The sequence below is a fragment of the Leopardus geoffroyi genome, chromosome C1 (assembly GCF_018350155.1).
Source record: "Leopardus geoffroyi isolate Oge1 chromosome C1, O.geoffroyi_Oge1_pat1.0, whole genome shotgun sequence".
NCBI lineage: Eukaryota > Metazoa > Chordata > Mammalia > Carnivora > Felidae > Leopardus > Leopardus geoffroyi.
The window spans coordinates 47,607,468-47,751,646 of NC_059328.1; the positions used below are offsets into that span (position 1 = coordinate 47,607,468).

At 40.4% G+C, this 144,179-nt stretch overlaps 2 protein-coding genes across 6 annotated transcripts; both read right to left on the reverse strand.

Annotated features, from left to right (window-relative positions):
* Window positions 1–10,044: 10,044 nt before the first annotated feature.
* Window positions 10,045–90,955, reverse strand: OMA1 (OMA1 zinc metallopeptidase). Of its 5 annotated transcripts, XM_045477578.1 has the most exons (10): window positions 90,855–90,906; window positions 80,144–80,282; window positions 79,758–80,048; window positions 77,139–77,367; window positions 74,411–74,584; window positions 74,203–74,310; window positions 71,496–71,624; window positions 67,052–67,126; window positions 30,449–30,598; window positions 13,348–13,802 (listed from the first exon to the last, which is right to left on the reverse strand). In XM_045477578.1, exons 3-10 carry the CDS (start codon window positions 79,988–79,990, stop codon window positions 13,590–13,592), a joined length of 1,311 nt encoding a protein of 436 aa, XP_045333534.1. In that variant the 5' UTR covers window positions 79,991–80,048; window positions 80,144–80,282; window positions 90,855–90,906; the 3' UTR covers window positions 13,348–13,589. The 5 variants fall into 5 exon arrangements, with proteins under 5 accessions (XP_045333532.1, XP_045333534.1, XP_045333530.1 ...); XM_045477576.1 differs by lacking the exon at window positions 13,348–13,802 and adding an exon at window positions 10,045–10,433 and having other exon boundaries at window positions 79,758–80,282; window positions 90,855–90,955; XM_045477574.1 differs by having other exon boundaries at window positions 79,758–80,282; window positions 90,855–90,954.
* A 21,617-nt stretch (window positions 90,956–112,572) lies between these two features.
* TACSTD2 (tumor associated calcium signal transducer 2) lies at window positions 112,573–114,532 on the reverse strand. Its single transcript, XM_045477579.1, has one exon. The coding sequence runs from the start codon at window positions 114,254–114,256 to the stop codon at window positions 113,282–113,284; it is 975 nt and encodes a 324-aa protein (XP_045333535.1). The 5' UTR covers window positions 114,257–114,532; the 3' UTR covers window positions 112,573–113,281.
* Between the last annotated feature and the right edge of the window lie 29,647 nt (window positions 114,533–144,179).

A 144,179-nucleotide genomic window follows, 5' to 3' on the forward strand; every position in this document is an offset into this window, starting at 1 on the left:
GATACAGAGCCCCATGGTGGACAATTGAGACCACAAAGACTTCTGGCTGAGCCTGGCTCTGCTAGTTAGCAGTTGGATGGTTCTGGCAGTTCTTGACTTTGCTGAGCCTCAGTTTCTTTATCTGTAAAAAAGGGTGATAATGCCCAGCTCTCCAAGTGGGGTGATAAATGCCCAACTCTCCAAGTGGGGAAGATTGGAAATGAAACACATGAAGCCCTTAATAAGTTGGCTGGAGTACAGTAGTAGGAACTCAAATACGTCAGACCTTCCAACCTGGCCCCTCGCATACCTCACTACAGACCTGACTCCCACATGCAGTGGTGCCCAAAGGCAGAAGCCTTCCTACCTATGTTGAAAAAATTAGTTATGCTCTGCCTTCTGCTCTACCTGCCTTCTGTCTTCACAATCCCCAGTCTCTCATCTTCTGATTATTATTATTTTTTTATTTTTTTAATGTTAATTAATTTTTGAGACAGAGACAGAGCATGAAGGGGGAGGGTCAGAGAGAGAGGGAGACACAGAATCCGAAGCAGGCTCCAGGCTCCGAGCTGTTGGCACAGAGCCCAACGTGGGGCTCGAATTCACAGACCATGAGATCATGACCTGAGCCGAAGTCGGAGGCTCAACTGACTGAGCCACCGAGGCACCCCAATCATCTTCTGATTATTAAAGTCATAATATACACATATTGCTCTCCTGTTACTGTCATAGCCACTGGGGATTCAGAAACAAATTGTTGAGAGTTGTCTTTCTTAGAGCTCATGGTCCAGTAAGGGTCTGGGAGAGGGAGAGAGTAAAAACAAGGACCAAAGTAAGTAATTGCTACTCAGGGCAGGAATAGCCACAACAGACTAAGGTCCAGCTGCTGGCATGTGACAACACAGATCCAAGATTTTCCACTGAACCCAATTCCAAATCAATTTAATATTTTTTTTCAAAAGAGGCAATTTATTGGGTATGATTTAATATGTATTTTTAACGGAATACTTCAGGCATATAAAAAGCATAAGTACAATGCACAACCATGTACCAACTATCCAGCTTAAAATAAAAACCTGACTGCATTCTCCTTCCTTTCTATCCCCAGTGGTAACCTCTCTTCTGAATTTGGTGCTTATCATTCCCTGGTATGTTTTTATATTTTATTACATATGTATGCATGTACAAATGATGCATCCCCCCCCCTTTTTTTGCCCTCCAGGTATTCATTTCCACACTTGTGCCTTTTTTCAAATGAGGTTGCCCTTAGGGGCCATTTATTTTATACATTTGAAAACTTTATATAAACAGTACATACTCTTTGTATCACTCTGCACCTTTTTTGCTTTTGCTCAACATTATATTTTGAGATGTCTCCATGTTGATACCTGTATCTCTAATTCATCCATTTGTCACTGCTTTATCATATTCCATTCCATGACAATATCACCATATTGATCTGCTTTCTTGGCAGTAGGCACTGGGTTTGGAAAATAGAATCACTAAGTCCGTCCCTCAGAGTTCTCCAAGAAGCAGACACCAAGATAGGATTAGATGTGCAAGAGAGTTATTGGAGAAACTCGTGAATGATAAGGGGTGTGGCGGGCAGGAATAGGCAGGGAGAGTCTGCAGACCACGATACAGGTCTCACACATGTGCAAGGGGAGTGGGGAGAAAGAGGATTGAATCAGAAGAATTTCTTCTTTTTTTAATTTAAATTTTAGTTAACATACAGTGCAGTATTGGTTTCAGGAGAATTCAGGGGTTCATCACATACATACAAAGTCCAGTGCTCATCACAAGTGCCCTCCTTAATAGCCATCACCCATCTAGCCCATCTCTCACCCTCCTCCCTCTGTCAATCCATACTTTGTTCTCTATCGTTAAGAGTCTTTTGTGGTTTATTTCTCTCTTCTTTTACTACCCTTTCCCATATGTTCATGTGTTTTGCTTCTTAAATTCCAGATATGAGCGAAATCATATGGTGTTTTTATTTCTCTGATTGACTTGTTTTGCTTAGCATAATATATTCTAGCTCCATCCACATCATTGCAAATGGCAAGATTTCATTCTTTTTGATCACCGAGTAATATTCCATTACGTGTGTGTTTGTGTGTGTGTGTGTGTGTGTGTGTGTGTGTGTACCACATGTTTTTTATCCATTCATCAGTCAGTGGACATTTGGGTTCTCTCCATAGTTTCACTATTGTTGATAATGCTGCTATAAACATTAGAGTGCATGTACCCCTTCAAATCTGTATTTTTGTATCCTTTGGGTAAATACCTAACACTGCAATTGCTGGATTGTAGGGTAGTTCTATTATTAGTTTCCTGAGGAACCTCCATACTGTTCTCCAGAGTGGCTGCACCAGTTTTCATTCCCAACACCAATGCAAGAGTGTTCCCCTTTCTCTGCATCCTTGCCAATAACTGTTGTTGCTTGTATTGTTAATTTTAGCCATTCTGACAGGTGTGAGGTGGTATCTCATTGTGGTTTTGATTTGTATTTCCCTGACGATGAGTCATGTTGAGCATCTTTTCATGTGCCTGTTAGCCATCTGGATGTCTTCTTTGGAAAAGTGTCTATTCATGTCTTTTGCCCATTTCTTGATTGGGTTATTTGTTTTTTGGGTGTTGAGTTTGATAAGTTATTTATAGATTTTGGATACAAACCCTTTATCAGATATGTTGTTTGAAATATCTTTTCTCATTCTTTAGGCTACATTTTAGTTTTGTTGACTGTTTCCTTTGTTGTGCAGAAGATTTTTATCTTGATGAAGTATCAATAGTTCATGTTTGCTTTTGTTTCCCTTGCCTTCAGTGACATGTCTAATAAGAAGTTGCTGTGGCCAAGGTCAAAGAAGTTGCTGCCTGTATTCTCCTCTAGGATTTTGATGTTTCCTGTCTTACATTTAGGTGTTTCATCCATTTTGAATTTATTTTTGTGTATGGTGTAAGCAAGTGGTCCAGTTTCATTCTTCTGCATGTCACTGTCTAGTTTTCCCAACACCATTAGTTTAAGAGACTGTCTTTTTTCCATTGGATATTCTTTTCTGTTTTGTTGAAGATTAGTTGACCATATAGTTGTGGGTCCATTTCTGTGTTTTCTATTCTGTTCCACTGATCTATGTGTCTGTCTTTGTACCAGTATCACACTGTCGTGATGACTACAGATTTGTAATATAGTTTGAAATCTGGAATCATGATGCCTCCAGTTTTTTTCTTCTTCAGGATTGCTTTGGCTATGTGGGATCCCTTCTGGTCCCATAAAATTTTTAGAATTATTTGCTCCAGCTCTGTGAAAAATGCTAGTGGTATTTTGATAGGGATTGCACTAAATATGTACATTGCTTTGAGTAGTAAAGAAATTTCAACAATGTTTGTTCTTCCAATCCATGAGCATGGAATACTTTTCCATTTCTTTGTGTCATCTTCAATTTCTTTCATAAGTGTTCTATAGTTTTCAGAGTATACGTCTTTTACCTCTTTAGTTAGGCTTATTCCTAGGTTTCTTACTGGTTTTGGTGCAATTGCAAATGGGATCAATTCCATGATTTCTTTTTCTGTTGCTTCATTATTGGTGTATAGAAATGCAATAGACTTCTGCATGTTGATTTTATATCCTGTGACTTTACTAAAATTCATGTATTAGTTTTAGCCATTTTTTGGTGGAGTCTTTTGGGTTTTCTACTTAGAATATCATGTCATCTGCAAATAGTGAAAGTAGAGTCAGAAGAGCTTCTGACTGTAGTACAGTTCTAAGAGTCTCAGTAAGGCCAACAGGAAGTCCCTAAGCAAAAATTATCCATTATAAGTCCTTCATGTGAGGCAGGAATGGCCCAACCCAATCCTGGTACTCTTGCTGTGCTCAGTCACAGGCTGGGGACAGTCTGAGTTACGCATCACAGTGGATATGGAGATGTGGAGGATTGGTCACCCATGTTCCCCACAGCAGGTTCTCTTGAAGAAGGTGGTCTGGTGGTGCCAAACCCTCCGTGACCATCATACTGTGATCAAAGTATGTAGTCATGGGCAAAGAGGAGGTGGATTATTACCCTGCCTGGCAGACTTTCATTCATTCACTCGTCCTCTACCTTTGAAAACAAAGTGAGATGTTTGAGAAGGCCATCATAGAAAGTGTCATGAAAGATGGGTCCTAAAGTACTCTTTCAAGCATTGTTGTTGGAGCCAGCAGTCTTCGTATGTCACTTCCACTCATTTCTTGGTGACTCTATGGAGCTCAGCTGTGAGGGATCTACAGTCAAGTCTCCAAGAGGCTCTGTGTTACGGTTCCAGAGTTAACCAGAACTGCATTTTCTTCTCCTCTCTACCACCTGGTCATTTATACAAGTCATTTCACAGTGATAGGTCTCATTTTTCTCATCCTTAGAGTAAGGATAACCAGACCCATCTCACAGAATTGTTATGGAGACTAAAATAGATGATATAAGCACAATGTTTGATACACATAGTCGGTGTTTTGAAAACCATGAGTTTGTTCCTCTGTTCCACTAGGTTATTGTTAGGGATATAGAAATCTATTTTTGGATGCAGTTATTTTTTCCCAAACTGAGAAACATTTAAAAACTTAGAGCCCTAGTTTGCAAACTCCAGCTATCTATGGCAATCAAGGTGAATCAAAATGACGTCCGCTGGACCTTCTTATTCATACCCATCACTCTTTCTAAAGCAGCATTTGTGATTAATCTCACTCTAGGGCTAAATCGGTCCCAAGCGTTTCCCAGGCACTTGATAAAGAAGCTCTCTGATTTATAGCAAACACCATTATTGAGCGGTGGCAGAGAGAGGCCATTGGGGGATTTGTCTCACTGGAAACTCTGTCTGTTGGAGCCATTTCTTCTATTTTCCTGGATGAGAGCTCAATTTATTTCAAAACAGATGAATGAGGTCCTTTTTTGCTCCCTTGCTGGGGTAGGAAGGAGACAGAAGTTGTATAATTTTTAAAAATAAAGAATACTACTTAATATTTTAAATTTGGAAAGCTCTTCACAGCTTACACAGACATCAGGATTCAGCAGAAGGCTAGGCACAAAGTAGGTCCTCAGAAAATGTGGAAGTGTACAATAATCTCCTTTGATCCTCACAGTGGGCCTGTGAGGTACACCAAGTCCATTTTTCCCATTGGACAAAGGAGGAAGATGAAGTTCACAGCTAAGAAATGTCAGAGTTAGGACTCTGATATAGACCCAGACCTGAGCTTTATCAGTCACCACACTGTGGGCCTCAGTAGTCCAGGAGCTGAATCACCATGCTCATTCCTTGAGCATTCCTTGAGAAAATGCCTGAGACACTTTCCGAGATTGAAAAGCTGGTCAGCCAAGGCTGCAACTTCTTTTTCACCTGGTCTTTGGGTCCCTTTGGTTCTGTTCCAGAACACATTTATGGAGCACCTGCCTCTTACTTGGCGTTCATCTTCCTCACTTTGTCTGCTCAGATCCTGACCCTCTTCTCCAACAACCCTTACAGTCATCTTCACTTGAACATTTCCAGTGACAGAGAGATACCTACCCAGTGGAGAGGTCTTATTTGACGGGGCCAACATATTGCCCTGTAATGTAATTACCTGGACCTCAGCCTTGGCTCCAGGCAGAATAGTAGCAGTGAAAAGCTTAGGCTCAGGCAGACCTGGCTTAAAGCACAGCTGTTTCACTTACTAGCTCTGTGACACTGTTATTTAACCCATAAAATGTATTCTTTAGCTCATAAAATGGAAAATAGAATATTTTATCAGCAGGAATTCTTTTGGGTGCAAGGAAGACAATACTCAATTAATAGCAGCATAAACAATAAAGACATTTAATAATCTCACTTCACAAAAAAGTTTCAAGGGAAGCAAGGCCAATGTTGTCTCAATGACAGGGTGATATGAGAGTTCTTGGTTCGTATCTTCATGATTCTCAGGTTCATTAGAAGGCCACAGCAGCAGCAAGCATCATGTCTTAACACAGTACTTGCAAAGCAGAAATAGAAGACACCTAACACCTCCAGGTGGCACAAATCTGGGGCCCAAAAGCTTGGAAGGCCTACATAGTCCAAATCGTGATGCCTGCATCAGGACACTGAGGCTCCCTGGACTCTGATTTCTTCATTCATATGGACAGTGGGACAGTTACATCCCCCTCAAAGAATAGTTGCAGGAATCAAATACATCAAGGGCTTGTGGGTCCTGATTTGTCAGAGGTCTCAGTAGTGAATGGTACTCTAATTATTGCTGTAGCTACTGATCTTACTGTCAGAACCTTCATCTTGCTGAGCCCTGATGACCACGTCTCCTGAACAGTCCGACCTGAATGTCCTCTGCAGATTAAGTTCGAGTGCTGGTGAGCAGGCCTCCCCAAGACGGGCTTGTCCTCCCAGGCTGTGTTTCCTTCCCATTTGGACTCCTGACAGATTTCTGTGTTCTGGACCAGGCCATTGAGCGGTAACTCTGCAATCTGTTCCGGCTGTTAAATAAACTTCTCCTGCTCCCAGACGAGCTGTCACTTGTGTGTAAATACCCCTTTACGCCTGGACTATGATTTCCAAGTCAAAATTCCCATTGCATGGGTGGCTATTAGGGTCACTCCAGATTCGAAGCCCATGAATCACAGATAATAGGTTCAAACTGAGAGGTTGCTGTGGGAATTGACTGTGTGGCCTGAAGGAGGGATGATTAGCTATTGTAACTTGGGCATGTTTTTATGGCTATTCTGGGCATCTGAGGATCACTCTCCATGTCACCATCATTAGAAGAGGTAGCACTCTGAAGGGACAATAAGCAACTCACACCCAGTGCTACCGTTTACGAGGCCCGTTTATGTCTGGGAGTTGACCTACGACTTCCTCCAAACAATCCTCAGATAAGGATTCTTAGAACTGTTTGCGGTGTAATCCTGGGCCAGTTACTTCACCCCTCGGAATGTGAGTGTCTTCATCTGTTACTGGGGGGTTGTTATGGAGATTCAATAATGACAAGTTTGACAGTGGACTTCACAGTTTTGTTTCCCCTCACAGCAGGCCCCGAGGCAGGTACTACGGTAGGGTAGGTGGGCACCGGGTCATTTATTTGGCAGTGATCTCAGGGAAGCACATGTGAAGAAGTGGATGAAGAGAGACGGAAGGGAGGGAAGCCTATAGAGTACGCATTAATGAGGGGGTTAACGTTCTGGGCAGTGGGGACCCAGTCCCACAGGGGACCTGCTGACAAACTGTGGAACAAGCCCTATGTTAATTTACTCACGGATATTGATCCCCTGGATATGGGACACCAGGGGTGCCCTTCTGAGGTGCCCCTGCTTGTGGGTGAGTGAAATCATGTGGTTCATGTGGTGCCAGAAAAACCGTTAGGCAGAAAAGGAGGCAGCAGGGTGAGAACAGGACTGGAAACTCTCCACCCTGGCTGCAGGTGAGTTCGGTGGGCCAAGGGGACAAAGGGACAGAGGGGTGGCCTCACAGGTGGTCCTGACATGCATTCTTTTTTGTTCTGTGTTTTTTGTTTTGGTGGGGGGGGGGGGGGAGTTGAGAGAAAGAGAGAGCAGGGAAGGGGCAGAGAGGGGTGGGGGGGGGGGAGAGAGAGAGAATTGCAAGCAGGCTCCACACCGTCAGCACAGAGCCCAACGTGGGGCTCGAACCCACGAACTGCTGTCACACACTCTTGATGCACATACCTCCTCCATGCTGGCATCCTGAGCCCTGGGCATATATTTGGGCCTCATACACATCACGACGCCCTAACCGTTCCTATGTCCATCTTCCAGGGGAAGAAAATCGAGCTTTTACAGAGGACACTCACCTATGCAGAACGAGCTGGCATCAAATCCAGCTCGGACTGCAGTGCGTGGGCTCTTAAGGGAAAGCCTAACCAGAACGTTAGCCTGCTGGACAGAACTGGGAGACTCACACTGTGAGGAGCTTGCCCTGACAACGCTGAAAGGCGATGCTAGTCACTATTCTATTTTTTTTTTCTACTATTCTATTCTCATACTGATTCAAGAGGCACCTCTCGGGGTGCCTGGGTGGCTCAGGTCATGATCTCACAGTTCGTGGGTTCGAGCCCCGCATCGGGCTCTGTGCTGACAGCTCAGAGCCTGGAGCCTGCTTCGGATTCTGTGTCTCCCTCGCTCTCTGCCCCTCCCCTGTTTGTACTCTGTCTCTCTCTCTCTCTCTCTCAAAAATAAACATTAAAAAATTAAAAAAAAAAAAAAAAAGAATAGATCATCTTCAATTCTGTGTTGTACTCGATCAGGCAATGGCCATCCTTTTGGAAATGACCTCTCTTAACTAATAATCTTACAGCCCAGACTAAGACAATGCTAGAATATAAGAATCAGCAGGGGTATAGCTGTTTGGATGCTCTAAAAAGCATATACATGTTAACTATATTCAAAACCCATAATAATCCTGGGAAGTAATCAGGGCAGATGTTACAATCCCATGTTGCTCCCCCCAAAATAAGACTAGTCATGTTGTCCTCGATCTCTCAAGGCTACTATAACATCAGAAGAACAGTTGTAGAAAAAAAATCAAATTCAACTTGTCTGTGTAGAAAAACAATAATTGCTTTTAAAAATATCTTTAAATATAGAACAACAGAACACTTAAGTAGACCATCCATCATCCCTAACCTACAAAAATATACTGGTCAAAATTAATACATGTTAATTTTACTTTCTTTTATATTCTGAAGAGAAGAAGACGGCAATCTGACTTCAGACCCGTGTGGCCCAGGATGAGGTCCTAGGCTCCTTATGGTCCACAAAGATGGTACTGGGAATCTTTTAGCTATGCTTAATATTTCAGAGAGCCTAACTAAAAATTTTATATTTTCTCTCACATAATTAGGCCACCCAGACTAATTAAAATCAGAAATTTTTCTCTTGGCTAGAATTTTGATAATACCAGAAATCACATGATGATCAGAGGTCCTGATTGGTGTTTGATGATATCACAAAAATTCTGAGACGTGCAAGCAGGATCACACTGTGACTTATGCCCCACACCCAACTAACTCAACTCCTAAACAGCCAGCATAGCAAGAAACCCTAGTCACGAGTCTATACCCTCCACTCCTTCAAGACAGAACTGTGTGCTGTAAAAGTCCATGCACACAGTCGGGTCATATAAAAGGGGTCCTTGATTAAAAGGCTGGGAGTCACTGGCCTACCTCTAAAGGCTATTGGTTCTCGGACAGAAGTTAGGGGTTGGTGTAAAGGGGTTTATACTGACAGGGTTCCTTCCAGTAACGAAGTGAGAGATATTTCTCACCACAGATTAAGGAACTCTCTAGGTCTGAATAAAAACAATGTAAGGAACACCTGAGTGGCTCAGTCGGTAAAGTTTCTGACGCTTGATTTGGGCTCAGGTCATGATCTCATGGTTCATGAGTTCGAGCCCCGTGTCAGGCTCTGTGCTGGTGGTTCAGATCTTGCTTGGGTTCTCTCTCTCCCTTTCTGTCCCTCTCCCCTACTCTCTCTCGCTCTCTGAAAATAAATAAACAACAAAAAAACACATTATAAGATGATTTAGCCCTCCCATATATGAATGTACTTAAATATTTTTACCACCTGTCATAGAGTATTAAAATGAATGCATTTAAGAGAAAGGAGGGTTCCCAAGGGAGGGGTGAAGGAAATGAACACTCTTCATCACCACTTCCTTTCTGAGATTTGCCACCTGGAGTAGCAGTAACTAGCTGGAGAGCACAGACTTTGGAGTCAGCAGATGAGGGTTTGAATCTCAGTTCTGCCATTATGAGCGGAGTAGTGCTGGGCACACAGTTGCCTAGTATCTTTGAGCTTTGGTTTCCAGATAAAGAATGTAGGTAACACCTCCCTCCACAAAGAGTGTGGTATTGCTGAGAGAGCACCGGATTACAAATCAAGAACCCTTTCCTTCTGATCCCAGTTCAGACTTTCACTTGAAGTGCATCCTTGGGTAACTTGCCTCACTCCTCCAAGCTTTAGTCTTCTTCCTTATGAGTAAATAACACCACTTGTCCTTCCAATCACATGGGCTGGTTTTGAGGATAGGAGCAACGGAAAAAAAATATCTTACGGATGATAAAGCAAATACACTAATGCAAATTTACTATCAACAGAAACAAAACTTAGGCAATATTGTTTTTGCTCAGATTAAGTTATCATTTCTGAACCAAATCTGCAAAGAATTATCTTGTTTCTTTGCCTGCTGAAAGAGGAGAAACATAACAGGTTTTTATTCCAGTTACTGAACAGGCGCTGTGGTTGTACGTGAGCCACTCTGTTTGTAGGGTGCCGACTGTAACCATCCTCAGCTCCAGCCTGTCGGGATCACCCGTCCCCTGTGGTGGTTACTGTTTCTGGGTTGCTCTTTAGAGATTGCAGTTAGTATTGAAGGTTTTGTTTCAATAGTTGCAAGGTAACCTTGGCAGCTGCTCGCAGCCATCTTGACATCAGCAGGGAAGAGCGAAACCAGAGCTGAGAAAAATCACAGAGAAAAAGCCACTGCTCTGACGATATCACAATACTCTGGACTAAATCATGTCCAAAGCTAGTGTGCTTCTGGGCTTTTTTGTTAGGTGAGGCAGTAAATTTTGAGGTTTTTTTTTTTCCTGTTCTTGCAAGTAAAATAATCTTAAGAAATACACCATATAACATCGAGCAAGTTTCATTAACCCTCTCAACTTCACCATCCTGATCTACAATGGGGGGTAAAATAATACCTATCACACACAGGGCTGCAGTGAAGTTCATCAGTGCTTGAAGAATGCTTAGCACGGTGCGTGGTACAAAGTAAGCCCTCAATAAATTGTGGCTATTTGTATTATGTTTGGCGCTCTACACATTATGCTAAATGCTTTCAGTACATCACCTTCCTTAAGCATCATGTCAACCTCACGACACTCTTTTTTCTTATATAATTTTTTTAAGTGTTCCTTTATTTCTAAGAGAGAGAGAGGCAGAGTGTGAGCAGGCGAGGGGCAGAGAGAGGGAGACACAGAATCTGAAGCAGGATCCAGGCTCTGAGCTGTCAGCCCTTGACGAAGGGCTTGAACCCACAAACCGTGGGATCATGACCTGAGCCAAAGTCGGATGCTTAACTGACTGAGCCACCCAGGCACCCCTACAAGGTAGGATTTCTTATCCCCATTTTACAAATGAAAAGAAAAATGAGGGTTAGAGACTTGAAGTGACTTGTCCAGGGTCCTATGGCTACAAAGAGGCAGAGATTTCATAACATATAACTGTTTCTCTTTTTTTATTTTTTTCATCATCCTTTGCCCCGGTGATGTGAAGTGTACATCATCAGTAAAATACCAATTGGATACCTATGTCAAAAATCATTAGTTACCAGAGACATAGCAGTAAATACACATATTCTTTTTGAATTTAGTTTTAGAGGACACCCTTACAATGACCCGGATTACAGGGGAGTTTAGATTGAATTTGTGCCTTGTATTTACTGGCATCATGCTCCTAACAACTGAGAAACTAACCAATGACACCTAAATCCTATAGGCACATGAACAGCCCTGTCAGTATGGTATGCAACTAAATGCAGAGCTTAGAGGTCTTTTCCATATAGAACTTAGAGCATATGTATACATATTACATCCAACTATTTAATCTCTCCTAAAACCCTGAACCGAAATGTAACATTTCTTTTGTATTTTGATCCCATGGGTTAAAAAAATGTCTTTTTCACAGGCACTATAAAGGAATTCTCTTGATACTTTCTCTGTTCCTTCCGACATGTCAACTTATATATGTTTCCTAGGAAGTCCGAACAGTACAATTAGATGTGATAACGGGATGGAAGGAAATATCGACTAGGGCCTCCACGACACTATTTTCTCAGGAAATATACAGGGAAATCTGACGGCCTGTCTTACTGTTTACCTCTAGGTGACATTCTCCAAACGTCTTTACACGTTATAGAATGCCTCAGACAGGACTGCAATGACTACAACAGTTAATCTGAACCTCCTCCTTACAAATGTTATCTTGTGTGCAGATCAAGAAAGTCCTTCCCACTCATCTGTAGTAAGCCCTGGAAAATATAAGCAGCAGCCCCTGAAATTCTCCTCGTAACTAGGTACATATCTTGTCTAAGGAGAGGTGTAAGGACGCATCCCAAATGTGAAGTCACGGGCTTTCAGAGGCAGTGGGGAGAGGCTCCACTGTCCTAAATTGCCTCACCTCCTGCCTCTTCGTGTACACTTTTTGATGGAAAGGTGTGAGAGGAGTGCCTAGAAAGTCATCCTGCAGGTAGGTGATCCTGATTTTATAATTAGGAGATTTTTACCTATACTGAAGCCCTATATGAGGATGCTAAGACACAACTGAGGATCGCATTTGTTCCCTCTGCTAGCATAGTTTTAGATATCTGAGAGCTGTGGAGACAGACTGATCTGCAGCCAGACAGATGTAGCTCTGTTCTTTCTAGGTGAGAGTCCCTGGGTGTACCACATAACCTCTCCAAGCCTGCTTCTCATTGTAAAATGAGGCCACTACAACCTACTTCATGGGGTTTTGGAATAAACGGGTCCAGCTCATAGCAGACAGTCAATAAAAGATCGTTTATTTCCCCTGCAATTCTCTAAGAAACCATTTAATGTAATGTGTCTTTAGAAAAATGTCCCTACCAGGAAGAGAACCTCAACATCACTAGACTTCATCAGTTTGGGAGTACAAATAATTTTATACACATAATAATACACTTTAGAACCCTATTTCCAGATTTCCAGAATATACAGTAATTTCTGAGTACCGCTCGGGCTGTGCCTAGTGCTTCTTCTCCCACCTCCTTCCAACCTTTTACTGATGTCTGCTGCCCAGGGAGGTCAATTTGTGGGTGGCACCTTCTCCCACACCCTTGGTGGTACCCTCGATGAGAACAGGGTGGTTGCCTTCTCTGAGAACCCCCAAGACTCCCAAATTGTAATGTCGTGAAGGAGCCAAGATGACACAACTTTGTTAGGACTTCACAACATTAGCAGCACACTGTGTCTGCAAGGAAATGACCCTACCTCCTTGTTGTGTTTCTCATTGTCACTTGGACCACAAAGAGCACTCCTTTGGCCTCCTATGAAAACAGCTTCTTCAGCTTCTGCCTAGACAGTCCTTTTTCCCCTCGGAGTCCATAAGAGAAGACCAGTAAGTTCTCTATCCCAAGGTCCCCTGTTCCACATAATCCTATCCAAGTGCAAATCAACTTCTGTAAACAGTGCTTCAGACTGATGATCAGTTTCCCAGTTCACCATAACCACCCAGACTTTGAGCTCCAGTTTAGGTTCAGGTGGAACTCTCTCTACAACAAGAATTACTGCACATTCTGACTTCTCATCCACTAGAGGTCTGCCTCCAAATCAAAACCAACTATGAGACAGAGTAAAACATAATACAAATTTATTCTGTGACATTTTCTTCATTGAAGAGATTTTAAAATAGATTAAAATACATCAATATTTCATGAAAATACCTAGTAGAAGAAGTTAGGTAATACCTGTAATATACATGATTTGACCCTGAATATACAATTTTTGTATTTCAAACATCATTTTTTTTAAAGGAACATAAAAATGGTAAGAATTGCTGCATTCTTCATATATCCCATGTCTCATAAATTTTAATTCAACTGCCAGTTCTTTTCTCAACTATGTATGTTAAGGGTATTTGCTTCTGATTTTGAATGGTAGGAGTATCCATTTTCTGTTTCTTAGCAGTGATATTTAGGTCTTCTTTTTCCGATTCTTCAAGAAAATGCTTCATGCTGAGTTTGAACAGTAATCGAGGGTCTGGTCCAGAAAGTGGTGGGCAATTACATATCTCTCTAATTTTAAGGGCCTACAAATGAAGAATACAATACTCTGTGTATATATGTGTGTGTGTGTGTATATATATATATATATATATATATATACACACACACACACACACTATATATATATACATATATATACACACACATATATAAATTTATATATACATATAAATATATACATAAATTATTCCAGTAATTCCTACTATGCTCTATGCAAAACAGTGAAATATAAGAATACATTCTATATTTTTGGAATAAAAAGTATCTTAATTACAACATGTGAAAGAGGACCATAGAGACATTCCTGGTAAATAGTTACATTTTTATTATTTGTTTATACAATAATATATTTGAAAAAAATATCTGCAGCGACTGTCTGATGTCCTATTAGGGATAAACGAGAGGTATCTCTATGATTTCAGTCACACTAGAGCTGATTGTGAGAACACTATTCAGATTTAAAAAGATCTGAAGACTCTAAGACTTTCTCAAGGAAAGGAAAACAAGAGGATATAGAAATATGAACATATTGAAGAAAGATACATGTAACTAGGACAGTCTGAGGGAGCAATGATGCTAATAACCTACAAGATTAAGCAGATCAAAATCATGACAATTTTTAATTCCTGGAAAAACAAAATGCTACAGGAAAAGTAATCACAGAATGATGACATGGTTCAGCTGTGACTGGTGCTTACAGTTTTAAAAACAATGAATCTTGATCTACCCCAAATCACAAACAAACAACTGGAAGAGGGAGAGCTGGATACATGTGGGTGCATGCACAGGTGTATCAGTGATAAAGGAGCCCTTCGTTCTCATCCTCTACGGGGAAAAGTAAATTGGAAATGCTTAAAACTGGAAAGTTAGGAAGTAGCAATATGACTATGTGATGGTAGACGTGGTGGGAAATACCAAAAGAATTATTTAAGAGCTGGAAATGGTTACCCTTAAAACTGAGGGCAGGTAGGGGGATTGGAGCTTTAAATAACTAGACTTGAAGATCTATGTGATTCTTTACAGTGGTTTCATAAAGGACTTTAAGACATAAAAACTAAAATAGTGAATTAAAAAAAATTTTTTTTAATGTTTATTTTTTGAGAGAGAGAGAGAGAGAGAGAACACGAGCAAGGGAGGGGCAGAGAGAGAGGGAGACACAGAATCTGAAGCAGGCTCCAGGCTCTGAGCTGTCAGCACAGAGTCCGACACCAGGCTCAAACCCATGAACCGTGAGATAATGACCTGAACAGAAGTCGGGCGCTTAACCGACTAAGCCACCCAGGTGCCCCTAAAATAGTGAATTTTTAAAGCAAAAACATTTTATATCTAATGGGGGTTAAAAGAAAGATATTTAGGGGAGGGAGCTAGTTTAGTTTCTTATTACTTATAACTTTAATTTTTTTTTCATGTTTGTTTATTTTTGAGAGAAAGAGAGACACAGCGTGAACAGGGGCTGGAGGTGCAGAGAGAAAGAGAGAGAGACACACACAGAATCCAAAGCAGGTTCCATGCTCTGAGCTGTCAGCACAGAGCCCGATGCGGGGCTCGAACCCAGGAACCAAGAGATCATGACCTGTGTTGAAGTCAGACACTTAACCAACTGAGCCACCCAGGCACCCCACTTTTAACTTTTTAATAGTGAGGGATGTTAAGGGATGTAAGTAAAGCTGGGAAGGAAACAATCAATGTTTGTGGGGATAGTAAAATTTTAGAAAGATTAGCCTACCAAGGTCTCACTGTTAAATATTGATGGGGGCAGAGAGGAGGAGGGGTAGCTGGGGAGAAGACCTGAAGGCTGAAGGACAAGAGGGAAGAGGTACGTGGGTACCTGGAAAAAGAGCATTCCAAGTACCAGCAGCAGGGATGCAAGGACCAGAGATGGGAGTGTGCCTGGACTGTTCTAGAACAGTGAGGAAGCTAGCACAGCTGGAGCAGAGCAGGGCATGGGCAAGAGCAGATTATGTAGGCTCTCACAGGTCATAGGGTTTTAGGTTTGACTATGAGTGGGGCTGCCTCTGCTATTTGTGGGGTCCATGGCAAGAATATAAACACTCAGATACCATATGTTTAAATATCTAAAAGCAGTAAGTCAAGCTAATAAACTACTGTAGAAAACATGTTCTATTCTCCCACTTTGAGAAATACACATTCAAAATGACCCTGAAGGCAGGTACAAAACTAGAATTCTTGAATTTTGGAATGTGTAAGGTTACAGGGAACCTACCCACTTCCTGTCACTGGCCTGCTGTCCACTCCCTTCTCCTATCCCTGGCTTCCTGGGCACTATGAGGAGCTTTGTGTGCATGTGTCCAAGGGAAGAGATCCACACAGGCCCAGAAGCAGGCTCAAAAGTGTTTGGGCAAGGAATTCCATTATCCCAAATACCCACAGTGCCACATGGTAGGGGCATAGGTTCTTAGATGGGAATATTCCTTTAAGTTCCAAAGGAGAGAAGGTCACGCAACCAGAGGAAAACCAGAAAAAGGTCTTCTAAATGGGTAATGCCAGGGCAGGAGCTTAGATCTAGGAACACTTCTGATTCTGAAGAAGGCTATGGTTTACCAAAATAAACTAAAGAGGAAAAAGCATTGAAGTGAAATTCTGTGGTGACAGGGGCCTCGTCTGAATTTTCTTTGTATCTCACAATCATCTACTGAGCATTAAAAAAATGTTCATTAAACTTAACTGAAAAATCAAGAAAACGTTTCACAACTATAGCACTGAAATAAACAGAAAGTCAGACCCTCAGCAAAATGGTGACCTACTGCCCAAAGCAGAACACCTTTGAGAGTGTAAGATGCTATTAAAGCACTGAGACATCAGGCACAAAATGAGCCTGCCCTGGCAAAATGGGGACACACAGTCCACTCTTGCTTTAACTCCTTTACAGTCACGCTGATGTCCTTTTCCAAGTGAGAAGCCACTACGTTATGGTTGCTACATCACATGCCTGAGACCTTCACTGGTGTCAGTAAAGGGGCAAGTATGGAGCCTAGCAAGTAACAGCTGGTAAAGCTGAGTTTAGCAATGAGAGATGCAAAGCAGCAAAGGGGAAAGCAGAATGCCATCTAATCTTCTATATTCAGTAAAAGCTTTTCTCTCTCCCCTAAGTTCTTTTATTCAGTATTTTTACATAGTTCTAAATGGCCAATATTTAGAACACCACACTGAATGATCTGCTAGGTACACATCAGTCAGGATACATAGTCATGATCCCTGCCCTCACACAATTTACTTTGCATTTCCCCATCACTGGGCATTTGAATTGTTTCCATAGTTTCATTTTGTTTTACTTGGCTTTAATAAATGACCCTATGAAAATCTTTGCTTAAAAAAAATGTTATAACTTCCATTTGGGTTTACTTGAAGTATACCTGCCAAAAGAATGATGTGAACAGAGTATACTTTTAGTTTATACAGGACCAGACTGCTTTCTATCAGAAAGGCTTTACCAACTTATAATGTCTTCAGCATACAGGCCTATTAACTAAGTTATTCATAATCAGTATAACATAAGATTTCATGATTTTTAACTAGATAATAACCATATAATTCCAAAATTAGAAATTTTGGAAATCATCAGCTGCAGTTTACAGATTGAGGAAATTTAAACCCCAAAGAGGTTAAGTGACTGGCAGGGAACAAAAAATTGCTTGGCAAATGTTTACAGCAGCTTTATTCATAATTGGCAAACCTTGGAGCAGCCAAATGCCCTTCAGTAGGTGAAAGGATAAGTAATCTGTGTTACATCCAGACAGTGGAATATTATTAAGCACTAAGAAGAAATGATCTATCAAGCCATGAGAACACATGAAGGAACGTTAAATGCATATTAAGTGAAAAAAAAAATCTATCTAAAAAGGCTACATAGCATATGGTTCTGACTATATACATAACATTTTGGAAAAGGCAAACAACGAAGACACTAAAAAGATCCACGGTTGTTAGGGCTGAGCAAGGAGAGAGGGACGAATTGGCAGATTATTTGTGGGGCAATGAAACTACTCTATGTCATACTGTACTGGTGAATACAAGTCACTATACATTTGTCAAAACCCACAGAATGTACACTAAGAGTGAACCCTAATATAAACTATGGACTCTGGGTCATAAAGATGGGTCAGTGTAGGTTCACCTTCTGTAATAAATGTACCACTCTGGCACAGGACTTTGATAGTGGGGGAGACTGAGCAAAGGCAAGGGGTATATGGGGAATCCCTCCTGTACCTTCCATGAAATTTTGCTGTGAACCTAAAACTGTTCTTAAAAATAGTCTAATTTAAAAAAAAAAATTGGGAAGAGGCACAAAAGTAAGAAGACTTAGGAAAAAAAAAGGGATGAGAATCTACTTCTGTTGTTTTGATTTTAATCCTCTTACACTGCATGCTTTTGTACTAAATTTTTTACACCACATTGTTTCTTGAGTAAATCTTTTACTGAATAAACGTACTTTTGAGATGTCTGACCTACGTTTAATTGCTAGAAAAACTATATATTCTTCATAAAGGTATTCTATGAATATTTCTACATGTGTGAATCCTCTCCTCCAACTATCGAGCAAACAAAATCCTATTAGACCATAGACATTTCTATCAAATCTTCATCTATTTTGCACAGTAAGATTTTATCACATATGTTGGTAAAATTTTTATTTTCTACTGTCCTTTCCACGTTTATTTTATTACATTTCAGGGTGTCAACATCTTTTATTTTTATAAATTCAAATCTATCTTATTAAATATAGCTTCATCTCCTTAAAAGTCAGCAATATTTTCCCACAACAAGAATATGCCTTTCTGTTGCCTTTACTTCATTTTCTGCATTTAACTGTATGTACTCTACATAACACATACTTAATAAATACATGGTGGATTTTAAACAAACACCTATAAAACACAAGCTATGAATAAATCATTATAATAAATGTCATAGGGAAAACACTCTTTAAGAATCGAGAGTCTAAGAGAAAGCAGGAATGTATTCTAATAACAAAAATATACACTTCTAAGAATCCCAAGGAAGATTTGGAGTTAAATATGGAATTAGCCAACCTAAGGATTCCCACTAGACATGAAAGAAACTAACATATACTGTTCATTTTCTATGTGCCTTGTCCTGTACCAGGTATTTTACTTATCTAAATTGGCGTTACGATATGAACCACTTTTAATATTTATTTTTGAGAGAGACACAGAGTGTGAGCAGGGGAGGAGCAGAGAGAGAGGGAGACACAGAATCTGAAGCAGGCTCCAGGCCCCGAGCTGTCAGCACAGAGCCCGACACAGGGCTTGAACTCACGAACCGCGAGATCATGACCTGAGCCGAAGTCGGATGCTCAACCGACTGTGCCACCCAGGCGCCCCTGATTTGAACCACTTTTAAAATCTTGGGCCTGATGTAGAGTATTTGTCATTGAAATGTCTTAAAAGAGAGAGAGGCAAGGAAAGAGGGGAAAAGGCAGGACCTTACGACACAAATACTTAAGTATGTACATAAAACAGGAGATATTATCACAATTTTACAGATGAAGAACCTGAAGGTTAGATTAGGTAACTTCTGCAAAGTTAGGTGGGTGGTAGATCTGAATTAAAACCCAAAGCTCCCAAGACCGCTGCTATTTTTATTGTACTTCCCTTAAGCATCCTTTTCCCATTATCAACTATTAGTTTGCTACATGCTAAATTTCCATGAGGGAATGTAACTGCTATTCAACTGTACTGCCCAATTTTTCTATTTTTAACCCAGTATTATTTAGCCTATCTTTCCTATTATGACCTAGCATGCTATCATTTAACAAATATTCATTAAGCATCTCAGGGACTGTCACAGGCTCTATGGATACAATAGCAAACAGGGGCCTTACACTGTAGGGGAGGAGACAAGACAATAAACAAGTAAACAAGATCACTTTCGTTGTGTACATGAAGAAACAAAACCGTGAACTTTCTTAGAGAGCAGCTGCATGGAAGAAGGGCTATTTGAGATGGGGGGAATCGAACAAAGCCTCCCAGGGGAGATGACGTTTATGTAAAGAGCTGAGGGAAGAATATTTCAGGCAAGAAGATTGAGTAGAGAAGCTGTGAGGAGGAAACAAGCGCAGTGTGTAATCACTGGAATCAAGGAAAACCTAGGGGAGAGAGACACATAAAAACACTGGAGAAGGAAGCAGTGGCCCAATCACCTGACTCAAAGACTAAGGAATTTGGATTTTCATTCTAAATTCAAGAGATGTCATTGAAAGTTTTTATGCAGGGAAATGACATTGAAAAGACCGTTCTGGCTGCTATACTGAAAACAGGCTGTCGGGGTTGAGGTGAAAATGGAGCAGGAGGATTAAACATGAGCTGGCTGCAGTGAATTGGGGGAGCGGGGGATGCTGGTGACTTCACTAGGGCGGTAGCAGCAGGGATGGAAAAGGCGAAGTCACAGGATCTTCTTGTGGGAAGACACAGAGAAAGAGGAAAGAGAGGGATCAAAAAGGATTCCTGAATTCTCTCCTGTGTTAACAGCATTGCTTTCATATGCTACCCACGTATCTGAGGATAATTTGCTTGCTCCGAGGAAATAATTATTGTTACTTGGCACTGTATTGTTTGTTGGTTCATGCCCAGTCCATAAATTCTTTTAAAGGTATTTTTTTTTATCAATTTGTGAAAACAAAATGTTCATAAAATGAATAATTAACAATGTCCCTTTTTTGAAGCTAGAGTTAATTATTCGTTGAATAACGGTTCTTCAAACTTTCAAAAAATTCTTAAAGTAAATCCCCACCAGGCCTAGCTAGGTGCTCTTTTCTTTGCTGATTTGTTGTGACTATGGATTTCTAATACAGTCGTTTTTATTTATTTGATTTAATTATACCTTACCTCTTTCCCCGAGAATTAATTTGAGGGGGTACATTCTCGTTACAATTTCTACTTCTAGATGTACCCACATAGGCAGTTCTCTCTCTTACACATACACTTATGCATGCACACATTTTAATTACTTCTGATCTTGACCTGAGCCATTAATTAACACCATCTACCTAAAAATAACATGCTCTCAAGTATTTTGGTTTTCCTGCATTTTAATTATTGTAGCTTTTCTACTGATCCTATTTATATTTTACTCTTTGTCTGTCTGATTCAATAATTTCCACTTTGACACAATTTCTAAAACAATTAACTATTAAAATTTTGTTTATTTCTACTTAATTTTATTTTCCCTGTCTGGGGCACACTTTATTTCTCAATTTCCTTTCTCTTTTTCTCTATTACTAATACAGACATTTAAATTGATAATTTTTTGACCTATATGTTTGACACTCAATCCATGAAAATATAACTACAACCACTACAAATTTTTTTTTATTTTAAGGCATGTTCTCACTGTTTATGGATTTCTTTATTGTCCTATATATACAACAATTTTAATTTTCATGTAGTTGCCCATATTTTAATTTTTGTTATATTAATTTTAATGTACTATGTTCTGATAATTTGAACCACAACATTTTTATATTAAGTATACACGTTTCTGCCCAAGTTAACGACTAATATTTTTATGAAAGTTTTGTATTTTATGTATTTGTATTTTATGAAAAAATACATCTTTTTCCTAGCATTTCGTTTTTTATGTCAGTTGAATCTTATTTTTCATATTTTCAACTCAATTCTTTGTTAATTCCTTACTTGAGCTGTAGTTTTCTAAGAATAGTAGGGTGGAAGCTATAATCACAGTCATATATAAACAAACTAAACTACATACTCTATCTAATTCTCGATCGTCAGTAGATTCTGGAAAGAGAACCGCTGCTGAATACTTCGTGGCATATTGTTTTATGTGTTCCATGTATTAAAGTTTCTTCTATTTCAAAAGAAAGAAAAGCTGGTTTGGCTAGATAGCACACTCGAGTGTATTACCTCCATTGTTCGTTGTTTTATCTCTTTTCCCCTAAACTCTTATACTTCTCCAAAGTCTAAAAGGAAAAATTTAGAGTCATTCTTACTCATATGTGTCTTTAAATTTTCTCTTTGTATATGGCAGCTTGTAAAATCCTGTCTTTGCAATGAAGATTAAACACTTGATAGATTTATATACCTAGGCAACATCATTTCAGGGTTTCTCAGCCATAATGCTTTGGGATTTTTCTAAAAGCCCACTCTGAGAAGTGTTATCTAAATCAAACATGTGATACAGAAATCACAGTCAAAGAAACTAAGGCATAAGTGAAGGTTCTGGACTTTACCACTGTTATATGCAGCGTGACTTGTGTCTTTTCAGTATTCTTCCATTTTTCAGATATTTTTTTTAGATGTGGGTCTTTTAGTTTGGTTGTGCTATGTTCCTTTATCTCCAGCATCAATAAGTCTTTGCTCTGGGGCATCAATTCTGCTCTTCCCAGCCTCCACTGAAACTTTTAGAGCTTGTCTGCTGTATTCACAAGTTTAGCAATTTTCTGGAACGGATGTATCTTACGTTTGTAAAATCATTCTTTCTTCTTCTGTCACTTTCAGTGTAGTTAAATCAGCCTTCTCATGCCAGCTTCAGGGGCACCTAGCCTGTCTTCTCCAATGCAGTAAAGCTTTTAAATTATACCTGAGACTTGGGGTTTTTGTTTTTTGTTTTTTTCAGATTTTTCTACTCTTTGAAGTTTATCCTACTGGAAGAAAATGGGCATTTCATGGGCATTTCAGAGGCTTTTTGTGATTGTTATTTTAGATTTAGTTTAGATGAGGGTCCTTTTGGTGTTATTAGTTAAGGGCACTCAGACGCTAAATGTCTTTTAAATACAATTACCTATGATCGTCTTTCTTTCCAACTATTATGTACTCATCATCATTGTGATGTTTTAAAAACCTCTCTTAACTACCTCTTAAATCTACTCTTCATGGGAGAAGAATGTGGCTGCAACATCTTTTATTCCGTTAGATTTGATTTGGTTGGTCTGAGCTCCTTCTTCATTGTTCTATAGATTCTTTCTGAAGACGCACATACAGGTAAGCCTTTTAAGACAGAGGACAATGATAGTCCCCTCAATCAAGAAACTTCTCAGGTTGATGAAAACCTGGCTACAGAGTCCTAAAAGCATTACCCCACAATCACGTGCTGGCCTTACGAGAGAAAACCATGTTGACAAAGGAAGGGTCAGGCCACCACCATTCAAATCCCTGATCAAATGTGTCAACACTAATGTGGAGCAGCCAGATTAAGGGAATCCTAATATGAAAAGCATAGCTTCACTGCCTATAAAATATTCTCGTCAAAACTTAACTTCTGTCTACAGGTATATAGAGAAACAAGTGTTAAAAAAAAGAACGAATAGGCCCAAAATAGAGTCACCTCGGATAAGCCCCACATCATCAAACCAAGACTTTAACTACTAATCTAACTGTAGTTTCAACCTCTTCCAGAAATAGAATTTTAAACCAGTAAATCTGGATTTTCCTGGTCAGCACTTAGTGAGGTAATCTGCCAGACAGTCCCCTTCTGTCCCCCAAAGAAGGATGAGGTAACCCCTCTTTCCCTGTGCCCTTCTGCCTACAGAAGTCGTTATTTCATTCAGCTCTTTGGAGCTCCTTTCCATTGCTAGATGGGATACTGCCCAATTCATTAATCACTGAATAAAGCTAATTTAATCTTTAAATTTACTCAGCTGAATTTTGTTTTTTAACACAAGTTAGGCTGGACAATCTCACCAAAAAAAAACAAAACAATCAATAAATATAGACTGTGGGGCTAGATTTGTTGAGCAAGTCAATGGCATGTTTAAAAACAAACAAAAACGGGGTACCTGGGTGGCTCAGTCAGTTAAAGGTCGAAATTCAGCTTAGGTCATGATCTCACAGTCCATGAGTTCAAGCCCCATGTCAGGTTCTGTGCTGACAGCTCAGAGTCTGGAGCTTGCTTCAAATTCTGTGTCCCATCTCTCTCTGCACCTCCCCACTCACACTCTGTCTCTCTCTCTCAAGAATAAATAAGCAGTAAAAAAAAAATTAAAAAAAAGAGAGAGACAGAAAATAAATACAACAAGGATGATGGCTATGTGACTACTTAAAAATAACAAATCCTTCCATGTATATATAAGCCTGACAGGATGATTTGATTTATTATCTTTACTTGAAAGACAAACGGATGACAACAGAAAATAAAAACCGAAAAAAATGTGAAAGACTTGGAAACGGGCAAAAAAGATCATCGGGGTATCCTCTCAAGTGCATCCTTCAGCGTCACCTCTGCCTTTCATGGCCCTAGAGTTGTTTTACAACTCTGTAAGTAGTAGAAAACTATTAACAATGCAAATACTTATCCACAGAAATGTAAGTGAACCATCTGGTGGAATGCAATTGATTAGTGCCTCATAACAGATCAATTTTGCATTTATTTGTAAAGTTATTTCAGCATTCCTACTTGTCTATATTCTTATGGTTCTTAAATTCTCCTGTAAGCTCCCTGTAACCTATTACTGGCTCTTTCAGTAATAGTAAGTTAAAGAAAATCTCAGATATTGTTCATCTTATATTTGCGTAAGTCATGATTTTACCTTAAAAAAATTTTTTTCCCTCTAATTCATTTTCTTTCATAAACTGCAATGAAAATTGGAGTCGGATTAGTTTTTTAAGGGGTCTAAAAATTAATTATAAACAACTAAAATTTTAATACAAACAATTAAATTTAAGGCCAACTTGGCACAGGTCAATTTTCTTCTAGAAAGATAAGAAAAAGTTTTCAAATAAATTTATAATCAAACACTCACTCCTGACGTGAGAATGATACATTATGAAATGGCTATATTTTATTCCCAGTAACAACTGAAGTATTTATGCAACTGCTAGTGCACATCAGGACTCTTCTGGGCTCTATATATCAAGGAAAACAGTTATCAATTACTCACTCATAAAAAATAAAACTATAATAATTAGGTTTTAAAAAAAGAAAAAAAAACAGGAGAAAAAAACTATTGGCCACAGAAGCTTTATAATTAGGTTAAAAGCTTCCTTTGAAAGTAGAAACCAAGTCATTTCAAGAGGGGAAAAAAAATCACCTCCAATTTTTTAATGTTTTCTAAAGATATCATACTTTTCTTTCCTCTAAAAGCATTTTTTTTTTCTAATAGCCCATTCACTTCAGTCTCAAGTAGATACACATCACATGCACCATAATATTTTTTTAAGGTTTTAGACAATGTTACTGTCAGGCTTCCTGGCTTTATATGATTCAGAGGCCAATTCAATTACAGCAGCTGCTATGATATTTGCCTTTTCCTCCACACTCTCCACGTCAGACAAAATGAAATTCTGTGAGGTGAACAGTGTATGCTTGTGTACACTGGCCAACAACGACATTTCACTTCAGTGTTAAACACTCGTATTTCCTAACTCGTGAGATGTGTAATATTAACGATTTATGCATTTACTTTGTCCAATTATAAACGCATAGGAGAGATTTACAGGAGTTCAACTCCCAGCTTCCTGAAAGTTTAAAGAATTCAAGATAAAATGAGATTAAAATGAATGTATTTATAGCCTGCTAGTAGCTATAAAAACTGAATGTGGTAAATTTGAACATCAAGATTTAAAAAACAGTTTAAAAATAAGGCTGACATTGAAAGCTCTAAGAAACAATAAGAAATAAATCTTATTCAAAATTATTATAATAATATAACCCCAAACAACAATAAGGCCATTGAAATGTTTTTCCTTTACATTCTGTCATTCTCCACCTCTTCCCCCTAACCAAGAAAAGGATGGCAGAGAGTAAGATGGTGAGAGAAACAGAAAATAAAAAATTCAGTCTAAATGCTTTTGGTTATAAAATAAATCTTTCAGGTAAATTTCTACCCTGGGTTATCTTACAATTTCCCTTATTCACATCTATTCATCCATATTTTATAACAGTCTTTATAGGAAGAAAGTTAAATAACGTTATCTCTTTCAAGGACAACTTATGTTATACATAAATTTAAAATCTGAACAGTGTAAGTAGAATTTTAAAACTGTCATACCACTAAACATCAACAGGTTGATGTAACATCTGTTCTTCAATTTTTCACCCAAGTTGTTATGGTAACCAAAATACGTGGAGTATTTGTTTCCTAAATTTAACTGATTTTTCAAGTAAATAAAATTATAGCATATCATCTTATTAACTACAAATATTATTAATACTATAACCCTATACTTATCCTTTTTAAATGCTAGTGAATTATATTTAATAGGCATTTCTACATGCTTTATACACATTAAAAGAACAGCAAGGGTATATATTTTTTCTAACTTGGGGGCATTTTCTTGATTTAAAAGCAAAACAACAAAACAAATAACTAGTCTATTTTCTAAACAATATACTAAAGTACTTCAAAATTATACGATTTTAGTGCTTTGTAGGAGCTATAGATCACATTCTTTCCAAACATAAGTCAATCCTATCACTCTTCTAGTCCCCTGCTCAAAATTTTCCACTGGTGGCCCATCTGTGAGCAAAATCCAAAGTCCTTACGTTGACTACAAATCCCACGTTCTCCCTTGCTTCCCCATCCAGCCACACTGGTTTCCCTGTAGTCTCTCATATACACCAGGCTCACTCCTGCCCTAGGGACTTGTACTTACTATTTCTTCTGCCTGGAAAGCTGTTGTCCTAGGAAGCCACATGGCTCATTCTCTCATTTATTTCAATTCTTCATTCAAATACCATCTTCTCAGTGAAACCTTCTCGGACTGGCCCCATTTCAAAGAGCTATTCCAACACCTCTACCACCTGTGCTCACACGTTATCTATCTGCTATGGACTGAATTGTTCCCCCTGTCCCAAATTCTTACGTTGAACCCCTAACCTCTAATGTTACGACAGTATTTAGAGATGGGGTTTGGGGAGGTAATTAAGTTTGGATGAGGTCATGAGGGGGGAGCCCTCATGAAGGGATTAACATGCCCTTACAAGAAAAGAAAGAGACATCAACATGCTATCTTCCCCCACGTAAGGACACAATGTTCTAGAAGGCAGCCATCTGCAAACCAGAAAGACCTTACCAGAAACTGAATCTGCAAGAAAATTATTGGATTTCTGGCCTTCAGAATTATGAAAAAATTAATTGCTGTTGCTTAAGCCAGAACCTTGATCTTGGTCTTCTAGCCTTCAGAACTGTGAAGAAATTAATTTCTGTTGCTTAAGCCACCCAATCTCTGGTTGTGGCAGCCCAAGCTAATACATTGTTCTTCTTGTATTTTCCTCATCAACAGTCATTACTAATATGCAATTTATCATATTAGCAATTTATTCTATACATTACTAATTAATGCTATTTATTGTCTGTCTCCCTTTACTGCATAATAAGCTTCATTAGGGCAAGGGTTTTTGTCTATTATGTTCATAACATCTATGGTCTGACATAACATGTAATCAATAAATATTTGTTGAATGCACAAAATACAGATTTTAAAATAAATGTTGATATGCTATGGTAGAAAATAATACATTTCTTTGATGATATTCAAGGAATCCAATAAGAAATATATAATCTTTAATAAGCTAAATTTTTTTAGAAAATAAAAATTATCAAGATTTGGGTTCTCACGGAACCAAATCATCTTACTTTCCTGATTTTCCTGATCTTTTCTCCTCTTATAAATCTGATTTACCAGAAGCTCAATCTTTATCCTACTAATTAAATAGGGAAACTACCTTATACAGTTAACTCTGTCCAGCATCTTTTTCTCTGCTTACTTCCTAAGTGAACTCATCCATTCTGCTTCAACTATAACATTTTCAAGTAGCTCTGAAATCCTCATCTCTTGCCTAGATTTCTCTGTCCTATGGCACGGTATTCCCAACTATCTTTGAGATGTGTATCACTTCAGGGTTACTGTCAGCAATGTCAAAGACAGAAGCTTTAGACAGAATATAACATTGCACTCACTTAAGTAAAAAACAAAACAAAACAAAAAAACAACAAAAAACAAAAAACCAACGACAACAAAAAGTAGTCTTTATTAGTAGTAGTCTATAGATTCACATAATTCTATATACTGCCTGAGGAACTGCTTTCTTTCATTACAGAAATTAGACTTACAATGTTAGGGAATTCCAATCTCTGAATTATGACTATGTATTCTAATTAACAATATACTCTTGTACTATCAGTTTCACTTCAACCACTGAATTATTCCCAATATTGTAGTAGAGTTTTATTACTTTCAAATTGAATTTAATCACTTGGGGGGAAAATATAAGAAATTATATGATGTTTTCAAATTAAGTTTCTAAACTAGGATAGTTTATTTTTAGAAGAAAAAAATCTCCCAGTGTTTTTCATCATTGGTTGCCAAATAACATTTGCTTCTCCAATCACTTTTCCTCATACTTACTAGTCAATTCATTATTATTTTAAAGACTTCTCTAACGCATATTTCTTACAGACTTTAGGACAGGCTTCAGATGAAAGTTGGCTAGAAGTCATTCACTTTACGCAAACTATATACTTTTAGAATTTCACTGAGCAAATATGCAAAGAAAAGAAATTCTGAAAGAAAACCATGTGGTTATTATGACTTTAGAGACAGGCTAAACCTCCCAAGGTGGTACAAGGTCCCGGGTCTCAGGGAGGACCAAGAAGATTCTCAGAGCCAGTGACCTTCAGCACTCATAAATTACTAATGAAACACATACGATACCGGTTCTATGTTGCCCTATTTTAAGATGAAGGATTATTATACATTATATCAAGTAAATTTCACTTATGTTTCTTTCTCAAAATTTTTTCCTTCAAATTAGGAGTATAAACGAAGTATATTTAGAAAGGTCTGGCTATCCCCCAGTACTCATGAAAGGTACAAAGTATGCCCAAACTGTCAACAAATTCTCTCATTACTCCTTTCAAGATATATCCAAAATCTCACCACTTCTCTTTCTCTCTTCCACCTCCATAACGTCTTACTAGGATTATTGCAAGAGCCTACTAGTCTCTCTGATTCTGCCCTTGCCCCACTACAGTCCACTCTCCACACAGGAGCCCCAGTGATCACTGTAAAACACAGGAGTCAGGTCAACTCTGCTGAAAACCCTCTACTAGCTTTCCCCCATCACTTGACATAAAAGTCAAGTCCTTACAGTGATTTAGATGGCCTTCCATCGTCTGTTCCCCTTAAGTTTCAAGCATTCTCCCACCTTTCCTTACTCCATTCAGCCTCAATGTCTTCCTTGCTATTCCATGAACACACCCAACATGCTCTCACTTTAGGTCCTGTGCACTTGCTGCTTCCTCAGCTTAAAAGACTCCCTCCAAATATACATAAGATTGGCTCCCTGGCTTCTTTCCAGGTTCTATTCAGTGAGGCCCTTCTTAACACATGAACAGAAACTAGCAGACTTTCTCCACTGCCCAGCCCTCTCTATTACCTTTGACATGCTTTATATTTCCCATCGTGCTTATCACCACTTGACATACCACACGTATGTTTGTTTATTATTTCCATTACCTAAGTAAAATGCTAGCTCCAAGAAAGCAAAGCCTGTTTTGTTTTGTCCTTGCTCATTCCCAGCAATAGAACACAGAATAGGAGATTAGTAATGAGTATCAACAAATACTGATCACATAAATTAATGAATGAATCTTGTGATTGTTTATCTTAAACTAGATGCAGGCTACTATTCCTTCAAATTGCATACCACTACATTTCAACTTTTCTTATGAGAGGTCATATTCCCTGTTGTATTAAGAATCAATTTGTACTTAGCATGAAAGTATCAAGAACCATACCTTACTTCTATTGTATCCCCTGTACCTACTAGCATCATTTCTTTCTTATAATATGTACTCAATATTTCTTAAGTTGAATTTGAAGTTATACTGAAAGATACTTTTATAATACACCTGGATCTGTTGTTATCCTTTAGCAAACAGCCCAATACCAATTCTTAAATTCTAAAGAATATTCCGCTTTTACAACCAACCAGCAAATTTAATGCAAGTGAAAGAGAAAAGAGATGTAGCCTGGCTTAGAGATGTCTGACATGCATTCTGCACTGATGTGATAACTAAAGAATACATTTTGAATGATGTTAAGTCAAAAGATTTTCAGAAGATAGTAAAAACTACTTGAGGGAAAGCTGCTTCAACTTGATCCATTCAGGAGTTCTACCCAAAAACAAACAAACAAAAACACCAAAACACTATACAGCACATACTTTACCTTTATAAACAAATAACTAAAAAGAAACTAATACAAAGAGATTTTTTTTCTAAGAAAACAAATTCTAGCATCAATATCAAGATAACCAACTGACCTAAAAATTTGGTACAAGTCATTAATGGGTATTTTTAACAAGCTTTTTAACAAAGGTTAAATCACCAAGAAGATACTAAATTAGGATCAATATGTTGAAAAAAAATATGCCTTGAGTTTTAGACTTTAGCCAAATCAGTTAAGTTTAAAAGGTATGATACTAAAAAGGTTAAACCATCCACCAACAAGAAAGTCAACTCTACTCCAATTTATTCCCCAAGACTTGTGGACAAACAGGATTTTACTTTTCAGTCAAGTCTTTTGAAAACTGATAACCCATGATTACAGCAATCAAAATAATTGATAGGCTAGACTAGAACTCTCTTTTTCTAAACATAAGAAGTAACAACATTAAAAATAAGTGATACAGTAAAAATAAAGTCTTGCCTTATACAGTCTTAGCTCACCTGAGGTATGAGTCTATCCAAGTGCTCAGCTCGATTTCCATGAGAAGGGTGTGTGGATAACCATTCTGGCAACTTGGGATGACCCTGGAGGCTATCTGCAAATTCCATCTGCTGCCAAAACACTGAACTGGCTCTGACGTCCACACAAGCCTAGAACAAGAATTAATGACAGAAAAAAATGAACTTAGTTATGAGAACATTTTTAAAAATTTATCTTTATGTCATTACATTTTAAAGGCATTTTCTACCATTATTTGCACATGATGTATCTGATCAAGGACTGGTATCCAAAATATAAAAACTCAACATCCAAAAAACAAATAAGCCAATTAAAAAAAATGGGCAGAAGACATGAAGAGAGATTTTTCCAAAGAAGACATCCAGATAGCCAACAGAACATGAAAAGATGCCTATCGTCACTTATCATCGGGAAATACAAGTCAAAACAACAAGATATCACTTCACACCTGTCAGAATGGCTAAAATCAAAAACATAAGAAACAACAGGTGTTGGTAAAGATGTGGAGAACAAGGAACACTGGCGCCCTGTTAGTGGGACTGCAAACTGGTGTCACAGTGAGAAACAGTATGGAGACTCCTCAGAAAGTTACAAATAGAACTACTTTATGATCCAGCAATGCACCATTGGGTATTTACCCAAAAGATACAAGAGCATGAATTCGAAAGGATATTTGCACCCCTGTGTTTACAGCAGCATTATTTACAATAGCCAAAATATGGAAGCAGCTCATGTGTCCATCAATTGATGAATGGATAAAGAAGATGTGGCATATATATACGAAGAAACATTATCCAGTCATGAAAAAGAATGAAATCTTGCAATTTGCAATTACATGGATGGAACTTGAAGACATAATGCTAAGTGTAGTAAGTCAGTCAGAGGAAGATGAATACCATATGATTTCACTCATATGTGGAATTTAAGAAACAAAACAGGGGCGCCTGGGTGGCTCAGTCAGTTAACTGTCCAACTCTTGATTTCGACTCAGGTCACGACCTCACAGTTTGTGGGTTCAAGCCCCAGATCAAGCTCTGTGCTGACAGCGTGGAGCCTGCTTGGGATTCTCTCTCTGCCCGTCTCTCACTTGTGATCCCTCAAAATAAATAAACACTGAAAAAAAAAAGAAACAAAACAAACAAGCAAAGGAAAAAACTTGACACAAAACAAGAAACAGATTCTTAATTATACAAGACACACTCATACTAGAGGGGAGAAAGTGGAGGGATGGGTTAAACAGGTGATGGGGATGAAGGAATGCACTTGTGATGAGCACCTGGTGTTGTATCGAAGTGTTGAATCACTGTATTTATACACTTGAAACCAATATAACACTGTATGTAAACTGGAACTAAAAACTTAAAAAAAGCAAAAAAAAGTAGCAAGAAACAAAAAGGCATAGGAATGAAAAAAATTTTTCTATCAGTATTTTAATAAAAGAATAATATACTCATTACTTTTAAAAAAGCTCATAAAATATAGTATTAGAGAAGCCCAGAAGAGAATGCCCACCCTCTCTCTCCATGTATAACATTGACACTACACTCACTCCCAAAGATAACCCATTATTGTCAGTATGACATATATTAAGAACACATATTGAGGGAAAAAATCTTCCACACAAATTAGTATTTTGTTTTCATAAAAGAAAGGTTTCTAATCCATCATGCCAAGATGGCAGAACAACATGGAAGATTTTTTGTGTCTCTACTCCATGAACTGCAGCCAGATCAACACTAAACCATCTTACACACCTAGAAAACTGACCTGAGGATTAACACAACAATTTGCACAACCTGAACCACAGAACTAGGCAGGTACACAGCACGGAGAGGTGAACCAGAGGAGAGAGAAGCCACAGAGGGCAGGGAGCTGTTTTTACTTGCAGAGAGAGGACAGAGACGGGGGGGTGGGGGGGAGAGTATGGGAAAAGCACCCCCCACCAAAAGGAGCTGGAGAGAAAGTGGAAAAGTGGAAACAGCCACAGGGACTGAACAAAAAAGGGAGAAAGGAGAAAGTAGAGGGTTTAAATTCCATTAAGACTCTATAAAGAGGCGGAGCACAGTCTGAAACTCTGCAGCTCAATACCTGGCAGTGTTCTGGTGGGAAGGATGAGTCCCCAAGAGCAGAGACCAAGGTCCAAGGGGTCCATGGGACACATGGGGAGTGGCAGTTCCCCTGCTGGGGACATTTGGTAGAGGCTGTGCAGCCACCCCACAGGCAAAGGTACCAGCAGACCCCGGAGAACAACCACATTCACTGGTGTTGGAACAAGGATGTTAAGAGCGAAGCCTGGAGCCAGATGTGTGTTGTGATTTTCCATAAACCCTGAAACACTGCTGCTAAAAGATCATGCAAACATTTTCTGAGGCGGGCTGGCACCCAGGGGCAGTCTCTGGGCATCAGCAGCAGCACAGTCTTGCAAACATTTCTGGGGGCGGTCCACACCCAGCCATTGCTCAGCGAGACCCTCCGCCAGAGGATCTGAGTGGGTCAAAGCCACAGTCCCTCAGAAGTGAGGTGTTGGGAAACACAGCCACATCTGAGATAAAACTCAGGATGGAGGTGCTACCTGGCAGCCTGACAGCTTAGCCACAGACAGTGCAGAAGTGGGGAGGGGACACAACCCGGAGACTAAGGAGGGGTGCTTGACTGCCAGTTGTGGAGAGCACAGAGTTCTGATACTAGAGACTGGGTAGCAGGGTGACACCATTTTCACCCCTCCCATGCATGCACATGCCTAAACACACCACAGCAATCCACCCCAGTAAGCTAGGCAGCACCATCTAGTGGAGAACTGAGCCATTACACTAAACCCCGCCCAACTGGGCCAACAGTGCCCTTGACAAACACAAGACTCTCAACCTGCTTAGTTTACAGACTATAAACTACTTCATAGCTTGACTTCTACGGGAAACCAGTTGTATCATTCTTAATTCTGTTTGCTGGTCCTTTTATTCAATTTTTTTCTCTTTTCTCATTTTTGAATACAGAAAGAAAGTATTTATTTTTATTTTCCATTATTATTAAAAAGATTTTTCTTTCATTTTTTTCTACTATATTTTTTACTTTTTCATAAATTTTTAAAATTCTATTTTACTTTCATCATTTCATTTTATTTTATTGTATTCATTTTTCAAATTTTCAAACGTTTTCCTTTTTCCTTTCTTTTTCTTTTGTCTTTGTTATCTTTTCTTATCTTTCCCTTTTTTCTCTAATCTGTCCAGCTTGTTTCAACAACCAGACCAAAAGACACTGAGGATCTAGCATCCTTTATTTGATTTCTTTGAATGTTTTTAATTTTTTAATTTTAAGGGTTTTTTTTTCTTTTTTACTTTATTAATTCCTTTTTTTTTTTCCTTCAAAATGACAAAACAAAGGAATTTACCACAAAACAAAGAAAAGGAAGAAATGACAGCCAGGGACGTAATGAATACAGATACAAACAAGATGTCTGAACCAGAATTTAGAGTCACAATAATAAGAATACTAGCTAGGGTTGAGATAAGATTAGAATCCCTTTCTGCAGAGATAAAAGAAGTAAAGCTACTCAGGATGAAACAAAAAATGCTATAAATGAGCTTCAATCTCAAATGGATACCACAGGGGCAAGGATGGATCAGGCAGAGCAGCAAATCAGCAATACAGAGGAAACTTAGGGAGAAAATGAGGCAGAAAAAAAGAGGGAGACTAAGGCAAAAGAGCATGATACAGAAATTAGAGAACTCAGCGACTCATCAAAAAGGAATAATATCAGAATCATAGAGGTTCCAGAAAATGAGAAGAGGGGAAAAGGGGTAGAAAACTTATGTCAGCAAATCAAAGTGGAAAACTTATCTAACTAGGGGAAAGACACAGATATCAAAATCCAGGAAGCAAAGAGGACTCCCATTAGATTCAACAAAAACCGACCATCAACAAGGCATATCATAATCAAATTCACAAAATACTGAGGCAAGGAAAGAATCATGAAAGTAGCAAGGGAAAAAAAGTCCTTAACCTACAAGGGAAGACAGATCAGGTTTGCAGCAGACCTATCCACAGAAACTTGGCAGGCCAGAAAGGAGTGGCAGGATATATTCAATGTGCTGAACTGGAAAAATATTCAGCCAAGAATTCTTTATCCAGCAAGGCTGTCATTCAAAATAGAAGGAGAGATGAAAAGTTTCCTAGACAAACAAAAATTAAAGGAGTTTGTGACCACTAAACCAGCCCTGCAAGAAATTTTAAGGGGGAACTCTCTGAGGGGAGAAAAGACAGAAAAAACAAAAACAAAACAACAAAACAAAACAAAAAAACCACAGTCCAAAAGCAAAACAGATTAGAAAAGACCAGAGAACACCACCAGAAACTCCAACTCTATAGGCAACATAATAGCAATAAATTAATATCTTTCAGTACTCACTCTAAACGTCAATGGACTAAATGCTCCAATCAAAAGACACAGGGTAACAGAATGGATAAGAAAACAAGTTCCATCTATACGCTGTTTACAAGACACCCACTTTAGACCTAAAGGCAACTTCAGATTGAAAGTAAGGGGATGGAGAACCATCTATCATGCTAATGGTCAACAAAAGAAAGCCGTAGTACCCACACTTGTATCAGAAATCTAGATTTTAAAATAAAGACTGTAACAAGAGATGAAAAAGGGCATTATATCATAATTAAGGGGTCTATCCGCCAAGAAGACCCAACAATTGTAAACATTTATGCTCCAAATGTGGTGGCACCCAAATATATAAATCAATTAATCACAAACATAAATAAATGCGTTGATAATAATACCATAATAGTAGGGGACTTCAATACCCCACTTACAGAAATGGACAGATCATCTAAACAAAAAGTCAACAAGAAAACAATGGCTTTGAATGACACACAGGACCGGATGCACTTAACAGAACATTTAAGTTCTGAACATTTCATATTCAGAACATTTCATCCTAAAGCAGCAGAATACACATTCTTCTGCAGTGCACATGGAATATTCTCCAGAAGAGATCACATACTAGGACACAAATCAGCCCTCAACAAGTACAAAAAGATTGAGATCATACCATGCATATTTTCAGACCACAATGCTATGAAACATGAAATCAACCAGAAGAAAACATTTGGAAAGATAACAAATATTTGGAGACTAAAGACCATCCTACTGAAGAATGAATAGACTAACCAAGAAGTTAAAGAGGAAATTAAAAAGTACATGGAAGCCAATGAAAATGATAACACCACAGCCAAAACCTCTGGGACACAGCAAAGGCGGTAATAAGAGGAAAGTATATAGCAATCCAGGCCTTCCTAAATAAGGAAGAAAGGTCTCAGATACACAACCGAACCTTACACCTCAAAGAGCTGGGAAAAGAACAGCAAATAAAACCCAAAACCGGCAGAAGACAGGAAATAATAAAGATTAGAGCAGAAATCAATACTATCGAAACCAAAAAAAAAACCACCACAAAACAAAACAACAACAAAAAACATAACAGATCAATGAAACCAGGAGCTGGTTCTTTGAAAGAATTAAAAACACTGATAAACCCCTAGCCAGTGTGATCAAAAAAGAAAAAAGGACACAAATAAATAAAATCAAGAATGAAAGAGGAGAGATCACAACAAACACAGCAGAAATACAAACAATAAGAATATATTATGAACAATTAGACATCAATAAAATGGGCAATCTGGAAGAAATGGACAAATTCCTAGAAACATATTAACTACCAAAACTGAAACAGGAGGAAATAGATAATTTGGACAGACCCATAACCAGTAATGAAATCAAATTAGTAATCAAAAATCTCCCAAAAAACAAGAGTCCAGGGCCAGATGGCTTTCCAGGGGAATTCTACCAAACATTTAAAGAACAGTTATCACCTATTCTCTTGAAGCTTTTCCAAAAAATAGAAATGGAAGAAAAACTTCCAAACTCTTTCTGTGAAGCCAGCATTACCTGGATTCCAAAAACAAAGACCCCACTAAAAAGGAGAACTACAAACGAATTTCTCTGATGAACATGGACGCAAAAATCCTCAACAAGACACTAGCCAACCATATCTAACAATACATTACAAGAATTATTCACCACAACTAAGTGGGATTTATACTTGGGATGCAGGACTGGTTCAATATCTGCAAAACAATCAATGTGATACATCATATCGATTAAAGAAAGGACGAGAACCACATGATCCTCTCAATAGATGCAGAGAAAGCATGTGACAAAATACAGCCTCCTTTCTTGATAAAAACACTCAAGAAAGTAGGGATAGAAGGAGCATACCTCAAGATCATAAAAGCCATATATGTAAGACCCAATGCTAATACCATCCTCAATGGGGAAAAACTGAGAGCTTTCCCCCTAAGGTCAGGAACAAGATAGGGATGTCTACTCTCGATTGTTATCCAACATAGTATTGGAAGTCTTAGCCTCAGCAATCAGACAACACAAAGGAATAAAAGGCATCCAAATCAGCCAGGAGGGAGTCAAACTTTCACTCTTCGCAGATGACATGATACTCTATATGGAAAACCCAAAAGATTCCACCAAAAACTGTTAGAAGTGATCCATGAATTCAGCAAATTCGCAGGACATAAAATCAATGCACAGAAATCGGTTACATTCCTATACACCAATAATAAAGTCATAGAAAGAGAAATCAAGGAGCCAATCCCATTTACAATTGCACCAAAAATAAAATACCTAGGAATAAACCTAACCAAAGAGGTGAGAAATCTATATACTGAAAACTATAGAAAGCTTATGAAGGAAATTGAAGAAGACAAAAAAAAAAAAAAAAAATTCCATGCTCCTAGATAGGAAGAAAAAATACTGTTAAAATGTCAATATTACCCAAAGCAATCTACATATTCAATGCAATACCTATCAAAATAACACCAGCATTCTTCACAGAGCTAGAACAAAAGACCCTGAATAGCCAAAGCAATCTTGAATACGAAAAACCAAGCTGGTGGCATCACAATCCCAGACATCAAGATGTATTACAAAGCTGTAATCATCAAGACAGTATGGTACTGGCACAAAAACAGACACTCAGATCAATGGAACAGAATACAGAACCCAGAAGTGGACCCACAAACGTATGGCCAACTAATCTTTGACAAAGCAGGAAAGAATATCCAATGGAATAAAGACAGTCTCTTCAGCAAGTGGTGCTGGGAAAACTGGATAGCGACATGCAGAAAAATGAACCTGGACCACTTTCTTACACCATACACAAAAATAAACTCAAAATGGATGAAAGACCTAAACACAAGACAAGAAGCCATCAAAATCCTAGAGGGGAAAGCAGGAAAAACCTCTTTGACCTCGGCCGCAGCAACTCTTTATTCAACATGTCTCCAGAGGCAAGGGAAACCAAAGCAAAAATGAACTACTGGGACCTCATCAAAATTAAAAGCTTCTGCACAGTGAAGGAAACAATCAGCAAAACTAAAAGGCAACTGATGGAATGGGAGAAGATATTTGAAAATGACCTATCAGATAAAGGGTTAGTATCCAAAATCTATAAAGCACTTATCAACCTCAACACCCAAAAAACTAAGCCAGTGAAGAAATGGGCAAAAGACATGAATAGACACTTCTCCAAAGAAGACATCCAGATGGCCGACCAACACATGAAAAAATGCTCAACATCACTCATCATCAGGGAAATACAAATCAAAACCGCATTGAGATACCACCCCACACCTGTCAGAATGCTAACATTAACAACTCAGGCAACGACAGATGTTGGTGAGGATGGAAAGAAGGAGGATCTCTTTTGCACTGCTGGTGGGAATGCAAACTGGTGCAGCTACTCTGGAAAAAAGTATGGAGTTCCTCAAAAAACTAAAAATAGAACTACCCTACAACCCAGATACTGCACTCCTAGATATTTATACAAGGGATACAGGTGTGTTGTTTCGAAGGGGGCACATGCACCCCAATGTTTATAGCAGTGCTATCGACAATAGCCAAAGTATGGAAAAAGTCCACATGTCCAACGACAGATGAATGGATAAAGAAGATGTGGTATATATATACATACAATATAGTATTACTCGGCAATCAAAAGGAATGAAATCGTGCCTTTTGCAACAAAGTGGATGTATCTGGAGTGTATTATGCTAAGCGAAATTAGTCAGAGAAAGACAAATATCATATGACTTCACTCCTATAGGACTTTAAGATACAAAACAGATAAACGTAAGGGAAGGGAAGCAAAAATAATATAAAAACAGGGAGGGAGACAAAATATAAGAGACTCTTAAATATAGAGAACAAACAGAATTGCTGGAGGAGTTGAGGGAGGGGCTATGGGCTAAGGCTTAAGGAACGTACTCTTGAAATCATTGTTGCACCATGGGCTAACTAACTTGGATGTAAATTATAAAAAATAAATAAATTATTAGATAAAAAACAAAAGAAAATAACAAGAATATGTTAATGCATATACAATATAGAAATATGTAAACTGCGAAATCAATAACATAAGGTGTGGTGGGGGGAGGAAAAGTAAAAGCATAGGGTTTTTGTATGTAACTCTTATCAGCTTAAAATAAGCTATTTTAACTATAAAACATTTTATGTAAGTCCCACATTAACCACGGAGTACCTATATAAGATACACAAAAGAAAAAGACAGGAATCAAAGAATATCAATACAAATATCAGCAAACCACAGTGACAAAAGGACTAAAGAACTATTAAGACAAAGAGAAAACAATTAAAATAGCAACAGTAAGTTCTTTCCCTATCAGTAATAACTTTAAATGTAAATGCATGAAACTCCTCACTCAAAAAATAGTGTCTGAGAGAATTAAAAAATAGATCTAACCAAATGCAGTCTACCAGAGACTCATTTAAGATATAAGGACACAATGGAGATTCCTCAAAAAACTAAAAATAGAACTACCCTACAACCCAACAATTGCACTACTAGGCATTTATCCATGGGATACAGGTGTGCTGTTTCAAAGGGACACATGCTCCCCCGTGTTTATAGCAGCACTATCAACAATAGCCAAAATATGGAAAGAGCCCAGATGTCCATCAATGGATGAATGGATAAAGAAGATGTGGAATATATATACAATGGAGTATTACTCGGCAATCAAAAAGAATGAAATCTTGCCATTTGCAATTGTGTGGATGGAAGTGGAGGGTATTATGCTAAGTAAAATTAGTCAGAGAAAGACAAAAATGATATGACTTCACTCATATGAGGACATTAAGAGACAAAACAGGTGAACATAAGGGAAGGGAAACGAAAATAATATAAAAACAGGGAAGAGGACAAAACAGAAGAGACTCATAAATATGGAGAACTGAGGGTTTCTAGAGGGGTTGTGGGAGGGGGGATGGGCTAATGGGTAAGGAATCTACTCCTGAAATCATTGTTGCACTATTTGCTAACTAATTTGGATATAAATTTTAAAAAATAAAAAATAAAATAAAATAAAAAGATACAAGGACACATACAGGTTTAAAGTGAAGGACTAGGAAAAAAATATACTACGCAATTAGTAACCAAAAGAAAGTAGAGGTGGCTATACTTAAATCAGACAAAATAGACTTAAAAACAAGAATTGTCACAAGACAAAAGGGCCATTATATAATGACAAAAGGATCAATAAACATGGACACTATAATAATTATAAATATATATGCACCCAACATCATAGCATCTAAATAGATAAACATTGATAGAACTGAAGGGAGAAACAGATAGCAATACAATAGCAGTGGGAGAATGCTAGAAGCTACTTTAAGTAATGCACAGAACATTCAGATAGAAAAATTAGGATGGAAACAGTGGACTTTAACACTATAGACCAAATTTATCTAATACATATATACATTAACATAAGCAGATACTCATCTTCTCAAGCATACATGGAACATTCTTCAGGACAGATCACATGTTAGGTCACAAAGAGTATCTTTTCCAGCCACAATGAAATGAAAGTAGAATTCAACAGCTGAAGGAAAACTGAATATTCACAAATATGTGCAAATTAAATGACACACTCCTGAACAACCAATGGGTAAAATTAAAAATGAAAAGGTAAATTACAAAATATTTTTGCAACAAACAAAAACAAAAATACAACATATTAAAACTTACACAATGCAGTAATAGGGGAGTTTATAGCAATAAACATCTACATTTAAAAAATCCCAAATAAACAACCCAACTTCATACCTCAAGGAACTGTAAGAAGAAGAAGAAAGTAAGTACAAAGTTAGCAGAAGGAAGTAAATAATAAAGATTATAGGAGAAATAAACAAAATAGAGAAAAGTAAAGCCAATAGAAAAAAAATCAATGAATAAGAGCTAACCTTTTGAAAAGATAACTGAATTAACAAACTTTTAGCTAGAACTAAAAAAAAAAAAGACTCAAATAAACAAAGTCAGAAATGAAAGAGGAGACATTACAACTGAAGTCACAGAAATAAACAAGATGCTAAGAGAAAACTACAGTTACATGCCCCCAAACTGCATAATCTAGAAGAAATGGATAAATCCTGGAAACATAAAACCTACTCAGACCAAATCATTAAGAAACAGAAAATCTAACCAAACCTAAAACAAGCAAGAAGATTCAATCATCTAACAAAAAAGAAACGTCCAGAACCAGATGGGCTTCACAAATTAATTCTACCACACATCTAAAGAAGAACTGACACCAATCCTTGTCAAAATCATACATAAAAGTTGACAAGGAGGAAGCACTTCCAATCATTTTGCAAGGTCAGCAATATCTTGATACCAAAGCCAGACATTAAGAAATATTAAGAAAACTGCAGACCAAATGTCCTGATAAACACAGATGCAAAACCCCTCAATAAAATACTAGCAAACCGAACCCAAGAGCTTACTGAAAGAACTGTAGAACAGGGGGAGTGAGGAGAAATGGCAGAGTAGGAGGATCCTAAGATTATCTCCTCCCATGGATATATCAAGGCAAGAACTACATGCTGCGCAACTCACGGTGTAAATGACCTGAAGACTGACAGAACAGATCTTCCACAACTGAAGACATAAAGGGAAGGTCACAACAAGAAGGGTAGGAGGGGCACAGACACAGTAGGGAACCAAACTTACGGCATAGCAATCAGTACAGAGGAGAAATAGTAACAGGTGTGGAAGAGGTAGGGGATCAGGCCCAACATTTGGCACTTCCAACCCTGAGGACCAGAACCAAGAAGGCAAATCCCCATAACACGTGGCTTTGAAAATCAAAGGGGCTAAATTCCAGGGGAGCCAGAGGCTATAGGGAACCGAGTCTCTGTGCTTAAAAAGCCAGGGCCCTGTATTACTCAGTCAGAGACCCAGCACAGAAGCACCAATTTGAAAAGCATCTGTGTTATACATGAAGGTGATTTAGTGTCTGATTTTAGGATATACGCCAGAGCGGTAGGAATCTGCAGATTTCTCTGGGAACAGAAGTGATGACAGGCTCCATTCTTCTTGTCCTCCTTTAGCCTCATTGGCTAGATGTTGTAGGAGCCAGTTCTGACACTCTCCATCACTGTGCTGGCACCATCTGCCCCATTTCAGCATTCCTCTACAAACCTACCCCAGCAGGTACTCCAAAGCAGCAACCGCCCTGCCACACATGGCAAGCAGCCAGGCCAGGAGCAGTGCCCCTTTGAAGTGACTGCTGTCCAGGAGAGGGGAGCAATAAATCCCACCCCCTAGCACGGCTATAGTACCTACAGCCAGGTTTCTCAGCCAGGTGACAAGCCCTGCCCACCAGTGCACCTACAGCAATCACAGGAGGTCATCACAGACAACGAGGCTGAGGGCTGGCCCCATCTACCAACATACCCAAAGTGACTGCCACCAATCCTCAGCCAGCTGCACGAGGGGCAAGCCATGTCCACCAGCATGCCCACAGTAGTTTCAGCCACTTGTCGTTGATGGGAAGGCTAAAGGCCAGCTCCGGCCACCAACACACCCTCAGTACTCACAACCAAGCCACAACAGGAAAATGCATTCAAGCCCACACAGGGAATACCCCTAGAGCACCTGGTTCTGGTGACCAGGAGGGACTGTGCTACTGGGCACTACATGACACCTCTGACATAGGCCACTACTTTCAAGACCAAGAGACATATCTGACCTAATTAATACACAGGAACAAACACAGAGAGTTAGACAAAACGAGAAGACAGAGGGCTGTGTTCCAAACAAGAGAACAAGACAAACCCTAGGAAAAGAACTAAATGAAATGGAGGTAAGTAATCTATCTGATGAAGAGTTCAATGTAATGTTCATATTCACCAGACTTGAGAGAAAAGTGGATAAACTTCAGTGAGAACTTCAATAAAGAAATAGAAAATATAAAAAAGAGCCAGTCAGTGCTGACCATACAATAACTGAAATGTAAAATACACTAGAGGGAATCAAAAGCAGATTAGAGAATTCAGAAGAGCAGATCAGCAATCCAGAAGACTGGGTAATGAAGAGCAACAAAACTGAACAACAAAAACAAACAAAGAAATAAACAAAAAAAATAGAAAAAATAATTTAAAAATGAAAATATGACACAAAAATAGGCATACAGATCAATGGAACAGAAATAGGCATATAGATCAATGGTACAGAAAGCCCAGAAATAAACCCATACTTATATGGTAAATTAATCTATGACAAAGGAGGAGAAATTATACAATGGGGAAAAGGCAGTCTCTTCAATAAATGGTGCTGAGAAAACTGGACAGGTACCTAGAAAAGAATGAAACTAGATCGCTTTCTAAAACCATACACAAAAATAAAATGGATTAAAGACCTAAACGTGAGACCTGAAAACATAAAAATCCTAGAAGAGAACACAGGCAGTAATTTCTTTAACATTGGCCATAGAAATATTTTTCTAGATATGTCTCCTAAGCCAAGAGAAACAAAAGCGAAAATAAATTCTTAGGACTACAGTAAAATAGAGAGCTTTTGTATAGAGAAGAAAACCATCAACCAAACAAAAAGTCAACCTACTGAATGGGAAAAGATATTTGCAAATGATACATCTGATAAAGGGTTACTATCCAGAATACACAAAGAACTTCTTAAATACCTCCACACCAAACAAAACAAAACAAACAAACAAACCCCTTAGATAACCCAATTAAAAAACAGGCAGAAGACCTGAATAGATCTTTATCCAAAGGCATACAAATGGTCAAAAGACACATGAAAAAGTGCTAACATCACTAATTATCAGGAAAATGCAAATCAAAACCAAAATGAGATATCACCTTACACCTATAAGTAAAGCTAAAATCAAAAATCAAGAAATAACAAGCGTTGGTGAGGACATGGAGTAAAAGCAACCCTCACACACTATTGGTGGGAATGCAAACTGTTGCAGCCACTGTGAAAAACAGTATAAAAGTTTCTCAAAAAATTAAAAACAGAAAAACCATATGATCTAATAATTCTATTACTGGCTATTTATGCAAAGAAAACACAACATTAATTTGAAAAGATACATGCACCCCAGTGTTTGCTGCAGCGTTATTTACAATGAACAAGATATAAAAGCAGCCCAAATGTTCACTGATAGATGAATGGACAAAGAATATGCGATATATATACACACATACATACAATGCAATTATTACACAGCCATAAGAAAGGATAAGATTTTGCTATTTGTGACAACATGTAGAGAACCAGAGTGAAAAAAATTGCTAAGTGAAAAAAGTCAGATTGAGAAAGAGAAAAAGCATATAATTTCATTTAATGTGGAATCTAAAAACAAATGAATAAACAAAAAGCAGAATCAGATCTATAACTACAGTGAACAAACTGATGGTTGATGGAGAAAAGAGGGTGGGGGAATGAACAAAATGGGTGAAAGAGAATGGGAGATATAAGCTTCCAGTTATGCAATAAATAAGTCACAGGAATAAAAGCCACAGCACAGGAAATATAATCAATGCTACTGAAACGTATTGTATGACAGATGGTAGCTACACTTGTGATGAGTATGGCATAACATATAGACATATCGAATTGCTATGTTGTACACCTAAAACTAATGTAACATTATGCATCAACTGTACTCAACTTAAAATTTTTAAAAATAAAAAATAAACATAGAAAATTTTATAACAAGGATATAGGTTAAGGGACCTCTGGGACAACATTAAGCACATTAACATTTGCATTATAGGGGTCCCAGAAGGAGGATAGAGAGAAAGAGGCAGAACATTTATTTGAAGAAATAATACCTGAAAACATCTCTAAGCTAGGGAAGGAAACTGACATCCAGTTATAGGAAACTAAGAGAGCTCCAAACAAGATGAACACAAGGGGGTCCACACGAAGACAAATAATAATTAAAATGGCAAAAATTAAAGATAAAGAGAGAATCTTAAAAGCAGTAAGAGAAGAGCAAACAGTTATGTACAAGGTAAACTCTGTAAGGCTATGAGCTGATTATTCAGGGGACATTAACACCGAACTTACATCAATGGATAGATCATCCAGACAGAAAATCAATAAAGAAACAGTGACTCTAATGACACCTTAGGCCAGATGGACCTAACAGATATATACAGAACATTCCATCCCAAAACAGCTGAATACACATTCTTTTAGGTGCACATGGAACATTCTCCAACATAGATCACATGCTATATTACAATATACACCTCAATAAATTTAAGAAGATTGAAATTAAGCATCTTCCCAACCACAACAGTATGAAATTATAAATTACAAGAAAAATACTAAAAAAAAAAAAAAAAAAAAAAACGGAGGCTAAATAACATACTACAATACAACCAATGGGTCAGTGAGGAAACTAAAGAGAAAATTTAAAAATATCTGAAGACAAATGAAAATGAAAATAAAACAGTTCAATATCTTTGGGTGACAGCAAAATCCGTTCTAAGAGAGAAGTTTATAGCGATACGAGCCTACGTCAAGAAACGAGAAAAACAGCAAATAAATAATCTAAATTTACATCTAAAGAGACTACAAAAAGAACAAAGCAAGCCCAAAGTTAGTATAAGAAAGGAAATAATAAAGATCACAGCAGATATAAATGGAATCTAGGAGCTGGTTCTTTGAAAAGATAAAATCGGAAATCCTTTAGCCAGAATCATAAAAAAAAACAAAACAAAAAAAAGGAAGCAGAGTCAAATAAATGAAATCAGAAATGAAAGAAGTTAAAACCAACACCACAGAAATACCAAGGATTATAAGAGACCACTATGGAAAATTACATGCCAACCAATTAAACAACGTAGGAGATGACAAGAAACTATACACAGAAGACCCTAAAGATTCTACCAAAAAACTACTAGGACTAATAAACAAACTCATAGGGGCGCCTGGGTGGTTCAGTCGGTTAAGTGGCCGACTTCCGCTCAGGTCATGATCTAGCGGTCCGTGAGTTCGAGCCCCGCGTCGGGCTCTGTGCTGACAGCTCAGAGCCTGGAGCCTGTTTCGGATTCTGTGTCTCCCTCTCTCTGACCCTCCCCCATTCATCCTCTGTCTCTCTCTGTCTCAAAAATAAATAAACATTAAAAAAAATTTTTTTAAATAAAAAAAAAACAAACTCATAAAGTTGCAAGATACAAAATTAATATACAGAAATCTATTGCCTTCATATACACTACTAACAAAACAGCAGAAAGAGAAATTAAGAAGACAATCCCCTTCACAACTGCATTAAAAAGAGCAAAATAGGGGCGCCTGGGTGGCGCAGTCGGTTAAGCGTCCGACTTGAGCCAGGTCACGATCTCGCGGTCCGTGAGTTTGAGCCCCGCGTCAGGCTTTGGGCTGATGGCTCAGAGTCTGGAGCCTGTTTCCGATTCTGTGTCTCCCTCTCTCTCTCTGCCCCTCCCCTGTTCATGCTCTGTCTCTCTCTGTCCCAGAAATAAATAAACGTTGGAAAAAAAATTTAAAAAAAAAAAAAAAAAAAAAGAGCAAAATACCTAGCATTAAATCTGACCAAAGAGGAGAATGACCTGTACTCTGAAAATGGTAAGAAATTGATTAAAGGAATTAAAGACAACACAAATAAATGGAAAGATAGTCCATGCTCATAGACTGGAGTAATTAGTATTGTTAAAATGCCCATAACTACCCAAAGCAATCTACAGATTCAATACAATCCCTGTCAAAATACCATTTCTCACAGAACTACAACAAATAATCCAAAAATTTGTATGGAACCACTTCAGACAAGAAAGTTAGCTGAAGCAATCTTGAGAAAGAACAAAGCTGGAAGTATTACAATCCCAGATTTCAAACTATACTATAAAACTATAGTAATCAAACAGTATGGTAATGACACAAGAGTAGACACAGAAATCAATGACCCAGAACAGAGAGCCCAGAAATAAACCCATACTTACATGGTCAATTAATCTATGACAAAGGAGGCAAGAATACAGAGTGGGGAAAAGAGAGTCTCTTCAACGAATGATGCTGAGAAAACTGGACTGCTACTTGGGAAAGAATGAAACTGTACTACTATATTACTACATATCCAAAAAGGAACTCAAAATGGATTAAAACCTAAATATAAAACTAGAATTGATAAAACTCCTACAAGAAAACATAGACAGTAATCTCCTGAACATCAACCTTAGTAATACTTTTCTGGATATGTCTCCTTCAAGGAAAACAAAAGCAAAAATAAACTGAGATGACCTCAAACTGTAAATGGTATAGGAAACCATCAACAAAATAAAAAGGTAACCTATTGAATGAAGAAGATATTTTCAAACGATACAACTGATAAGTGGATAATATCCAAAATAAAAAACTCATACAATGCACTACCAAAAAAAATATCCAATCAACAAATGAGCAGAGAACCTGAATAGGTATTTTTCCAAAGAAGGCATGCAAATGGTCAACAGACACATGAAAAGATATTCAACATCACTAATCATCAGGGAAATGTAAATCAAAAACCACTATGAGATATCACCTCACACCAGTCAGATGGGTAGTATCAAAAAGGTAAGAAATAACAGGTGTTGGGAAAGATGTGAGGAAAAGGAAACCCTTCTGCATTGTTGGTGGGAATGCAAACTGGTGCAGCTACTGTGGAAACCAGTATGAAGTTTCCTCAAAAAATTAAAAACAGAAATACCATATGACACAGTAATTTCACTTCTGGGGATTTACTCAGAAAAGAAAAAATGAAAACACTAATTCACAACAGAGAAGATATGGAAACAACCTAAATGTCCATTAATAGATGAATAAAGAAGACGTGGTATATATATATATATAGTGGAATATTACTCAACAATTAAAAAAAATGAAATCTTGCCACTCATGGCAACATGGATGGACTCAGAGGTTATTATGCTAAGTGAAATAAGTCAGAGAGAGAATCACAAATACCATGATTTTACTTAATATGGAATCTACAAAACACAACAGATCAACAAGCAACAACAAAAAACCAGAAACGGACTCACAGAACTCACTGCCAGTGGGGGGTGGGGGGGGGTGGTAAAGGAATAGGAGAAATAGGTAAATAGGTATAAAATTCCAGTTATAAAATAAATAAGTCACAGGGATGAAAAGTACAGCATAGGGAATATAGTTAATAAGATTGTAATAACTTTGTATGGTGACAGACTGTAATTACACATATCATGGTGAGCACTGTAATGTATATAATTGTTGAATCACTATGATGTATCCTTGAAATTAATATGTCAAGTATACTTTAATTTTTTTTTAATTTTAAAAATAAATTGTACTAGCCTGAAAAAAAATCATACACTATGACCAAGTAAGATTTATTTTTGGGATACAAAGATGATTCAACATACAAAAATCAATTAATGTAATATACTACATTAACAAAATGAAGGATAAAAATTACATGATAATGTCAACAGATGCAGAAAAAGTATCTGACAAACTTCAACACCCTTGCATTAAAAAAAAAAAAGTCAACAAACTAGGAATAGAAGGCAATTACTTTAACATAATAAAAGTCATATATGAAGAAACCCCAGCAACCATCATATTCAATGGTGAAAAATTGAAAGCTTTTCCTTCAAGATCAAGAACACTCTTGGGGCACCTGAGTGGCTTAGTCAGTTGGGTGTCCAACCCTTGATTTCAGCTTAGGTCATGATCTCACAGTTTGTGGGTTTGAAACCCACATCGGGCTCTCCACTGACAGTGTGGAACCTGCTTGGGTTCTCTCTCTCTCCCCCTCTCTCTTTGCCCCTTCCCCACTCAAGCTCTCTCTCAAAATAAATAAATAAACATTTAAAAAATTTTTTTAAATTCTTGTTACTTTTATTCAACATAGTACCAGAACTCCTGGCAAGAGCAATTATGCAGAAAGAAAAATAAAAAAAGGTATACATATCAGAAAAAAAGAAGTTACCTGTTTGCAGATGGCATGATCTTCTATGTTGAAAACACTAAGGATGCCACAAAAGAAAACTGCTAGAATAAGTGAATTCACCAAATTACAAAAATCAACATATAAAATTCAGTTGTGTTTCTATATACTAACAACAAACTGTCTGAAAAGAAAATTAAGAAATAATCCTGTGGCACCTGCGTGGCTCAGTCGGTTAAGCATCCAACTCTTGATTTCAGCTCAGGTTATGATCTCATGGTTTGTGAGATCGAGTCCCATGTCAGGCTCTACGCTGACAACATGGAACCTGCTTGGGATTCTCTCTCTCTCTGCCCCTGCCCTGCTTGCTCTCTCTCAAAATAAATAAATTAATTTAAAAAAAAAAAAAAAGAATCCCACTTAGTATCAAAAACAATAAAATACTTAAGAATAAATTTAACTAAGAAGGTCCAAGACTTGTATACTAAAAACCACAAAACATTAATCAAAGTAATAAAGAAGATACAAATAAATGGAAAGATACCTGTGTTCATGGATTGGAAGACAATGTTAAAATGCCCATGATATCCAAAGCCATCTACAGATTCAATATGATGTCTATAAAAATATCGATGGCTTTTTTTATAGGAATAGAAAAAACAATCCTAGGGGTGCCTGGGTGGCTCAGTCAGTTGAATGTCTGACTCTTGATTTTGGCTGAGGTTGTGATCCCACAGTCATGGGACACAATTCCAAGCCCTGTGTTGGGCTCTGCTGAAATATTCTCTCTCTCTCCCTCCCTCCCTCTACCCTGCTTGTGCTCCCTCTCTCTAAAACAGAATAGAAAACAGCAATCCCAAAATTCACACAAAATCACAAAAGACCCCAAAAAGGCAAAAAAATCTTAAGAAGAAAGGCGGAGGCATCATACTTCCTAATTTCAAAATGTACTACAAAGCTACAATAATTAAAACAATACTGTCATAAAGACAGACATACACACCAAATGAACAGAAAGAAAGTTCAGAAATAAACTGTAGTCAAGTGATCTTTGACAAAAGTGCCAAAAATATACAATGGGAAAAGTATAGTATCTTTATCAGATGGCATTGGGAAAACTGGATATCCACATGTAAAACAATTAAATTGGACCCTCACTTTACACCACAGACAAAAATAAAATTAAGTTAATTAAAACCTTAAACATAAAATTTGAAACTTGTGAAACTCCTCAAAGAAAACATAGGAGGAAAAGCTTCATGATATTGATCTTGGCAATGATTTATTGGATAAGACACCCAAAGCACAAGCAACAAAAGCAAAAACTGACACATGGGACCACATAAAACTAAAAAGCTTCCGCACAGTAAAAGAAATAATTAACAGAATGAAAAGACAACCTACAGAATGAGAAAAAATATTTGCAGACCATACAATTGATAAGGGGTTAATATTTAAATACAAGGAACTCCTACAACTCAATAGTAAAAAAACAAATAACAGTATTAAAATTGGGCAAAACACCAGAACGGACATTTCTTCAAAAACAACATACAAATGGCCAATAGGTATACTTAAAAATGCTTAATATCACTAGCCATCAGGGTAATGCAAATCAAAACCATAATGAGAGATCACCACATCTGTCAGGATGATTATGATTAAAAACATAAAAAGTGTAAGTGTTGGTGAGAACACAGAGAAAGCAGAACCCTAGTACACTGTCAGTGAGAATGTAAAATAGTGCAGCCACTACAGAAAACAGTATTTAGGTTCCTAAAAACAAAAATTAAAAGAACTATTATATGATCTAACAATCCCACTTATGGGTATTTATATGAAAGAAATGAGTGTGGAAGGTGGAGCCTGCTTGGGATTCTCTTTCTCTCTCTCTCTCTCCCGCCCCCCTCCGCTCCTCCCCCACTCGTGTGCTCTCTCTCTTTCTCAAAAAAAAAAGTTTTTTTTAATTTAAAAAGAAGGAAATCCTACCATATGCAACAACATGGATGAACCTTAAGTACATTACACTAAGTGAAATATGCCTACTCACAAAAGGACAAATACTGCATGATTCCACTTAGGTGAGGTATTTAAATAGTCAACCTCACAGAAGCAGAGGGTAGATTGTGGTCACCACAGGCAAGAGACAGGAAGAAATGGGATGTTGCTATTCAAAAGGTAGAAAGTTTCAGTTATGCAAGATGAATAAATTCTAGAGATATGCTGTACAACATTGAGTCTATAGTTACCAGTACTATGCTATACACTTAAAAATCTGTTAAGAGGGTAGATCTGAGGTTAAATGTTCTTGCCACAAGAAAAAAAGAGAAAAAGTGACAATCATAGATCGAAACAAATATTTTAAAAATATTCAGCCCATCACAAATCTAATTCACTTGCCTCAATAAAAACTATGACAAAGTAAGGAACCTGTGTTTACCAAGTGTCTGGAAGTATATTAAGAAAAGATGGGATAATTTCTAGACAAGTAAAACTCTTAAAACCAGTAATGGTCACAGTTGACCAGGGAAATAAGAAAATACTTCAGTGAAATGTATAAAATATTCCAGTGAAATATATTAGTCCTGGAATAATTTTTGAGGCATTATACTGGCATAATGAGAAGAGTACAGGTTTTAGAAACAGAAAGACCGGGTTCAAAATATCACTTATTTATGGGGCACCTGGGCGGCTCAGTCGGTTGAACGTCCAACTTTGGCTCAGGTCATGATTTCACGGTCTGTGAGTTCAAGCCTTGCATCAGGCTCTCTGCTGTCAGCGCAGAGCCCACTTCAGATCCTCTGACCCCCTCTCTCTTCCCCTCCCCTGGCTGCACATGCACATGTGCGCTCTCTCTCTCTCAAAAATAAACACTTTTAAAACAAGCACTTATTTATTTTGACTAATAATAACTCACATGGCACTATATGCCAAGTACTGTTCTAAGCATATAACAAATATTAACTCATTGAATCATCATAACAAATTTATGAGGTAAGTACTATTACACTCATTTTACAGATCAGATGAAGAAACCAAGGCCCACAGAGGTCAAACAATTTGCTGAAAGTAACATAACACAAGTAGACTGGTTAAAAAGTTTGTGACCTTGGACCAATAACTTAGTCTCTGGGAGTCTCAGATACATCTGTAAAAATGAAATTAAAGCAGCGGATCATTAGGATTAAATGTGATAACTTTTGTAAAATATTCAGCCCAGAGCCCAGAACCCAGAACCCAGTGGGTACTATTTCTACTCTTACTTCTCCCTGGTGAGCAACTAATATTGCAGGATGTTAGGTTTGGTCATATGTGATGGTATTACAAATTTAAAACTAAACAAGGATTTAGTTTAATTCAGCCTATAATACCAATATGCACAAATATGCATTAAGGGACATATTAATTGACAACAAATTTGTTACTATTCAATTAGAAACTCAGTGGGATATGATATTCATAAGAGTACAACAGTACTCTATTCTTACATTTGAACATTTCCCAATGTTCAATGCCAGAAAAAATGTATAAATAAACCTAGACCTAGTATATCCTACCTGCAGCCAAAGCTTTCATTAGAAATGTGATGATGAAAGTGTCTCTAAAATTTGCTCTCTATTTACCTAGACTCTGGAATAAAACTCTTGCCAGCCATAATACTAAGAAGTGAAGTCTGACATTAGCAGTTCTGAGTCATTTTTCAGAATGCCATTAACACTGTACACTTGTCCCAGTCCCTCTGGCATCCTCGTCCGTATTTCACACAGACACGCGGTAGGTAAAACAGTCATGTGAGATAATATTACAAAGGACTGTGACAAAAGGGTGGGTGGACTCCTCAGAGGTAGAAAAATACACTAAGGCTATTTTAAAGTAAGACTTAAAGGCACCAAAACAAATATCGAAATGGTCATCTTAGGAGCAATGCTACAGAAAGCCAAAATTGTTCCTAGTGCATTAAAATATAAAAAGTTCCATTTCAGAAACAAACGTACCTTTATCCTCGAAGAGAAAAATCTCACTATCTGTGAGACCTTTGGCAAGTTACTTAATTTCTCTATCCCTTGGTTCCATCTGTAAGATGAGGATGATAATAGCACCTATACCTCATGTGTTAAAGAGTTATTAACACATACAAACACTCAGAACAGTGCCCAGCACAGAGACGTTAATTAACATTACCGCCATTGTTGTCAATATCATCAGCGTTCTCAGTACAACTGTCATCAATGTCAGCATCAACTACCAGGAAACTGGTTCATTTCGGTCTCTTTCATACATTCATCTTCCCATTACTTCTGATGACATCACTCTCTAAAGCTCACTTTAATCTGGAACCCAGTTCTTGTCTCAACATTTTCTAGTCAATAATTAAAAAGTGCTCTTTTCCAATGGTTTCAGCTAAGCCATTCTCAATATCTGCCAATTCCTCTCATTAAAAACAAAAACAAACAACAATAAGAAAAAAAAACTTGACTTATTAAAACTATGTTATATGCCCTAAGAGAAATAGAAAGATTTCCAACATTTTGTAATTCAGTTCATTTTAAAGTTTTTTGCACCTTTTGACTGCTGACATGTCAGTTCCTCAATCAATACAATAAGGTTTTAATAAACTTTCATGTATTTTCCCTATCCTAGATAAAGTTTTATCATAAGACTCAACATTGAAAGCTAAAATCACCGCAACTAAAAAATTAAATGAATACACAAAAGCCTGTCTTGTTTCTTCAGGTAACACAATGAGGCTCAAAATAAGATGTAAAGCATGATGTATGTATACTTTATGAAAATTGACATTTATAACACACTAGTCAATGAGATGTTCTCATTTACTGGTTTTTATTCTCACACAAATCACTAAGCAAATCATCTTAAAATCTTTGTGTGATTTCTCACACAAATCATCTAAGGTATCAACCCAAATAGAACAAAAATAGTTTGCTATGACAAAGGCTCAGATTACTAACCTGGAAAATTCTGAGACCTGGATTCTAGCATGGGCTCTTCCTAACTAGGTGTATGTTACAGGACAAACCGCTTTACCTCTTTGGACCTAATTTCCCTATCTGTAACAGGGTAAGGTTAGATAATCTCCAACTTTCCTTCCGGCTACAAAAGTCTATGATTTTAACCTATTATTTTACAGAAAGTTTAGAATTTAAAGTAGATTTTATTTATTACCTATTTCTGTCACTAGATGGTGCTATGTGCATAATTATCCATATTACTTGAAGAACTCATCTGGCAACATCTCTCAAGAGAAGCAGTTAGAAACTTTGGGGGCTAGACAATTCTTCCCTATGGAGGGCTCTCCAGGCCATTATAGGGTATTTAAGATACCTCCCTGCCATCTCTCACTCCTGCATGCCCATTAAACACCAGTAATCTTTACTATTCTAATCACTGTGACCATCAAAACAACCCTATACGGTGGTCTACTAAAAGGCTGCTTGCTCGCTCCTGCATTACAACCACTAAAAGAAAATGTTTCCTTTTTCATATTTAAGAAACAGATACTAAAAATAAAAATGACTTAGCTGTTAGTGAAATCAGTCATTTCTGTAAATGAGTGTCAAGTGTCAAATTACCTCTACAGTGACAAATAAATCTACACACACAAAATCAAAGACTTAATTTGACTGTCAGCTAGTAACCAACATCTTGTTATTATTCTGTGATTAAGTCACACCTTAGTCCAACCAATTTTTACCAACCCTGTATTAGCCTTTTTGATAATTTATATAATGATAAATTTAATGTCTTATAAATGAAAAATTAAAACCATAGATATGTAAATATACAAAATAAGCTCACACCCAATAACAAAGCAATAAAAAAGGGGAGACAAGCGGCCTATTTTCAAAGAGGCCTCCTGAGTAACTTGATTTTAATGAATTTTCCATAGTCTGTTTAGCCCTTGGCCTTGAAATCACATAAATCTAATGGGACAGCACATGACCAATAGATCCATCTCACAGGAAAAGTTCCCATTAACCAAGTTCACAAGATTGATAGAAAAGCAGAATATCACCTTATTAATTTGCTGCAATAACTCTAACTGCCAAAACTACCAAGGGCACAGAGCATTTGTGTCCTCAAGCCATCATGTTCTCTCTCTTTTAGGCATGGTACGAAGGAAGCCACGTTATAATCAGAAGGTTACCTAATAAGGACAGAATTAGGAATAAGATAATTATGTTCTGTGATTTGAATATTAAGTGGCAAGAAGTCAAGAAAGTCTGATTCATCAATGTTCAAAGAAAGGATATAAGCCACAAATAAGAATCAAGAATAGGACATGCAAAATAACCCTTTTTGGTAGATACTGTCGTGATTCCCATTTTTCAGACTAAAAACGAGTCTCAAAAAGGTTAAGTGATTTGTCTACAATTACACAAAGAAAGTAAGAGTTCAAATACATGTCAGTCTGACTCTAGAGTCCAAGATCCCAACCACTATGCTGGATAAGATATAAAATCCTGAAAATTGCTAACAAAGAAGGCTCTACCTTTCAGTTTTATCTATTGACATTGGTGCTCTTGAACTCTATCTACATTTTAGCCATACTGAATTTTTAACTCCTGGACTAAGCAATCCTTTCTTTTGCCTTTGAACATGCTGTCCACCATGCCAAAAGCACCCCCATTAGCATCTTCATCAGGATAATTACTACTTAGCTTTCAGATGTCTGCTGTAAATATCTCCTCAGTCTAATCTCTAGGCCAAGTTCTCATCCCTCACTAATGTGACATCTCTACTCTACTCTTTCAGGGGATCCTGTGTATCTCTATCATTATACTTTAAGGCATAAAAATCATTTATTGAATGTCTTTTTTTTTAATTCAAATTCTGACCTTCATCAAGGTATTATGTAACCCTACATCCTAGAAGATGATTAGCATGTATTAACAAATATGAAAAAGAATGTGCCAATCAATAGTGGGGGCTTGGTCAACCCAGAATCTGAAAAATCTGGTGGCAAATGCTGGCCAGTGTCCACTTAAGTCTCACCTTGAGAAAGTGAATATCCTAGCTAACTAGACCTAATTCTTATTTATGGCAAAGTGGAAGGGAATACGATTTGGAGTCAGTGAAAGCTGTCGTGAGACTGGGACAGTTGTTTGGGTAAAATGCTAATGATGGAGACAGAAACATATTGAGATATATTTTATAGGCATAACTACTGACACGTGATGAAAGATTCCATGTGAATGATAAAGAAGAAGGAAGTACTAAGGAGGACTTTAATTTTTTTCCAAAAGCAACTGAATAGAAAGTGGTATAGAAGGAAGACTAGAAGTAGATGTGAGGGAAAATTAGGGATACAATGACTATATTAGGTTTGAGATACTTGTGTAATAGAGTAAATAACAGCTAGATTTCTTTTTTTTTTTTTTTTTACTTTTAACATATATTTATTTTTGAGAGAGAGAGAAAGATGGAACGTGAGTGGGGGAGGGGCAGAGAGAGAGGGAGACACAGAATTGGAAGCAGGCTCCAGGCTCTGAGCTGTCTACACAGAATCCTACATGGGACTCGAATACACGAACCATGTATCATGACCTGAGCTGAAGTCAGATGTTTAACCAACTGAGCCACCCAGGCGCCCCGTATTTTGGTTTTAATTTTTCTGAGTATAGTCGAAACATAGGCATATATTTAAATATAAATGATTAGAAGACTAGTGCTCTTAGGACTTTAATTGTATTACTTCTATAATGTAGGTCCTATTACTGTTCCTATCCTATAGATGAGTAAAACTGAGGTTTAGAAAGGATAAAAAACTCACCCAAGATCACACAGTTAGTACTCTACAGCTAGCAAAGCAGATCTCAAACTTGGGCAGTCAAGTTCCTGAGCTCACTAATTATCACTATATTACATTGCTTCTTTGGCAGATGATTGATACCTTCACATCATGGGAATTCCAGAAAGGTTCAGTATTTGGTACTCAAGAAAAAAAGGTAGAAGTATAAGGATCAAATAGAGAATTAAACAAGAGATTCCACAATGAATGGAATAACCCCACCACCCTCTCCCTTTCTAACCCTTAAACAATGACAGCTAGCTTTACAAGATTCTTCTGCAAAGACACTTGAAAAGGCAAGAAAAAGAGCCTATATATATTCCACGTGAAAGTTCCCAAAGAAAGAGCTAGCTCACTGCCCTATCATCTTACAGTGAAGTCCACTATCCCAAACTATGTACACAGAGCTTCTGAAAAGTTTCTTAGTGCCTTCTTATAAAATATGGATGGACAATCATGAATTACAAATTTGGGGATATACACTTCCACCCATGAGAGTAACTGGTACTGGATTCGTCCTCCCACTATAAATAACCGTAAAGCTGGACATTTGCCTGACGGACTACATAAGGCAAACATTTTCAGGTACTGGACAAGAGGCAAGACAGGACTGTGATTCTTTTATTTACTTTTTATTTTTTAATGTTTATTTATTTTTGAGAGAGAGACAGAGTGCAAGTGGGGGAGACATGGAATATGAAGCAGGCTCCAGGCGCTGAGCTGTCAGCACAGAGCCTGACACAGGGCTCAAACTCACAAACCATGAGATCATGACCTGAGCTGAAGTCGGACGCTTAACCGACTGAGCCACCCAAGCGCCACAAGACTGATTCCTGACATAAAGAGAAATACTATGTACTGTGATCCCCAGACTTGCTCCTGCTCTCTTGGCCTGGGGGCAGTTTCCTGACCACAATGTAAGGGGGTAGAACCCAAGCAGAGAACATGGTAAGTTTGGCTCAGCTATGGAGTTAAAAGACAAGAGTTTAGGGCTGCAAGAGTAGTTGGAATTTATGGGTTAAAGCATCAGAAGGAAGCTCATCCCAGAAACTGGCAGAGTTTCCTTGGGTTCCTTAAACTAGCTTTCATCACAATTAAAAATGTTTGCTCTGCAAAAAACAAACAATAACAACAACAAAAAAACAAAAACAAAGTTTGTTAAGAAAAGATGAGCCACGAGGTGCCTGGGTGGCTCAGTCGGTTGAGCATCTGACTTCAGCTCAGGTCATGATCTCGCAGTCTGTAAGTTCGAGCCCCACGTCGGGCTCTGTGCTGACAGCTCAGAGCTTGGAGCCTGCTTCGGATTCTGTGTCTCCCTGTCTCTCTGCCCCTCCCTCACTCATGCTCTGTGTGTGTCTCTCTCTCTGTCAAAAATGAATAAACATTATTTTCAAATCACATATCAACAAGTGACTGTATCCAAAATGTGTAAAGAATACTCGAAAGTCCACCATAAGAGAAAATCCTATTAGAATATGGAGAAAAAAAATTGAATGATACTTAACCAAGGAGGAACAGAGATAACACATAAAAACATTAGTTAGGTTATGAAAGATTAAATCTTCCATAACAAGAAATCTTATGTCTAAACCTAATGAGTCATGAAGTTACAAAATAAACATATTATATGGAAATATAGAGGTAAATAACTAAAGAAGTTAAGGTGACTTTATTTCTGGGGTATAAGGCAGATGGGCAGTAAGGGCTGTTATTTCCCATTATGAGTTTACAATACTAAATGACCTTCTATACTATAACGAAATGTGTGGCTACACACGCAAATATACACATATTTTCAAAGGGAAGCATGATTCATAGTGTCAAATGCTACTAAGAGAAAGAACAAGATAAAGGTAGAAAAGTAAGCATGGCATATGACAACATGGAGATAGACAAGTTTATATTGTGAAATATAATTGTGGTAAAGGGGTAAGATCAGAAACAAAACTGGAGCATGGGCTTTGAAAACATACACACTTGGGTTTGAATCATGATTTTACCATTTTGCACCTATAAGAAAGTAACTTAACCTGTCTGAGCTTTCAGTTCATTTATCTATAAAACGGAGATAATGATAATAATAACTACTTCATGGAGCTCCTATGGGATTAGGTTAGACAACACACAAAATTTAAGCTCAGTTATTAGAATACGTTAAGTATTGGGGCTCCTGGGTGGCTCAATTGGTTAAATGTCCGACTTCGGCTCAGGTCATGATCTCACGGTTCCTGTGTTCAAGCTCCACGTTGGGCTCTGTGCTGACAGCTCAGAGCCTGGGCTGCTTCAGATTCTGTGTCTCCCTCTCTCTCTCTGACCCTCCCCCAGTCATGCTCTCTCCCTCTCTCAAAAATAAACGTTGGAAAAAAAAAAGAGTATTATGAAATGGCAGATAATGGTGTTATTGTCTAAACAGGTGATGTCACAGAATAAATGTGACATATAAATATAGTATATATATTTAAATACATTTAATATATTATATTTAATAGTATATATTATGTTTAATATATTATATTTAATATATAAAAATATATTTAAATATATACATTTAAAATGTAGTATAAATATAATATTTGAGGTTCTTAAACTATTTAATTTTGAGGTTTCTCCCTTTTGATAGGAAAAAAATACTTATACTCAGAGATGGCATTTTTATATCCTAAGTGCTCCATAACAAAGATATTACCTGTATCACTATGTATTCATGACTTAACATCTGTAGCAATATCGTTTTCTCCTTTGAACTAAATATAATATCACAACTGGCAAAAGGTCATCTACTCCACAATACAATATTTAGATGTGCTTTAGAAAATGAAATGATAGTTTTCTCTATCCAGATGCACTGGATAAAAAATGTATGGCTTCCATATTATAAATAATCAAAAGAATATCAATATTTACTAACCTCTCTAATTCCATTCTTCTTTTTTTTTTTTTCAACGTTTATTTATTTTTGGGACAGAGAGAGACAGAGCATGAACGGGGGAGGGGCAGAGAGAGAGGGAGACACAGAATTGGAAACAGGCTCCAGGCTCTGAGCCATCAGCCCAGAGCCTGACGCGGGGCTCGAACTCCCGGACCGCGAGATCGTGACCTGGCTGAAGTCGGCCGCTTAACCGACTGCGCCACCCAGGCGCCCCCCATTCTTCTTTCTTAAATAAAACAGAAAATTTAACTTACCAAGTCGCCCAAAAACACAAAACTGGCATTTGATCACTCAAAGTAGTAATTCCCATACCTGCCTAGACAGCAGAATCACTTGGCAGTTTCTAAACACATTTAGATTCAGGGTCTCATCATCTAGCTACTGACTGAGAATTTCCAAGTGGGGCCTAGAATATGTATTCTTAAAATCTACTGAGAAAAACATTTAAAAAAAGGCAATCTTCAAAACAAGAAATAAAATAGCCAATAAAAAGGAAACATCCTCAACTTTACTACTAGGCAAGAAAACGCAAATTTTTAATTAAAAGCTATGAGATTCCATTTTTTGTCCAAATTAACAAAAATTAAAGATACTAGAAACAGTGCTGATATGCACATAAAAAAAAAAGGCATTCTGATATGTCACTGGTTAAGATTTGCTACAACATTCTGTAATAACTGGGAGTATCTTTTTTTTTTTTTTCAAGAGAGAGGGAGAGTATGAGTTGGGGATGGGCAGAGGAAGAGGGAGAGAGAAAATTAAGCAGCCTCCATGCTCCATGCAGACAGAGGCCTATCGGCCTGAATCTCACAACTGTGAGATCATGACCTCAGTCAAAATCAGGAGTCAGACACTTAACCAACTGAGCCATCCAGGCACCCCTGGGAGTATCTTTTAAAAATTAAAAAGGCAGGGGCGCCTGGGTGGTGCAGTCGGTTAAGCGTCCGACTTCAGCCAGGTCACGATCTCGCGGTCCGTGAGTTCGAGCCCCGCATCAGGCTCTGGGCTGATGGCTCAGAGCCTGGAGCCTGTTTCCGATTCAGTGTCTCCCTCTCTCTCTGCCCCTCCCCTGCTCATGCTCTGTCTCTCTCTGTCCCAAAAATAAATAAACGTTGAAAAAAAAAAATTAAAAAAAAAAAAAAATTAAAAAGGCAATACTGGAAAAGCACAAGGAACATAAGGATATGTATATAAGGATGCCAAATGCAGTATTATTTGCAATTTAAACAATAACGAAAAACTCTGGAAATAACCCCAAAACTCATTAATACATACATGATTAAATGAATTAGTGACATTATAGAATACTGAATCGCTATTAAAAAGACTAAGAGACTTCCTCTTCTAGCAGTGATGGAGTAAATAAATTATAGCAGACCAATGTTCCTATCAAACACAATTAGAAAATCTATCAGGTGAAAGGGACTAAGAGGTAAAAACTTTCAGTTATACAATAAATAAATCATGGGGATATCATGCTTAGCATAGGAAATATAGTAATACTGTAATAACTGGCAACAGATGGTAACTATACTTACCATGGGGATTATTTTGTAATGTATAAAAATATTGAATCAATATTATATACACCTAAAACTAATAGGATACTGCATGCCAATTTTACTTCAACAACAACAAAAAAAAGAAAATCTGGATAAAATATAAATAATATTTGTTCCAAGGTATTGGAGAGTTACTGAGTTAGCCAATAGTAAAAAAGCCAAAATCCTAGGAAGAAGGAAAGCTCAGGGAGAGGAGTCTTATCCGTGTGTTGCTCTTGTTTTCAGCAAAATCTGTTAAATTCTAAGGAGTGAAGGGCCAGAGGCTAAAAAAACTAGCAGAACTCAAAAGAAATCCAAGCAGAAAGAGGTGACTAAGGAGTGCTTATGGCTATCCAGCAGGACTAAAGGTCAAAACTTACAAGTCAGGCTTGATGAGGCAGCCAAATTTGAGAAGTCAAGATCTGAAAGACAGGAAGGCAAAGACAACACCAGATGCCAGTTCGCCAAGGCGCGTATCAATTCTAAAGCTGCATAGGGCACTTTTTAAAACAAAAAGTGGATGAAAACTGAGATTTCAACATCCTCATGGTGCTGGCAGAACAAAAAACTGAAGTTCAAAAACCACTACAGAGAAGGAACTCAGTCAATCCTCCATTCCCTCAGTAGACTTCCCGACAGTAATATCCTTATGAATGAAGGTGAAGTAGAAGCAAATTGAAATTTAAGAAGACTCAGCTCAGGCTGTGACTGACTGAAGGAATCCGCTTTATTCTAGTTGTTCTCCAGACTAAAGGCAGAATCCTCAGTGATGGAATAAATTATCATTCAGAGCCAAAAGTACTGTTTATATGAAATGTTGAGAATTTGATAAAAAATGGGCAAGCATACCAAGAAACAAGACCAAAGGCAAAAAACAGACAAAAGAAACAGACCGAAAGTTAATAAAAATAATAGTTAACAAACATGAAGGTTTAAAAAAATTATGATAAACATATTCAAGAAAATATGAAGAAAGTTATGACAAAACAGAATTTCACCAGCGAACTGAAATTTATAAAAGAGAATCAAATGGAAATTCTAGAATGGAAAAATACAGTAACTAAACTGTAAAAGTCAAAGATGAGTTTATGGCATAATGGACACAGCTGAAAGTAAGATTAATGAACTACAAGGCAATGACAGAAAATATACATCCTGAAACGTGTGTTATCTGTGGAAACTATGAAACAGATCTGCTAACAGTCAAATTATTTTAATCTTAGGTATTGGCACATTCCAACATTCTGTACTATTCTAGGGTGTGACAGTTTAAGAGTAAATATGGTTTGAACTTATTCATGTTTAGAGGGTGTCTGAAATTGAGAACTAGGCAGATTTATTTACTCAGATCCTAAGCATGGCCCTAAGGAAAATTGCTTGAAGAAACTGGATCCCAAATATTACAGCTGGAGAATTTTTACAACATGTCCATATTCAAGTGGAGATCAAAGAAGCTCAACTAAAAGAACTATGGACTGAGCAAAACTTCTTTTTAAAAAAAGGGCTGACTTAAAAATTACGACTTAAACTTTGGAAGAACCAAGGTGGTTGGCAGTGGGAGGAATCACAACATGTGAAACTCCTGAAATAAAAATATATTAACTTTTGGGGCGCCTGGGTGGCCCAGGCAGTTATGTGTCTGATTTCCACTCAGGTCATGACCTCATGGTTTGTGGGTTCCAGCCTCATGAGTTTGAGCTCCTCGTCAGGCTCTGTGCTGTCAGGTCTCTCTCTCAAAAACAAACAAACAGGGGCACCTGGATGGCGCAGTCAGTTAGGCGTCCGACTTCAGCCAGGTCACGATCTCGCGGTCCGTGAGTTCGAGCCCCGCATCAGGCTCTGGGCTGATGGCTCAGAGCCTGGAGCCTGTTTCCGATTCTGTGTCTCCCTCTCTCTCTGCCCCTCCCCCGTTCATGCTCTGTCTCTCTCTGTCCCAAAAATGAATAAACGTTGAAAAAAAAAAAAATTAAAAAAAACAAACAAACATTTTAAAAATCTATTTAAAAACTGTATTAACTTAAAAAAATTTTTTAATGTTTATTTATTTTTGAGAGAGAGAGTGTCAGTGGGGGAGGGGCAGAGAGGGAGACAAAGAATCTAAAGCAGGATTCAGGCTCTGAGCTGTCAGCACAGAGTCCAATGTGGGCTCTGAGCAGGAGGCTGGAACTCACAAACTGTGAGGTCATGACCTGAGCTAAAGTTGGAAGCTTAACCAACTGAGCCACCCAGATGCCCCTGTATTAACTTTTAAAAAAATAAATAAAATATATCTGTGGAATGCACTATCCTTGAGACATTAAAAATATAGTAAGGGAGGGGGGCAACTGGGTGGCTCAGTCGGTTAAGTGTCCGACTCTTGGTTTCAGCTCAGGTCAAAATGTTACAGTTCAGTGAGTTCAAGCCCACGTTGGGTTCTATGCTGGCAGCATGGAGCCTGTTTGGGATTCTCTCTCTCAACCTCCCTCTCTGCCCCTCCCCGACTCATGCTGTCTCTCTCTCTCTCAAAATAAATAAACTTCTAAAAAATACATATATGGTAAAGGTAACAAACTGATGGCTGGCAGCAGAGAGGGGTGAGGGGACAGGCAAAATAGATGAAGGAGCAGGAGAAACAGGCTTCCAGTTATGGAATGAATAAGTCACAGAATGAAAGGTATACCACAGAGAATAAAGTCAATGGTACTGTGACAGCATCGCATGGTGACAGATGGAGCTATACGTACAGTGAGCATAACATACAGAGTTGTAGAACTTCTGTCTTGTATACATTAAACTAATGTAATATTGTGTCAACTACACTTCAATAAAAAATACAAAACACAAATATATATGTGTATTAGAAAACTTTATAATAATGTTGAAAATTTAAACAAAACAGAAGTTCCTAGAAAAACAAAACTTATAAAAACTGACACAAAACAGAAAAATGTGAATAGCTCTATATCTATTAAAGAGACTGAATCCACAACTAAAGGCCATCCCACAAAGAAACCTGTAGGCCCAGGGCACCTAGGTGGCTCAGTTGGTTAAGCATCTGACTCTTGATCTTGGCTCAGGTCATGATCTCGCAGTTGTGAGTTCGAGCCCTGTGTCAAGCTACACATAGTCAGTGCAGAGCCTGCTTGGGATTCTCTCTCCCTCTTTCTCTCTTCCCTTCCCCACTCACTTGCTCTCTTTCTCTCTCTCTCAAAATAAATAAACTTAAAAAAAATAAATCTGTATGGTTTCTACCCGCAAAATCTCCAAACATTTAAAAAATAAATATCACTAACATTACACAAACTCTTCCAGAGAAAAGAAAAAAACCACTTCCGAACTCATTATATGAGGCCAACATAATCTTGATACTAAAACCTGACAGGACATTACAAGAAAAGAAAAGGCCAAGCCATTATCTTTTATGAATACAGATACAAACATTCTAAATTCTTTTTTTTTTTTTTTAATTTTTTTTTTCAACGTTTATTTATTTTTGGGACAGAGACAGAGCATGAACGGGGGAGGGGCAGAGAGAGAGGGAGACACAGAATCGGAAACAGGCTCCAGGCTCCGAGCCATCAGCCCAGAGCCCGACGCGGGGCTCGAACTCACGGACCGCGAGATCGTGACCTGGCTGAAGTCGGACGCTTAACCGACTGCGACACCCAGGTGCCCCCAAACATTCTAAATTCTAAGCTAAACATTAGCAAGCCAACTTCAGTAATATATTGGAAGAACAATATTATTGATAAAATTGGGTTTACTTCAAAAATAAAAGTTGTCCTAATGCATAAAAAAAAAAAATCAATATAGTTTGCCACACTAAGAGATTAAAGGAGAAAAATGATATAATCATCAATATAAAAAATGTATTTGATAAAATTTATTATTCATAATTTTAAAAAATCTCTTAGCATATTAGAAAAAGCAGGGAAACTCTTCTAAAAAGTCAGATTGAAAGAAAAACAACTTAGACATCAGAATGGTGAAAAATGATGGTGAAGAAACAAAGGTGCTTACCGTCAACATTGTACTAAAGTTTCCGGCCATTGCAATAAGGTAAAAAAAAAACAAAAAAACAAAAACAGAAAGTACACAGACCGGAAAGGAAGAACTAAATCTGTCATTATTCACAGGCAGCATAAATGTGTATATATAAAATCTAAAAGAACTACACACTATCAGAATTAAGTGGATTTAGCAAGGTTTTTAGATACAAGGTCATTTATAAAAATAAAGTGCATTTCTATATATGAAGAAGTTTATTTTTCAAATAACACTTTACAATTAAAATGTCAAACATTTAGCAATAAATCTAACAAAAGGTGTATAATTCCTACACACATACACACACAAACATTTAAAAACATCACTAAAATTATAAGAATATCCATATAAATGGACAAATATATCATTCATGGATTGGAAGATTTAATATTATTTTTTCAGTGTTAATTTATTTTGAGAGAGAGAGCACGGGGAAGGAGCAGAGAGAGAGGGAGAGAGAGAATCCCACGTAAGCTCCATTCTGTCAGTGTAGAGCCTGATGTGGGACTCAATCGCATGCCCCTGATATCATGACCTGAGCTGAAATCCAGAGTGGGATGCTCAACCAACTGAGCCACCCACGCTTCCCAGGAAGACTCAATATTTTTGACAGTAGTCAACTATCTCCAAATTCACCCAATTGCCATCAAAATTCCAAGCGTATTTTTATACAGGCATGTAATTTGATAAAGTGATTCTGAAATGTATATGGAAAGGAAAAGGACTAAGAATAGCCAAATCAATCTTGCAGAACCACGCTGGAAGACAGAAGTTACCAGGTATCATGTCTTACTACAAAGCTACATGACAATGCAGTATTGGCTCAGAGACAGATTAATAGGCCAAGAGAATACAATAGGGAGTCCGGAAATAGACTCCTATATAGCCTCCCACATTTATGACAAAGAGACACTCAAGAATAGTGGAAAAAGATAACTCTTCAATAAACAGTCCTGAGGCTATTAGATATCCACATTGGAAAAAAATTATCTTGACTTCTTCCTCATTTTATATTTTAAAAAGCTAATAAAACAATAAGCTTCTTGGAAATAAAACAGGAACAATTTATTGAAATAGGCCAAGATTTCTTAACCAGAACACAAAACACTCTTACCTTTATAGCCAATCTGTGGTCCACTATTTGGGAACCTCTTAATCTATGTAGTCAGAGAATTCACTTAAGTCTTATTATGTAACATTCAAATAACTACTTTTGCTTTTGTGAATAGTAGTATCTTCATTTATGAAACTAAAACTTATAAAACTAACTAGAAGTTCATATAATAGTTTATTTTTATACCTAGGACTTTTTAATAACTACTGGAAACTCAACAAAGATCAAATACAATTTGAATTTAATGTACAAAGTGGCATTGTTTTTACTCCGCTTTAAAAATGCAGTTTTACTTCTAATATTAAATTCTACTACTAATAATATCAGTTATCACAGAGGATAAAAATAGGAGCCAGACATGAAGTTCCCTGTAAAGGAGACATGAACAAAGCCAACCTAAATCATAGTAAAGGCCCAGGGCTGCTCTCTGTGCCTAGCAAATGTAAGTCATTGGCTGCAACAAAAATAATCTCAAAGACACAGAGTAGTAAGTCTGCTCCTCTACCATTCATTTAAAAGGTAAAAATTCAATCTGCTCATCTGGGATCATAGCTACAATAGCATAAACCTTTCTCTGAGGGGAGGAAAAATAGTCTTCCGTTATTTTACTCAAGCCTTCTTAGATCAGTGAAACAAGGGAGAATAGTGAAATAAAGATAGTATATCAGTTTACAGAGGGCACAAATTTAAAAGGTATTAATGAAAAATTTCATACAGCTCTCATTCTCTCCTCATACCACAGCTCATTAAGACAATGTGTATTTATCTTTTACTGTGTGAAGGACACTGTGTAGTCTCAACTACTGAACATTTTACCTTTGCAGCAAGCTGTAGTCCAATTTTGTCAGCTTCAGCCTCCAAAGTTCTACTGTATGGTCTATCAAACATATACTAAGAAGAAGTAAGAAAGAGAAGTTTCATTAAGGATATTTATCATTTCACAACAAAATAAGTAACAAAGTGAGATTTTTAAAATTAATTTCATGGAGTATCTAGGATAAAGGTTTTATGCTCGCGATGACTGACACTTAAAGAACACCATGGTAGGGGCGCCTAGGTGGCTCAGCTGGTAAGCATCCGACTCTTGATTTCGGCTCAGGTCATGATCTCACAGTTTGTGAGTTTAAGCCCTGCCTCAGGCTTTGTACTGACAGTGCTGGGCCTGCTTGAGATTCTTGCCCTGCCCTTTCCTTGTGCTCGCTTGCCTCTCTCTCTCTTAAATAAATAAACATTTAAAAAAAAAAAAAAAAAAAAGAAAGAAGGAAAAAACACCATGGTATAAAACATAAAGTACAGTCTTTATTTCCTCCATCAGATATTAATATTTTAAAAACATAAAAAGTTAGGCCTACAGACTTCTAGAGAGTCTATAGTATCTTATAGAGTACAGTAGTCTCCCTTACCTACAGTTTCAATTTCCACGGTTGGAGATACCCGCTCAACTGTGATCTGGAAGCAGATGGTTCTCCGAACATACTGTCAGAGGTCTATAGCAGCCTAACACCACGTCACAGTGCCTACATTGTTCACATCACTTTATCTCACCACATAGGCATTTTATCATCTCACATTATCACAAGATGGTGAATACAGTACAGTAAGATACTTTGAGAAGGCCACACTCATGTAACTTTTTTTTACAGTATATTATAATTGTTCTATTTATAGAACAATTCATCTCTTACTGTGCTTAACTTACAAACTTTTATCATAGGTATGTACGTATAGGAAAAAAAAAAACATACTGTAAATAGGATATGGTCCTATCTGAGGCTTTAGGAAACCACTGGTAGGAATATATCCCACCCTCCCTCAGCCCTATGGATAATATTGGGGGAGGGGTTACTACTATACAGGTATACCCCTCTTTCAAAAGTTTGCCTTATGCTACTTTGCTTTTGCAAACAGAAGTACATTAGAACGTGTTCTCACTAACCAAAAGAAATCCAAAGAGTATGTTTGCTTTTATGAAAAAGCCTAAAAGTGAAGTGACATAACATGAATTTTAAGAAAGGAGAGGATTTCCTAAGAAAGCTTCTTAACGCAAGCTTTTATTATGGCCAAGGAACATTCTGACCTTGCAGTTTTAAAAGAAAATTGAAAAAATATGGCTATCTAATAACCACTGACACTACTAGAGAATTTATTTCAGTTAGAAAATTAACCAGAGAGCAGAATTTTCCTTCTTTGATAAATTATCTTAACTCCGTCTTTCTTAAGTATTGATTAGTTAGGAAAATGAAATTTTCTTCCAACTTCAATAAAAAAATACAAATAGATATCGTAACTTTAACTTCCCTAATTACTTGTATTTATGTGAATGCTTTCCAGTTAAATTCTAATTTTCAGTAAGTACTAAAATTTGTAGGAGATGGATCAATAAGCAGGACTTTTGAGAACAGAGTTATTAATAGGGGAAACAATTTCACAGAGGTAGCTACATGTCAGTGATGTCTAGAAATAATATAATCAATCTAGTATATAACCATGAGATAGGACTTTCTTCCTTCTGGATCATGACTTTTTTAGGCTGTTGAACTATATTATATAGTGTCTTCACTCTCAATGAGCAGTCTGCAGGGGTCCATCAAGTCTACTGATAGTATAACTGGTTTAAAACATTGGCTTTTTTTTTTTTTTAAGGATGGAAACTTACATTAAGCCCAAATGCTGACACTTATTAACTGTTAACCCTCAGCTAACTGTTTAACCCCTCTAAGGCCAGTAGCATCATATGTAAAATGGAGTAGCACAGGACCAACCTCCTAGAGTTGCAGACAGGATAAAATGAGCAAATAATAATAACTCCTATTTACTGAGTCCTCATTTTGTACTAGGTACCATGCTAAGTGCTTTAAATCACTGGTTCTCAACTGGATGCGATTTTGTCCCCCAGGGACATATAAAAATGTTTGGAGACATTTATGGTCATCACAACTGTTGGGCAGGGGGAGTGCTACTGGCATCTAGTGGGTAGAGGTCAGATATTTACAGTAGATGTTTAGAGGCTACTGAATATCCTGCAATGCACAGGACAATTCCTCACAACAAAGAATTATCCAGTCCAAAATGTCACAGTGTTTAGATTAAGAGATCCTACTTTAGGGATGCCTGGATGGCTCAGTCAGTTAAGCGTAAATCCGACTCTCGATTCTGGCTCAGGTCATGATCTCAAGGTTCGTGGGTTCAAGCCCTGCATTGGGATTCTCACTGACCCTGTGGTATCTGCTTGGGATTCTCTCTCGCACTCTGCACCTCCCCTGTCCTCTCAAAATGAATAAAAACTTAAAAAAAAAAATGGGTCCTATTTTAAATGTATCATTAAACCAACAACAGTGCTTTGAGTAGCCAGTATTATGCCCATTTATAGATGAAGAAACTGAGACCTATAATTAGTGAAGTAATCTGCCCAGTATAGAACTTAGGTCTAACAGCCTAAATTCAAACACAAGTCCATCTGTTCACAGCCTGTATTCTTAACCTCTGTACATAATTATAGTGCTTATCCTAATGCCTAACATATAGTAAGTACTCAATAAATATTAGCTATTGTAATTATTACTAATTAATACCTGGTAGCACGCTATGACGGCTGCTACATCATACCTAAATCTTTTAAAATTACAAAAATAGAGGACTCCCCAATGGTTGGTTATGTAAAGGCCCCTCCTTCTTCCTTCATCTCTTCCTTTCTCTGGCAAATAAATGTCAGCAATTCCCCCTCTTTAATGATTCACTATCAGCATCCCCTCCTGCTCTTCAATCACAAGGAACAAAGCTTTCTAGAGAAAGAAACGTTTCCTCATCACCAAAATCATGGGGGTGGGGGAGGGGCTTGATTTAAGGAAGAAAAGTTCAAAGAGAAGTAATCACTTTATTTTTAGTTTAATTATTAATTAGTACATGAAGTAGCAGGATTCATCAAGTTTTTTTTTTTTTTTTTAATTTTTTTCAGACAGAGCACAAGTGGGGTGGGGCAGAGAGAAGGAAAGACAGAATCCAAGGCAGGCTCCAAGCCATCAGCACAAAACCTGACCTGAAGCTTGAACTTTGAACTGTGAGATCATGACCTGAGCTGAGATCAGGAGTCGATGCTCAACCCACTGAGGCACACAGGCACCCCTTCATCAACTATTTTAAAGAAAAAACAGCCACAGGTTATATTTCCTATAACAAAATCTTCAGATTCCAATACAGAAAAAAGTGATGTATTGATAAATGGGGAAAACACTACATTAACTCCTTTGACTTCCCAACACATAATGGAAATAAAATTCAAAATATGAAATCCTATAACCTAAGCAATAACCATTCTTTTTTTTCCCCTTTAAGAGCCTTTATTTCAATATAAATGCAGCCAAATGATATGGTAACACTGAATAAAAGACTTAGTTATCCAATTTCAAAAGCAATTTGTCTCAAAGAATTTTACACATTAGATTTAAACAGTACCCAGATGGCACAATGATGGTGCTCCACAAATCATTAAATAAACAAATAACAGATTGTTCCTGAATAACCAAACCTCCCAGGACAAGAGGAAACATGTGAAGAAAGATGTAAAATAAAATAATTAATCATAGTTAACAAAGCAATTATCAAAACTGCAAGACCTACTTTCAGTAGTGAAGTGTTTTGAACAAAATGCGGGCCTCAGTAAATTTTATGACATGAACACCATTATACATAAGTACTAGAAATGAAAGTGAACAAACACCTAGTAAGATTATCCTTTCACTATTGTGCAGGTAATCTTAGTATAACTAGGAGTGAGAGGATGAGGATGGTAAAGCAGCTTTAGCTAATTCTGTGCCCATAAAAATTTACAGGTTTTAAGAGTTCTACATCAAAATGCAAACGTTTGGGAGAAGGGAGAGTCATCCAGAAAGTATACCACAGTCACTATGAGAGACAAAAGTGAAAAGTTTGAAGGTAAAGTGACAAAAGGAAAGAAAGGATCTGTGACCGGGTTTTCTCTAAGACCAATAACTATATAACACTCTGCCCCTAAACATTATGTTAGCCAAAAATTGCTATGCCCTTGAAACCCATCTATCTCCATCATTTAAAAGATGTAGTATTTTCTAATTTGAATGCTCATTTTTAAGAATGTCCCCTAAAAATGAGAAAACATGACTAAAAATTAGTAGCTATATTTCATGATACGTGAAAACATCTCTTGTATCTGTTACTTGATAGTAATCTTTAAAATATCCTCACCACATACCTTTAAAAATCCAACTTATTGTCTCACACTTACCTCCTGCAGTTTAGACTGTATCCACTGGCCCAAGAGTGCAAAACTATCTCGAGGACAAACAGCCCAAATCATTGTGAGAAAAATCATACCTAGGAAATCCAGTAAGTGAACCAAGCTAGCCTTTTCTGCCTGAGAATAATCAAAATAATGAAAATTACATTTAATAAATTAAGACAGTGTAACCTTAGATTTTCTAGTTCATGATGTGTAATCACATTAAATAATTACATGTTTAAACTTACCTTCACTAACTGATCACATGTTCTTTTTCTTCTGTGTGTTTTTCTTTCCATCCCTTGCTTACAGGTATAAACATTCATTCAACTAACATGTACTGAACCACTCACTATCACTCAAATACAATGACAGGTTCATAGATATGAATAGAAGTTCACTAACCTATAGTTCTTATATTAACAAGCATGATAATCTTGTGAAATAGGTACAATTATCCCTCTTTTATAAAGAAACTAAGATGGGAGAAACTAAAAGAGTTGCCAAAATTCACACAGCTATTAGTAAAAGGACAAGGAATCAAACCCAGGAAGTTTTAGTTTCTAATGTTATTGTTAAATTTTTTTTAAAGGAAATAAATGTGCTCATTATGCTTATACCTTATACCTTTGGATAGACTAAACACTGCTTAACATATGAAATAGTTAAAACAAGAAAAATTCAGAAAAAGACTGGAAATTTATTTTTAGTAAAAAACTTCTGGACTTCATGACCTAATATATGAAGTATGATTCATTTATGCAAGTTTGCAATTTTATCACTCTGGTATTTCTCACTAGGAAATTGAGTTCTATAAAGTTTTATATTTATAGCACTAACCAATTTTACTTAAAATCGTTGTTTTAAGTAATAATTTCTAAATACAAGTTTAACGCACTGGATTGTTCACATTCCCCATTAAAGATGATTAATAAATGCTGATAATACAGGAATCATTACTTGAACGTATGAAACATGGCTGACAACTAAAAACAATCACACGGAACACTTCTCGTAACAATATAATCTGTCCTCACAAAGCATTCTTTGCTTCATTATACAAACTGTGTGTCATGAAAAACAATTATGGAATTATTTTAGCACAAAAGAATAACACTACAAATGATGAAGTCATTATAAAAGAGAAAATCCTTATTATTAATTATTAAAGAATATAATTACCCATTACATAGTCTTAGAAAACTAAAAAAATTTTTTAAATATGTATTTGTGGAAGGAAGAAAACATGGAGACTGCTAAAAGAGAAAATATAGTGCTGATGATGTCTAAGGCCTCTACAAAGAAATATTAATAACTACTTTCAATTTTTAAGACTGTTATTTTCTTTTTATGTCTTATCTAATTAGTGTTCTGCACTGACAGAGATGACAACAATATGCTGAATGAGACAGTGAACTAGAGGCCAGAAAAATAAAGGTGTATGGAATATGAGTATCTTTTAAATGCTAAAATTGGCCAAAACTGATTTTGCAGTTATGAAGTCTTTTCTTGAAAGACAATCTTTTTCGATTGCTTAGATTTATTCTTATATAGATCTATTTAAGGAAAATGTTTTTTTATATTTTTCTATAATTCAGAAGAAATAAATGAGATAATTACCGTTTGTGCTTCAGAAAAGCACAGCTGTGACCCACCTCAACTTATTAGTACTTTAAGGAATAGACAGAATTTGAAATGACTTTTAAGGAGATTAATAACACTAGCATTTCCATTTAAAGTTAATATTACTTACATTTCTGACATAACATTTCACAATCCTTTCACTATTTACCTTCATGTTTTCAACAGAAAATACACCTCTCTCTAGTTAATGTGGACAAAAGAAATATACTTATTTTTAATAAAAATAAATATATGAATAAACAAATACATTAGCTTTTTGTACTCATACCAAGTCAAACAGGTGTGTATTCACAGAACCGTAAATCAACCTGAATTCTATGATCCATTAAAAAAAAGGCTGCCAATACCCAGGTAACTGTGGTAAAAGAAAGCAGGGCTGGATTTGCAAACAGAAGACCTGGGTTAAAGTCCCAATTGGCCAGTTGACCACATTACTCATGTTACTCCAAGTCTTTTTAAACATTAGTTTCCTCATATATAATGTAGGGATATTAAATACATACTTAATGAGGATGGTATTAAAATTATAATTGAGAAGGTATGTATTTAAAAGCTCAGCAAACTGTAAAATGGCAAGGTATCATTATTATTACTCTGCATTAATTATATATGGCATATCATTCTAGAGATTTTCAGAGATGCTCCAAGCCATCTTCTGAGAATGAATAAAAAAGCAAGAAAACTGATTTACCCACTTAAATAGTAATATCACTTTCATATAGTTAACTTTCAGACTAGATTACAAGTATGTTAATAATTATGGAGAGTTTAAAATCTAATTTGAAATAATTAGAGGTTGAGAATAATTACTTTTTAGCAAAAGAGACAGCTGATAAAAATAGTACTTAACAGAAACACTAATTATTCAGGTATCAAATACTAAAGACCATAAAAATTCTCAAAATTAGCCAGTCATATTTTTTCAGGTAACAGAGTAAGTCAACTGCTAAAAACTAAAATACCATCTTTTAAAGAAAAAGAAAACTGAAAAGATTCAGTTTTACAAGATTTAACTTGCACACTTCAAAGCAGTGATTTCAACAACTGAACATTCATCCTAGATACTTACAGCATGCCCAAGTACTGCATGTGCTATTTCATGGCCCAGAAGAAAGGAAAGTTGATGAATATCAGTTACACTATTTAAAAGCCCAGTGAAGATAAACACTTGTCCATTCTGCACCATAAAGAAAATAATGTAAGTAATTGGAACACCTTAAAAAAAACAAGGATATTAAATTTACGATTTAAAGTTAGATGGGAGAACATTTACTTACTGGAAGCACAAAGGCATTTATATCTGGGGAATCAACCACATGAATAGTCCAATTGATCTCAGAGATCCCTGGAATATCTTTATTGCACTCAATCAAATGATAAACCACTTCTTTAACCATTAGGTATCGGGCATCCTTCTCAGTTAGCATATCATTTTTAAACTCTTCCATCCACTGAAAGATTAAAAAGTCATCTTTATTTTAAGAGAGTTTTAGCTCAGCAAAATGTTTATATTGCTTCATGAAGAGTTAAATGGCTACTTATTGTTGAACATTTTAATTTTTAATTATGTAAAAATCTACATATACAAAACACTTCAATTCTTAAATTTGAATTATTCATGCAAAGGCAATGTGCTTTCTCACAAATGGAATAAATTCTAATAACTAAGATTTTTCATATAAATTGGTTGAAATAAAACTCTCATCTTTTCTATTAGCCTATAAACAAATAAAATGTTTAAATATTATTTCTACTTTCCTAAATATTTTAGAAAACAAAATACTGCCTAGGAAACAAAGATTTCATATAAGGAAGAACAATATAAAAGAAAATTACTTTCATAACCCACTGACTAGAAAAACACCCTATACTTAATTTAAAAAGTTAAACTTCTAAAAAGAAAAGGACATTTTGGGGACACCTGGGTGGCTCAGTTGGTTAGGAATCCAACTTCGGCTCAGGTCATGATCTTGAGGTCAGTGAGTTTGAGCCCCGTGTCGGGCTCTAAGCTGACAGTTTGGAGCCTGGAGCCTGCTTTGGATTCTGTCTCCCTCTCTCTCTGACCCTCCCCAGCTCAAATTCTGTTCTGTCTCTCAAAAATGAATAAACATTAAAAAAAAATTTTTAAAAAAGGACATTTCATTAATTTTAAGTGTTTTATTCACACAGAATGATAGGAAATTACTGAAATTTTAGAACAGGCATGTCATTTTCTCTACACCATGTTGAGTAGGACTAGCCACTGTATGAACACACTTTCTGAAGCTATATTCATGAGAAACCCTTTCAAGTATAGGAAAATTAAGAATGTTCTGAAAATATCACATTAATTTCCATAAAATGTGTAGCTTCGTTCACATATAGATCAAGAAGTTTAGAATCTTCTTCCCTTAGATGTATTAAAAATAGATGATTTTGTAGAATTGAATCTGCAATAGTCTTTATATCAATACCATTTTTTAAAAGCACAAGTCACCAATGTAAATAAACTGAAACAACTATTAACCCATATGAAGGAAATAAAACAAGCAAAATTATATGTAATTATAGTACTTTACCATATCCCTATAGGAACATGTGCTTGAATTTTAGTATCAAGCAGGTTATTATATTTGTAGGCTAAAAAAAAGAATATTACGTACATATATATTATTTTTTAAAGCTTCTGAGTGAGACGAATGGTGGAAGATACACAAATTTAACACTAGGCCTATCTCAATCTTTCCAGAACACTCTCCTCAAACCTGCTTCAGACAAGACTACCCTAGAAACATCTCCAATCTCTGTAAAAGCTCTACTAGAAAAGATGCATCTTTTTTGTGCAAAAACATTGTTATTTCTTTTTTAAGGTAACTTTCCACTGACAAACTCAGAAGCTTAACTGAAATAAAAAGACATAAAGACTTCACCAAAGTGGTCAAGTGAGACCATGAGACATCAATTCAATAAATACTCATCGAGTATATACTAGGTGTGTGCTCACAACTGGAGAAAGGGTCTGTCCTCAAGAAACTCACTAGTGGTATAAAATGCTTAACTATCTGAGTTACTGTACTTTCTAAAGAAGTAAGGCTTCTTGGGGCTCCTGGGTGGCTCAGTCAGTTAAGCGTCCAACTTTTGATTTCAGCTCAGGTCATAATCTCATGTTTCCTGAGTTTGAGCCCCGCCACAGGCTCTGTGCTAGGAGCACAGAGCCTGCTTGGGATTCTCTTTCTCCCTCTCTCTCTGCCCCTCCCCTGCTTGCACTCTCTTGATAAAAACAAAAAACATTAAAAAAAAAAATGACTTAAGGCTTCTGAATTCCAACTTGATTTTGCATTCAAAAAATATAATTGCCAAAAATGAGGTTTTGGAAAAAATAACCGTATTTTACATTACTTTCAAGGTACAAAAATTCATATTACATATCTACTTATCCAAAAAATATGTACTAAACACTACCTTCTACATTGTGCTAGTACTTAATACAAAATGATAAAAACAGACAGGGTCTTGGTTCCCAAAGAGCTTAGTCTAACAAAGGAGACAGATCAGTAAAGAAATAATTATGCAAATAACAATTATGTTACCTCCATGATAAGTGATTTAAAGGAAAAGTACAGTATGCAAAGAGAAAATAAAAGCAGGAGACCTGACCCCAATATAGCCAAGCACTGGACACAATTATAAATGAGCTGATTCATAATTCAGTCTGTATGAAGGATTCGCACTAGAGCATAATGTAGCCAACATGCCTAACCCAGTCTGGATAATCAAGGAAGACTTTCCTGAGAAAGTGACATTTAAGGTGGCATGTGATGAGCAGGAATTAGCTGGATGAATGAAAGGAAATGCAATGTAGGTAGCAGGAACACTAAGTATGAAACTTTGGAGGCCTTTTGGGAAAATGCTAATTTTCTATCAAAGACTAACACAAAAAAGTAGTGCATCTTTCATACTTAAGAAACTTTGCCACTTTGAGTATTATATTAAGCAATCTAATTATAAACAATTCTTACTACTTACTGCTTCATATTCCAGTTCGGATAAAAGTTTGAAATGTTCTTTCCCCAATAATAGTAGCTTATTCCTTCCTGTGATAGGACTCACTTCCAGGTGAGTAAAATAAAACACTACAAAGAGCAATCCAAAACTACTGAAACAAAGGAATAACTTCCATTTATTCTTCCTTAAACTTTCTTTAAATAGTTCCTTCTTGTTAGGAGGAAGTGCCTGCCACCATTTCCTCATGCCCCTAAAGCAGAAAGAAAAATTCAAAGTTCTGACAATAGTATCAGCACATATCAACAAAACTTAATCTTATACTAGAATTCTATGTCATCAAATACTTGAATTTTTGTGAAATATTTCTCTGTATAGATGGGTTTTCTCCATTTATAAAATTCTTAGCTAAATGATGAAAAAGTAACCAGTTATAAAAATTCTAAAGCTCATTTAAAGTTTCTTATTTTAAAGGTGAACACTAAATGAGTAGCTATTTTACAACTACCACTAGTTAACATTTATTGACTGTTTACCACATGCAAGCTACTCTTCTAATTGTTATACATATGTCATCTCACTTCATCTTCACAAAAACCCTGTTACCAAAGATAAAACTGAGACAGAGAGAACTGTCCAAGGGCTTGTCCAAGGTTGCAGAGGTGATAAGGGAAAACCAGGCAAGGAAGACCATGTGATCCTAGAGTATGGGTACTTAACCACTTGATAGGGATGATCTGTTCAAATAAACATCTGAGGGGTTACAGCACAATCATCTATACCTGTAACCACAATTCACTCCCCCTGCTCATCAGACTTCCAGCACAATCTGCCAGTACTTCAGCAAGGTACAAGGGAAACTACCTCAGCATTGATTTTAGAAATAAACACTGCTCACCAGCAGAAACTTCACTATCCCCTCAAGAACATAATAAAGGAAAGGTAATAAGGGCATAAACATCGTAAACAAGAAAATGAGAGACTGTGTAGTTAACACATGGAGGTCTAATTTCTATCAGGCAACAATACTCCCTGCTGGTTATCAGGGATCACAGACATTTTGACAAGCAATGTTTTCAACAACAAGACAAAATTTTTCCTAGTGAGTTCATCTGTGAAATCACAACAAATGTTTAAGATATATACATCAGTCTCTTGACAAAATCCATCTTACAAAATAACTTCAAGTTATTTTAATTTTATTAAGTGACACTAAGATGCCTCAAAGTGTCCCAACCTGAAAAGACTTAGGCCAGACTATGAAGTATATTTATTTCCCATTTAAAACTTCATATGACTTATCATCTGCCTTCAATGTATGATGAAAACACAGCTTAAAAGAAAATGTTAAGTGATTACAATGGAAACAACAACAAAAAGTTAAAAATAGTATTAAAAAGGATGAGAAAGAGCCATTGGCCTAAGACCCTGGGCTGAGTTATGACAAAGATCCTCTCTTGCACCAGACTCTACTCAGGCTCCCCTGAACTTTTTTCAACTAGGCCTCACTTCTGGACTTCTGTATTCATCTTGGCATTGTCCAGGTTTAGCAAGAATCCTGCTAAGTCAGGTTAAACAGAATTTCCCCATCCTCCATATCTTATCACCCTCGATACCTGATCGAGTTCCTCATCATTCTCCAGCCTCCAGATGATGTCTGATCACCTTCACCTGCCTTCAGCAAGAAGCCTAGTGGGGTCAGGTTAGGGAGAATCCCCACTTATTCCTGATGCTTCGTCTGAGTAATTTTCTATCCACCAAACCCCACCCTGCTTCTCAGCTATAAATTCCCACTTGCCCATGGTATATTCAGATTAACTCTGGTTCTATACTTAGGTCTCTCTTCCTCTACTGCAAAAATTCTGCATAAATCTGTGTTTGCTGCTTTAACTGTTGTCTAGTTCTGGTCTTCTCTGACAGTCGTTACCTACAACTAGAGCTAACACAACTGTATATTTTCTGGGTGCCAGTGTCAAATCACAGAAAACTGGGTTGGTTAGTATGGGAGTAAGAGAGCTAGAAAGGCCTTCACAGTCATCAAATGTAAGAATGACGAGACAATGCTTAACTTTACCTTTCTTCGTTCTTCATGGAGCAAATAAGAGAAAACAAGATTAATTATGGGGGGAGGTTTAAATTAAATAAAAGGTACTATTTAGCTGTGAAAACATAATTATTATGAAGGACTACCCAAAAGAAAATAACAAAGATGTGATGGAAATAGAACTGAAAAATAAATGCTAATTAAGCATTAACTTGGCTAGGAATGAGCCTATTCTTAAATAAGTGAACTCCCAGTTTCATGACCCGTTGCCTCAGATTTTGTAAAATAAAAAGTTATGTTTTAAGTATTGTTCTTACAAACTATACCCAACATTTCTCATTCTTGTAATCAAAATAGAAGATCGTTTAAAAAGTGTCCTATATAATTTTTTAAAGATCTCATTTTTATACTATAATATGTAGTAAATTATTTCAAGATTAAATCATTTCTAACAAAACTGGGTAGAACCAACCGTTTGGAAACTTAATTTTGAGCTAAATATGGGAGGGAAATCTAACAAGTTTTCTTTAAAAGTATAGTTTTACAGATACCTTTTAAGGTTTTTTTGTTTGTTTTTTGTTTTTTTTAAAGCTTTTTACCTGCCTACAATGATTGCAAATAGTTTCTGCACTGGTTTAAGAATAATCAACAAGAGAGGAACCGGAGCAGCTTGAAACCGAGGAGAAGTGTGGAAACTCCTGATGTCTCTCTCTCTCATGCGAAGACACTTTAGGGGACGCAATACTGAGAGAAAAGGAGCTCCTGCAACTTCTTCTATCAGGAGCTGTCTTGAAAAAGAGTCATTCCGTGCACCACATGTTGGGGTAACCATCCAAATTTCTTTATGGCTCACGCTCAAGAGGCATCCTGGTCTTTTGGTATTAAGAGTCCTATAAGAATAAAAATTTTTAGGCAGAAAAGTCAACCTATCACACTGCTGTACTCCCAGACCCTGATACTTATTAACTGTATGAGTAATTTGTACTTGATGGCAGTCTGGTGAGGTGACAGCTAGTGTGTTACACAGTCTCCAGTTGGTCAGCAAGTGAAATCGGAAGAAAACACAGTTTCTAGTAGCAGATTGCAGTCCATAGATGAAGCTCATCTTTCTTCTCCTGGATTATCTGGAACACAAAAAATAAGTTATAAATACCTCTGGAGATACTTATTTATAAAACTGTTACTGTTCAGTTGTTCTTCCCTTGACACATTTCAGACTGAATTATCTTAGGTTTCTGCTCACCAGCCCTAGAGCAATGTCTCTCAGCAATACAAACCAAAGAGGTTAAAAAAAAAAGGTTTTGCTCCCTTCTTTTTACTCTACAACATATACTTTAGAAACTTGGTTGTTATTTTTTTTTTCTTCTTTCATTTTTTAGTTTTGCTTGGGGGAAGTCTGTTTTTATTTTAACAGTTAAATTACTGGGGATTAAGAAATGGATTAAACAAACAAAAACAGTCAACTTTAGTAATTGGCAGTAACTAGGAGGCATTACAGAAAAGCATGTAATGGAATAGTAAGATCTAAGTTTAAAATGTATTTTTTAAAATACAAATTTGATGCAGAAAAGCATTTGACAAAATACAGCATCCTTTCTTGATTAAAAACCCTTAAGAAAGTAGGGATAGAAGGATCATACCTCAAGATCATAAGGGCCAACACAAAAAAAACCCACCACCAATATCACCCTCAGTGGGGAAAAACTGAGAGCTTACCCCCTAAGGTCAGGAACATGATAAGGATGTCCACTCTCATCACTGTTATTCAACATAGTGTTGAAAGTCCTACCTCAGCAATCAGACAACACAAAGAAATAAAAGGCATCAAAATTGGCAAGAAGTCAAACTTTCACTCTTCACAGATGACACAATACTCTATGTGGAAAATCCAAAAGACTCCAATGAAAAACTGCTAAAACTGATACATGAATTCAGCAAAGTTGCAGGATATAAAATCAATGCACAGAAATTGGTTGCATTTCTATACACCAATAATGAAGCAGGAAATCAAGGAAACGATCCCATTTACAACTGCACCAAAAGTCATAAAATATCTAGGAATAAACCTAACCAAAGAGATAAAAGATGTATACAATGAAAACTATACAAAGCTCATGAAAGAAACTGAAGAAGTCACACAAAAGAATGGAAAAGCATTCCATGCTCATGGTTTGGAAGAACAAATATTGTTAAAATGTCAACAGTACACAAAGCAATCTACACATTCAAAACAATCCCTATCAAAATAACACCAGCATTCTTCACAGAGCTAGTAAAAACAATTCTAAAATTTGTATGCAACCAGAAAACCCCCGAATAGCCAAAGCAATCTTGAAAAAGAAAACCAAAGAAGGAGGCATCACCATCCCGAACTTCAAGCTGTATTACAACACTGTAATCATCAAGACAGTATGGTAATGGCACAAAAACAGACATTCAGATCAATGGAACAGAATAGATCTCAGAAATGGACCCACAAACGTACAGTCAACTTATCTTTAACAAAGCAGGAAAGAATATCCCATGGAAAAAAGACAGTCTCTTTAGCTAATGGTGCTGGGAGAACTGGACAGCAACATGCAGAAAAATGAACCTGGACCATTTTCTTACACCATACACAAAAATAAAGTCAAAATGGAAGAAAGACCTAAACATAAGACAAGAGGCCATCAAAATCCTAGAGGAGAATACAGGCAGCAATCTCTTTGACTTCGGCTGCAACAACTTCTAACTTAACGGGTCTCTGAAGGCAAAGGAAACAAAAACAAAAATGAACTACTGGTACCACATCAAGATAAAAATCTTCTCCACAGCATAGGAAACAGAAATAATCAGCAAAACTAAAACGCAACTGATGGAATGGGAAAAGATATTTGCAAATGGCATACCAGATAAAGGGTTAGTATACAAAATCTATAAATCTCTTGTCAAACTCAACACCCAAAAACCAAATAATCCAGTGAAGAAATGGGCAAAAGACCTGAACAGACACTTCTCCAAAGAAACATCCAGATGGCCAACCAACCCATGAAAAAATGCTCAACATCACTCATCATCAGGGAAATACAAATCAAAACCACAAAGAGATACCACCTCACACCTGTAAGAATGGTTAAATTAACAAGTCAGGCAACAACAGATATTGGCGAGTATGTGGAGAAAGAGGAACTGTTTTGCACTGCTGGGGGGAATGCAAACTGGTGCGGAAAACACCGCACTCTGGAAAACAGTATGGAGGTTCCTCAAAAAATTAAAAATAGAACTACCCTACGAGCCAGCAATTGCACTACTAGGTATTTAACCAAAGGATACAGGAGTGGTGATTTGAAGGGGCACATGCACCCCAATGTTTATAGCAGTGCTATCGACAATGGCCAAAGTATGGAAAGAGCCCAAATGTCCATTGACAGATGAATGGATAAAGAAGAGGGGTGCCTGGGCGGCTCAGTCAGTTAAGCATTGGACTCCAGTTCAGGTCATGATCTTGCAATTCACGAGTTCAAGCCCCACATCAGGCCATTTGGCTCTGTGCTGACAGCTCAGAGCCTGGAGCCTGCTTCAGATTCTGTGTCCCTCTCTCTGCCCTTCCCCCGGTCACACTGTTTCTCTCTCTCTCTCTCAAAAATAAACATTTAAAAACAAATATGTGGTATATAGATACAATGAAGTATTATTCGTCAATCAAAAAGAATGAAATCTTGCCATTTGCAACAAATTGGATGGAACTAGAGTGTATTATAAGTGAAATTAGTCAGTTAGAGAAAGACAAATATCATATGACTTCACTCGTGTGGAATTTAAGATACAAAACAGATGAACATAAGGGAAGGGAAGCAAAAATAATATAAAAACAGGGAGGGGGGACAAAATACAAAAGACTCTTAGAGAACTGAGGGTTGCTGGAGGGGTTTTGGGTGGGGGGATGGGCTAAATGGACAAGGGGCATTAGGGAGGACACTTGCTGGGATGAGCACTGGGTGTTACACACAGAGGATGAATCACTGGATTCTCCTCCTGAAATCATTATTGCACTCTATGTTAACTAATTTGGATGTGAATTTAAAATAAATACATATTTAAAAAATAAATATAAAATAAAATACAAACTTGATCCTTTCACATATAATCCTGGCACTTTTAATTGGGGCCAAGATGGAATAAGAGGAACTGAAAACAAGTGAAAAAACAGAATAAATACAACAATGGTTTCAAAACACTGGACATTAGGCAATGAAGAACAAGTGACGCCTGAGAGATGGGAAATAAATTAACTGAGTCCTACAATTGCCCCAAGTTCCTGCCTGGAGAGTTTCCCGGCCACTATGCAGAGAGGGCAAACCTAGCACAGCCCGAAAGTGGCCCTAAATCGGAGAGATGAAGCTGGGAGTTCAAGTAGGCCATAGTAGCTAGACCTCGCAGAGCACAGTAGGAGAGAAGACAGAACTGTGCAGAAAAAGAACTCCAGAGTGTGTCCTGCAGAAAAATCTGCCTCCTATATTCAGCTGAGTTCTGATCAGGGCACTCATGTGAGGAAAGTCCTTGGAGGTGGGAAAGAATCACCTGACAGGATTAGAGGAGCAACATGCAGGACTCATGGAGCATGGAGTATCCGGCCTATTTCCACTCTTCAAAGCAGAAAACCTTTTAACTCATGGGGCACTGCGTAGAGTACTCAGGGGGTTTTGCCTCATTAGAGAAAAAGTAGTCCTAGAATAAAAGTTACTCTAGCCCTACCTAACAAAGATTAAAGGCAATACTCAACAAGATCAAACTGTTTCTAAGTAACTAAACCGCATTCTAGAAAAAAGCTCAAAAACAGTTGTTAAGAATACAAAAATATCCACCACTTAACAAGGTACAATTTATAATTAAAAATTGCCAGGCAGCAAAGATGCAGGATATGTAAACCTTAATTAAGAAAAACACTAATAAAAACTAACTCTTAAGTAGCATGAATGACAGCATTGACAAAGATATTGAAGTGCTTATTATAACTATATTCCATGTGTTTAAGAAGCTAAAGGTAATTTGAGAGTGTTAGACATGGAATATGTTTTTTTAAAAGACTTACATTGAACTTCTAGACAAGAAAACTAGTGTCTTCTATGAAAAATACACTAGATGAGACTAACAGCAGATTAGATATTATAACAATGAAATAAAGACTTGTGAATTTGACGGATCAATAGAAACCAAGAAAACCAAAATAGGAAACCAAGAGAAAAAATGCACAGAGCATCAACAAGGTATAGGATAACTCAAGCGGCCTAACATATGTATAACTGGAGTCCCTGAAAAGTGGGAAGGCATGGTAGGTAGACAATAAAAAGAAAAAAGAATGGCCAACATTTTCCGAATTTGATGAAAACTGTAAACCAACAAATCCAACAAGTTTAAACATACACACACACACACACACACACACACACACACACACAGTAAACACAAAGGAAACTTACTCCAAGGCATATCCTAGCTAAATTTCTTAAAACCAATTGAAGAGAAAATCTTAAATTTCACATTTTAGATGAAATGGATCAACTTCCTGAAAAACACAAACTACCAAAACTAACTCAGAAAGAAATTGATCTGAACAGCCCTATATCTATTATTTTAATTTAACTTACAGTTAAAAACCTTCCCACAAAGAAAGTTCCAGGCCCAAATAGCTTCACTGGGGAATTCTGTCAAACAGTTAAGGAATAATTAAAAATAATTCTATTCAAACTCTTCCAGGAAATTGAAAAGAAATGAATAATTTGCATTTCATTCCATAAGACCAGCATTACCATGCATGATACTAAAGCCAGAAAAAAACTTACAAGACTATAAAGTACTATCTCTCATCAACACAGACAGAAAAAATTTTAGAAAATCTAATTCAACAATACATATAAAGACAGTACATCATGACCAGTTGAGGTGTGTCCCAGGAATGCAAGGTTGAAAGAAAAATTCAGCAATCAATGTAATCCACCCTATGCACTGAAAAAGAAACACCACATGATCATCTCAATAGATACAGAAAAAGCATTTGATAAAATCCAACACCCAACCCTGACAAAAAACTCTCATAAACTAGGACATCTACAGAAAACTATAACAGCATATTTATTGGTGAAAGACTATACTTTCCTCCTAAGATCAGGAGAAAAGCACAGATGTTCACTCTCACCACTTAAATTCAATATTATACTGGAGTTCCTAATCAATACAATAGAATTAATACATACATAACTAAATAAATGGCATCCAGACAAGAAATATAGAAGTGGTCTTTATGCCTATACAATAGGACCATCTCTATAAAAAATCCAAAGGAATCTACAAAAAAAGCTCCTACAATGAGTTTAGTTAGGTGTCAGGATACAAAAGCAATATACAAAACAAATCTTATCTCTATATACGAACAAGTGATAGAAGCCAGACCTTACTACCGCCAAAAAAGTGCATACTCTATGATTCCAGCTCTATAATATAAGCTGTACAAAATGCAAAGTAATTATACTTACTTACAGAGAGATCACTGATTGCCTGAGGATGGGAAAGTAAAGAGGATCAGGAGAGGGATTATAAAGTTTTGGAGGCAATGAATATGTTCACTATTTTGCTTGTGATGTAGGTTTCACAGGTGTACACAGAGGTCAAAACTTACACTATATAGCTTACGTATGCATAATTTATGTCAATTATAAATCAATTAAGCTGTTTTTCAAAAGATACTAAAAACAGGTAACAATCAAATGCAATGTGTGAACTCTGATTAGATCTTAGTTTGAAAGAAAAAAATCAGCTTTGGAAGACAACTGGGATTAATGGGGGAATTCACATATAGGTTTGCTTTTAGGTTATTTTAGGTAAGTATTGCTTATTAGGTTATAATGATGTGGTTATGCAGGTGAATAATTTATACCTGAGATACTTGCGGAGGTATCTCTTTATGATGAATAAAACTTACTTTCAAATTGTATCACACACACACACACACACTTACATAGGACATAAAGCCAATGTAGTAAAATATTAACAATGGTATCTAAGTCCTGGTTATATATATGTTCATTAATTTTTTTTCAATTCTTCTCTTTCAAAATCTTCATAATTAAAGTTGGAAGAAAATATGTAAATCTAACTCAACCTAGACTAATACAATATTATCTAGAAAAATGACTTCAGAAAATCAGTTTTAATAAACAGTATTACCTACGTCAGACTATTTAAAAGTTACTAACATTTTTTATATAACATTCCACCCTTGCATATAACATAAAATGTGAATAAAGGGCATGATAAGTAAACATTAACTGCAAGTTAACCCTTTTGGAATTACTACCAATTTTAAATCAGAGTCCACATTTAATACATAATAATCTGATGTTATTAACAAAATACTTTCTAGTTTTTTTTTTCCTTTTTTAAACCAAAATGAAAGTAGTAAAATAACTGAAGTCTAGAAATCATTTCAAAATTAGTATTTGAGTAACCAGTAAGTTTCTTCATTGGCTAGCTGGCTTGTGAGTTACAGATGCAGCATGAAATTCAGTCCCTGCCCTCATGGATGTCATAATCTAGCTGGGGTGGGGGGGGGGAATGTATCTAAGTAAGACTATTATGGAATAATAAAATACAGTTCCTTATTAAGCATTATGCACTGTTATGAATTTTTAAAAAAGAAAGGACTTCCATGAGTAGCACAATAGTTCAAGGCAACTATTGTTTTTTATGCTGTTTGGATAGATGCAGAAAAAAAAATTTTTAAAGAATTGTTTCAAATGGGGAAGTGTACTTAAGGTTTAACAACAGAAAGTCTTTTGCTAGAAGTCATGCTACAAAAACAACACAAACCCACATTCTTTACTATAGGAGATAAGCTTCAAACACTTGTCCAATCACATGCCCACTTTCTAAGGGCATCCTATAGCCTCAATTTAAGGGATAGGCCCAGACTGTCAATCTTCCCCAGAGACTCCTTCCACTGGCCACAGAGCCAGGTGTGGACATCTGACACTGACAAGACTTTTGGTGAGGGAGTATCAGGCAAAGAAGTACAAGGGTATGTATAATTTGGGGCTGTACTTGGTGCTACACAAAGTAGCATGCAAGCAAGAACTGGGAACCAAAACCCTTGCAAAAGAAGTGGATCAAGAGAAAGGACGACAGAATCCATCAATGTGCAGAAAGTAAAAGATCACGAAGCCTTCGGGAGAGAAAGAGAGAAAGAGAGGGGACAAGATTCATACCCTCCCAGTTCCAAAGAGTCCACTGTACTTCCTAAATTTAACTGAGCTACATGAGCTTTTACTTTATCCCTAAACAATTCCCTCTCTTTAAAGGGAAGAGTATCTCATAAATAAATGACCTCTGACTTAAGAGGTTACGAGGTATAAAAGTTACACATTTCATACATAAGCTAATAACATTTTAATATACATGCTGTTTATTACAACTGAGGGTTCCTTCTATACTTTGCAAAGCCAAATTCCCGATTTTCAACACTGAATCAGTTCCAGATTAGTAGTGGATTATCTCTGCAGTGACTTTATCATACAATAGATCTCAATCTACATTAAATCAGTCATGTCAATTCTGCCTCCTTAATGTCTCAATCTAGCCCTTCCTGGGCTCTGTGGCCTTAGGCTGTGGATGGCTATATAACCTCCAATCTCTCTGCCCATTTTACCACCAACTCCTACCCCTCCAGTTTGTCCCCCCCAAACAAGAAGTAAAGCTATCTAAAATACAAATCAGACAACAGAATCCTACTCCCACAACTCACATAAGCCCTACATTGCTAAATATAAGGCAACCATTTTTTTTAAAAAATGGAGATTTGTATAATGACAAAGATACACAAATCTTAAAAATAATAATACTACTTGCCAAAATTTTGTATATCAGGAATGGCAAACTCAGATGTGTAAACCAGCACTGCACAACAGAAACTTCTGCAATCATAGAAATGTGTCTTCATTGTCCAATGTGCTAACTTCTACCTATGGCTACTGAGCACTTGAAATGTGGCTGGTGTGACTGAGCAAAAGAATGTTTTAGTGTTCATGTATTTATTGTAAGAGAGAGAGCACGCGCTAATGCCTGAGCAGGGAAGGGGCAGAGGGAGTGAGAGAGAGAATCCCAAGTAGGCTCTGCGTTGACAACAAGGAACCCAACGCAGGGCTCAAACCTATGAACCTTGAGATCATGACCTAAGCCGAAACCAGATGCTCGACCGAACTGAGGCACCCAGACACCCCTTTAGTTCATTTTAGTTCATCTAAAACCAAATGGCCATAGGTGACTAGTGGCTATTGTATTAGCCACAGTGCTAGTCTGTAGAGTCCAGGCAAAGCCATCCTGACATAAATGCAGATTCATGCCTATCTAAAGAAGATGCAACAAGTGTAATGGAATTTGAACTTAGTGTTACCAAACAGTTCAATGTTTTCAAGAAAAGCAAGCAATTCAAACTTTATGTGGAAGTTAGCAGTTTTAAAATGCTGGCAACCAACTTAAAAAAAAAAAAAAAAAAAAAAAAAAAAGCTTATTAACCACCTTGACCAAACCAACATACACAAGACCCCATTCAGTTTTCCATCTAAATGATGTCATTCATTCATTAAATATTTAATGAGCGCGTCCTACATACCGTATCATACCATTCTGGATGCTGGAGATAACCACAAAAAAAGAGACAAAAATCTCTGCCCAATTTGCAGCAACAGTAATGCTACAATATGCTAACATACACAAATACAAATAAATCTAAAGCAATACATAGCAAACTATTCATAGTGGTTATTTTGAGTCACTGTAAAGGATTTTCATCTCATGTATTTCTGTGCTGTTCAAATTTTTACAAGGTGTATTATTTTGTAAGCCCAAAACTAACAACTATTTTTGTAATTCCCAACGGTTTCCGTGGGCTTCAATAAACTCCTGCATATGAAAGACCAGGCCTCTCATAATGCCACCTCCTACCATTTCTCCAGCCACCTTCCCCGGCTGTCCTTCACCCATTCCTAAGCTCCAGACCCACTGATTTACTTACACCCCTCAGAAAACCTCTCATTTCTAATATCTATGCGCATCGATTGCACAGCTTAGCTCTGCGATTATAGCAAGCAAAGTCTTGCTCATCTCTCATGACTTATGTGAAATTAAAAAAAAAAAAAATTCTCACACAGAAGGTACAAGCAAAAGCCCCAAACATTACATGAACTAAGTAAAAACATGATCATTGACATCACTGACAATAAACTGTCATTTAGAACAGAAATGGAGCCTGATATTTTGCAATCCCTGGCTTATCCTTGAGAAATGGTAAAAAAAAAAAAAAAAAAAAAAAATTGGGGGAAGAAACCTATTTATACATTTCACAGAGCCAACGCTAGACTACACAGAGCCTAAGAAAGATTCAGGGCTCGCCTATCCTCTTCAAAGAACTAGAGCAGGTCAACAAACATGGCTGGCAAACTTCAAGGATTACTAAATTAATGATGTGAGAAAATTAAGCAATTTGGATGGTTAGCCTCTAAGACCATTTCAGATCCTTAATTCTTTAAGTACCATCTCAGCATGGGCAAGTACAGCACTCACTGGCACTCACAGCTGAAGCCTGGAAGACAGTTTTAACAGCTCTGCTGAAAATGACTATTTCTTCTCTGGTTTCTATAGAAACAGCCGTCAGGTTGGCAAAAATAGGACATGTACTTTAAAATAATCATTCAAGCAAAGTACACATATGATGGAAGACTTAAAAAAAAAAATAAATTGGAAGGCAACAGCCTTGGTTCTTAAGCTTCCAAATGTCAGACTGCATGCACCCCGTCACCACGGCTGAGATGATGGATATAAACCCGCTGCATTTCAGCGAGGGATACACGGTACTGGTTGGGGTCCCTACGGTGGATCAATCCCTGAATTCCAAATGAGGTCTTTTCGTCGCCCCGGACTAAAATTGATCATTGAGGACTGCATGGCACAATAAAACTGTTGCTCAGCTTTACACAGGCAAGTGACATTATTTAAAGAGTATAAAAAGCTCTTTTTGTAAACAAGTTTATGAAGAAAGTATCAAAACGCCTTTGCACTGGTTACACGGGAAATGTTGGGTTCTTCATTGCAGTTTAGGTAGGAAAACTTATGTTGTCTACTTTAAGAGTGAGGAGGAAAGAGAGGGACTGCCTCTCAAGTTGCTGTAGGCGGTTGGAAGCGGTTTTGCACGGGTGAAGGTGTCGAAGTGAGGCACACCGTGCCGTCCGTGTTAATAAGAAATACTTTAAAAAAGGAGCTGCCAAAGAGAAAGGATGAGGGGAGAGGGAGGTATCTTCTCGGAAACCACATCCACCTGCTAACTAGCAACTTCCCGGCCGGCAGAGTAGCACCCTGGGGTCCCTGCACTCCACGCCGGGAGCGGGGGGGGGGGGGGGGGGGGGGGGGAGGAGAGGAGGGATGTGACACAACTCTCCCGTACCCCTTTTCCACTCACCCCTCTCCCTCGGCTCTCCCCAACCCTCCCCCAGACACACCCGGCGCCCCTCCGTCCCTTCCCCCCAGGCCTCGCCACCCCACTCCCCTCCCCGTGCTCACAAGGCTCCGCCCCTCACCCCGGCGCCCCTCGAAGTTCTTGCACTCTGCCCCCACCCCTGGGCCCGGCCCAACTTGTAAAAGGGGGACAAAGACGTCCCCACAGGACAGACCCCAGGTGTGGCGAAAGCGAAGACGACTCTTCAGACCGGCCCTTTGCGCAAGCGCGTACCCCATCCAGAAGCCCCGCCTCCTTACTTCCTGCCCTCTGCCCGGTCCTTGGCACCTTTTGCTCCGCCCACAGCGGGCAGTCGACACCCCCGCCCATAATCTTCCTTCCCGAGGGCCGCCGACCGGGAGCGGACCGTGGCGCTCTCACGCCCCCGTGTGGCTAGAGGAGGGACGTGGCTGCGGGCTGTGCTGTTTGCCTGGCACTCTTCTTCACTTATGTCCTTGGAACCTGATTTGGCTCCTCTAAAGAATGATCCAGGCAAGGCTGTGACCGCTGAAGATTCTAAGGCAGTGCTGGCCAAAAGAAAAGAGATTCTAGAGGGTTTCTGGAGCCCAAAGACTAAGGTTTCTTGGTTTTAAAGTTGCAGTGCTAGAAGCAGTCTTTGGAGTGTGAGAATTTTGCTTTCACCTGACTTTCTGGAATGGCACAGTTTAAGAAAACTGAAGTATAACCTGAAGCATCTAGAAGTTAACTGAAAAGAGCTGGCTACAAAACAATGGGTATGGTATGTCTCATTTATGCCACCAAAAAATATGTATCCAGCACCAAGTGCATCTTTCATGGAGCTTGTATCACAGTGAGGAGATCTAGGCAATAAGCAAGCAAACAAGCAAATAAACATGGTATCAGATAGTGGTATGATTCTGTATTAGTTTGTGACATTTATATTCCCTGCACAATGAAAAACATCTTAAAAGATGTAAACACTATGAACAATTTTACGTGTCGCTTTTACAGGATTATAAGCAATGTTTTCTTTCACCTTGCTTATTTGTGTTTTATAATTTGCCTTTTACTTTGAAGGAACTATCCTGGCAGATCCCTGACCACTGGTTCCCTAACAACTCAAGTGACAGGTCTCTGAATCTTCATGGGTTTATGTGAAGTGCGTGTATCTTTCCAAGGTCTCCAGTGTACTAGCTATGTCTTGCTCAGCATGCCTGATTAGCATGCTGTTATCAATATAACAGATAGGGTTATATTATTAGCAGGCTGTTATCAATAGAACAGATAGGTTCTCTGGGATGTCCAGGTGGTCCCGATCCTTTTGGACTGTGTTATGACAGATCGTAGAGATGGCACAATGACTATAATCAAGTCTACTACATGATTACATCTTCAGTTGTCTATAAACCATTCTCCTGGTTTCTGAAGTGGCCAGACTGGCAAATTAAATGGAGACATGACAGGGACCACTACTCTGTATCTATTAGGTCTTTAATGGTGGCATTAATCTCTACCATCATCATCCTAGCCCCTTGGATGAAATATTGGTTCTTATTTATTATCTCAACTTGGTAAGGAAGGGACAGTTTTAGTGGCTTTCACCTGGTTTTCCTCACCATGAGAACTCAAGGCCAAAGACCTAATGTGGAGCTTGCTCTCAATATATACTCCCAATTATGCACTCAGGGACTGAGGAAAGACTAGTGGATAGGTCCATGCTCCCATGGACTCATTGGACACTGGATATTATACAGACCTGTGCTCATTACCTGACCCCCATAAGTCCCCACTCTTAAAAAGAGGCCATGATAACACTTTGAGTTTCTGGGCAACAAGATCCTCTGGACTCTGCAAAATTTCTGGGTACTTCTCTTTCCCTAACATATAGTTGGCTGTGAAAATGGCCATAGGCCACAGAGTAATCATTGCAGTAATGTCTGTTTCTGTGTTGCAGGGTTCTTCTTCTTAGGGAATGGATTCTTCTCAGTCAATGGATTCTGTGGTCCAGGTTTGAAGATTGACTCAGATCTGAGAACTGTACAGGAAGTGCGACTTTTTTATTAAGGCAACCACCCTCAGACCCCTCTTCTACCATTCTTGCCTTCTTCTGGTTATAGATATCAAGCAGCACCCTATTGGCTGCCCATCTATTTTTCCCCTATGGACACCTTGTACTATTAAATACCTTCACAGCACCTGAGGGTCAAGTACCCATGCAGCCCCTCTTAACTTGCCAGCTATTATAGTAATTACAGCCTCCAGGCTTCTGGTGGTTAAAGTCACCACCTAGCTTCTATCGCTTCGGGATGCTATCATTACCCTAGAGATTACCCTAACCCCCTCTGAACTTCTTAGTGATGCTGGTATTTCTCTCACTAGTGCATTTCCCATTGCCATCGAGTATGGCCTGTCCTTTGGACCTCCTGTGGAGCATAACCCTCTGTCTGACCTTTTGATTCCACACAATAAATCCTTCGAGCAAGCTCACTTCCCTCAGGACCTCTTTTCTTCCCCTACAGTCTGCTAGGGCAATTCAGCTGCCTTCTTCCCTGGAGACTTCCCTTGACTGAGGTTGATATAACTGGCCTCATCAAAGAATATGCCTTCTCCCCAGGAAACAGCATGCATTCAGTGACTGATGTTTTTTATTTTTATTTTTTTAATTTTTCCTTTCCTATTTGAGTGTGTGTGTGTGTGTGTGTGTGTGTGTGAGAGAGAGAGAGAGAGAGAGAGAGAGAGAGAGAGAGAGAGAATCTCAAGCAGGCTCCATACTCAGTGTGGAGCCCAGTGTGATCCCACCCCGGATGGGATCATGACCTGAGCCGAAATCACAAGTTGGATGTTAACCGACTGAGACACCCAAGCGGCCGCAGTGACTGATTAATTTAGGAGATATAAAGGCCTGGCCCCTGTGCCTCAATTGAGGACAACCCCGTAAGTCCACCCCAGCTCCAGAGCTCTCCCTAGGATTGGTAAGAAGAACCACTTCTCCCTCTGCCCAGGCCTCTGTCCCTTATCCACTTATAGGTGTTGTCCCTGAGGACCCCTCCACTGCACCCCAAAAACCTTGAACACAGAGACTCAGAGTCTGTTTCCAGGGAACCCAACCCAAGGTAACTCGGGTTTTCTCCAGAAGTGGAAGCTGCTTGGATACAGAAAGACTTTCATTTATACCTCCCAGAGGAAGTACCAGAAGCTGAATACTGAGTAACTCTGAAGAATTGTGAGGCTTGGCTTGTGTTAGAACCGGGTGTAGACAGAAAGAAGCTCAACAGATAGCACAACTCTGCTGATCTCAGTTCAAGTTGAGAGCCACACAAGATGGCCACAGGACTTGAGAAGGGTCACAAGTTTGGTAGGCTGTAATGGACAGGTGGTTCCTTGACTGAAGTGGCCTTTCATTTTTCTTGAACATGTGCCAGGCATGACTGTTCCAGATGTTGGAAATGACTGGTTCTGGGTCTGAAGTCACCCAACATAGACAACTGCAGCAATATTAGACAACTGCCTGTTCTACTCCAACAAAAAGTAGCTCAGCATTTTCTTCATCCATGGGCTTGACTGACTTTACTTTCTTCTCTCAGCCCAGCCTTTCTTCCCACAGAACACGAACAGACACGTCTTTAATTTCTTTTCCTTTTTTTTTTTTTTTTTTTTTTGGCTTGAAAACAGTGGTCACACCAAGTTCTAGTGTGTTATTGCCACCTGAATTGTTATGCTCTAGCTCATTGAGTGGTCTCCCTGCCTTCCCCTCATTCCTCTTGTCTAACCAACAGCCACCTGGACCCAGGTCCTGAAGCTGAAGCCTAGATGACACAATGTGGGTCAACAACTCCAAGGCCACAGCTTGGACAAAACCTTGCTCGCTACCCTGGGATGAGTTTTCCAGAGATTCCAGTTGAGCACTTTTCTAAGAGCACAAACTATTACTCCTTTATTGCAGAAGTAAACCATTTTTTAAATATTTTTGAGAAAGAGCCAGAGCACAAGTGGGGTAGGGGCAGAGAGAGGGAGACACAGATTCCGAAGCAGGCTCCAGGCTCTGAGCTGTCAGCACAGAGCCTGACATGGGGCTCGAACCCACAAACCAGGAGATCATAACCTGAGCCGAAGTCGGACACTTCACCAACTGAACCAACCAGGCGCCCCAAAAGAAAACTATTAATACCAAGAAAAATGAAACAAAAAAGAGAAAACTACCCTTAACCCACTACCCAAAGATAATTAATCACTGTTAACATTCGGATATGCCACTCTCTTGGAAGTCAAGATTAAAATTAAGTATTTAAAACTTGGATAGAATGAAAGGTTTCTCGCTGTCCTTTTAATGTGCAGTCCTTTGATTCTTAACCATGTAAACATTTTTCCATGCTTATATGCTTTTCGGACTTCTTCTTTGGCAAATCTCCTGTCCATGCCGTCAACCCGTTTTTCTATAAAATATTCCTTATTATCTTATGGTCTTACAAAAGTACTTTACATAGTTAAGAATTGTCTGCCGTTTGCGTAATAAACATGTCCCCTGCTTGGCATCTGTCTTTCAACTTTGTTAATTCGTGTATGCGGATATATGTACTTTAAAAAAATTTTGGTATAAACAAATCTCTCTGTCTTCTCATGGTGGTTTCTGCCTTCGAGATTTATTTACCGTCTGTCTCAAACCCAAGATTATATGTTTACCAATATTTTCTTCTGGTATTTGAGTTTGTTCTCTCTTAAATCTTCATCAGGAATTCATTTCAGTACAAGATCAGACAGAAGAATATAACCTACAATATTTTCTGAATTATCAGGCCAGTGGAGCTTTTACAAAAGACACATGCAGGTGCTGTGCCCATGGGAGGATCACCAAGGTAACTGCTGTCCCAACAGTTTACTGAATAACCCATCTTGTCCTGACTGACTTGAAGCGTCACTTTTGGTATATACTAAATCCTCTGCTTCTGGGCTTTTCTCTTTTGTTCCTTTGTCTGTCTGTTCTGGCAGTAGTGCGTGGTTGTAATTTTACAGTACAGATTTTATTTTCAAATATTATCTGGCTCTTCCTAATACACTTGACCTTCAGGATGGACTTTTGGAATAACTTTTCAAGTCCTCCCCACCAAAAAAAAATGCACTGGGACTTTAATTCTGTTATTGCTGTTTTTAAACTTAGATTAATTAAGGGGCACCTGGGTGGCTCAGTGGGTTGAGCATCTGACTTCGCTCAGGTCATGATCTCAAGGTTCGTGAGTTCAAGCCCCGCGTCGGGCTCTGCTGACAGCTCAGAGCCTGGAGCCTGCTTCAGATTCTGTGTCTCCCTCTCTCTCTCCCCCTCCCCCACTTACGCTCTGTCTCTCAAAATATGAATAAATGTTAAAAAATTTTCTAATAAATAAATAAACAAACTTAGATTAATTTTGAGGAATTTTATTCTTTTGCAAGGTTGACTCTATCAATCCAGGAAACTTGACATGTGTCTCCATTTACCCAGGTCTTCTTTTATGTCCCTCCATAAAGTTTTATAGTCTTCTTATACGGGTCAAAGCAGTATATTTTTTAAAGGAACTATAAACTTTGACTCCTTAGGATTATAAAATCTCCGAACTGGAAGGGACTTAAAAACCATCTTGTCACCCCACCCAATCTGTTGCTGAGCCCACCTCTTGAACAACCAAAGATACAGAATGAATTTTCGTGTTGTTGTTTTTTTTTTAATATAATGACATCATATTATATGTATTCTCTGTGCCTTCCAGTTTATCACTTGAACAACGGGTCTTGGAAAAAGCTCTGACCAACGTATATAGATCACCTTAATCCATTTTAATCACTGCATGGTGTTCTATGGAAATGATATTGCATCATTTAATTTATCACCCCGCTGTCCCTCGACATATAAGCTATCCCTGTCATTTTGGTGTTACAAATATCTCAGCTTAAAACCTTGAACCCTTACTAAAATCAAAGTCCCCGAAATTCTAGAGCACAAGACCAATGCCTGCAAAGTCCCCCCCTCCTCCTCAAACTCACCACTAGGTGGCACAACGCCTGTTCAAAGAAAGTCTGACTTCCAGATGTCCTTAGATTCTGTTCAACAAATGTTTATTGAACATGCATTATACAGTAGGCACTGGAATTTTGTAATACACTAATTTCAATAAAATAAACAAGTTCACTAATTCAAAATCACTTACGGAATGCACACTGCGTGCCCGGCACTGTGTTTGTCTGGAGAGTCCAGGGGAAAACTAACAATCCCCTGCTATTCTAAACTCCAACAACTCTCGGGGCGCCTGGGTGGTGCAGTTGGTTAAGCGTCCGACTTCAGCCAGGTCACGATCTCGCACTCCGTGAGTTCGAGCCCTGCGTCGGGCTCTGGGCTGATGGCTCAGAGCCTGGAGCCTGTTTCCGATTCTGTGTCTCCCTCTCTCTCTGCCCCTCCCCTGTTCATGCTCTGTCTCTCTCTGTCCCAAAAATAAATAAACGTTGAAAAAAAAAATTTTTTTTTTAAAAATAAATAAATAAACTCCAACAACTCTCAAAATAAAACAGGAGTCATTGCAACATGGTACCCACTTACTTCTAAGCCCCAGGCGAGTCCACACAGTAGGCCAAAATACCAGGACAGCAGATTCTCAAATAATTTGGACAATCACTTAAATGTGTCATGAGATTTCCACACTTACATTCCCAGGCTCTTGCACATACCATGTTTTCTGTGTGGAAGACTAATTTGGTGTTCCTTCAGAAGGACACCCTGAGACAAGGAATCAGATGCAATCATTCATTTGGGAAGTGATCCCAGGCAGCACCAGTTGGGGAGCAGAGAAGTGAGACAGGGAAGGAAAGGAAGCCAATAAATGATGCATTAACAAACGAGTTACAACTGGGGGCAGATGGAGAGAGTCCCTCTGATGAATGTGGGAAGACCGTGTAACACACACCTCAGAGTTTCCAAACAGAGGGATGAAGTTGCTGGTCTATTTATCCACTAACTCCAGCTACTCATTGGTTGAGGGCTGTCCTGGGGATGATTAATTCTCTAGCACTTCCAGCCTCCTTCATGTGCTCCTGGAAGCTCAGAAAAAGCCTCCAGCAAAGGGATTCAGACGCTGACAGCTGCAAGCTGAACCAGCATGTGCAGAAATATGGGCCAGGCACCAACATGCCAGTAGGTATGAGTGGGCACCAGTAGCATCTGCTATAAATGCCTTTTCTACTGTCACCTGGCTAATTTATTCTTCAAAACACAGGGCAGTAGTCACCCACTCTGGCAAGTCTTGTATGCATCTGCACCAGGCCTGGTGACTTGTCCCACTTTTCTGTGCACCAGGAGCATTTTGTGCTCATGTCATTCCTACTAAGACTATAAGTGGTGGCTCTGAGACCCAGGTTGGCCCACTCTAAATCCCAGAACAAAATCACTAACATGCTTCCATACAAGTGAGCTCCTTGGCTTGTAGATCCATGACTCCAATCTCTGCCCCTGTCTCCATGTCATGATCTGCTCTGTGTTTCTGTGCGTCCTCTCTTTTTATAAGGACACCCACCGGTCATTAAATTGGGGGCCCACCCTAAGTCCAGAATGATGGCCTCTCAAGATCTTCGGCTTAGGGGCGCCTGGGTAGCTCAGTTGCATCCAACTCTTGATTTTAGCTCAGGTCATGATCTCAGGGGCGTGAGATCTCTTCCGGGGTGCCTGGGTGGCTCAGTTGGTTAAGCGAACGACTTCAGCTCAGGTCATGATCTTGCATTTTGTGAGTTCGAGCCCCGCGTCGGGCTCTGTGCTGACAGCTTAGAGCCTGGAGCCTGCTTCAGATTCTGTGTCTCCCTCTCTCTCTGCCCCTCCCCTGCTCATGCTCTGTGTCTCTCTGTCTCTCAATAATAAACATTAAAAAAAAATAATTAAAAAAAAATAAAGATTCTCTCTCTTCCTCTGCCCCGCTTCCCCACTCACACGCTCTCTTTATTTATAAATAAATATCCTTAATTAACAACTACAACAATTCTATTTCCAAAGGAAAGTTAAAGGAGATAACTTTCCTTTGGGGCCCTTAAATTAGGAGAATATAGGACTGGAACTATTGGTGGCCATCTTGCCCATGATGTGGACAAAGCTGGCCTAAAAAACAAAGCCAACCCAGAAGCAGAATAAAGATATGAAGAGAGAAATAGAAACCTGACATTAGTTGAGCCCTTGGATCCAGCCATACCTGAAGCTAACATCTCCCCTTCTCACTTTCCAGTTACGAGTCAACAAATTTCTTTTGCTTACACTAGTTTGAGTTGTTAACACTTGCAACTGGAACAGTCCTTGCTGATACACTCCAGTGTTGCACATCTGCTGTCTCTCTCGATCCATTTTCCCTCCCTCTTGTTCTCATACCTGACAAATCCCTATTTATCCTCAGGTCTCAGTTCAAGGAGAACTTCCTCAAGCAGATCTTCCCTAAACTGATACCCACCTCCACCCCAGATTCCATCAGTTTTCCCTAATGGATGTTGTCATAGCCCCGTCCTCCTTTCTCAATATAATCATCCCACATTATTGCAATTGCCTTTGTATTGATCCTCCTGTCCCCAAATCACTAATGCAACATAGTCATGAAATATAGTCAGTGGCTAATGTCTAGTCACTCACAACTTAGAATATTCATTTGTTTTCTGAAAAGTATAGTAAAATAAACAATGACCAAGCCTAACTATTTCTGTGTGGCTACTAGACAGTTGTTTAATATGTCCTGATTAATTTTTAGTATATAAGCTAGTAATTGCTTTTACTTAGGATTTCTTAATGAAATAATAATAATACATTTTTAAACTCCCCAGGCTGATCAAAGAGAATAATTAGAAGAGGATAATTATACTCATGAAGGATGAAAATTATTGCTTTAATAGTATTTAGTGGTCTGATTAGACTAAATAAAGGAAGAACCCAGTTTGCCAGTTCTTTAAGCATTTTCTGAAGATCTGAATTAAAGTCTAAATAATACAGCACCACAAACTGCCCTTCTTTTAAATAATTTCTGCATTTTTCCTTGATTATTAAAACCAGTTATAATCACTGTGGAAAAGTTAGGAAATACATAAAAGAGCTGGAGACAACAGAAAGCCCTATTATCCCCATCAATGAATATTTGCATTTTATTTCTGTGTGCATCCATAACCAGACACCAGCTCAGATCCCGGCTCTTACCCCCAAGGAAGCTCCTGCTCTTACCTTACGCTCCTCTGGGGTTCCTGATTTCACTTCTCATGGTCCTTTATCCCACAGAAACAAAGAAATGCCTTTTCCTTCTTGATTTCCACACAAATGACACTGCCCATACAGCACACTTTCACGGCCAATTTGTACTGAAAATTTGGCAGTAAAGGCAAGGAGGAAATTCACATCACAGGTCCATATGCATCATTCATTCATTCAGCAGAAATAGCCTTTTAAAAAAATGGAATATTAGAATTCCCTTTTCTCAGTCAAGTCACACACTAGGGGTTCTGTGCTGGGTTAAATAGTATCCCCCCCCCCCACCCCTCAAAATCATGTCCGCCTAGAACCTGTGAACGTGACCTTATTAGGAAAAACGGTCTTTGCAGATGTAATCAAGTCAAGATGAAGTTTCACTAGATTAGCGTGGGTCCTAATCCAATGACTGGTGTTTTACAAGAAGAGGGAAATTGGGGAAGGACCCCCTCGGGAAGGAGGCCGAGGTTGCAATTTTGGTGCCACAGGCCAGGGAATACCGAGGACTGCTGGCAACCACAGCAAGCTAGAGAATGCTTTCCTAGAGCCTTCAGAGAGAACGCCACCCTGCTGACACCTTGACTCTGAACTTCAAGCCTCCAAAGCTATGAGAAATAATTGTTTTCTGCTATTTGAAGCCACCAAATTTGTTGTGCTTAATCCTGGCAGCTCCAGGAAACTAATAGCCAGGGCTCCAACCCCTGGCCAAGGGATCCTTTCTCTGCCCCCACCCCATACCCTCCTCCCCCCTTCCCCCCCCTCCACCCAGCATGCACCCAATGCCAAAAAATTCCTTCTCGCTTCTGGATGCAAAGCAATTTAGGTTATTTTGCTCCTCCCCCAAGCAAGGGCCCTTCCTTTGCATATCCAAAGGCCCATTCATGGCTTCCACTAAAGGCCTGGGGCCAGGGAGGACTTCCCTTTCTTCTGCCTCAGCGGCTGTTCAAAGAAAATTGAGTGAGCAAAGATTGATCCTGACCCTGATAAAAATTTAAAAAAAAAAAAAAAAAAAAGAAGGAAAAAAGGAAAAGGAAAGCAGTTATGGTCAGCTTTGATGTAAAACAGCAAATTGTGCATATAAAGTAACAAATTCCATTTTTGTTTTTTAAAATGGAGTGGGGGGCACCTGGGTGGTTCAGTGACTTGAGTGTCTGACTTTGGCTCAGGTCATGATCCCATGGTTCGTGGGTTCCGGCCCCGCGCTGGGCTCTGTGCTGTCAGAGCCTGGAGCCTGCTTCGGATTCTGTGTTTCCCTCTCTTTCTCTCAAAAATAAATACACATTAAAAAACATTTTTTTTAATTAAATAAAACAGAGTGGGATCATTATATAATTTTGTTATTCTTCCCCGGCCCCATATTAGAAAGTCCTCAAGCGTTATACTATAATTTGTACAGATCCACAATTCCTTATCTTCAAATCCAAATTGCTCTGAAAACCAAATGCTGTTTTGAACATTTGGTGCCAGCTCATGTGGCAGTAAAGCTGACCTGAAGTGGCCTACGGCTATTTACGGTCTATTTATACCAATTAGTGTGACTATAAATAAGTTTCATGGCAGAAACCTGTCTCTGTTGAGGATGCTGCCGCAGACCCTACTGAGGGGGCTACATAACATGTACCAAGTTCTCCTAAAAACCCAAGATTCTGAATTGGGCAACATTCTCTCGAGGAGTTGTGGACCCGTATGACCATCCCCCTGCTGTTGGATATTTGGGCTCCTTTCAGCGTTTTGTTATTATAAGTTTTCTGCTGCAGGAGACAGATCTTATCTGTGAACCTTTGTGTGCATCACTATTTATCTCCCCAACATAAATTCCTTGACATGGAATTAGGAAATCAAAGAAAATAAACACTTTTAAGGTCCTTGGTGGATATTACCAGCTTGTTTTCCAGAAAGGTTATACAATGAACATGTCCCTCACCAGCACTGAATAAGACCTGTTGTATCAATTTCACAGAGAAGAATTTTTATCCCACTTTGCTTTGAAGTGTGGTAATTACTGGTGATGTTAGACATATTTTTAAAAGATGTTTATTATCGGGGCACCTGACTGGCTTAGTCGGAGGAGCATGTGACTCTTGATCTCAGGGTCTTGAGTTCGAATCCCCACGTTGGGTGTAGAGATTGCTTAAATATATAAAACTCAAGAAACAAACAAACAAAAAAAGATGGTTATTATCATTTCTAGTTCTTCTTCCGGAATTGTCTATTCGGGACCGTTGCCCATTTCCTACTGAAGTCAGGACCATCTCATAAGGTTGTTCTGTGTATGAACTGCACCAAGACAAACAGGGTGCAGTGGCTAAAATCAAGTCTGACTCCAATCATCTACCTATCTGTGCACCCTCAACTGAGGGACACTTTTTCCTTCTTATAAAGGCTCCTGCATACTTGTGTACTTGGCAAGCCTGCACTACAACACTGGGTCCAACTACATGGGGTGTCTTTTTCTAATTTATCTGCCCAGAGAGGGGAGCCCTTTTTAATTTGCACAAAGGTACCTAGCTAAGGCCTTGATTAGATCATTGTTTTTCTAATCAATTTGTCTCAGTTCTTTATATAGTAAAACTATTAACTTTTTGCATATTATTTTGTGCTGTATTTTCCTTGCTTATTATTTTGTATTTGTTCCACTCATAAATTATTCAAATGCATTCCATATTGCTTTTCATTAACAAAACCTTCATGGAGTTCTAAGTGGCTTTCTTTCTCTTCCTTTTGCGACTGAATATTATTTTGAGTGGTGAGATATGGGAAGAAGCATAGGAAATTTACCTCCTTGAATGGTTAATCCCTGATGTCAAAGGCCAGAACTAGCCATTTGGGGGAACATCTATACCTACCTCATCTATCCAGCCATTTAATCAGTATTAATTATTGAGCATTAATTACTGAGCACCTGCTATGTTCCAGGAACTGTGCTAGAATTTGAAAATGCAGAGGTGAATAAATAAAAAGAAACAGCTCTTTCTTTCATGAACTTGCATTGGACACTCTGTATTCAAGTTTAAAGTAACTATTAACATTAGCTAACATTTATGAGAGCTCACAGTGTGGCAGGCACTAGCTTAAGTGCTCACATGTACTAGCATATTTACTTATCTCACCAACCCTTTGAGAAGGTAGGTATACTAGTGTCCCCATTTTACAAGTGAGGAAACTGAGGCATGAGGAGTGTAAGTACCCAGATCCAAGATCACACACTGACAAGCAGCTTTGCCAGAAGTTGCACCCAGACGTCTCAGCCACCTGCCTTCCTACAGGACTCTCACAGATTGGTCACTTGAACTGCCTACTCCAACCCTCACACCCTGTTCTCAGATGGTTGCCCCTAAACAGCAGGCAGTGGATGGACGATAATCACAAATGGCAGACACTCAAGTCTCTCGGTCTGGGGCTCTGCTCCTACCAACCCCCTCCCCCTCCACGGGTCAGTGGCCCCCAACCTCTGACATGGCCTTGTCTCCTGGTGCCAATCTGGGCTTGTCCTTCGGTCTCCATTTCTAGTTTTGACCCTTCCTCGTTTCCTTCTACAACTCATTCTCCTCTTTCTGCCCCTGAAGAGCTGGGGTCTTTGGAGGCACAGTGCTAGTTCTTTTCCCTTTTCAGTCTTTTACCTTTCCCTAGGCAATGGCATCCGTGTTTGTGGTTTTAAGTACCACTACCAGTGCCTTTCAAAACCTATATGCCGGTGCTTCCAGAATTCCCAGCTCCAGCCCATAAAACACCAGACATCTATATCCAACGCCTAGCTGAACCCAATATGTCTGAAAATGATACTCACCAAATCACTCCCACCAAAGATGTTCTCACTGTGTCCTCTGCCACAGGGAACAAATGGTACCACCAACCAGTCACAAAGGACAGAAACCTGGGAACCATTCTTGATACCTCTCTCCTCCTTACCACCCCTATATTTGAATCCATTCCCAAGTCCTACTGATTCTGTATCCTGAGTATCCCTCCAAAACACCCACTTCTCTCCAACACCCCCACCATCCTATACACCTGCTCTCAGGCCAAACTATCTTTATCTCTCTGAGATTCTTTTTTTCTCGTCTTCTGTTGTTTCCTTTCCTCTACTCTCTCCTTTTTAGTCTGTTCTCCGTACTCCAGCCAGTGATCTTTTTAGAACATAATATGAGGGGCGCCTGGGTGGCGCAGTCGGTTAAGCGTCCGACTTCAGCCAGGTCACGATCTCGCGGTCTGTGAGTTCGAGCCCCGCGTCAGGCTCTGGGCTGATGGCTCAGAGCCTGGAGCCTGTTTCCGATTCTGTGTCTCCCTCTCTCTCTGCCCCTCCCCCGTTCATGCTTTGTCTCTCTCTGTCCCAAAAATAAATAAACGCTGAAAAAAACAAACAAAAAAAAAGAACATAATATGATTATGTCATCCCCTGAAAAATATTTTTTCAACAATTTCCCTATGCTCTTGTCTGGTGCATATTTCCCTATGCTCTTGTCTGGGGTGAAGTTGTGTCATTAGGGAGGAGGGGGCCCCTTTTCCTCCATGCAAAGGTTCTCACCAGCCCATATGCCAGTCCTTGCATGGCAGGGTTTAGTTCAACTAGAAAGGATGCCATTTTATGTCTGCACAGAGGGCATGCCCTTTGCTAATTTGCACAAAGGTGAAAATATTTAATAAGCTTGAAAGGCCTTCCATAGTCTGTCCTCAGCCTACATCTCCGGCCTCATGTATTACCACCCTCCCCTTGTTATCTATATTCTAGCCATGCTGTACTACTCTCAGGTACTCCCTGTGCTAAACCACACTCCCTGTGCTCCAGGACCCTTGCACATGCTGTTCTTTCCCACCAAAATGCTTCTCCTCACTCACAAATAGCATCTACAGTACCTTGCATCTCAGATTAAATGTCAATTCCTTAAGAATGTGACTCTTGCTAAGACTAGGTCAGAATTCTATACCTGCTCGTTTTCTTTACAACACTTACCTCATTTCTAAATTGTGCCCTTACTTATGTGATTGTACAGTTAATAAGTATCTTTGCCCCTTGCCTTTAAGTTCCACAAAGGCAAGAACTCTACCAGTCAGATTGTTGGTTGTAAGCAACAGAGACATTCTAATAGCAACATGCTCTACCCAACTGAGCTAACCGGCCAGGTGCTAAGAAACTGATTCTAGCTAAATTTAATGAAAAAAAAAAATTATTGGGAGGATATGAGTAAGTTCACAGAGTCAATGGGAAGACTGGAGAACCAGATTCAGAAAATGGTAAGCAACTAAGGTTCGCTGGACAGTAGGAACATGGCCAAGGTCAAGCAATGAGACAGTCTGATGGAAACGCCCCACTGATGCTGCTACCAGTGGGTACATGGCAGCCATGGAACAGCTGTACACATTGCTGGGAGTAATTGAGCAGGTGGCCTGATGTACCTTCATGTCCTTTAGATCAATGTCCAAGGCAGGAAGGTTCAATGGCTGTGCCTGGTCACATGCCGTATCCCACCAGCCAGGGAACAGGGTCATCAGGCCTCCCACTAAGATTCACAAAATGAGGTGCTTCCCCCATTTGAGAAGGTTGTGGGGATGCCAGGTAAGTTGGATAAAAAAAAAAAAAAAACTGACAAATGAACACCAGAGAAACCAAATCTGTTCAATTCATGATATATTCCCCCAATTACCACAATATCTGACTTAAAATAAGACAAAAAATACTTGAAGGAATGAATGAGTGATCTACCCTCAGCATCCTTAAAGACACATGTTGTCCAACTTGGGACTGCTTCAGGATAACCACCTACAGTCACTCAGGGTGTCTACACTGCAGGTATACCCAGAACCAGGCAAACTGGCCATTCAGTCAAGCTTATTTAGGCACGATCTTAGGCAAGATCTTATTTAGGCAAGAAGACAAGAGCTCTGTGGTAGAATCAGTAGATATTATCAGACCCATTTGATGATGCCAATGTGAGGTTCAGGGAGGTGAACTACCACATTTAAGATCACCTAGCTGAAAAGAGAAAACCAAGACATAAAGTATAAACCTGCTGACCTAGTTGATACCTCCTATATCACACTGTGGTTCAATGGCATATAATAATGTGCTTCCCATCAAAATAGTTGGGTGGACAGAACATTCCCTCCAAGAGCATCAGCTAACAAGGGATTTGAGAGTAGTGGGTAGTACTAAGGAGACTGAGGCACATGCAGTGTGGGAGCCCGGAGTGCACAAGCCTTCTGAGGGTTAGCATGAACCAGCCAAGGGATTGGTGTCTCTGTCTTTTCCAAGGAGACATGATGCCATGCATTGGTAAGCTGCCTGCTGTTAATGTGTTCAAACCATCACTGCGTATCTTTTCTCTTTCCCTTCTCACCCATCTCGGTTTGGCCTCCTTGCACAGCGTGGACGTGAATTTCCCCCTAAATCGAGGACATATAGCTGTGTGGTACCTGGGGAGGCAGCTCTCCTGCCTTCAGTGTACCCTAGAAGTGAATGGGCCCAGCCCCCTCCCCCCCCCACCCTCCCGACAATTCCTTCCTGAAGACTGTCATAAAAAAAAGCAATCGAGAAACGTCTAGTGGTATTTAGCAAAGACAGAATGGTTTCAGGAGGGAAATTACAGCTGGAAGATGTCCACTAGGGTTCTCTATTGGTTGTAAAAGAAATCAATTATGTTCCCAAACAGTCCTTGGAGGGATTCTATCTAGGTCCCTGAGACCAAGCGTCTTCACTACTTGGCGTGGAGTGTGGGTCTCTACCCTGCAGTGTCATAGGGTAGGGTGTAGTGGTAAAACACAGACTCTAAGGAGAGGAGCCCTGGATTTGAACTCTAGCTGTACTCCTTACCAGCGATGTCATTGCTGGAAAGTCTTTTTTTTTTTTTTTTTTGCTTTAGTTTCCTCATCAGTAAAACAGGAACAGCAAAACATACTTCATGTTCATGGGGTTGCTGAGAAATAAATGAGATCATCAGGATGAAAACACCGTAGGGCAGTGTTTGCCATGTCCTATGTGCTTAATAAATGGCAGCCATAGGTATCAGTTCAATTTGACACACTTTCCTGAGAGCTTATTAGTTGCCAGGCACCCTGGACAACCCAGTGTGGGTTATAGAAATAACTCCCCCAGAATCCCTTTTTCCCCTTGGAAAGGATTGGTTCAAAAAAGGATGGAGGAGAGGGCCATGGGAGAAACAGCTCTTCTGTACTAACACAAAAATGCACCCTGCCTTACAATTCCACAGAGGCAAGATAGTATATTGGTTATGCACATGCATTTGGGGGCCATCTTCTATGTGGTAGACAGAATAATGCCCCCCATCACCAAAGATGCCCACTCCTAATCCCCCAAACTTGTGAGTATGTTACATTACATGGCAAAAAGGACTTTGCAGATGTGATTAAGGGTAGAGACCTAGAGAATGGGATAATCTAATCTGGCATTATGTGGGTCGACCCAGTCTACTCACAAGTCCTCGTGAATGGGGAACCTTGCCCAGAAGCGGCCAGAAAGAGATGAGACATGGTGGAAGAATGGTCAGAGGGATGTAGTGTGAGAATTCAGCTTGCCATTGCTTGCTGCAAAGAGGAAGGATGCGACTATGAGCCAGGGAAAGTGGACTGCCACTACAGACTGGGGAAAGCCCTTACTTTACACTGCCAGTAAGAAAGCAGAGATCTGGGATCTACAACAGAAAAGGAAATGAATTCTGCCAACAACCTGAATAAACGGAAGATAAAATTTCCCCTGGCATCCCCAGAAAGGACCACAGCCCTGCAGGCAGCTTAATTTTTAGCCTACTGAGATTTATATAGGACTTCTGACCTGGAGAATTACCAGATAATGAATGTGTGTCAACACAGGAAATTAGCAAAAACTAATAGGCTCTGGCTTGCAAATTTACAAATTGGGAGGCAGTACAGCACACTGGATTTGAGGGCCAATCTGCCCGGTTCTAATCCTAGAAGTGCCACTTACTAGATCTGTGACCACAGGCAAGTAATTTCACCTTCAGTGTCTTAATTTTTTCATCAGTTACATGAATAATAATACAGCCACTCAAACTAGCAAAAGAGTATGTTAAAGTAAAATAAAAGACTATTATGGAGACCTATAATATAATTTCAAAAGCAAGACATTTATTTCCTTCTCATATCATAATAAAGGTGGGCCATTTGGCAAGGGCAGCTTTTTCTTTTTTTGTATATAATTTATTGTCAAATTGGCACCCAACAGGGGTCCTCCTCAATGCCCATCACCCACTTTCCCCTCCCTCCCACCCCCCATCAACCCTCAGTTTGTTCTCAGTTTTTAAGAGTCTCTTATGGTTTGCCTCCTTCCCTCTCTGTAACTTTTTTTCCCCCTTTCCCCTCCCCCCCGGTCTTCTGTTAAGTTTCTCAGGATCCACATATGAGTGAAAACAAATGGTATCTGTCTTTCTCTGCCTGACTTACTTCAGTTAGCATAACACTCTCCAGTTCCATCCACGTTGCTACAAAAGGCCAGATTTCATTCTTTCTCATTGCCAAGTAGTATTCCATTGTATGTATAAACCACATCTTCTTTATCCATTCGTCAGTTGATGGACATTTAGGCCCTTTCCATAATTTGGCTAATGTTGAACATTGGGGTACAAGTGCCCTTATGCCTCAGCACTCCTGTATCCCTTGGGTAAATTCCTAGCATGCTATTGCTGGGTCATAGGGTAGATCTATTTTTCATTTTTTGAGCAACTTCCACATCTTTCCAGAGCAGCTGCACCAGTTTGCATTCCCACCAGCAGTGCAAGACGGTTCCCATTTCTCCACATCTTCTCCAGCATCTATAGTCTCCTGATTTGTTCATTTTAGCCACTCTGACCAGCGTGAGGTGGTATCTCAGTGTGGTTTTGATCTGTATTTCCCTGGTGAGGAGTGACATTGAGCATCTTTTCATGTGCCTGTTGGCCATCTGGACATCTTCTTTATAAAAGTGTCTATTCATGTCTTCTGCCCATTTCTTCACTGGATTGTTTTTCGGGTGTGGAGTTTGGTAACTTTATAGATTTTGGATACTAGCCCTTTTCTCCGATATACCAACCAGGTGGCCATGGCTCTGCCTTTGTAAATAGGTGACTTCCAAGGTTGCTCTAGCTCCCTAATAGTGGAAGTCCAGGGATAGAGACATCCCCTTAAGAAAGTACAATGGAAGTGCTATTCACATTGTTGGAGAGAGCTTAACCATTTCTAGTTATTTTTTCCCCAGGTTCTTGGGGGCCTTGCTGTCATTCTAACAAGAGTGATCATTTACAAATACATACTCAATTTTTCATGTCTTCTATCTAATCTTTAAATTTTTTTAATGTTTATTTATTTTTGAGAGAGAGACAAGAGACAGAGTGCAAGCGGGGGAGGGGCAGAGAGAGAGAGAGAGACATAGAATCCGAAGCAGACTCCAGGCTCTGAGCTGTCAGCACAGAGCCTGATGCGGGGCTTGAACTCACAGACCGCAAGATCATGACCTGAGCCGAAGTCAGTGCTCAACCGAGTTACCCAGGCGTCCTCTTTTTTTTTTTTTTTTTTTTTTTTTAAGTAAACCTATCCCCAACGTGGAGCTTCAACTCATGACCCTGAGGTCAAGAGTCGCATGCTCCACCAACTGAGCCAGCCAGGCGCCCCTCTTCTATCTAATCTATAAAATCAAGCATATTAGATAAGACTCTACCTATTTCACAAAGGCGCCTGGCTGGCTCAGTCAGTTAAGCATCCAACTTCGGCTCAGATCAGGATTTCACGATTTGTGGGTTCAAGAGCAGAGCCTGCTTGGGATTCTCTCTCTCTCCCCCTCTCTCTGCTCCTTCCATGTGCTCTCTCTCTCTCTCTTTCAAAATAAATAAATAACTTAAAAAAAAAAAAACACCTAAGAAAAAATGGGAGTCTAAAAGACCACATAACTTCAAATCCCATACATTTTACACCTAACCAAAGTATCTCTCCTATTTACGTGGTACCAAAAAGCTAAAGAACAACACGACAATTTAAGAACAGAAATGATCCAGAAAACAATAAACAGGAGACTAACTAGGGAGACCAGTGGAGCAAACACTAGACAAGATAGAAATCCGAGTATTGGCGCTCTAGGGTAATGCTGCCACTATGTGCCTGACTTGGGAAAATCCATTCTCCTCTCTGGGCCTCTATGTCTCCATCAGCAAAATGGAGGCGCGGATTCAATGATCCTTTTTCCAGCTCTGACGTGTGGTGATTCTATCTGGAAAACAGTGAAGCCAAAAATATGTGAGCAGGGGAAAAGGCTATGATTTTTCAAATCGCTCCAATTAAGGAAATAGCAAGAGTGGAGAAAGTCCCGGGACCGAAACAAGGAAGCCAGATGAGCCTCCCACGGGGCTCACAAGACAAGCCGTGACCTGTTTGGTGAGCCACACCTGCTCCTCACATTCCTTCCAAGGGCAGTCCCAGGCCTGTGCACACAGCAGTGAAGAGGAATTCTGAGGGGAACTCCTGGAGGTAGAGACTAAACCCCGGAATAGAGCTAGTTCTAGATACTCCTGCCCTCAGCAGATGCAAGCTGAGTTTCCAAACATACGTGTGAGGGGTTCTTCCTTAACACAAGAAGAAAGGTGTCTCAACCCGCTTGGTGCCTAGGAGAACAGCCTGGGCTAGGAAGCCAAAGACAAAAGTTCTCAACCCTGGCTTTAGCACACCGAGGATGTGTGATTCAGAGCTACCCAAGCTCTTTGGACCTCGGTTTTCTGTCACGTGAAATGGATAAGGTCTATAGGAGAGGAGCAAATTTAAGATACCCTGAACTCTAAGTGCTCATATTGTTCCAGGCACTTTATCAGTTACTTCCTTTAATCTTGGCATTGATGAAAGAGATCTGTAGTTTCATGCAACACAAAGGGAAACTGCAGAGAGGTAAGGGACTTACCTACTTACCTGCCTAGTGGAGAAGGATTCGAACTCAGGTTTGTCATCACTTGGGCTATTTCCAGGAAGCCCATGTCTCAAAGACGATTCATGTACAAAGTGCTTTTGTGAAGTATTAAGTGCAATAAAGTGCAAAGACTCTTAGTCCTGAATTAATGCAGAAATTTAGAAATTATCCAGAAGGGACGGTCTATGAAGAAATTGGCATTTTCAGGGCTTTTTCCTTTGTTTAGCCGCCCACTCAACCCTCAATCTGTTTATTTTGTAGGCAGTCAGGTGAGTTTTTTGAAATGACTCTTGAAACAATGGCAGTCTGCTGTAGTAAAAAGAATGCCAGCCTGTCTAGTTTCCAGCTGTGCCATGGGAACATTCATCTCCAGAAGTCACTAGCCTGTTCCCTCTGTATAAACGAGGGGCTAGGGGCGCCTGGGTGGCGCAGTCGGTTAAGCGTCCGACTTCAGCCAGGTCACCATCTCGCGGTCCGTGAGTTCGAGCCCCGCGTCTGGCTCTGGGCTGATGGCTCAGAGCCTGGAGCCTGTTTCCGATTCTGTGTCTCCCTCTCTCTCTGCCCCTCCCCCGTTCATGCTCTGTCTCTCTCTGTCCCAAAAATGAATAAACGTTGGAAAAAAAAAAAAAATTTAAACGAGGGGCTAGGTTTGAGGGGCTATGGTCTCTTGAGCTAAGCTGGCTATTCAGTGACTCAGGGAAGCTGCACTCACACGATTACAGTTCCCATTCTGACCTAGGCCCCTTCCACTTTGAGGAAGCCAGCCTACATCCATCTTCCCTCCCTCCCCCTCCCCCTCCCCCCCAAGCCCCATCTGAACCAGAGGGGACTTTGGGGGGGGGGGGCGGCGCCCTAGCAGGCGTGCTTACAGATTTAGGGATCCGCCAGCCACAGCCCCAAGCCGGAAAGGCCGCAGCTGAAAGATACCTCCCCCATTTCTTACCTGTGTTTCAACCTTTGTGGGGCAGGCAGAAACCACAGGGCAGGAGTGGGAGGAGGCAAGATGGATTCCAGGGGAAGAAACTGAAATCCTGATTTAGCTATTTGCCGTCAGGGGTAGCAACCACTCCCTCCTTTGTGCACACCCATTGTTGCCCCAGTTTCCCAGTAATTACCCTAACTTGTTTACCTGCAGGCTCCCCAACAGTGCCCTTCTAACACACTCCACATAAATGAATGCGAAGGGGTGAAAATGAGGAAGTAAGCATGAAGGAGCCAGGTTGCCAGTTTTTACAGCTAATAGGAAGCAGAAGTTTTTAAAGTGTATTATTGGTGAAATTTTAGGAAAACAACCTGGGTGCGTGCCACCCCCACACTTCCACAGCCAGAGAGTAAGGCCCACTACAGACTAGCTGTAACTGCTTGGAAGCTTCCTTTAACCTGCCTGGGAACCACGATACTTGGCAATTAAGTAAACTGCCAGGGGCTAAATGGACATAATACCACTACTTGAGGCAGGGCAGGCATTCAAAGAACTACCGCATTTCTTTCTCCACTGGAGGTTCTTGAGAGAACCTAAAACCGGCCCCCTTTCCCTACAACAGCAGCTAGTTTTAGCCGCCTCCTTCAGACCCACCCTTATGCAGTCTGAGGGAGGCTTCCAATCTTATTTAGAAAAGCCAGTATTTAAACCAGCCTGTTAATGCATCTCAGGAAAACAGGAGAGGCAAAATGAAATGCCTGCTCCTGCAAAAAATAAAATAAAAAACGTGTTAGGATTTGAAATGAGAAATCTGAGCCCAGGGAAATGAGAGGACCTGAAAGTGATATAAATCTGGAGCGAGTTTTCACAAACTCCCATCTTTTGGTCTGTGCCTTTTCCATATTTTATTACATTTGTGTTTTAAAAAAAAAATCACATTAGCATTATCAACGACAAAATATGTACAAACATTTTACAAAAGAAACATTACTAATATCAGCTATAATAAGGGCGGGCTGAAGCACAGACGCGGAGTTTCGGGGGCAGAGTCTGCCCTCAAAAGACATCTCAAATGTGTTCAGGCAGTTGAGACAGGCTTCTTTCCCGGTGACAAGCACATGTGGTCGGTAATACAAACGACAGCAAATGAGGACACTACACGGGCTCAGTTGGCGAAATCCTCTTCTCACCAGGAAGGCCACGACACAAGTGGAGCTAATCAAATAACTTAACCCAGGACAGTAAAAGCGCCGTTCCCCCCACCTAAGCGCATTTAAGCCTTCAACATCGATCGCAAACGACGCTGGACTGTAATACAGACACGTGGTTCTTAGAACCCTGCGCCACACTTTCTTTAACTCTTCGAGCCAGGTTTCTTGTTGGACCCAAAGGGGAGGAATTTTAGAAATGCTTTCTCTGAAGGCAGAAGTCAGAAAGAGGTGACCCTGAGCCCAGAATCTATTAGACTTCATGGGGTGGGGAGAGGCAGGAATTGGAAAAGAGAAATGTCTCCTTTGGGCCACGAGTCAAGAAGCATGGCTCACTTTGGTCTGGGTACCCCTCCCTACACCCCGCCCCCCCACCCCGCCCCGCCGGTACCTACAAGCTCGGTTCCTTTCTCAACTCCCCCAGTTCTTTGACCTCCACCTTCTTGTACTTCCCCGACTTCCTCCGGTTGGTGATCACCAGGACGGCCACGCCGGCGACGAGGGCCACCACGACCACCACGATGACGGCGATGAGGCCGGCCGTGAGGCGCTTCATGGAGAACTCTGGGGGCTTCTCGTCCAGGTAGTAGATGAGCGTCCTCTCCACTAGGAGGGGCTCGCCGCGCACGCGCACGTCGAGGCCGCTGCGACCCGGGAAGAGCGATTCGCCCTTGACGTCCCTCTCGAAGTAGTAGGCGGCGTCGGCGATGTCCACGTCGCCGGGGGCCTTCTCGGACGCGTTCTGCCGGAGCTCGATCTGGATGGTGGGCCGCTCGTAGTGCACGGCCGCCACGAACCTGGGGTGCAGCCGGTAGCGCTCACGGAAGAGCCGCCGCAGCTCGGCGTCCAGGTCCGAATGGTTGAAGGCGCGGGCGGCCGGGCGGTGGCGCAAGTCGATGAGGATGTGGTGGGTGCGCACCAGCTCGTCGCAGCGCAGACTCAGGTCGCCCTTGTCCGTGCGGCGCACGCCCACCGAGTTCACGCACCAGCACACCGACGTCTGGTTGCACTGGCGGGCCTTGAAGCGGCCCTCGTGGTCGCAGTCGGGGTCGTACAGGCCGTCGTTGTCCACGAGCGCGTGCTCGCTGGGCCGCACGAGCGCTCGGCCGCTCTTGGGGGTGCTCATGCGCGCCTTGAGCAGCAGGCACTTGGAGGTCAGCGTGGAGCAGTCCACCGGGAAGCCCGAGCCCAGCGCGCGGCACTGGCAGCGGCCGCCGGGGCCGTCCGCGCGGCACAGGGTCATCTTATTGGTGGCGCACGTGCAGTTGTCCTGCGCGGCCGCAGGGCCGGTCGCCGCCGCCAGGAGCAGCAACAGCAGCAGCGGCAGCGGGAGCGACGGCAGGGCGAGGCCCGGCTCCCGGGCCATGGTGGGGACGCGGAGCGCAGACGGGACGCGGGCGGATCAGGCGCTGGGGACTCCGCGGGGCTCCGGCTCCGAGCTGGGACAGTCTCCGGGCATCTGCCGCTGGCCGCTCCCTCCCGCTCTTATACTCCGCCCGACCTGCCCGGCTGGTTCGGCCGACTCACCCTCTGGTATTTGGGTGACACATCCCGCCCCCCGTCACCGTCCCACGGAAGGCACAGCCCGCCCTGCGCCGCCCGCGATAGGATCAGGGGAGCGGTGGCTGCTCCCGCCTCCTCCGGACCGAAAGCCCGGGAGAAGAAAACCGATACTCACCTGCGGGCTGCGGGGGCCCCGCCCCCGGCCCGCCCGACCCCACCTGGGGAGGGGCCGCGGTCGGTGCGGCCTCCAGCCAGACCTCCGTGGGCGTCCTGGCTGCCCTCCTGGACGGGAATTCTTAGGGATTTCATTGAAAAGTAGGGTCGTCTCGCGCGAGGTCGTCTCGCTTTTGTCCCCTATCCGCTTGCCTTTCTCGCTCCGTTTCCTACCCTCTATCGCTACCCTACCCCCAGGTCTTATAGTAGCAGTCAGTTGCATAGTTTACAGTTCACAAGCATTATCTCATCCTCTCCTAGGTCCTGACAGGTATTATGGACAATGTTTCAGACCCATTTTATAAGCGATGCAGTCGAGGCCGAGGCGTAAAGTCACTCAGCCGTCAATATCCTCAGATCCTTCGGAGGGGTCTTTGGTATTCTGCCTGGCAGTTATGAAAACTTACATCAATGTGTGTGGAAACTGAAAGTTAGGGAGTTTTTGTTACTCACCGTATCATGAGTAAAACCCAGGTGCCCTGGTGTCCAATGCGTCAGAAGTTCTGTTAAACACCATTTTCCTTTACACACACACACACACACACACACACACACACAGACAGAAACAAATAATGTTTATACATGAACTGAGTATCGGGAGACAAAAAGGAACTAGTTCTTAAAAAGAACAAGCAAGAGTATAAGGGGTTCTTTGTGCAACTTGATTCTAAAAGAGTAAATCGTTGCTTTTCTTTCTCTGTGTCCCATATAAGTTGCTGCACCACTGCAAATGAGGAAAGAATACAGACTGTGGGAAATTGGCTGGTCTGCCTCTGTGTGGCTACTTTAATGGGATGGAGGGGTTGCAATCTCTTTTTTGAATCATTGAGAAAGTCCAGGGTTTCAAAGCTGTGGTAAAATTAACAATAATTAGCAAGCTGTAATTATTCCCAGCTCGTCCGTTCAAAGCACATTTTATGTGTTCAGCATTTAATGAACACCAGCAGCAGTACAAGGGTGTTGTTTAACACATGAAAGCCAGCGAGGCCTCTACCCCATTAATTTTCAAGCAATTCCTGAGGCGGGCAGGTGGAAATACACCATTCTGCATTTATAGGTAGAAAAAGCAGAGTCACGTGAGGGGCAATTTCTTACCCATAAGCCCCGGGCATTGTGGGAATGCTCCCCGACTCTCTACCACCACTGTCTCTGTTTGTATGTTCAGGTTCTTTTTTTTTTAAGTTTATTTTGAGAGAGAGAGAGCATGTGCATACGAGTAGGGGAGGGGCCGACAGAGACAGAGACAGAAGATCCCAAGCAGGCTCTGCACTGTCAGCACAGAGCCCCATGCAGGGCTTCATCTGACCAACCTTGAGATCACGACCTGAACCGAAATCAAGAGTCAGCCAGTCAAGTGACTGAGCCACTCGGGCGCCACCCTCTGTTTAGGTTCTTGAACCAAAAGCCTAGTCAGGTTCCAGTGTCTTTTCCCTTCTCCAACACCCAGTCCTCCCTGTGGTCAGAGAAGGCTTTCTAAATCACAAATTTGTGTCTATCTCTGCGGAGAACAGAGTGGGAGGTGCTCTTGGCTCTTGGTATAGAATTCACACTTTTTTTTAAAAGAAGGCTATCCATCACACAATTTAAGTTTATTTATTTATTTTTGAGAGAGAGAGAGAGAGAGAGAGAGAGAGAGAGAACAAGCAGGGAAGAGGCAGGAAGGGAGAGAGAGAATCTCAATCAGGCTCCTCACTGTCCACGCAAAGCCCAATGTGGAGCTTGAACCCATGAACCGCGAGATTATGGCCAAGCTGAAATCAAGAGTTGAATGCTTAACCGACTGAGCCACCCAGGCGCCCGTAGAAGTCACATTTTTTAAGTGGCAAACAAGATCCTATATGACCTTGGGCAAGCTACTTCTCTATGCCCCAGTTTCCTCATCTGTAAAATGGGGATAATAAAAGTACCTACCTAACAAGGTAGGTAATGAGAATTAACGTAGATAAACTGCCTAGAACAGTATCTGTTCTAACAGTGTCTGCACTTAGTAAGCATGGATAGGGGTCAGCTGCTGTCGTGGTCACCACCACCATCAGCACCCTCATCTTGATTCTGCTAGTGTCTCCAGTCTTCTTCACATTTTCAAGCTTTTGTCAAGTCATGTACTCTCCCCTCATCTATTTAGTGCATAATTGTGCATTTCTACTGAGCCCTTGGATCGCTTCCAGGAAGCCTCCCCTGAGAGGCCCTGTCTATTGCACTCAGGGGAGTGCTCCCTCTCTGTGCTTTCCTAAATCCTGTAATGCACCAGACTTTTCTGGGCTTCTGTCTGCCCACGTGTAAAATGGAGATAATAGCATCTCTCTATTTCATAAGACATTGTAACAACCAAATCTAAAATAGATGAGACGGTAGATACCAAAGTTTTGTAAAATGTAAGACACGGTCAACATGTCAGGTTGCATTTTTATTTTTTAAATATCCTTTTTGTTCTACCAGCTCCTGACTACGTAGCCACAATCCTCTATACGGGGCAGAGCTACCTGCTTGTTAGTCCAGTGCTTCCCAGGCTGGCAGGAGGAAAGCTAATGGGGAAGGGTTCTCAGGGCTGAGCAATGTCCACAATGGTGCTTTTGGCTGCTTAGCTAGATCAGCCCCAAATGGCTGGACCTTTGTCAGGCTAGAGCTCTGAGGTCTCCAAACCTTGGCCTTTTTCATCCATGGTAAGTGTTTGGAGGATGCGGATAAAAGGAGCCCATTCTCAGTATCCTCTGTGGAAGATGGAGGGCCACCCCACCCTCTTTCCTTTCTTAAATTCTATGATCTGCCAGGCTTTCCCCCAACAGGCACACAAACACTATGATAAGTAATGTTTTTGTCTTGTTTTTACTTTTTAAATTTATTTTGATTTTTACTTTATTTTAGAGAGAGAGCACAAGCGGGGGAGAGGGGTAGAGGGGCCGAGGGAGAGGGGGAGAATCTTAAGCAGGCTTCATGCTCAGCTTGACATGGGGCTCGATCCCATGACCCTGGGATCATGACCTGAACCAAAATCAAGAGTTGGTTGATTGTTTTGGTGCTGCTTGTTTTTTTATTGTTTTTGTATAGATTCTTTTGGGAGTTAGTTGGGAAATATTTTATTATTTTTTTAAGTAAGCTCTATGCCCAACATAAGGCTTGAACTCACAACCCCAAGACCAAAAGTCACATGCTTTGCTGACTGAGCCAGCCAGGCGCCCCTAAGATGAGCTAATTAAGTAAGCACAGCCTCAGCTCTGATTCTCCTTTCTCGTTTCATCCCTTTTCTGACTAGGTCTGTAAAATTTCACGTGTTAGCTTTAGCTCTTTGTATTTTTTTTTTTTTCATTTTAATTTTCAAGTATTTAACAAAAGCATTCCATGAACTCAGCCTTGTCAAATGTATACCAGGGACAAGAACCATATCTGAGCACTATAACCCCAGTGCCAGTATATATGAGGGGTTCGGTAATGTTTATTGGGTTAATTAACATTGAGTTGTTCCCAGAATGTTACAGTATCGATATACATTCCTGGGAGTGTTCATTGTGACCATTTCAATTCTCTGCTTGTCCATTTCTCATCGCCTACTCCAGCCATCAATCTCTATCCTCACCCTAACGCAACCTTCAAACACCCAGTTTCAAGGAAGACTGAGTAATGATGAACTGTTACTTTTGCTTTTATGCATGATCCCAAACTTTCATCAGACTGTGCTATAGGGAATAGAGATAGAGTCTGACAGTCTATGAGCAGATGGGGATTCTGGAGGCAAGCAGTCCAGTGAGGTTGAAGGAAAATGGACTTTGGATCTAGTGAGACTCAGGCTCAAATCCTAGTTTCACATAACTTACTGGCTGTGTGACTTTGTACAAGTTACTTCACCCCTGGGAGCCTCAGTTTCCTTAATTATAAAATTTCATGTGTATCTCTTAAAACTTAATGTCTCCATCTCCCCAACATCTGTGAAAAGGATAATTTCCCACCTTGTGATTATGAACATGCTTTTCTTCAGTTGAAGTTCCTACTTCTCATATGTTCTTATACTCTGTTTTCTAAACTGGTGTTGATTATCTGACTTTGCTTGGTATGAGACCAATAAGGGTGTGATTTATTAAAAACAAAACACAAGAGCAAAACTCTAGCTGATTAGTAAAAAAAAAAAAAAATACTTACCATCTATAATTATTTTAATGACTCAAGATAAAGAATATAAAATACCCAACACAGTGTTTGGCATGTACTAAGTAGAATTAACCTTAGCTGTTATTATCAGCCATCTCGGGAGTGTGAGGATGCTTTGAGATCATTAAAGGTTTCTGCACAAAGCTGGTGACTGTGGAGATTGCCAAAGATCAGGCCCAAGGAGCTGTTTGTTAGGGAGGGGAGCTGCCCCAGGGCCCTTGTCATCCTGCCCCCTATTTTACAGAATGTGGAAACAGAGACCTTAGGAGGAGAAGAGAAGGACTTGATCATGGTCACATGCTTGTGCGTGGTAAGGCCAGGCCTAGAATCTGGGTCTCCTGACAGCACACGTACATGCAAATTAACAAAAATGGAAGAGGACTGAAGGAGTCAAGAGGATAGAGTCTCATCTCATGTTCCTCGGATTTTCTTTTCTTTTTCTTTCTTACCCTTAGAAAGTTCTGGTTTTGCAAAAAGCAAAAAAGAGCTACTTGTGTAGGGCATAGCAGAGAGCCCACACCTGAAACCCTAGGACTTAGGCCATTAACCACGACTTCCTCCCACACTAGAGTGGACATGTTCCTTGCTGTCTGCGTTGCTGTGATGAAACAGCTTGTGCTTGAATTCTGCACTGCCAGGCCAAGGGCAGGTCTTTCTGCTTGGTTTCCTTTTTTTTTGTAGAACAGCGATGATGTTGCCTCTTAGTGACGTGGTGGGGATTCTATGGTGTGACATTTGTGAAGCTGCCTGGGCCAGGTTGGAAGACGCCTCACTCTTCTTGGCCTGTGACCACGGTCAGCTCTGGCCTCTATCAGGAGCAGTCACTGAGACAATGGGCAATGCAAGAAGGCTGGTCAGGGTTTCCCTTCCTTCTCAGAGACAGCTTGGAGCCCCAGGGGAAGCAGGTGATCCTTCAGCCAGAATGCAGAAAACACAGACAGAGAAGTAAGCTGTGGTGATTATTAGCTCAGGATGGAGGAAGGAGGCCCCAAGAAACCATAGAAAGAATGGGAAGTCAGCCCAGGGGCTGGGGAGCGGGGGTGCAGACAACAAAAAAGATAAGGGGTACATGATTCTAGCTTTAATGTTTCATTTCTTTAAAAATATGTTTAAAACAGTATTACAAAGCATTAGAATTCAAAAGATCTAGGGTAGGGTACAGATAAACTCACTATATTTTCTTGTTTATTATTATTAAAATGTTTATAAGGAAAACATTTTTAAAACAAGTCAATCCCTCAAGTTAAGTTTTAGAAGTATTTGGGGTAAAATTTCTGTTTTTGCTTCTAATTGTCTTTTTTTTCCCATTTCCATAGTTTCTGTTATTAATATGAACTGCCATGTATTGATCACCAACATTGTACCAGGCACTTTATAAATAGATCCCTTATTGTCCTTCCAGCAACTCTATAAAATAATTACTCTTGTTCCCATTTGCCTGATGACGAAGCTGAGGCTTACAATCACCCTGCTAGGACTCAGCAGAGGAAGGATTTGAACCCAAGTCTGGTGACAAGGACATCTGCACTTTTCTATGACAAAGTTTGGGGTCTTGCTGAAGAGTCTTCAATGAACAGGAGTAGATGGAAGAGGAAAGATTGGCAAAATGGGTGTGGTTTGTAAAGTGGGTGTGGTTTGGGTCTGGGCAGCCTAGCCACTGGAATGTCTGATCTTTTCACTTTTCTGGAAAAGACAATAGTTTCTCTGTTTGCTTGTTTGGGTGAGGCCTCACTCAGTTTATTAGGAGAGGTTGGCTGTGCCATGGCTCTGCTTGGCTTTTGTAGTCCATCAGGATTTGAAAAGGGACTGCAGTTTCACCTGAAAAGTGTGTGTCACTATTTCATTTCAGTATCTCCTACCTGTGACCTTCTCTTCATGATCTTCTTGTCATGATCTCCTCATCAGGAAGTGCAAACCATAACTGGCCCCCTCCCCTCGCATCTGGTCTCTACCTCTAGTGGTAGTTGGCTTCTTTTCCAAGGGTCTTACACTCAAGGAAAAAGCTGATAAAACACCCAACAACTGAGTAGTCACTCTGTAGTTGATCTCACTGGCTCTTGGGCCCATTGTTTCTGGAGAGATTTGGCAGCAAATGAGGAGAGATTGGGAAATCTCATCACAACATCCCCAGGGAAGCCACATTTCTCCAACCCCATGTTTATGAGTCATGGTGCTTCCTTTCCCAGAGCTAGCCAGCTGAGGTGTGATGCTCCCGTGAGGGGTGTGGAGGTGTTGCTGTTTCTGAGCACTTCTGGCCCTTCCAAGGTGAGGACAGTGGCGACAGGTCTCAAATGTGCTGCTGCTGCCTCTCCCAAACTAGCCTGCCTGTTGGGCAGTGCTGGCCCAAGGGATGCTCCTGAGGATTATTGAGAAGGACATCAGAGGTCCTTTATCCCAGTCTCCCACCCAAAGTATGGAGTCCCTTGTCCAAGTCCTGAACAGGTAGGTGCTTATGCGCTGCTTTGGTGATGAATCAACCATCCTCCCCACGAGACAGCCCGGCCCAATCCCAACCAGCTCCATGAGAAAGTTCATCATAATATTCAGGGAAACTCTGTGCCTCTGTGATCTTCACAAACTATCTGAATTTCCGTTCTTGGAGCAATGCAAAACATTGTAGCTCAACACATGATGTTATGGAACGAGGCAGTCTGGGGAGATACCAGCCGAGGATCCTGTGGAAGTTGTGAAGGAGGGTTTGTTTCTGTTGACCTGCCTCACTCTTCTGTCTAGGAGAGTAGGTGTAACCCCAGCTGTCCCCTACCTAACTACTAATTCCCTGTTTTCTTGGAACAGATGACGTCTGGGCAGTATTTGTAAGATCTACAATATACTCAGAGCCTGTTTTTGGCCAGCTGTTCACATGGGGTATCTTTATCCTTACATCATCTAAATGAGGTAGGTTCTGTTTTTCTTGCCTCACAAATAAGAAACTCATGCCAAAGGGCACTTGCCTGAGAATCTGTAGATAGTAAATGGCAGAGCTGGAATTCACATTCATTTTTGCCTGGTTCTGAGATTGTGGTCTTTGTTACACCATGCCACTCCAGACCCTGTGAGTTTCCTAAACACAAATGTTTTAGCCTCCACAACACCTTTGTACAAGTTCATTCCTATACCAGTTCAAACCACATCACCACTTTCTTTTTCTTCTATAGCTACTGAATCAGAGCATCTGAGTAGTCTCTCAACTGAATCCAAGTAATGATATGCCTTTGATTTTATAGGACAACTTACAGTTTTGCTATCTGGCATCTTGGTTGAACTCACCCTTTGAGGGAAACAGACAAGGCATTACGCACTCTGTGCAGATGAAGAAAGTCCAGCCGAGCGCAGGTTAATGGCTTGTCCAAAGCTCTAGAGCAGGACAGAACCTTCCAGCCTTCCCCGCAGCAGATACTTTCCTGAGCTCCTGTGCTGCCTTTCCGCCGGCTCGGGCACCCCCACCCTGTCCTGTGCTGTGGTTTGCCCTCTGCTCATCCCTGCCTCTGCAGCTGTTTATCTGGAGATGTCTCCAGACCCATCAGCCCAGGAGCCAGCTGTGTGGAGGGGCTTGCACTCCTACCCTCAGCAGCTGTGAGTCTGACTGCGGACGGAAGTAGAGGCAAGGAGGAGTGGGAGAGAGGAAAAGTTCAGAAGTCTGGGCAGAATGAGAAGTCAGGAGAGAGGAGAGCTCATTGTTCTCCAATGCGGGGGATGTCTGAGTCCAAGAAAAAGGACCAGGAAGCCCCCATTGTTCCACTGGCCTAAGTGGGATGCAAGAAATCGGATTCATTTCTCTGGATTCATGTGGGAAGTCCTGGCTGTGTCAGCTAACCTTCAGCTATAACCTTTCAAACTGTGGCTGTTGGGAAGATGAAGACTGCCTTCCAAAGCTTCTCCAACAACACAGGAGTCTGCTGATTGGAAAGGCAATGGGGAGCCAACAGAACTAACCTGCTCGGCACCACGCACCCCCTTTCCCACCCACACTGCTGGTTTCTCGTACACCTGTTCACCATCTCTTCAGCCAGCCAGCCAGGCTTTACTTTCTAGTGCTCACGAGTGCCTCCCATGTGCCAGGTCCGTACTAGGCCAAGAGGCTGAAGGGCAGATAGCACCCAACCCCTGACTCTGAGGACCTCACAGTCCACACAGCAATGACCATCAAGTCAGGGCTCAGTGCATATTTGTTGAACAGATAACACAGAAACATGAAATATTGCAATAAAGGGTATGCAGTCCTGTGCCTGCCCTCCCCACCAACATGAGTTATTCACCTCGTTACAGAACACGTCGCTAGAAAAACCTCCCTTGCTCTTAAGCGTGTTGGCTTTTTCTAGTGTTTCTCAGGGATGAGTACGTAGAGCTTTAAGGGTAGGGGGTGGGGGAAAAACGCAATCCAAACGCAATGTGTACACAAAAAAGATGACTGAAAGAAATAACATTTGGGCAGCCTAGAAAGATAACACCTGAAGGACAAAAATGACAACCCAAACTGGTAACATCAAAGAACGTTAAACCTGGAAACGACTTTCCAAGAAAGCTAGTCCAGTAGCTCTCGTCTGTTTTGAGTCATGGAATCCATTTCTGAGGAGATTGCCAGATTCTCTCCTCAAATAAATGCAGCTGTGCACAAACACTAACCTTTACGCTAAACTCATTAACCTTGATTAGGTTGCCATTGGTGGTATCTCGGATTCCCTGGAGTTTATTTGTCTCAAGGACCCTCCCACCCTCAACTTAGAATCTCTAATGGAGTTCAATGGCTTCGCCTCTCTTAGCAGAGACCTTGCGATGGTTTCTTCAAGGTCACACAGCCAGTTAGTGAAAACATTCCTTTGGTTTTAAGAAGGAACACAGAAACCAGCTGCTTGAGTTCAAAGCCTGACCTTACCTTTTGCCAGCTGTTTGATTTTCAGTAAAATACTTAACTCTTCTTGGCCTCTTGTTTTCTCTTCTGTAAAATGGGAACAATAGTTACCCACTTCTTAAGGTTATTGTGAGGATTAGGACTTCATCTATGTGAAAAACTTAGAGCAGAGGTCAGCAAACTGTTTTTGTAGAAGGCTAGATAGTAAGTATTTTAAGCTTTGTTGGCTAAGGAGCAAAAGTCATGGCTGTTCTGGGCATACTTATAGAATTATTTAAAAATGTCAAATACAGGGGCGCCTGGGTGGCTCAGTCAATCAAGGGTCGACTTCTGCTCAGGTCATGATCTCACAGTCCGTGAGTTTGAGCCCCACATCGGGCTCTGTGCTGACAGCTCAGAGCCTGGAGCCTGCTTCGGATCCTGTGTCTCCCTCTCTCTCTGCCCCTCCCCCGCTCATGCTCGAGCGCGCTCTCTCTCTCTCTTTCAAAAATAAGTAAACATTAAAAAAATGAAAAAAAAAAGAAAGAAAAATGCAAAATACATTCTTAGATCACAGACCGTATAAAAACAGGTGGTCATACAAACACAGGATTTGGCCCGTGGTTTGTAGTTTGCTCACTCTTAGCTTAGCAGAAGTGCTAGTTTCTGCTGTCCCAAACCAGCACTTTTTCAAATGTCAGGATTACCTCCGTGTGGCACGAATCACAACAGGAAACAGGGCGCTGGCCGCCCAGCTCAGCCAACCTGTTTGTGACAAATAAGTCAACGTTGCTAAGGTGTATGGAGCCTCCCTGCTCCTCCCTGTCGCAGAGGGTTTCCCATCCGCATCCAGCTTAAATAGGCAAAGCAGCAAAAGCTCTAATTATTTTCAGGAAAGCCTCAAGTCAGACGCCGGCATCACAGGACAGAGACAGGTGGGAGGAGCTGGAATGGGGACCACAGGCCTTGGTTTCTAGGGAGGGGCAGAAGGACAGGAAAGAGAAAGGTACCATATTCTGGCTCTGGGGCACTCTGCCCTCTTCCAGCTATGGGGTACTGGGAAACCCCTGACTCTTGTACCTATAGGTGGCCAGTTCTGCCAGCTCAGCCACCTTCTGCCCATGTCTCCCTTCCTTTAGAGCATCCCTGACTGAGGAAACTCCAGACACAAACGCAATCACAGTTTGTGAGTTAGAGGGGACCCCACCATCTATTCGCAACTGTTTCATTTCACTGATGGGAAAACAAAGGCCCAGTTTGGGGAAGTGACTTGCCCGGGAACAGATGGCAAGCAGAGCTGCACTGAGATTAGAAACCCAGGCTCCTGGGGCGCCTGGGTGGCTCAGTCGGTAGAGCGTCCGACTTCAGCTCAGGTCATGACCTCACGGTTGGTGGGTTCAAGCCCCGTGTCGTGCTCTGTGCTGACAGCTCAGAGCTTGGAGCCTGCTTCGGATTCTGTGTGCCTCTCTCTCTGCCCCTCCCTCACTGTGCTCAGTCTCTCTCATTCTCTCAAAAATAAGTAAACATTAAAAAGAAAAAGAAAAAGAAAAAAAGAAACCTAGCTCCTGCCTTCCAGGCCAGTGCTTCTCCCCTGCCTGCATTAGTACAAGTTTCTGTCTTTGGCACACAAAGGAAAGTGGCAGAGGAGTTGTCCAGTGTGTGTGTGTGTGTGTGTGTGTGTGTGTGTGTGTGTGTAGGTGTGTGTGATGTTCATCAAGTGCAGCGGATTCGACCTGGGCACAGTTCTTTGCAGAGCGCATTCACTTGTTTAGCTCGCTCTAAGAGCCTTCTAGGGTGCCAAAGATGAAAAAAGTCGAATTTTTGCTTTTGAGGACCTCAGCTTATAATTTGGTGTGATTACTGTTACTCATTAGTAAACCCAAAGGTCGGGAATGGAGATGGCCAGCCATCAGAGTCTCTGTGCCAGCCCAACAGGGACATCCACTCATGATGTTTATAGCAGCCCACCTCTCTGTGGCGTCAAAGAATGCGTCCCCTCCAGAATCGTGATGCCCTGGGATGCCTCTTCCTGCCATGTCCCCATGTGCTTCCTCTCTCCATTCAAACCCTGCTCTTAACCAAGGGTCCCCTTGGGAATGAAGAAGTCACACATACCGAGCATCATCCGGGTAAGCGTTTTCATGTAGCACTGACTCATTCAGCCCACACAGAAAGCCTATCACACAGGAACCGGTGGAGAACTGAGGCCCAGAGAGGGGAAGGGCCTTACCCAGGCTCACATGGCAAGTGCGTTTTAGAGCCTGCATTCCGACGGTTTGTCTCCTCTACAGTCTGCATGCCTTCTGCTGGAAAATGCGGCTAATGTTAGACACGGCAAAAGGGCTGTTGTGTGGTGTGGGGAAGATAGCTCTTGTGGACATGCCAGCCCAGTGCCTGGTACATCGTAAGTGTTCAGTACATGCTCCCCACCCCCCACCCCCGCCCCTTCTCTCCCTCATCCCTGCTCCATCCCAAAGAAATTCATGACTTGCCAAGGACAGGAGAAGTCCTTCAGCAGAAAAATAACCTCCACCTGTTTTTGAGCTCCCTGTGGTGTAGGCTTATGGCGTATCTGACTTAATCCTTACAAATATGCTATAAACTAGGCACTGTTGTTAACTCCTCTTTACAGATGATCGAAGTCAAGGCAGGGACTTGCTCAAGACCACACAGCTAATCAGCGATGGATTCGGGATCCAAAAATCTGGTCTGTTTGAGTCTGAAGTCCATGCTCTTAAATAGTGAAGGCTGCGTTGGTGCCTGAATTGGCACTCCTATGCCAAGTGCATGCCTGGCAGGCTGCCTGATGGAGCAGGACTGGGCAGGCCGTTTAATGAGGGGACTGACCTGGGGAAGGAATGAGGTCACATTCCAGGAGGCTGAGGCAAGGCAGTCCACACATCGCTTCAAAAGACTCACTCTCTTGGAAAAAACAAAACAAAAAAAAAAAACTAGCAGGGTTGGATACCTCCACCAAAGAAGAAAACTGGATACACAAAAGGGATATCAGGACTGAGCAAAGGACTCAACCTTCCAGGGCCAGAGCCCTAAAGGGGACCAGTCACTCAGACTCCTGTGAGGCTAGGCCCAAAAGTGGAAGCCATTGGCATCACCATCCAAGGACTCATTCATGTCCTGTCTCCTTTCCATTTCCACTCCTAAACTCCAAAGAATCAACGGGCCTTTCTCCCAGGCTTTTACCCCTCTGTGTATGTGCCTTAAACACTTAGCACATTATTAATTAATTCACTTGTTTTAGAAATGTTTTAGAGCACCTGCTTTATTCCAGGCACTGTGCTAGGAGCAGTGGGTATGGTGCATTCACTACCCCCATGCACCTGACCATCCATGAGGAAGCCAGACATTAAACTAAAAGTGAGCATTATGTTAGGCGAAGTACAGGGGGCTACAGGAACTAACTTCCTGCTTTCCTTCCTTTCTTCCACTGCCTTTCTCTTCCTCCTTTCTTATCTTCCTTCCATAAATACTTATGACGTGCCTGCTAGATGCCAGGCCTGGTCTTGGTGCTGGGGATAAAGCAACAGATAAGAGAGGTAAGATCCCTGCCCTCTTTCAGCTTACATTGCACTGATAGACTGGGGGATTTGACCCAGGAGAGGAAAAGCTTACAAGCCATACTGAAGAGTTTGAATTTTCTCTGGTTGTTGAAAGAAACCCAATATTGACTTTAGGCAAGGGAATGGTCTGAGCATATTTGTGTTTCAGAAACACCACAGTGGAAAACAACACATAGGATGAGTGGGCCTCTCAAGGATGAGACTGGTGGCAGGAGGTTCAGATCGGAGGCTCCTGGGACATCCTAGAGATATGGCGGAGCCCTAGACCAAGAAGGGCTGATGGGAAGGATAGAGAACCTCACAGCTTACCCAGGACAGGGCCAGCCAGTGACACTGGCACCCTGGTATGACAAAGCAGTACCTCTTCAAACCAATATTTTAAAAATAGACACCTCCATTTAGTGGGCACGAAGGGAGACAAAGTATTATTAAAAGTTACATGCCAGGGCACCTGGGTGGCCCAGTTGGTTAAGTGTCTGACTTCAGCTAAGGTCATGATCTCACAGTTTGTGAGTTTGAGCCTCGCGTCTGGCTGTGCTGACAGCTCAGAGCCTGGAGCCTGCTTCAGATTCTGTGTCTCTGACTCTCTCTGCCCTTCCTCCACTCTCTGCCCCACCCCCTCTCAAAAATAAATAAACATTAAAAAAAGTTACATGCCTATTCCTTTATGTTTTTTACATGTACTGAAGATAACATTTCAGATAATTTGGAATCATCTTTTCCTTCACAGTCTGTCTCTTACAGCTGGGTAGCAGACCAGCCCCTCTGCTAGAGAGACCACATGGAAAGGTGCTGAGACTACATAGTAAGGGAGAAGTGTCCAGTGCAGTCCAGCCCCCAGCTGTCCCCAGGGAGCCAATCATTCAAGTGATGACATCCTAGGACCCTCAGACCAGCCTGGCTGCCAGCTGATACCAATGAGTGACCGCCATCAAAATCACATGAAGCTCAAGTATCTCCCAGCTGAGACCTGCCTGAAATCATGACCCATAAACTGTGAGATATAATAATTGTATCTGCAAACCACTAAGTTTGGGATCATTTGTTGTCCAGCAAAGGATAAATAGAACATCCCGATTTGTTGACACTCGATAAATATAAAAGTAGGTAAGTCTTGGCACCATTTGAAAGCCTCTTCATATGATCCCTACAAAGGTCACGGTGACTGAACTCCAACATCCATGCCACCCCATCTGATGGGTCTGCAGAAACCATGGCAACATCATTCTCCTTTCCAGGTAGATGTGGGGAGGTCCCCAAGTCATGAGGAGAGCCTCCTGGAAAGGCCAGAAAAGAATATTTCAGGGGCATCTAGCCTTTTTTTCTCCCTCCCAGGATGGCAAAGAAGACACATGTGTCCTGGATGCCATTGGCAGCCACGGTATGAACACAGGGGAGCCAGGCTTAGGAGGAGGCCAGTGCTACATAAGACAGAGGGGAGGGATGAAAAGAACAAGACCTAGGACCAAAATGGCATCATCACATCTTTGAATCAACCAACTCCTGAAGCCTCCCCTACTGTTGGACATCTGCTATGTGAACTAATGTGCTTGCCTCTAGCTTAACCCAGTTTGTGCAGGATTTGTTGCTTGCTGCCCAAGACAACCCAATTAATGCCATAGTTCCTTTCTCTGAAATCTGGACATTTGCTCAGTAAGTTTGATTTCTTTAGTTCTAGCTCATCCAGAGATCGATCAACCTATGCTCACTTGCTCTATTCAATGTCCCAGAATGGAGAATGGGAGAGAAACAAATTTGATCTGTCATTTAACCCATACATTTGGCTTACTACATAAAATCCATGAAAGCTATGCCTCTAAACAGTAAAAGAGTGCTACACATGAATATTAATAACAATAATTATAAGAAGGATAATGAATATCATTGAGGAGTTCCAATATGCCAAGCTTAATTTCAAATGCCATATAGATTACTCCATTCAATTCCGACAACAATTCCACATGGTGAGGATGTTTTAATCTCCACTTTACAAAGTAGGAGCTGGGACAGGGAAACATTAGGTTAATTTTCCTAGGTTACACAGCAGCAAGTAGTAGAACTGGAATTTAAACTGACAAAGTCTGACTCCATAGCTTCACCTCTTCATGACTATTCTAAACCAAGAAAGTAGTAACAAAGGTAACAGTAGCACTGAAAGAAAAAATTAAATGTTTCATAGATTTATAAGCAAGGCAGGAGGATTCGTGGGTGGTGTGGATTGGGGGTGAATGGATCAATACTGATATCAAGTGAGAATGAGGCATAAGTGGGTCCTCAACATCTTACATGACCATGACCACTATCAATGTCTTATAAATAGCTGTACTTCATACTTACATATATATGTATACATACGCATACACACATATTATAAAGTTCTAATTAATACCTCTTTTGTAGGTCACCTTGATCTTGCAACCTTTAGTTTTGTTGTCCATAGTTGTGTGTATCTTGGGGGAAGTGTGACCCTAGACAACAGGTATCAAAACTAAGACCCAAAGCAGTGGTTCTCCCTGGACCAGCCCTAGTTTCTCCCCTGGGCTTTGCTGCCTTTGGGCTGTTACTAAACTCACTCTGCTAACAATTTCCATTGTAATCAGTTTTTTGGAACAAGAGGCAGAGGGGCTGGGAACCCCAAAACTGGCTCTGCATTCATCTGGCACAAGACCTTGGTCCATCCAATGCAACTGGTTCCTCTATTTAGAGGAAAAGAGCTTCGGATAGACTGGATTTTGAGCCAAAGCCTAAGCATTACTGTGTCAAACAGGTAGTGCCATTCAGGCTCTTTCTTCAGAGAAGTAAACTTTTCAGTATTATGGCTAGGCTTCCACAAAGATCCAGGCCCCACAGGTGAACAAGGTGTCAGGTCAAATCCTGGAGAAGTGAATCTGTATTCAAAACATTCCTGTCCCAGAGCTATATGGAAATTGTTCCTTCTCTGAGATTCAGTCTGTTCTGAAGACTAGGCTATGGGCAACCTCTGAACAAAGACTATACCTGCATCTTTTAGGCTTCTGAGCATCTCATTCATCTCTAGGCTCCTCAAAGTCAAATACTCTGGGAACTAATGTTTCTTATTGGAGACAGAGACCAGTGAAAGGGAAATGCCATTCTCTTAGAAGCATCTGGTTCTGTTAAAGGCTGCTTATGAACATTACTGAGAGTGTGATGGATTCTTCCAGATGATATCCACGTCTGCCATACTTTATACTTATCAGTGTATCTACTTCTGCAAAGCAAATCACAGAGATGGAAACCCCCTCCTGTTCAGAAGAATTTTCCTCCAAATGATGTCTGTATTTGCCTCATGACCCACTGTTCCACAGCTCTTACCCCTACGCTCTCCTTTGTCAATCCACTCATTAACTCATGCAATACATTCACTCATTTCATACAAGAGGCTGTAGTGTAGCATGCACTGGACAAACTGCTGAGGACACAGGGCTGAGCAAGACAGATAGTCTCTGCTATTGTGGAGCTTCTCAGAGAAGACAGACAAGCTCTTAGAGTGGGAGGATGGTGAATGTATAATCTGTAATGGAAAAGTACAGAATGGCATGGGTATTTTCAGCAAGGAAGTGACATGGGGCATCTAACCTGGAGGACAATCAATACTGGGCCAGGAGGAGAAGGAGAACAACTTTGTCCCAGGCTGTGGCAGATGTCATCCATGGCATACAATTTCTACTCCCCCCTCCTTCTAGCATGTATTGGCTGGAAAGCTAAAGACCACGTTTCCCAGGTTCCTTTGTGGTACAAATTCTGGATATGAATGAGTTCTATCAGTCAGATGCGCTCAAGCAGGGTTTGAAAGATGGAATGACAAGGCAGCCTTGCCTGCCTGCTTCTGTGGCTCAGCTGGCAAGTGCACAAGAGGTCTGGCTCTCCTGAGACACTTCTTGATTGTGGTGGCTTCCTGGTCATTTTAGCTTCTAGACTGTGGCTTTTTCTGATTTGGGTGATTTCCTGATCCTGGCAGAGGCAGCTTCCTCGTTTGGCTGCCAGTTCCCTGAGGCAGAGGAAGTAGAAGTTCTTCTGGTGGCCAGAGCCACCTGTGGTTCTTGAGGTTGTGCTTAGAGTCTCGTTATCCAGGTTTGCCATTGCTTCTAAAACTGATGACCATCGTATTGGTTAGGACTTATATTAAATGCAAATAAAAAAATCTCAAGCAAGTTTTACAGGTAGGAATTATACACACACACACACACACACACACACACACACACACAAGTCTAGAGTTGCTAATTCAGTGGCTCAAAAATGTCAGGACAAGGACCACACAATTGTGCAAGGTTGCAAGATGTCTAGTATTGTTCCAGTAACTCCATCTACATTCCAGATGAGAAAAAGAAGAAAGAAATCAAAGAGGAAGTGGCAATACCCTTTTCAGGAATATGAACCAACTCCAGAAGTCTCCATTAGTCGTTTGCCTACATCTCACTGGCTACACCTGTTACATGGCCACCTGGATCTGAATGAACAAGAGGCTAGGAAATGTATATAAGTTTGAGTTGTGCGCCTGGCTGCCCTGAACAAAACTGCAGTTCTGGGAGGGGACATTGACTTCGAGTTAGGGACCAACGGAGCTTGCCCTGTCCTCCTGTTTCCTCAGCCTGGGATGCCCTTCCCTCCTGTCCACCTCCTGAAGTCTTCCATCTTTTAAGATTCCAATGAAATGTCACCTCATCCAAGTTTTCTCAGATACCTCAGAAGAAATTTTCTTATAACTCTTTGGTCTGGTAAGCAATATCATTGATGCCTAATATATGCCAGGTCCTGCTAGAAGCTACAGATTGAGATGAGTCAGATAGAATCACTGTCCTGATGGAACTCAGCTTAGTTTTGGTGTCTAAAAATCAGACTCATGGGGCGCCTGGGTGGCTCAGTCGGTTAAGTGGCCGACTTCGGCTCAGGTCACGATCTCACACTCCGTGAGTTTGAGCCCCGCGTCGGGCTCTGTGCTGACTGCTCAGAGCCTGGAGCCTGTTTCAGATTCTGTGTCTCCCTCTCTCTCTGACCCTCCCCCGTTCATGCTCTGTCTCTCTCTGTCTCAAAAATAAATAAACGTTAAAAAAAATTAAAATAAATAAATAAATAAAAATAAAAATCAGACTCAGGTTATAGTTTAACAGGCACAGAGTTTCTGTTTGGAATGATGAAAAAGTTTTGAAATCAGAGCATGGTGATGGTCGCACAACAGTGTGAACATAATTAAAGCCACTGAATTGCACACATCAAAATGGTTAAAATGGCAAATTTTAGTTTATATATATTTTGATGCATGGGTGCACTCGTTGAGCATGTGTGTGTGTGTGTGTGTGTGTGTGCGCGCGCGTGTATACACACACACACACACACACACACACACACCAGACTCGGAAACCAAAAACATCAATGCAGTGTGGCAAATGCAAAGACAGAAAGAAAGACAGGATAGGGGCGCCTGGGTGGCGCAGTCGGTTGAGCGTCCGACTTCAGCCAGGTCACGATCTCGCGGTCCGTGAGTTTGAGCCCCGCGTCAGGCTCTGGGCTGATGGCTCGGAGCCTGGAGCCTGTTTCCGATTCTGTGTCTCCCTCTCTCTCTGCCCCTCCCCCGTTCATGCTCTGTCTCTCTCTGTCCCAAAAATAAATAAACGTTGAAAAAAAAGTTTAAAAAAAAAAAAAAAAAAAGAAAGACAGGATAATGGGGGTGCACAAAGAGTCATCAACATTGCCCAGGCAATGGGTCTGTTGGGTGTACCAGGAAGTAGACGCTGAGATGCAGTTTGGACTCTACGGAGGAGTAACCTTGGGAGGGGAATGAGCAGGACCCGGCAGAGGAAGCTTCCAGAGCTATGAAACCATTTGATAAGGTCTCTGCTTGCCACAAGGCGTGCACTGGAGGAGGGAGCCCCTTAGAGGAATCCCCCTGTGGATGGGGATGCTCCTTGTGCCATGACCTCTCCCAGATGTCCGGTTGGAGCTACACTGAGAAGAGCTGAGGGCACCAGGAAGAATGGGCAATTGGGGCTTATCATGTCCTTTCAAGGGACAGAAATACAGCCCATCTCTTTGTTCACCACAGGCACTATCTGCTGTGCGATCTTGTGGCATTTATAACTTCTGTGCATCAGTTTTCGCATTGGCAAAATCAGTTGTATAATAATAATAGCAGCCTCACCTGCTTGTTGGGACAGTTATATGAGCTAATTAATGAATAGTGCTCAGAACAGGGTCCAGTTCATCATAGGTCTCATTACGTGTTGGCTATTCTTATCAACACTGCCACACTAACGTAGAATGTACATTATGAAATGAATACAAAAAAAAATAAGTTGCAAAGGACATGCTACAATAAATATAAGTAGAAGTTCCGGTATTTTCTGGAGCTGAATTGTCTTCTGCATTGCTTTTTTTGGACTCACGACTTGAGCCACAGATGACAGTGACTATGGCTAAGCAAGTGTGAACAGACTCAAAATGCATTTTAAAATGTTAGGACTTGCAGTGGAGTGCTCATGGGGAGGGAGTGAAGAGTCAAGGCCAACCCCTAGGTGCCTGTCTGGCTTGATCAGCTGTGTGGATGGCATTGTCACTAATGTGAGAAAGACTGGATGGGAGGGGCACATGGGGGCCAATCGAGGCTTTTGTTGGAACACACAGATTTCTGTGAGGCAACAGAGAAGCCAAGGAGGGAGCTGGGGATGAGAGCTCAGAGGTGAGGTTTGGGCTGGGGATATAATTGAGGAAGTTATTATCCTGAGGATGGCGTTTCAGTCCATGGGAATGGACAAGACGGCTCAGAGGGAGAAGAAAACCAGTCTCCTCCTTCTCCCTCACCTCCCAAATCCAGTCACACTTTGTTCTACTTCACTTAGTGCCCTGTTTCCTGGCACCTGCCTGGTCGCCAGCTCTCCCCTGGATGATTACACCAGTCTTCTTTTTTTTTAATGCTTATTTTATTTTTGAGAGACAGATCCTGAACGGGACAGAGAGAAAAGGAGACAAAGGATCTGAAGCAGGTGCACACGGTCAGCACAGAGCCAGATGTGGAGCTGGGTCTCACCAACTGCGAGATCATGACCTGAGCCAAAGTCCGACACTTGACCAACTAAGCCACCCAGGAGCCCCTACACCAGCCTTATTGTTCTGTTTTGTTTTTTTGTTTTTGTTTTTCCCCTTACTTTGCCCTCTCTTTCCTATACCACTCTCCCGTTCTACTAATCCATCCTCCAAAACACCTACGACTCATTTTTCCAACATCCGATTCTGGTCACGTCAATTCAACACTTCCATTGTGCTTCAGATAAATCCCAGCAGCTCTCCTGGCTGTTGGTGTCTGGCTGACCTCTCTGGATCATTCCTTCATGATCTCTCATGTGAACCTGCCAGTCCAGTCATGTTGGACTTTTTGTAAGTTCCCTAGTGCTCACTACTATCTCATGCCTTGAAACCTCAATGGCTTTTCCTCACCCTTGGAACAGAATCCAGACTCCTAACCATGACCTGCACGGCTCTGTCTCAACCAGTGCTGGATACCTTTCCGGCTTAACTCCCTGCCTCTCTTCCTTTCCTTTTCTGCTCCAGCCTCTTTGATTTCCTGGCTGTTCCTGAAGTTGTCCAGGAAACTCCAGCCTCGGGGATTTTTGCACTCGCCATTCCCTCTGCCTCACCTGCTGTGTCTCCAGAGGGTCACACGTTTAAGGCTCTCATTTCAAACACATCTCCGCTTGAATCTTACCTCATCAGAGTCCTCCCCTCTCACTCAACTCAAAATAACCTCTGGCCCCTCTCTCACCTTCCCCACTGCCTCCCTCTGACTCCTTACCGGACAAACTTTATTTGTTCTTCATTGCCATTTATCACTACCTGATATTCTATTACATATTTATTCTGTTGTGTTTATAATCGCATTCTTCCCACCAGAATATAAATTCCACCAGGGCAGGGATCTCAACGTATCATTTACTGCTGTATTCCCACTGTTTATATCAATTTTTGAATTTGGTAGTCACCCAGCAAACATTACTGGAAGGAAGGAAGGAAGGAAGGTAGGGAGGAAGGAAAAAGGGAAGGAATAAACACAGGAATAAATGCCACCATTTCTGTCTGTCCTTCTCTGCCTGGTCAGTTCCTACTGACCCCTAAAGATGCAGGTTAGGCACCACCTCCTCCAGCAAGTCTTTCCTGACTGCCCAGGCTGGGGTGAGCACCCTTTGCTTTTCTTCTGTGCTGGCCTCTATTGCAGCACATCTTAATCTCGTACTGGGATTGTGAGTAGTGCCCCCCATCCCAATCTCTACACTTCTCGAGGGCAGAAAAATCTTGCCCATCTTTCTCTTTAGTTCCTGATAGAATGTAAGCACTCAGTAAATGTTTGTGGGACGAATAAGTGAAAGGATTATAGCAGGAAATTAAAAAGTCACACACAACTCTGATGTGCAAAACAACATGATTTTCTTCAGTGGTGATTGATTTTATTTTGCTCTCACATCCCCATTCCCACTGAGGGTGGAAAATCGTCCTTAAAGTTGCCAACTGGAAGTAACTCAGTTTATGTGGGATTCAGGCAGTCTCTTCCTGCCAAAGCCAGTCGTGTTGGGTTGCTAGTTCATTTAAACTCAAGCCCCTTATCAATACTGCTTCTTTTCTCATTCAAAAAGCTTTCCTTCTCTCCCAAGATATGGTGTCTGGGTGCAGGTGTGAGTTTATGCATGCCCGTGGTGATGGAGTGGCAGGAAAGAGAGGACAGATGAGAAGGGGTCCTGGTCCAAGAGCTCTTATAGGTCTCAGGGTACCTATTCCAGAGGGCTGGCAGGTTTAGCTTGGTCCTTTGGAGCTCTGGGTAGATGTCTATTGAGGAGTTTATAATATCTGAGGTCTTCTGGGTATCATCCATCCATCCACGGCCCCTCATGCCGACAGCTTCATACCTGCTTTACCCTCTAGTTGCAAGGTCCCTGTTCTCTGTGGCTTCTAGCTCTTGACCCCAATTCTGGGGCTTCCAGGAATGCTCTGTTTCTCTATTGCCCCCAAGTTAGTGCGCAGCCTCTGTGATATTGCCCTTAGACACCTTCTTAGCTTGACTGCTTATATAACCATGCTGTGTTGGACGTGATGCCATGTTGAACCTGAGACTTGGTTTAGAGCTAGACACTGAGACTCAAGGAGCAAACTATTCTGCACTACTCTCCCCTCACCTCTCTCACAAAAGAGCTATTACTTCAGAGAGCTTAGCGTTCAGGTTGGGCTTTCTTCTCCCTCTGTCCATTGCCCCAAACCCTGATGCCAGAATAGCTTTCTATTACCCATTTCTATCTAGAAAGGTATCCCTATATTATTTCCTCCCCCTCCTCCTCCTCCTCCTCCTCCTCCTCCTCCTCCTCCTCCTCCTCCTCCTTCTTCTTCTTCTTCTTCTTCTTCTTCTTCTTCTTCTTCTTCTTCTTCTTTTTCTTCTTCTTCGTACTCTATACGCTTCTATTCTCCAGGTGGTTTCCTCTCTTATCTTACCTGGGCAAGAAGCAGCATAGCCTGGCCACCTGGTGTAAGGATGTGGGAGATTTAAGAGAAAGGAAATGACACTAGAGATCATCTATTCAGATGATGGCTGGATGCATGGATGGAAAGATTCATGGATGGATATTAGATGACTTATCTCATATCATAAGGTCCTTATAGAGAGAGTCCAGGACTCCAAGCCTGATCTTCTGACCATTCTTTCCCTTGTCTTTTGGATTGAAAATCCAGTTCCCCAACTTCCCAACTTTCCCAAATGCCATTCACCCTAGAAAGCTTTCTCAGAGGGTAATTATGAGCTTTGGGAACTCTGAGCTGTTCAGATGGCCTTGGGAACTCTGAGCTGTTCAGATGTGAGGCTACACTTCCCAAGCTGCACACACAGAGCAGTGATTTGTCCCACAGGTTTCCCAGTGCCCAGTGGTCTACAGAACTAGTTAATTAAAAGCCATTTTACAATTATGGGAAATGACAAGGCAGTAGCTTGATCAGATATTCTCTGTGGAATTCTATTTTGTTCCCTACGTTTTTGCCCCAAAGGTCTGTTTTTATGCTTAAGGCAATTCTCTGTCCCCTGAAATTCCGATGCCTGAATCCAAATGCCCACCCATCACTTGGATATCTACCAGGCATTTCAAAGTTGTCATGTCCCAAATGAACTCCTGACCTCCAACCCCATCCATGCTCTTTTCCTAATCTTCTCCAACTGGCAGCACATTATTTCAAATCTTGGAATCACCCGTGACTATTTTTCTTATGCCTCACATTCACCCCACCAACAAATCTCATCACCTGTATCTCTGCAATACCTCCCAAACCCATCTGAGCCTCTCATCATCTTCAAAGCTACTACCTTTTTCCAAATCGCCATCATCTCTGCCTGGACTATTTCAAACGTTTCTAGCTGATCTCTCTGTTCCCACTCTTGTACTCTGCATTAATGAGTATGTGTGTTTATACATATACGTATAAATTTGGTGTATGTGTACCTATGTATATGTATGTATATGTATATCCACGTTTGGGACTCCAACTGAGACCCAAATCAACAGTGGCTTGAACAAGACAAGAGTTTGTTGTTGCTCATGTATCAAGCTGGGTGAAAGCAGTCCAGGACCGTGTGGCAGTCCCACAGTGTCAGGCTCCTTGTGTTTATAGCCCTACCCTCTGTAAGGTATTTCCTTTGCTTACGTAACCCAACATTGCTCACCACCGTGTCTGCATTCTGCCCAGCTGGGAAGAAGAAAGGGAGAAGGGGAAGGCACACCCTCTTTTTTTTCTAACTGCGTGGCCCACAGATTGCGCCCACTTCCATTTGTACACGTTGTTCAGAATATAGTCAAACAGCCACACCTAGCTACCTGGGTGACTGTGAACAGAGACTATTCTGCACAGCCAGGTGTCCAGCTAGAAATCAGGCTCTGTTGCTATAGAAAGAAGGTTGAGTATGAGTGGATCTTGGGGTATCTGTCATACACATACCCTTGTGGTCTGCTTTCCCTACAGCAGCCGAAGTGAACATTGTAAAGCAGCCAGCAGGGAATGTCACTCGGTAAATGACATGATGGCAATCGGTAAATATTTGTTTAATGCCCCCACTTAATAAATCCCAATCAGGCCTGGAATCATAGTCTGGACTAGCTAAAAGGGATCTCAGATAATATTGAGCACAATGGTTTTCAAAATTATTTTAGAGCAAAATACATACATAAATACATACACACACACACACACATACACACATACACACACACACACACACACACACACACACACACACACATATATATATATATATATATATATATATATATATATATATATGTATATATGTATATATCTCCCGAGAAAGCTGGTGTGTAAAAATGGATAAATGTCAGCAGCCCTGGTTGAAATCAGGGGCAGCCAGGGATCCCCTTCCTTTCTTTCTCTTATCTCTCAGTCCAGACAAGATACAGATCCAGACTGACATCCCCAAAGCGCTGTTCACCATAGTTTGAAAACTGATTCTAGCGGAACATCTTTATTCTCCAGATGGGGAAACTGAGGCCCAGGGAACAACAGGAACTGGCTCTTACTGAGTGTCTCCTTCTCATGTGGCGTCGTGATAAGTGCCTCACTCACAAGAGCCCAGCTGCCTTTCCCAAAGTCGCACCGCAAGTGAATGACAGCTGAGGCTGGAGGCCAGGGCTGCGTCCTTCTGGCCGGAATGATGAGATCCCGCCGCCAGCAGAGACTGGTCACTGTCCCTGCAGCACAGGGCAGTCGTGTAGGCCAGAGGGCATTCCTGAAGATTGATTCTTGCAGTCACCGAGCGCCGTCATTTCAAACAATATGTACCATGCCTGTGTTTCAGTACCTCCAGACTCCTAGTGAGGTTTTCTCACCCCGAGTGAGCCCTTCAATTTGAACTAATGTAGCTCTGAAAACTTGGGCAAGTCTCTTAGTTTGATAATAGTATCTACTTTGGCTGGTGTAAAGATCAGAATGAGGTGAGGTCGGGGCGCCTGGGTGGCTCAGTTGGTTGAGCGGCCGACTTCGGCTCAGGTCATGATCTCGCGGTCCCTGAGTTCGAGCCCCGCGTCGGGCTGTGTGCTGACAGCTCAGAGCCTGCAGCCTGCTTCTGATTCTGTGTCTCCCTCTCTCTGACCCTCCCCTGTTCATGCTGTGTCTCTCCCTGTCTCAAAAATAAATAAACGTTAAAAAAAAAAAGAAAAAAAAAAAGAATGAGGTGAGGTCTGCAGACGGCAGTGGCGATGTAAGGGGCTGCTTTGGCTGTGTGGGCAGTCCTGCTATGCTGCCTCCTGTCTCCCGAGGGGCTCATGGGCTGCAGCAGAGACAGATGAGAAAGGGAGCCAAGAATCCAAGCTGCTGGCAGAGAGCAGTGCATACTGTGCGTGACAGAGATGTGCCTGCCAGCGATGGGACAGTGAGAACCCCGGGATGAGAAGGAACCTCGGACAAACCTGGGGTGGTGCAGGACAGGACCTCTCAAAAGTATGAATGGACATTGGAGTCACCTGGGGAAACTTGCTGAGAGGCAGATTCTGGCCAGGAGGCTTGGGACCCAGCCTGAGATTCCTTCTTTTTTTAAACAAAGTTCTAGGTGAGACTGAAGCTGCTGGTTCTGGCAACACTTTAACAAAGGTATGGTTAAAAGAGACCCCATTAGTGCAGGACTTGGACCAGCCTGAGCTCCAGGCTCTTCTCCACCATCTACCATCTGTGGATCTCAGGTAAGGCCTCAGGTTTTTTACCTCCTAAATGGGCACAATATTACCTACTTTGCACCCTGACTTCCAATGTCCAGAAGTCACCTCTCCTCCCCAAGTGGGACAGGAGACTGGATGCGCTTGGCGTGGAATGGGCCACCTAAGAGTGGGGAAGTGATCACCTCCCCCCTTCTCTGCTTCTTCTCCCCCAGCCCCAGATGCCACCTAGTTCCTCCTACTGCCTGTTTTGTTCTGTTTCGTCTCCCTCAGTTCCCTTTTCTGAGAAATGGAGATTAATACTTGTCTCTCCGGTTTGTTGACAATCGGGATTGTTGGATTTAGTGAGTTATCCAGTCTTCTCGGAAGCAATTAGACCCTGCCTCCTGCCACCCTGTTGCTCTGTCCCTCCCCCAGTCTAGGGTTTGTCCATTGCTCTCTATCACAAGACCCCAGTGTCATCCCCTAAGACAGGGACCCTCATTCCTTCCTGTCTTAGACATGGGCAAGTACTGGAGAGCAGCCTCACTGGGTCAAAACAAACACGGGGAGAGGAGCCAACCCTCTGGAGGAGCAAGATCAACCAGCAGCCTGCTTCCTGCCTGAGAAGTGAGTGCTCACGTGACTCAGCTCTTCATCCCTGTGCCGGGTTGGGAAGCACACTTGCCTCTCTCTCTCCCTCTCCCCCACTCCCTCTCTGTCTCTCAGGTCTGTTCATCTCTCTTAGGTCACCTCTCTCTTTCTTCCTCTCCCCCCCCACCTCAGGTCTGTCCTTCTCTGTCCATGTCTGCAACTTCCAGTTGGCAGGACAGGAAGAGGCTGACAAGTGGCGAGATTTGAACCCAGACCCTGGAGATTTTATCTCTGATTTAGAAATGAACCTTTTGTCTTAGAGGATGCATGATGCTCTGTGATTTTGGGGCGACTTGCTGATTTGCTTACATGTTTTACCTGAGGCAGGGATAATACATGAGTCTGGACACAAACCAAGACTTTGGAGGACAGATCATGCTTTGAATCTCAGTCCTGAACTGGTGACCTTGGTCTAAATTATGTCCTCTACAAAATAGAACAAACACAATACCTACTTCACAGGATTGTTTTGAGGATTAAATGTGTTCATATACAGATTCTACAGCCTAGCACATCATTAAGCATCTAAACAAATCTCAACCATTATTAATAATACAAGGGAATGCAGGTTCACTCTACCACTTCCTTGGTTTATAATCTCAGATGAGTGATTTAGCTATTATGTACCTTGGCTTCCTCTTCTATAAAATGGGACTGATACCTACCTCGGTCTGCTTTTGTGAGGACTGAACGATCTGACCTGGGCGACAGGATCCAGCGTGGTGTTTGACACAATATAGTTGATCATGGGCAAACTTTCTTGCTGGTGTCTGGTGCTTCCTTCCTGTAAAGAAGCCAAATGAGTACAGTCTCTACATTCTGGGTCTCTCTCCCTTTTTTCACTCTGTTTCTGGGGAGGTGGGTGATTTCTCTCCGAGTATATTTGGGAGAATAGCTGGGCATGCTCAGTTCAGCTCTGCCGGTCTTCTTCTTGGGAGCAAGTCTGCCCACAGAGAGCACACACTCTGTCGTGATTCTCCTTCTCCACCCCTTACTGCCCCAGTGCCCTTGAACCTGAGTGGGCAACTGCCTAAAGCCATGGTTCCCTGGCTGACTCATTTGGCACCCAAGCTAGGCTACATCTTCCAACGGAGCATCTTTCAGTAGTAAAGGTGATATTTAGTCTGTGTCTTTACTTTTGACATATTTCTCAAATTATTCAGAAGTGTTATTTATTGAGCCTCTCTTTAGAAGGGCCCGATTAAATGTTTGTTCTATTGGTCTTTTACTTGGCATTTATTGGGACCTACTATCCCCCAGGAATTGAGCTAGAGATTAGGAAGTAAATGAGACAACACCTGCCCTTCAAAAGCCCACCATTTACTGTAAGGGGGACAGATGTGTCCACAGAGACAATGCAGTATGTGCTGTGCTATGGGAAAGAACCGGAGATAACTGGGGTGGGGGGTGTGATGTCCTCACCCTGTTCCGTGTCTCTGAGAGGAGTGGAAGATGAGCTCAGGGATAATATTGGCAGGGAGGGACTATGGTATTTTTGGGGCCAGGAAAGAGTGGAGGATTAAGAAAGTCAGAATTCATGTCATCATGAGCATGGGGAGGGAGCAGATGACATGGTCAAATCTCCAAAGACCTTCACAAGGCAGCTTAGGAATGAGCCCAGTGATAGCAGGGCACCATGGGTCCCCCATCCAGCCTCCAGAGGAGGAGAGCATTGACCGTGATAGAAGACTGGCATTTAAAGTGAATAGGACCTCTCTGGTTTTGTATATGTTTGAAAATTTCCATTTAAATTTTTAAAAACAAAAGGTATGCTTTTTGGAAAAAAAAATTTATTAAAAAAAAACAGAATCGAGTTTTTAAAAGCAGAATTAGACTAGGCTAGTAGTGAAAAGTTGTTGAAAATTAAGTAATCTGGCCAAGATAGTATTAAGGGAGCCACTGCCAGGTGGGAGAGGGAAGACAACATAGCGTGGCTTGGAACCAACACTTGGAAAAAAATGAAATCATTTCACATTTATACTCAACAATTTGAGACTCCCTATAAACGGGTTACAAATTGAATTTCTACCATAAGAGAAATAAATAAGGGAAGACAAAAAGCCTGGTAAATAGGAATACAAAACAAGATGTAAGAAAGGTGTCCAAATAGCTCAGGATTCAAAGAACAGTAGATTGATTTAAGTCCTCTATTAAAAGAAGCAGTTGACACAGTGGCCATATTTGCTATCGTTTTTTATGTTTATTTATTTATTTAGGGAGAGAGCACATGTGCATGAGCAGAGGAGGGGCAGAGAGAGAAGGAGAGAGAATCCCAAGCAGACTCTGTGGTTAGTGCAGAGCCCAGCATGGGGCTCAATCCCAGGAACCGTGAGATCATGACCTGAGCTGAGATCAGGAGTTGTACCCTCAACCTACTGAGCCACCTAGATGCCCCTTATATTGGCTTTCCCAAAATTCTTTCTTTTCTTGGCTCCCCTACTCTACCTTCTCCTGGTGTTCCTCCCACATCACTGACTGCTCCTTCTCAACCCCCTTTTCTGGATGCTTCTTCTCCTTCAGTTCTTGAATTATTGTAGTCCCCCAGTGGCCAATCCTCCCATCTCTTCTGTCTCACCTATACCCTCTCCAGCCCCTTGGCCTTAAATAACATCACATCACTCCAGTCCACACCTCTCCCTTGAGTCAGACTTATTTACCCAACAGCATACTTGATATGAGCACTTGGTTATCGAATATGCCTACTGAAGCCAGGGGAAACAGTACCCTGGAAGTTACCCAGGCCTATTCTTCCCAAGACTTCCCCACTTGGCCCCCCCATTTTCTTGATAGATCAGCCCAAAAGCCATGCAGTCATCCTTCATCTCTCTCTTTTTTTCTCACGAGATCCTGGCCTGTGGATACCCCTAAAACCCATTTTCTATGATCTCTCCCCTTACCCCATTATAGTAACACTGGTTTTCTTTTGTAAGTCCTAGGACACCCCAAGCTTGTTTATACCTGAGGACCTTTGCATGCATTTCCCCCTTCTTCTTAGAACAGTATTTCAACAGCCTGATCTTCACCTAACGTACTCTCTCACTTTGTCAGGTTCCTACAAATACACTCACTCCTCAGAGGGTTCTTGTCTGACTTCCCCCTAAATAAAATACGGCTCTCCCCCCAAACTCTATTTCTTCACCCAATTTTATTTCTCTTAATAACACTTTCCTCTATGTCAAATGATATTTCATATGCATTTGTTAACTAGTCTTTCAGCCATTTGTCCTGACTCAGTGTAAGCTTCATGAAGGCTGAGACATTTTCTTGTTCACCACCATGTCCTGGTCACTGGAACAATACCTGGCACATAGAAGATACTAAAGTCAATGCTTTTAGACCAGTGGATGCATGGATGGATGGATGGATGGATGGATAGATAGATTAATGAATGCAAAGAGGTAGATTAGGAGCTGGAGAAATGGTCTAGATGAGAATTAATGAGGGGCTCAATCAGGTCAGTGAAATGAGGATGAGGAGAGGAGGGGAGGTAGGGGAAATTAAGGCAGCCTAGGAAGAGTCAGCAAATCAAGCTATTTGGCCTGGGTGACTGGGGTTTGTTGGTGCTTCATCCCAAGACAAAATACAGATATTCCCCAGCAGGTGTTTTGTAGGCAGCTGGATTCATTCATCCACTCATTTATGCATTCATCTGGTCCAACCACCTGTTTTACATATGAGGTACCT

Bases quoted from the DNA above. Each gene is read 5' to 3' on its own strand.
- TACSTD2 (XM_045477579.1), bottom strand. From the start codon at position 114,256: ATGGCCCGGGAGCCGGGCCTCGCCCTGCCGTCGCTCCCGCTGCCGCTG.
- OMA1 (XM_045477574.1), bottom strand. From the start codon at position 80,263: ATGAGCTTCATCTATGGACTGCAATCTGCTACTAGAAACTGTGTTTTC. The intron at 77,368-79,757 runs GTAAAAAGCTTT...TTTCTGCTTTAG, and splicing joins TTTGCAATCATTGTAGGCAG to GGGCATGAGGAAATGGTGGC. The intron at 13,803-30,448 runs GTGAGCTAAGAC...CTTCATTTGTAG, and splicing joins TGGATAGACTCATACCTCAG to GCCCTTAAAATTAGAGAGAT.